Source organism: Camellia sinensis, chromosome 15 (assembly GCF_055761805.1).
Source record: "Camellia sinensis isolate YWXY chromosome 15, ASM5576180v1, whole genome shotgun sequence".
Classification (NCBI taxonomy): domain Eukaryota; kingdom Viridiplantae; phylum Streptophyta; class Magnoliopsida; order Ericales; family Theaceae; genus Camellia; species Camellia sinensis.
This window is the reverse complement of record NC_138975.1, coordinates 7,827,797-7,943,778: the sequence shown is the minus strand read 5'-3', so window position 1 is coordinate 7,943,778 and position 115,982 is coordinate 7,827,797. Positions and strand designations below refer to the sequence as shown.

Genomic DNA, 115,982 nt, shown 5'->3' with positions numbered 1-115,982 from the left:
TATACACACTATGCATTCTTGATTTTGGTGAGGTTCTCTACGTTGATTAATTAATGAATTAATTAATTGTGTGCTGAACATCATAGGAATTTGTTATTTCGGAGTCAACAACAATAATGGTATTTACCTAGTAATTTCTTCTCTACGTAGACAAATCAAATGATATGATATCAATCTGGTCTTTTGCAAGAAGACGAAAGGATAACCTCCCATTTTTATGATTAGGATTTATTTGTAGGAATCAATTTGCCTCTAGTCCTTTAGAATTTGGTGTCATGGGTTTATAATAATTAGGTAGTATCTAGAGGTATTGTGATTGATTAAGATAATAAGACCACGATTTTGAGTTGATGTACCAGTTGATGTACCAGAGAAAAAAGGAGGATTTGGTGATAGTCTCCCTCACTATCTAATTTATCTTTCAAAAGGACAATAATTGTATAAGTACTTTCAAAATCCCCTAATATTTTAAAATTTGTTTCTTTTACTATATTACCCTCAAAACTTGTTTCTTTTACTTTCAAAACAGTGTTGGTGATTAGTGGATGGCATAATTTCATGGTGCCCCAATCACATTAATTTTTCTCATTATAGGCTCTATTTTAATAATTTAAATTAGGGACATTTACACACAAATTTTAATGAACCTATATATCATTAAATCCTAACTAAGATTTTTTAGACTTTCAAGTCCTATTAAGTTTTTAATAATTGGAATTGCCTTTCAAACAATGATTGTTCATCATTTTTTATTATTTATAAAGAAACCTGATGATTTGATATTTATTTTGATTTTTAAAACTTTAAAATATTAACTTTCAAATTGAAAACACTAAAAAAAAATTATGTGTACAAAAAAATTAATGTGTTTTTTTGAAAAAATTGAATTATTTTTTGTGCGAAACTAAAAGTTTGTGTCTATAAAGGAGCATGATATTGAAACATTAATGTGGAAAATTGGAATAAAAACCTTTAAAAATAAAAGAACTGATAATGTTCTCATTTTTAAAATTGAAAAAAACTAATAATGTTCTCGATTTTATTGAATAGTTGAATCAAACTAATAAATAGAAAAGTAAAAACATTTAATCTCATGCACTGTTTTTTTTTTATCAATTAGTGAAACAATTATATGGAACATTACTATGTAAAATTGATATTATTCTTAGTTTTAAAAATTAGAAAAAAAAAATTGATAATATTCTCAGTTTTACTGAATAAGACTTATTGATTCAAAAACTCTTAAATAGAACCTGAGCCACCATAACATTTATAAATAGGATTCTTAAATAATTAACTCTTTAAATTATTCAATTTATCAATAATATTAGAATGACTATTACTTCATATATTTTGTTTACTATATCTTCACACACAGTTGTTAAATATGTTGGGTCCACATAATATTATCTAATTACACTTAGGGATGGCAATGGATACCCTATCCTGTGGGTATCTATGGAGACCCAACCCAAATACATGGGTTTTCCCCTCTTTTTCTTATCCATTGGGTAGGGTAGGTGATATTCTTTAAATATCCACAGGGGATGGGTTGGGGATGGGTACCCACTAATTTCCCCATATGTTTTTTTTTTTTTTTTTTTTTAAGATTCACAACTAAAACTAAATATACATTCAATCTTTTTTCTTTTTTTTATTTATTTATTTTTTTAGGTTCACAACCAATTTTTTTTTTTTTTTTTTTTTTAAGATCCACAACCAAAGCTAAATATACCTCCAATCTTTTTTTATTTTATTTTTAAGGTTCACAACCATTTTTTTTTTTAATTTTTAAGATTCACAACAAAAGCTAAATATACATTTAATTTTTTTTCCTTTTTTTAATTTTTTTTAAGGTTCACAACCTTTTTTTTTTTTTTTTTAAGATTCACAACCAAAGCTAAATATATATATATATATATATTTTCTTTTTTTTCTTTTTTTTTTAAGGTTCACAACCTTTTTTTTTTTTTTTTTTAAGATTCACAACCAAAGCTATACATTCAATCTTATTTTATTTTATTTGGCTCAACAATAAAATCAAATACACATTAATTAACATTGTCACATTATTCTTGTCAAATTTTATGCATATCTAGAATTTTTTAAATTTATTTAAAAAAAATTAAGGACATTGTCTAGTGTAGGTTTCGGTTTGCTTTTCTATGTTATTTTATTTTGTTGTGTATTGTAATTTTCAGAATGGTTTGCTTGTTCTGAAATTTCAATTAACGAGTATGAATCTATTTGTTTTATGTTATCACACAATTTATACAACATATATATATATATATATATGAATGTATTTGAAAATAAGGAAATTGTAGAGAATCAAAACAAGCATGAGTTGTGATTGGTTAGAAATGATGGGTACATAGATTTATTTGCTAGAAAAACAAAAAGGGGATACAAAGTCATACTAAATAATTTTTTTTAAATTAAAAGAATTTTTCTTAGTTATGAACAGATTTAACTGAAATCAGCTTGTTTCCCAATGTTATGCTTCATTTATTTAGATAGAAAATATTTTTTAATGAAAAATATTTTTTATAAAAAAAATTCAAAATATATTTTTTTTATATTTGGTGGTGGTGGTGATGGAACGAATGTGAAAGTAGAAATTGTTACATAGTGGTGGGGTGATGGCGGCAGTGATGATGGTAGTGGCTATGGTGATGGTAGTGTGACAGTGAAAGTGAGAATAGTGGTGATAGTGTTGTGAAATTAGTAAAAATTTAATTGAAAAAATATTTTTTGTTTTTTAAAAGTAACAAACAACAAAATTCGTGGGGGACTAAAGGAAGAAGATGGATGATGGATTGGGTGTGGTAATGCATAGATATCTTAAAATGAGTGGTTCAGATTTGTTAAAGGTATAATTAGATTTTGGATAAATTAAAATGAATTGTTTAAATTTGCTAAGAGAAAGATGGTTTAATGTCTAAATTGTCCGTGGCTAACAATTCCTTATTTATGCCCTGATGCAATTTAATATGAGTCTTATAACACTTTCTTCAAACAAACTTTTTGATTTTCTCAAAATTATATATTTGATTATTATAAAACAAACTTTTTAATTAATTAATTAATGTGTATTTGATTTTGTTGTTGAATCAAATAAAATAAAATAAGATTGAATGTATATTTAGCTTTTGTTGTGAAACTTAAAAAAATAAAAAATAAAATAAAAAAATAAGTTGTTAACATTAAATATATTAAAAAAGAAAGAAAAAAGATTGAAGGTATATTTAGCTAAAACCTTTATAAAAAAAAGACAAAAGAAAAACAAGAAGGTTGTTAACATTAAATATATTTAAAAAGAAAGAAAAAAGATTGAAGTTATATTTAATTTTTGTTGTGAACCTTAAATAAAAAATAATTAAAAAAAAAATTGTTAACATTAAATATATTAAAAAAGAAAGAAAAAAAATTGAAGGTATATTTAACTTTTGTTGTGAACCTTAAAAAAATAAAAAAATAAATAAATAATAAATAAATAAATAAATAAAAATTGTTAACATTAAATATATTAAAAAAGAAAGAAAAAAGATTGAAGGTATATTTAACTTTTGTTGTGAACCTTAAAAAAAAATAAAAAATAAAAAATAAATAAAAAAAAAATTGTTAACATTAAATATATTTAAAAAGAAAGAAAAAAGATTGAAGGTATATTTAGTTTTTGTTGTGAACCTTTAAAAAAAAAAAAAAAAAAAAAAAAAAAAAAAAATTGTTGTTAACATTAAATATAAAAAATAAAAATGGGGATTAAAGTGGGTTGGGGAAAATCCATACCCATTAAAAAATGGGGAGGGTGGTACCCATGGGGAATGGGGAATGGAGAATGGGGAAAATTTATTATAGGGGAATGGGGATGGGGAATTAATATCCACCCCATTGCCCCCCATTGCCATTCCTAATTACACTTAGACTTATTGATGAAAAGATTTAAAATGTTTCAAGCTCAAGTCATCTTAAAGGCTCACTAGAGATTTGTCGAGTTATTAATTTAAAGTCTCAAAATTAGTTAAAGTGTAATCAACTTACCCAAACTCAATTTTTTTAAAAAAATATTTTAAATGTTTTTTTTATAGATGATGTACATAGAGAGATGTATGAACGAACAAATCAAATTATTAAAGTGAGACTTGCAATAAATTTATTGACTCGAACTGCACCGATCTAACCAACGAATTCAGTTGGAGACAACCTAATCCTTAAATTAAATTAGGCTTCATTTAGCATGTTAATTTTGGACTAAAATAGCCATAAAAATATAGATAGGCTAAAAGCTAAGAAGACAGTGTCATATCTAAATCATAATCATTTTATTTTTTTTCTTATAAAAATTAAAAAAATAAAAATCTAACTCAAACAAACTTTTTAACCTCAAATTATAAAAAAAAACTAAAATAAAAAACTAAAAAGTCAACCTATTTTCTAAGCGAAGGCTTTAGAAGGGAGCAACTTGCTGTCGTGATGAGAAGCGGTCCCCTTTTTTAATTTTTTTTTTTTTTTTTTCTTTTTTAATGCTTTAGAATTTTCTCTTAACGTGGCAAGGGCGGCAGCAGAAATTTTGTCAAGGGCGTCAAGATGTGCATAAAAAAAATTGAGTTAACTTTGGTACATTATTAATTGAAGATCATTTTTTATAGAATTATGTTATATGTATTAATTAGTGTATTAATTAGTATACCAACAGATGAAATGGCATAATTTTAGAAGTTTTGGTTATTTGTAATTTATATAATAGGTAGAGTCAGTAATAATAACATAATACTAGTTAGTACACCAGTATGTACATTAATTGGTACATGTAGCACTACCGTTTTTTATATAAGGGTTTTGAAATAAGTATTTAATGAGAAAATTATATAAATTTAACAAGTTATTTTTTATTCTTGTATAAAATTTCGAATTATTAATTACATCTTAGTATCACTACAAGAAAACTGGGTATATGAGACAGAACTATTTGCGACGACACACTTGCCGTCTCAAAAAGTCACTTTTTGCGACGGCAGAAAATGCCGTCTCAAAAAAGCAGAGTATTTGCGACGGCACCATTTACCGTCGCAAATACTCTTATTTTTTGAGACGGCAAATAGTGTCGTCGCAAATGCTCTGCTTTTTTGAGACGGCAAATGGTGCCGTCGCAAATACTCTGCTTTTTTGATACGGCATTTTCTACCGTCACAAAAGTGGCTTTCGTGTTTTTTTTTTTTAGTGAATATTTTTTAAATTTAAATATTTTTTTTTAGATGTACCTTACTTAGATGCATCTAAAAAATAAAAAAATTATGAAAAAATATTTTTAAAAATTAATAAATACATAAAAATACAAAAAAAAATGTACTGAATTATTGTATTTTTTTATATTTTGGGTATTTAGTGAATTTTTAAAAGATTTTTTTTACAATTTTTAAAATTTTTAGGTGTATTTATGTTAAGTGTGTCTAAAAATTTAAAAAAAAATACTTAAAATATTAAAAAAATTAGTAAAAACAATATAACACGGAAAACAAGAAAGTATAATTTTCTCAAAAGAGTTTTTGGAAAACTCTAACCTAGCATAGTGTTGCGGTTTTGAGATAGCTTCATATATACACAGTCACAAAATGGTTTGAATAAATTCAACGGTATTTTTCTGTTGCAAAAAGAATTTAAAAAAACAATGTCGTCTTACTCTTTTGATATAACATTTCTCTTTTCATTTATTTTTTCATCTTCCTGTCTCTCTGTCTCTATCTCTCTCTCTTCTCTTTATCTCTTTTCATTCATTTCTCTCTATCTCTATCTCTCTTTCTTTCTATGTCGGCCTGTTTCTCTCTGTCTCATTTTCTCTCTGTGTCTCTCGCATATCTCTCTTCTCTCTATCTCTTTCATTTTTTTTTCTCTCTCTCTCTCTCTTATTTTTCTATCTCTCTCGCTCATTTCTCTTCTCTTTCTGTCTCTCTCTTTTTCTGTGTCTCTCTCTCTCGCTCATCTCTTTTCGTTCTATTTCTCTCTCTTTTTTGTCTATCTCTCGCTCATCTCTTGTTTCTCTCTCTTTTTCTATCTTTCCATCTCTCTTTCTTTCTCTCTCTATCTCTTTTTCTGTCTATCTCTCTCTCTCCTTGTCTCTCTCTCACTCATCACTCTTCTTTCTCTCTCTGTGTCTACTTGTCCATTTGTCTATTTCTCCTTCACAATGTTCGCCTTGCTTACTCTCTTACTCACATCTTCTCTATTTATCGAGCTCCTTCTCGATTTATCGATCCACTATAAGAAAATACACTTTTAGCAACCACTTTGTCTATCTCTCTCTCTCGCTCATCACTCTATCTCTCTTCTTTATCTGTCTCTTACAAAATTAAAATATTTTTTAAATATTTAAAATATTTAAAAAATTGATTTGAATTAAGTTTTGAACAGAGTTTTGAATTATCTGTCTTCTTTATTTATTGAGCTCTCTATCGATTTATCGATCCACTACAAGAAAATGCACTTTTAGCGACCACTTTGTCTCTTTCTCGCTCATCACTCTGTCTCTCTATCTCTTTTCTCTATTCGTCTCTTACTCATCTCTCTCTCTCACCACTCATCTTCTCTACCACATTTACCACTATTGCAAATGACATTCAACTACCACCACTATTCTCTTTCTCTCTTTCACTCATCACTCTTCTTTCTCTGTCTGTTTGTCTATCTATCGATTTGTCTGTCTGTCTGTGTGTCTTTCGTTCATCTTTCTTCTCTCTATCTCTCTCCTTGGTCTTCTCTCTATGTCTCTCTCTCGCTCATCTCTCTTCTCTCTATCTCTTTCATCTCTTTTCTCTCTCTATCTTTCTCGCTCATCTCTCTTTTCTCTCTCTCTGTCTCTCTCGCTCATCTCTTTTCTCTCTATCTCTCTATTTTTCTATTCTCTCTATCGTTCATCTCTTTACGCTCTCTTTCTATATGTCTCTCCCATCTCTTGTTTCTCTCTATTTTTCTATATGTCTCTCTCTATCTATTTCTCTCTCTGTCTCTCTGTCTCTCTCACTCTATATCTCTTTCTCTCTTTATCTCTCTCTCACTTATCACTCTTCTCTCTTTCTTTCTCTCTCTGTGTCTGTTTGTTTGTCTCTCACTTTTGTCTCTCTCTCTCTTTCTCTCTATGTGTCTGTTTGTCTCTCTCCCCCATTGTGTTCACATTGCTCATTCTCTCCCTCATCTCTTCTCTATTTACTGAGCTTTCCACTATAAGAAAATGCACTTTTAGCGACCACTTTTTCTCTCTCTCGCTCATCACTCTGTCTTTGTCTTTGTCTCTGTCCCTCTCTTTCTCTTCTCTATCTGTCTCACTCATCTCTCTCTCTCTCTCACCACCCATCTCTTTTACGACCTTCACCACTACTGCAAAACGCCATTCCACTACCACCATTACTTCTACTGTCGCCATTTCACCTCTACGACTACCATTACTACTACTATCGCCACCACTCCACTACCACCACTGCCACTACTGCCATTACTACTACCATTACCTCTCTTTCACCCCTGCGACTCCATTTACACTACCACTACCACAACTTCACCACTAATCTCTTTCGCCATCACCACCACCACCACCACCACCATCATCTCTTGTCCACCACCTTCACTACTGCTGCCGTTCTTTTTCCTCTACCATAAAAAATTAGTTCATGATTTTTAGTAATAAAAAAAAGTAGGCCGCAGAAAAATATTTTTTATTGACTACAGAAAATTAATTTTTATTTTAGTGGAAAATATTTTTCATTAAAATATATATGAAACAAATAAATTTTCAACCTTAATAACGAAAAGAAAATGAAAATTATTATTTATTTATTTTTATTATTTAAATATTCATTTATGATGAATTTTTTTTATTTTTTTTTCTCATCCCCCCCCCCTCATTTTTATTTTAGTGAAAAATATTTTTCATTAAAATATATATGAAACAAATAAATTTTCAACCTTAATAACGAAAAAAAATAAAAAATATTATTTATTTATTTTTATTATTTAAATATTCATTTATGATGAATCTTTTTTTAAAATTTTTTTTTTCTATTACAAAATAAAAAAATGAAAATAATATTTTTATTATTTAAATATTATTTTTTAAATAATATTTTTTAAAAAATATTAAAAAAAAACCCATTTTTTCCATTCCCGCGCCCCCCAAAATCCCCAATTCTTAGAACCAAAAAAAACCCCCCCAATTCTTAGAACCAAAAAAACCCTAAATCTAATCGTCTCCCTTACATCACTCTCTCAGTCGCCTCTCTCTCTCTCTCTCTCACCCTCTCGTTCATCTCTGCACCGATCACTCTCTCACTCTCTCGTTGTTCATCTCATCGATTCGCACCGATCATCGCACCGCCGATCTACTCACAGGTAAACTCTTTCTCTCAATCTGTCTCTCTCTCTCTCTCTCTCTCTCGGCCCGATGGTTGTTTTATATATATATATATATATCAGATATATCTCTGATCTAATCTGTCTCCCTCACTCTCTCATCTCATCAGATCAGTCTCATCTCTGTCTCTCTCTCTCTCTCGCCCCGATAGACTCACATTGTCTCACAGGTAAGTCTCTCTCTCTCTCTCTTTCTCTTTCTCTTTCTCTCTCTCTCTCTCTCCCTGATCTCTCATCTCTACACTGCACCGATCGAATCTGTGTGTGTAATGTCTCCCTCATTCTGTGATGTCTGTAATGTCTGTATGTTAATCTGAATCTGAAATGTTGATCTTAGTTGATCACACTGTGTAATCTGAAATCTGATCTTAGTTGTGTCTCACACTGTGTAATGTTGATCTTAGTTGTGAAATCTGAAATCTGTATGTTAATTTTATTAATTCTGAAATCTAAATCTGAATCTGAAATATGAATCTGTGTTTTTGTTTTTAATTAATTTAATTTTTTTTTTCAGATTTGGTATATTATATATGCAAATCAAGACAAAAGTACCCAGAAATTAAAATCAAGTTACATGTTTGTGCATTTAGGGCGTGTTTGGACGTCCCATTGGACTTGAATGTTTACATACTTAGTTATATTTCAGCTTAGAAACTCTAATCGGTTCTTTTCTCATTAATACATATTTCATTGGTGTAATGGAGAAAAGAACTTGGGGTTGACTGTCTTCTACTGATTGGAGTACAGGTGACTCAAAAGAAAGTTTCTATATTGGTCCCCTGGAAAGCATTTCAAGTCATAGTAATCTGAATCAATGGCCTTCAGAAGGTATTTTAATAATTTCGTGTGCTTTCATTTGTTTATGTTCTCTTAATGTGTCCTCATATAACAATTTCATTTCTCCTGCATTTTGTGATCTGTCATTTAGCATACATTTTGTATAATGGGTACATGATTCCTAAGGTGAAAACATTATTTCTGGTGTTGTCTGGCTAGGAAATTCCAGAAGTTTTTCCATCTTGGAGACCTACTATTGAATCTTACTATGAAAGAGTCCTGTAAGTTTTCCCCATTGTTTATTCCTGTGTCACACTCTGAAAAGAGAGTAGAAAGTTATCAAAAATCATAGTAGATCTATTCACTTAAACTGTGTCTGCCTAGTAAGTTCATTTCCTTCAATCAACGTTAATTTCTTTATACAAAATCAGAAGTTTTGCTCATGCATCCAATACATGATTTCTTTGACTAGTTTATAGTGCTAATTTGTATTTCCTTCCCTTGGATTTGACGTTTTGGATTTCTTTCTTGTGCAATTGAAGTTGGAGTGTTGCAAGAATTCTAATATGTAGAAGACCAGATTGAGGGTTGTGAAATGTGAAATATCAATGATTTCTTTGATTTTTTTACTTGTGTCCAACACATTCCATGCACTTAACTTTTTTTGTTTCTGTTTTTGTGGGTAAATGGGCAAACCTGTGCTGATGCAGCTCCGTAATCTGGAAAGGGGTGTGGACATATTAGTTGCCACACCGGGGCGCTTAGTAGATATGATAGAGAGGGCAAGAGTTTCTCTTCGGATGATCAAGTATTTGGCTTTGGATGACGCTGATCGAATGTTGGATATGGGCTTTGCAGTCATGTTTCTATAGGTAGTAGTACTATGAAAGATGGCTTAGTTTTTTTTTTTTTTTTTTTTTATAATATTTTTTTTGTTTTGTTTTAATTTTTTAATTTTATTTTTATGAGATCATGGTTCTACGTTTGATTTGATTCTTTTAATCTATTAGCTAGATAAAAATCATTGTTTGTTTTAACTTTTAGATACGGTGTAGATAGTATTTCTATTGTACTCTTTTTAAAGAGTTAAAAATGCTTTGATTGCTGTTATGCTGTGAAACAGGTTCACTTCTAGAATTCTAATCAAGCAGTATTTTAATTTCCCCCCCACCTTTTTTCCATTTAAAATTTTATTTTTTTTAATTTCAGTGACTTTTTTAGTTGTAGCCCTTGTAGAATGTTGGCTACATGGCCATGTTGACATTTGGTATTGTTGGACACAGAAAGCATTTGATGAAGATGGTAACGTAAAGCAACCGAAGCAACTCTCAATTAACAAAGTTGGACATGGTATGTGGGGAATACTATTCTTCTTCTTCCTTCTTGGATGTATGTATGTGGAGAATTCATATAATCTCTGTCATCCCCTTAAATTCTATAATTACTTTGAATGTTTTCATTTATATCTTTAAATTTCAATAATTTTATTTGGATTCTAATAAAGTTAGTAAATGAATTGCTATGACAATCCAAATGATCAAAAAGAGGATATGAGTGGATGGTACACTGACATTTGTTATGCCTTTTTGGTTGGCATTATATTGCCACTCTTTTTGGGTGAATACATTGTATTGCCACTCATATTGTATGTTTTGTGTAGCGCTGCATGAGATTGATCCAGTCTTCAAAAAATTCTCTTGCTCGGAGAAACTATCAAGCTTACTCTTATCCTTAGACTACAAGAGGCCGATGATCATTCAATCAATGTACATATTTAAGGTACCTCTTGTTCTGTTTTCATCATGTTATTAGCACACTTATTTTCTGTTAATGTGGCAGTTGTATGTATCCAATAGGCTGAGCTTGAGCTTGTGCTTGTGTCTTTGACATACAGCACTGTGCGAGCTTAGTGTGGCCTTCTTTAGAAGAAAAAATGCATTTGGCAGATATCTGTTCAATTATGTTCTTTTTTTTTTTTTAAATATATAATTGATTTATCAAAGAATTTTTTTTATCAATTCTTTACCATCTCAAATAGTTGATCTCTTTCACCCAAGATCACCTATGTTGAAGTTTAAGTTTATTAAAATCCCTCTCTACATTTTTTAATTCATCGTCCGTCTTAAGGTAAACATCTTCATTGGTTTAGTTTTAAACTCCCCAGTCCTCACTAATAGGTGAAGAAATGTTGCTCAAATGATGACAATCCTTTAGGCCTGACGTTTTACTCTTTGTTGTCACCATATCACTAAATCAAATATAATTACTCTGTTTCACAACTTGCAGAAAAGCATATATATATAGACTATGGCTATGAGTATTCTTGATCATCATCTCATACAATAATCATTAATGTACTAAATATCTTTCTAGAGTGCCGTAAAATTGTGAATTTTCGTCAACCCTTAGTTTGCAATTTTCAAAAAGGAAGTCTAATTTAATTTTGTTTCCTATTCTGATTTACTATCATTTGATGAATATTTTTCAATTTTTCCTATAGAGTTTTGTTCTCTTGGAGTAATTCTTCAATCCTTTTATTTGTTCTTTCAACTCAAAATTTATAGAGCTACATGTCTGTTAGGTTGAAGCCTTGAATTTTAAATTCAAGTATATTTTTTAGATACTGAGTTGGCTCTTTTGTTGTATCTTCTTCAACCTCAACAGCTTTCCGAGGCAGAGAAGGAGATACAGAGGCTACTGGAGAGATGCGATGGTGTTTCAAGCAACAGCCCGACTTCATTGTTCTCCATGGAAGCCATGGATCCACCTTTTCTAGGGGAGTTTGGGATGGAAGGGTTTGGAAATATTTTTTATGTGCCAGAAAACAATTACAATCATGGCATGGATTGGGTTAATCTTATATGATATGTAATTAAAGCAATTCTAGTATTAATGTAGCTAGTGACCATCTTATGTACATTTTTTTATTTTTTTTTGCCCTTGGCTTTGTTTTTATGTTGCAGTGTTTCAGTGGTATTTTACATTTAACTAGAAGATGGAATTGTTAATGTTAGAATATAACTTGTTTTTTAATTATAGATGAATTTTTATTTATATATTGGACTTTTTAATTATTATATAATTATTGGTTTTTTTTTATAGTTATTTTTCATTTAATATAAGTCATTTTTATATTTTTAATAATTTTATTACAGGTTTTTTTTTTGTTTTTTGTTTTATAATTTTTTTTGAGACGGCAGAACATCCCGTCTCAAAAAGAAATTTGAAATAGACTTTTTGCGACGGCACCTCTACTGTCGCAAAAGGTAGGGAATATTATTGAAAAATAAGGCCTTTAGCGACAGCATCATAGCCGTCGACAATAGTCATTAGCAATGGCTTAGGTTGCTGTTTCAAATACACTTTTAGCGACGGTATTTTTTCCGTCGCAAAAAACCCTTTTAGCGACGGCAATTCGGTGCCGTCGCAAAAAAATTCAGATTTTCATCTATTATTGGCGACAGAAATTTGCCGTCGCAAAAAAAGAATTTTCCCGTCGCAAAAGCAAAGGCGACGGCACTTGCCGTCGCTAAAACCCTTTTGCAACCCCTTTTGTTGCGACCCCCACTTGCCGTCGCAAAAAGTCATTTTACCGTCGCAAAAACCTTTTGAGACGGCAATTGGGGTATTTGCGACGGCGTTTTACCGTCGCAAAAAACAATTTTTTTTGTAGTGTATATAATCAATTAGACCATGCTTTTAAGTTATTTTGTTGATTGACATAATCTAGCAAATAAAAAGTATATATACCTCTTTAATTTTTTAAATTAAAACAAAATAAAAAATAATAATAATATGTAATGCACCTCTTGTATAAATAAAATCAACTCGTTGAAATTGATGTTATTAAAGGACATGTGAAAAAATTGGAGATCATTTCACTGGGGCTATTTGGTACAACTTTTAGAAGGTGATTGTAGCTTATTTTAGTTTGAGAGTCTGTGTCAGATTATTTGGTGCAGTTTCTGCTTATAACTTATTAGACAGAAATAGCTTAAATAAGTTGAAAAAAATTATTGATAAATCCCATTTAGAAGTGTTTTAACCTAAGAAGTTCATGAAAGAATTTTTTAACCCATTTAGTCTCATGTATGTATAGTTTTATTCCATAAAGTCATTTTTCTTGATTTACACTATTTTCTTAGACACTTATGCCCTTATATTTAATTTTGATACCATTATAAATATTTTTTGAACGGTTAGGTGTCGTTTGGTAAACTGTTTTCTGTTTATATTTACAAAAATTTTAAAAACTCAAATAAAAACTTGTTTGGTAAAATTTTTAATTTATAAATCAGTGGTCTCAGTTTATAAATTTGGCCAAAAAATGAAAACACAAAAAATGTGTTTCCATTTTGAGTTTTCAAATTTTTTTTTTTTTTACTATCCAACACTAGCCACCACCCGTCACAATTTTCCACCACCGTCTTCCGCCACCACCACCCACCACCCACCCCCCACCACCACCTTCCACCACCACCCACCATCCACCTGCCACCCACTCGCAACCACCATCCACCCCTCGCCACCACCACCACTCACCAGCCACCTGCCACCACTACCCACCACCCGCCACCAGCCACCCACCACCACCCACCAGCCACCCACTCGCCACCACCATCCACCCCTTGCCACCACCACCACCACCACCACCCACCACCCACCTGCCATCCACCCGCCACCCGCCACTACCATTCACCGCCCGCCACCTACTTGCCACTACCACTCACCAGCCACCTGGCACCCACTCGCTACCACCTACCACCCGCCACCGTCACCCATCCACCACCACCACCACCATCACCACCCGTCACCACCACCACCACCACCACCACCACCACTCGCCACCTGCCACCACCACCCGCAGCCACAAACCACCACCACCCCCCACTCGCCACCACTCATCACTCGCCACCGTCACCCACCATCACCACCCACCACTCATCTGCCACCCACCTGCCACCGCCACCACCACCCACCACCCGCTACCACCACCGACTCGCTACCACCCGCCACCGTCACCCACTCACCCACCACCACCACCCGCTACTTACCAGCCACTACCATTCGCCATCCGCCACCCACCTGCCACCACCACCCGCCACCCGCCACCACCACCACCACCCACTTGCTACCACCCACCACCCGCCACCGACACCCACCCACCCACCACCACCACCTCCCGCTACCTACCCGCCACCACCACCCACCATCCGCCACCCACCTACCACCATCACCCACCACCCGCCACCGCCACCCACTCGCTACCACCCACCACCCGCTACCGTCACTCACCCACCCACCCACCCACCCACCACCACCCACCATCATCACTTTCCACCACTGTCTTCTGCCGCCACTTGCCACCACTTGCTATTTCTCACTCTTTTTTATATTTTTAAATTTTTTAAACATTTTGTCAATTACCAAACGCGTTTGTAGTTTATGTTTTTCTAAAAATAAACAAAAAATAAACAAAAACCAGTTTATAAAATTTTTGTAAATATAAACTGAAAACGTAAACGTTACCAAACACACCCTTAGCAATTTTATGATGTGAACATTCATATTTTTAAATTCACATTGGTAGGAATGTAAAATTGGCCCGTGGGCGGCCCGAAACCAGCCCGCGAGCCGAGGCGGTCCCGGCTCGTTGACAATGTATTCACATTGACATGTTAACCTTCACATTAAGAGGAGTGTAAAATTGGCCCGCGTCCCGTGGCGGCGCGAAACCCACCCGCAGCCCATGGGCGGCCCGGCCCGACCCGTTGACAATGTGAGTATTCACATTGATATGTTAACATTCACATTGATAAGAGTATAAAATTGACCCGCGGCCCATGGGTGGCCAAAAACTCTCCCGCAGCCCGGAGCCGGCCCGGCCCGTTAACAATGTGAATATTCACATTGACATATTAACATTCACATTGATAGGAGTATAGAATTAACCCGTGCCCCGTGGCTGCCCGAAACCCGCCCACGGCCCGGGACGGGCCCGGCCTGGCCTGTTAACAATGTGAATATTCACATTGACATATTAACATTCACATTGATAAGAGTATAAAATTGGCCAGCGTGACATATTAACATTCACATTGATAAGAGTATAAAATTGGCCAGCGGCCTAGGGCGGGCCTGACCTGGCCCGTTGACAATGTGAATGGGCCTGACCTGGCCCGTTGACAATGTGAATATTCATATTGTCATGTTAACATTCACATTGATAAGAGTGTAAAATTGGCCCGCAGTCCGTAGGCGGCCCGAAGCCCGACCGTAGCCCGAGGTGGGCTTGGCCCGACTCGTGACATTGTGAATATTCACATTGACATGTAAACATTAACATTGATAGGAGTGTAAAATTTGTCCGCTGCCCGAGGTAGGCCCGGTCCGGCCCGTTGACAATGTGAATATTCACATTGACATTTTAACATGCACATTGATAGGAATGTAGAATTGGCCCGCGGCCTGTGGGCTGCCCGAAGCCTGCCCGTGGCCCAGGGCAGGCTCGTTTGGGTCCGGGCTCGAGTCGGTGGGTCAAGCCTCGGGTCGGGCCGATGGGTCTGGGCCTAGCCTCAGGCTTGGGTCGGGCTTGGGCGAGCCTGGCCATTTTTTTTAATTCTTTTTAATTTTTTCTACCAAAATTTTATTATTTTCCACAAAAAAAGACACTAGGCCTCGCGCGCGGGCCGGGCCTCGAACCAAGCCTTGAATAGGCCTTAACGGGGCTTCAAAGTGATGGCCCAAGCCCTAGCCTAGGGTCTCGAACTAGGCTCGAGCCCGGGCCCAAACGAGTCTTTCCCGGGCCGCGGGCGGGCTTCGGGCAGCCTACGTTCTTTTTGACTATTCCATTAAGTCCTATTTGAGGTAAGAAGACCAAAATACCATTTTCATCTACTTATATTCTATTTAGTCCACATTATTTTCTAATGTTTCAATAAGTCCTATGGGAGACATAATTACCAAAATACCCATAATGTGAATGTTCACATCGTCAATGTGAATGTTCATATCATCAATGCGTAGAGGCCCGGGCCGACCCATATCGAGCCTCGTGGGTGTCTGAAAAAATATGTGTCGGCCCAGCCCACGGGCCAAAAAATTAGGCCCAGGCCCTAGCCCTAGCCCTGGCACAAGGGTATTCGGGCTTTGGACGGGCCGATGGATCGAGCCTCAGGTCTGGTCGGTGGGCCTGGGCCTAGCCTTGAGCTTAGATCGGGCTTGGGCGAGCCTAACCATTTTTTTTTAATTCTTTTTAATTTTTTCTACCAAAATTTGATTATTTTCCACAAAAAAAGACATTGCGCCTCGGGCGGGCTGGGCCTCGGACCGAGCCTTGAATGGGCCTTAAGCGGGCTGATGGGCGGGGCCGGGCTTCAAAGTGATGGCCTAGGCCCTAACTTAGGGTCTCGGACATGCTCGGGCCTAGACCTAAACGAGCCTGCCCCGGGCCGTGGGCGGGCTTCGGGCAGCCCACGGGCCGCGGGCCAATTCTATATTCCTATCAATATGAATATTCACATTGTCAACGGGCCGGGTCGGGCCTGCCGTGGGCAAGCTTCGGGCAGCGGGCAAATTTTACACTCCTATCAATGTTAATGTTAACATGTCAATGTGAATATTCACATTGTCACGGGTCGGGCCAAGCCCGCCTCGGGCTACGATCGGGCTTCGGGCCGCCCACGGGGTGCGGGCCAATTTTACACTTTTATCAATGTGAATATTCATATTGTCAACAGGCCGGGCCGGGCCCGCCCCGGGCCGTCCACGGGCCGTGGGCAGGTTTCGGGCAGCCACAAGGCGTGGGCTAATTTTAAACTCCTATCAATGTGAATGTTAACATGTCAATGTGAATATTCACATTGTCAACGAGCCGGGCCGGGCCGAGCCCACCCCGGGCTGCGCGCGAGCTTTTGGCTGCCTATGGGCCGTGAGCCAATTTTATACTCTTATCAATGTGAATGCTAACATGTCAATGTAAATATTCACATTGTCAACGGGCAGCCCCAGGCCCGCCCCGGGCCGCCCATGGGCCGTGGGCGGGTTTCGCTCCGCCATGGGACGCGGGTCAATTTTACACTCCTATTAATGTGAATGTTAATATGTCAATGTCAATGTCAATATTCACATTGTTAAATGTCAATATTCACATTGTTAATGGGCCGGGCGGGCCCGGCCCGACTCAAACTTTTCCAGGCACCCACGAGGATCGACATGGGTCTGGCCCCTACACATTGACGATATAAACATTCATATTGACGGTGTGAACATTCACATTAGGAGTATTTTGGTAATTATATCACCCATAGGACTTATTGAAATATAAGAAAATAATGTGAACTAAATGGAAAATAAGTAGATGAAAAGAGTATTTTGGTCTTCTTATCTCAAATAGAACCTAATGGAATAGTCAAAAAGAATATGGTTGGATGGAATAAAGATCTTAGAAAGTGAATTTATCAAAAAAAGCTCCCAAAAATTAATTATTTGAAAGGTAGAGAAGGATTGCTTTTAACTTCTGCTTTCTTATTATCAACTTTTAACTTAAGAAAAGTTCCACCAAATAGAACCATTATATATTATGAAATACTGATAAAATAAATAGCTAGTAAAGTAATTTTTATAAACTTAGAAACTACCCATTATACATTCTAAGAATATTCTTAAAATGTAGAGTTGATATTGTAGTTTTGCAAAACTTGAAAGGGGCCATGACCACCTCTCATTCCTAGTAGGGCTGCAAATGAATAAAACTGTACGTGAATAAGTTTAAGTTCGACTCGGTAAGAGCTCATTCGAATTCGGTTTTTTAATTATTTTTATTTTTATTTTTTTGCGTTCGAGTTTGAGCTCGAGTTCATTAAAATTTTAATAAACAAACCTAAAGATACTAAAGTTCGGCTCGTAAGCTTAACTTGTTGCCTGGCTTGTTTAACATTTATTATTTATATATTAAATAATATAAAAATATGTATAAAAAATAAGATAATTATGCTACTTATATATTTAAAAAATATAAATGTAAATAATAGTTAACTATAGATAATATATTTATATAATAGTGGTGGTAAATATTATTATTTTGGTAAACTATTGACTTTTTTTTAGTAGATTTATATATAATTGTATAATCAAAATTTCAATTATAACTTTAGTCTCATACGCAAGTATAAATTTATAATTTTTTTGACTCATTAAAGATCGTGAACAGACTCGAGTTTAAGTCAAACCTAAACCAACTCGGCTCGAGCTCAATTCGTTAAATTGTTATTAAACTAAAGCTCGAATTCGAACTTAAACTCCAACTCGTTAAAATCTTAATAAGTAAGTCTAAAAATATTTAAGGATCGAGTCAGCTCGTTTGCATTCCTAATCTCTAAGTTGGTCCGCCACTGTTAACGAGGGATATTTTACGGATGAGAAAAGAATATACTTGTTTGTCGTTCCTCTGCAATTTTCCAGGTAATTAAAGATTAGATAAAAAAACACATAAGTGGTCTCTCTCAAAGTGTTATTTTAACACTTGTTTGCCTTTGCCTGATTGCTTCCAATCACCAACCTGGTGCTTAATAACAACGACAACTGCAAGAAAATAGAATGGATATGCCATGAACCAGAAATTTGCTTTCACACTAATGATATGTAAAAGTCAAATTAATGGACAAAATTGCCTTTAAAGTCACGCCACTAGAGTTTTCACATGTGCTTTTTCTCGGACAAAACCTCTTTTCTTAAATCTTTTATTTCTCTCTGTTCCAAAACATTATTAGCCGTTAGATTATGTTTTGAAATTCTGGTTCCTAGTTTAGATTGATTAGGTGTTTTTTGACGTCTTCAGGCAGCTATTTTGGAACAGGGGTTCAGTTTGGTGTTTGTTATTTTTGTTTTCCCCTGTTGCTTTTGTTGAAACCTTGCTTTGTTTGGGAGCCTTACATCCATTTTTTGTGTAAATCTAATTGGGATGAGTCAGAACTACTATGATGCATTTTTTCGCTCTTCCTTGTCATTTGTGATGTATTATTTTGTTCGTTAATAAAGGACTCCTTTTTGCTCATCAGGAAAAAAAAAAAAAAAAAAAAAGAATAGAGAAACATAAATTTGGACAAGTATCCACTTTTCTCTCTTCTTTCTCACAATATGTCAATTTCTTCCAACTTTTCGTTGCGTCAATTTCTTCCCAGAATCATTTTTTGTCCAAATTTTATAATGAAAACAAGGGTATTTTTTTTATCCAAAAAACGGTGTTGGGAGATCATTTAAACAATGTGGAGACCAATTTGACACAATTGAAATATCCGATACCAAAATAAGACAGACCTTGTAATTAGGGGACTAACGGTGTACTAACCTTAAAACAAACAAAAAATTTATAGCTATTAGTCTATATTTTTGCGACAGTCATTCCTATTCTAAAATGTTAAAGCAAAAAAGGAGGCCACAATAGAAGCAAATTACGACAATTGGGCATCCTGGAAAAAGAAATTGGAAGAGATAAATTCAAAGGAGATCAAGTGGTTCACAGTCCAGATTAACCGAAACCATTTGCAAAATATTGAAAGCAACTAGGTATGTAGCAGTCAAGAACTACACCAATGTCTACATGGAGCACAATTTTTTTTTTCTTTTTCTTGCCTTGAGAGTTGTCACACTGCTTTCTTTCCTTTTCGCCTTTTGTTAAATCTAAGCATTAAAAGATGCCAGTTGATGTCAAATATGCACTACAGCCATATCTTCTGAGTTTGGATTGACACCCTCAATTGCATCATCTACTTCTTCTACTGGCGAAACCATTTCATTGGAGTTAGAATTTCTTGAAAAGCTTGGAGCGTCACTAAAATGAAACGATCCACCAATGTCATTAAGTTCCAAATCTTGATCTATCCTGTCTCTCTTCTTGCTAAAAGGATAGGATGAGAGGTCTCTTTGGTCAAAATGCCTGCATAGTGCACAAAATCTAGACCAAGTTGTGGTGCTAGAGTTCCATATTCTTTTAAGAAGATCTATGTTTCCATATATGTACTTGACTATGTATACAATAAGGCACAGAACTGTGACACATCCAGTAATAATGAAAAGGCCTATGAAACTTTGGAGAGTTAAGCTATATGAGGTGAAAGAATTGTGCTCTGGACATGTGGTATTTCCTAACCAATGTTGCTCAGTGTCCAAAATCTTACGACCTTCTGTTATGGCAATTACTGCACGAGATATATCAGCAACTAAAGGAGACCCTTTAGGAAAAACCTGAAAATATAAATGCAAAGAAGGTGATTTATATCATGAATGAGCAATATTACTACGCGTGATATGCTATACGAACAAAAAAAATACATTTTTTTGGGTACAATATGACATGTTTGAACTAAGCAATTCATTTTAAAATAAAACATCCATAAGAAGGAACTTAATTTCAAAAATTTCATCATCATATCATTCTGAATACACTTTTTGCATAAATTTTATGTAAGAATAGGCTTTCCCTATTACTGCTATCTTTTGAATAATTAGAATGTGTCAACAATAGTATGTTTCACTTAAACAGTTCCAAACATAATTACAGGATCACAATGCCTACTTTGATACCAAACATATCTCTGTGTACAGAGTGATGAAATCCTCAAATACCAAAAATTTACTAAATTCAAGATGGGATTGAAGAAACTACTTCTAATTTGGATGCTCTAACCAAGTACACATGCACCTTTAGTAGGGAATCAGTAGCATAGCCTAAGAGAAGAGAAATACTTACAAATGCAAATCCTTCTGTTCGATAGAGGGGCCCTATTGCCATGTATTTGTCACAATATTTGGAAAGAAAAATCGTATTGTGAGGCACCACATCAAAAAAAGCTGATATGCCGTTATTTTTACTTCCTTTTAATAAAGCTTCATGACAATCTTCACGAGATTTGTACGACTTGAGTTTGGATTCATTAAACTTCATTCCCTTCAAGATATCACCAACGACAGAGCCATATTGGTACCCAACATAGTCCCCATTTTTTATGAGTGAGTTCACATCGGTCACAATTGGTTGAAGGCTTTGCAATGTTAATCTCGATGACAAGCTTGCAGTGTAGCTTGAGCTCAATATAAGCACCACAAACAACCATATCACCATAGCAAACTTAGCCAAGTTGCTTACTATTTTTTCTCCTACAAGAAAGCACGTGGTCTGTGAGAAGGAAGTTGGACATTGATTAAACAAAATGCGTACAAATAAGACATTACTCAACTGTGTGCATTTACTAGTGATGAAAAGGGGAACCAAAGGATCATGCCAACATGCTGGGAAGGTGGACCTCTAAATGCAATATTTATTCGATGTTCGAGAACCCAAACAGTAAATCCAGTAAAGATGAAGAAAGCTATGCTTGTTAGCCACAGGTCCATATTGAACGGTTTCAAGAAGATCCATTTACTGTTATTGTCCTCATATGTAATTGGTACTATCATGGAAACCCCTCCATCTGCAAACGGCAATGTGAAATCCACATAGAACGACCGATTTGTTGTGATTGTAATGTCCCCTACTGCAGCATCATAATTCTAATTCGACCAGCAAAAAAAACCTCACATTTTTAGTGTTAGTTCCATAAGAATAAACTGATAATTTCAAAGGCAAATAAGCCATTAAAAATCTTATCTGTAAGTATATAACTGACCTGCTGAAGATTAACTTGGTATACCAGATCATTATAATAATTCTCATCATCAACTTTCTTGAAGGGAACGTACTCATGTGGCACATCGTATGATAATGCTTTTATTACAGAATCAAATATTTCTATACAATATCCACTGAATGTTGTGGAGTTGGATTGAGAGTCTATTTCCACCTTTACAAATTCAGTAAAACCATCTTTTACTGGGACTCCAATTCTTAGCTTCTTACCATTTACTGGAATTTCCCAACCTTTCGGTACATGTGTTGATTCTCCAGGCCATATAATTGCTCGAAAGTTTTCCTTCAAAGTTGATGAAGAATTTGCCGCATTCATGTTGAATTCCCTTGAAATTCCATGAGATTGTGTCCAGATTCCGACCTCTCTCTCCCCCTTTCCAACTACATTTAATATTTGGAATGGCGAAGGTTGTAATCGTCCATTAACAAGATAGAACTCACCACTCAACCCTTCAAATCTTGTCTCCAACATTGCTTTGTGAAGTTTAGGACCTGTTTGAGAGATTCCAAAACTAAATAGGTTTGTCAAATTCATTGCATTTTTCTCTAAAGTGATTGGCTCCCTAAATCCAATTTTCTCTGCTGCCATAGCCAGTGCCCACATAGTGTCATATGCCCATAGCCCAAAAATGCTTATCTCAGCCTGTTTGATAGTAGGATTATCCTGAAGAAACTTCCTCTTCCACCTAAATGTGAAAGAGTTGAGTTCTTCTGATTTGGGAATGCGAGGCTTTACCCCCAAGACACCTTGCATTGCTTCTATGACACGAGAATCCATTGAGTAGAGTAGGTCCATTAGCCCATCAGTGATGATCCATGCGTAGCCCTCAGACAGCATTCCTATTTCCTTAGCTGTAAGAAATAAGCGTGTGCCAAGAGAGTGCGTCATGTGCACCACGAATACCCTTGTTTCCATTCTCATCATCTTGGATAACTCACTGAGTATAAAATCATCACTAGCTGAAAGAGGAATGATGCTTGTGTAGGAAATTCGGGCGATATCTTGTAATGCATTTGACAAATATGGAACTACTCCATTCCCATAGTCTGTGTCTTCATAAATAATGACAACTTCTTTCCATTGGAAGGCTTCAATAATGGCAGCAATGGCCCCAACTTGAGTGTCATCTCTAAGAGCTGTTTGAACAAAGTATGGAGTTGGGAAAAGCACAGAAGGAATTGTTGCAGAGAAAGAAATGATAGGCACATGAGCTCTGTCTCCAAGTTCCATCACAAAATTGGCTTGCGAAGATTTTTGGGGACCAACTATTGCATCCACCTCTATATCTTTCAACAAATCAAGAGCTGTATTTACATAACGGAGAAGATTTCAAGATAGAAAGTAATGATTAAGTACTTCTGTGTGCATAAGTACCAAGAAGATTAATGCAGATGTATAAATATTCAGTATAATATTTCCCTACAAGATTTAATTCACCCGAAATTCTCTACTAATTATATACAAAGTAAAGCTATAGCGTATCTGAAACAACCAATGATCCTCTATTCTTAAATCTTACTGTCCTCCTGTCCAAAACACTACAACCATTAGGCATAATAGGCTAAATCTAACCTGGACCTAGCTCATGCCAAGGTGGACCGCGCAGGACACGTGGCTTAATAGGATGGGTTTGCGTATGAGGTGGCGTGGTGGGAAAAATATGGGTTCAAGGCCCAGCCCAAAATAGGAAAAGCCCAAAAGAGTTGAAATAGGCCCCAAAAACGGAAATCAATTCAAGAGGAGTCCAAACTTGGATGCGTGAATGAAAATATATTCTTCTAGAAGGGAAATCACAGGGGATAACAGAATCATCAGATCAAATACTAGTCCAACAGATTAGAGTCGATGTCAGAAGTATGACAACATAGACTAGGGCTAGCAGAAGGAAGAGTCGTCCGATCACTCTCATCAAACGATCATGATGCAAAACAAGTTGGCCACTACTACTTGACACCATCTTCACTGTCCAATGAGCTCACACCCGACAATCAATAACGAAAACAAGTTGGCAACTAACCCAAGTGACCACTAGCAAGGGCAGAACCCTCCAATCAAAGGATAAATAGACGATCACGATGAAAACTAAAAAGCTATAAATAGGGAAGTAGGTAAAGCACAAAGGACAGACCAAGGTAATTCAAAAAACCCATTCCATACAGTTATTCCACATCTAATTTCCATGGCCAATCAGCATATGACTTGATCGTTGAAGGGTCCTCCTGACCTCACCAGGTTGGGGTGATCAATGACTTTGGTTTCTCTTACAGAAGTCAAGGAGAGGACACATCATCTTGCTTTTCCCCGTGGAGTTAATTTCACATTCCACGGGTGATGATCAAAGCCTTAGACAAAAGGTTGATGACGTTGGAAGTTAATTTAAAATTTATTTATTAGACACATTGAAGAGTCTAGCTTGGGAATTAAAATGTTAGGGTTTGAAGGGGGGTTTTGGATGTGTGAATATACATAAATGTATGGGAATGGTTAATGTACTAAATTCTCTATATAAAGAAGCAAATGACTTTTGTTGTAATACTAAAGATAGAACAAGATCGAAGATAAGAATTCAAAGTTTTTCATATATTTATTTTTTTAGATACCTAGCATTATTGTAAGAAAAGACTAGCAAGGCAACACAAACCTTTGTTATGACATAATCTAAGGAAAATTACAAATCAGTATACAAGATCAAAAATAATTACAAGAAGATGGGCGGATGCAACTTTTTCTATGCAATAAAATCATAACAAAAGTTGCATCCTCAGCTTTTGATAAATAAATTCTCATTGTTCCAGTCTTGTAATTTCCCTATAATCTATAAGCGCAAGTTATGTATAACAACAAAAATTATTTGGTGCCACTTGTGACAATGCCACAAACACATTCTAGTCATTGATATGTGTGACCTACATAGGAACGATGTGGATTCCACAAAAATCTAAGGCCAAAATGTGTTTGTGCCACATCAGTGCCACGAATCGTACTGATAACAGAGAGCATACCAGCGGAAGCAGCATCAATGACTTGGCCTTTAGAGTCCCTAACATGAAGAACCATCCTGGTTTTGTAATTACTGTGAACCAAATAGAAGTCTGAGAGAGCCATTTCCAAACAGCTCAGTCCCATGCGACCTACTACCGAGTCCAAATCAAGAACCACACCAACTTGAAAGACAACTGTACCATTATTGCTAGAAGAAGAAGAACTAGTAGTTTGTAATGTGCCCAAAAAGGCATGAAAACTAAGGAAAACAAGGAAGAGATTCATGAGGTTATAATAGCAACTCATATTTTGTTCATCAACTTGATGATTAAAGTTTGATTTATAAGAGGGATTAAACAATAATTTATGAGACTGCGGGTCAAGCTGATTTTGTCCTAATTTATTCAAGTAAATATTTCTTTTATTTTTTGTAAATAAAATAAATTATCATGCTTTGAGCCAAATCACTTGCCATTTCGATCAGTCAAATCTCTCTCGTCATTACTTGCATTTCATTTGTTTCCACAGATAATATTTTTTTAAAATAAATTAGAGAGCATATACATAAAATTCTTAGGTTAAAAAGTAATTTTAAAAAAATTGAGGAGAGGAGTGTCAGACTCCTGATATGATGGGATAGTTTTTTTATTTTTTATTTCTTCTTTCAAATGAAATATCGGGTTGATTTAAATGAAATCAAACACAATATTAATATATAGTCGGTCATACAACTACTACCATAGTTAGTTGGAAGGTTCCTCAGTAGCTGATTTCCTTATTTTAGTCACTACGATTTTGGAAAGATGGAAATAATTTTTGGCTTAGACCAAAACTATTTGGGAAGATGAAAAAAATTATTTTTTTGTTTTTTTTTAAAATTATTTTTATATGTTGTCACATCAACAGAAAAAAAAAGATAAATTGACCATATTATCCTCATGAAATTATGTAAAATTACAACTTTATCCTAATAGTCAGAAGAGTATTTTCATAATTTCGGAAATTGATTTATTTCTAATTTGTCAAATAATTTTTTGCTCAAATAAGCTAACTTTTGACTTTTTAAAAATAAGCCAAAAGCCAACTTTTTTTTGTCTTCCCAAAATAACTATATATAAGAAGTAAAGTCTCCAATTTCACCTGCCTAATCTTGAATGTTAAACCCTGTTTTTGGTGAGATTCCCTTCCCTCTATTTCAATTCTCTGGTGATTACTGCAGCTTTTTACTTCCATTTATTCAGAGTAAACTACAATTGCATTCACCTAGCAATTTCTCTTTACTTACCCAAACAAATCTAATTTCGTTTGACATAAGCTAAAATAGGATTTTTTGATTAAAATAGTTACAAAAAAATAAAATAAACTTTTTAATTCAATAAGATAAAATGTTCTAACCACCAATAATCATTTTATTTCTTCTCTCACAAAAGTCAAAAAAACTAAAATTCTATTCCAAATGAGATTTTTTGACCCCAAACGAAAAATAATCAAAAAACCAATTCACATCCTAAACCAACCAATAGACATCACATATCAAGCTGGTCTTCTGGCTAAAAAAATAAAAATAAAAGAAAATAAATAATTAAGTGGGGAGCAATTTTATGTTCTTGTCACAAGGAGAAGTCTCTCTCACATGTGATTTTGGTACTACTGCAACTCGGGAGATTGTGTCTGTCCAGGCTCAACTTGAAGTATAGCTGATTTCTTCTCCCCCCCACCCCCCCGGTAGATGCCCAACTTTTTACCCAAGCTTCAGCTCAAGTTTTAACTCAAAGAATTTGGCAGTTGACTCTAGTTGTCCAAACTCACACACACACACACACACACACACACACACACACACAAATCATCTTTGTTTGTCATAAACTAATGCATTGCACTTTTTGAAAATAAAAAGAAAAAGTTTCTCAAAAAATACAATCACAAACTTGTTGGAACAATCTTCTGTGTACAATAAATAATTGAAACTAAATCAAATAAATAAAATAAATAACTTACAAAATTTATTTTACCGAACCAAATGAAAAATTAAAAGATCAAGTCGAGTGTGAGACACTCTGTCTTTAAGACAGATTCGGTGCTTACGAACAAATGGTGTCTATCTCCCAGGATATAATGATCTTCACAAATTGTAGTAACACTCCAAACAATTTGTACGGCGAACAAAAACCTTATATTCTATACTCTCTTTATTTTATTCTAAAACTAGTATGAAGAATAATGATACAATAAAGCAAAATGAAGGCAAGAAAAATGAATTTTCGGAACCGAAAAATGAATTTTCGGAACCAAAAAATTGCTGGAAAATGACTGGTATATATAGGCAAAAAACAGACCCAAAAAGGTATGAATTTGAACTTGAGCAGGTGCAAAACTCTTGAACAGATTCAGATTTGAAAACTGGATAGATTGGCTAACTGCTGCAGTTATACAACTGTTTTGAATCTGTCCGGCAGTTTCTATAATAAAACTGTTCGAATCTATCCGGCAGTTTCTGTTAGGAATTTGAACTGAAGGAGGTAAAAATTTTGGACAAAATTTTGAATTCAAATTCAAAATTACATTGGCACAAAATTTAAATTAATTTTTCCCGCAAGAATATAGGAAAAAATTCAAATAAATTTTGTCCAAAAAAATTAATATTAGAACCAACCCAACCCACACCTGCGCCCGGCACGGCTCAACCAGACGATGGCAGCGGCGCGCGCGTGGTGGTTTGGGCTAAGGTTCATTTTGTCCATAACTTCTCCCTTCTACAAACTTAGGGTGCCCCTTGGGGCCCAACCTAAGCGTTGCCACCTAGAACTTATATACACACATAAGTTCTCTTAAGTTTCCAATATGGGATAACCATTTCAAGGAAACCCATATTTTACTTCTTTAAATTGTCCATTCTACGAACCCGAAAACGACGTCAACTTCCCATTCACTCATAAATGGTTTTGACAAACCGTTTCACCATGTGACTTGCCATGCGACAATGAACACGTCACCTCTTTGGACCCATCTCAAAAGACGTTTGGGGCCCACTCAATTTTGAGCTCAAAGTTTGCCCACAATAAGTCTTATAAAACCAAATTTTCCAATAATCCCCCACATGAATGGAATTTGATGAAGAGAAAATGCAACATGATCTAATTACAAAGAGAACAGAAATTGAAAATATTCTGAAAAGGATAGGTAGCTTTTGGCTTTGAACCTTCCCTTGTGAGATACTATCAGATTTACTAGCTAACTAGTGAACATGATGTTTTGAACTATTCAGCTGTTTGTATAAACCAAGACAATAGAACTCATACAGTATATTACCAGACACAGTTTAGTTCTCACTATTGTGTTCATTTTGGCCCTGAACAACCTGGTCTTTCATGAGTGCTTTAGAGAATTGTAGTCCTTCACAAATCTCATAGAACCGGCCCAGTTCACACTCATATAGGTGATTCTTATGAAGAGTATCCTGCCATACTCCACTAGGTTTACCTAGATATAAGAATCATCAAAAGTATTACTTAACCTAAAAACGCTACAAACATCACTATTTCATCATAGAAATGGATAAGAGTTGGACTTTCTAGTGATCCTTCTGAGTCATACACAACTCGGTTGTCCCTTTGAACCTAGATCTTGGGATCTCCAGTCAACTAGGTTGGGTTGCTGTTGTGGTAACTCTTATTTAATAGGCTTAAGTCTCATCCCTTCGATGAATTTTCAACTAGCTCTCTTGCTAACCCTTTGGTTAGTAGATCCCCTATGTTGTATTTAGATTTCACATATTCAATGGAAATAATTCCATTAGAGAGTAATTGTCTCAAAGTGTTATGTCGACGACGAATGTGTCGTGACTTACCGTTATACATATGACTCTGTGCTCTACTTATTGCTGATTGACTTCACAATGTATGCATATTGCAGGCACCGGTTTTGGTCACATTGGAATATCTTCAAGGAAGTGGCGAAGCCATTCTGCTTCTTCTCCAACTTTATCTAAAGCTATGAATTTTGATTCCATATTAGACCTAGCAATGCAAGTCTGTTTGGAAGATTTCCAAGATACAACCACACCACCAAGAGTAAAGACATATCCACTAGTGGACTTTGAGTCTCTAGTATCCGATACCCAGTTTGCATCACAGTATCCTTCAAGTACTGCTAGATATCTAGTATAATTAAGCCCAATGTTACAAGTAAATCTGAGACATCTTAAAACCCTTATAATTGCTTTCCAGTGTTCCGCTCCTAAATTACTCGTATATCTACTTAATTTACTTACTGCATAAGCTATATCTAAGCGAGTGCAGTTCATCAATGTCACGACCCAAACCCGTCTCTATGGGTTTAGCATCGCAACCGACCAGTAATCCGTGATTATCGAAGGCCTGCTTAATAGTAATGACAGAAATACAGAGTAAAGGGGCTGGCAGAAGCCAAAACAGTAAATAAAAGATGTCCATTGAGCTGTGACAGTCTAAATGCAAAAAGACTTTTTATAAACATGCCACATTGATAACCAAAACATATGTACATGCAACATACACACAAATATCCATGTCATGGACCAAATCCCTAACTATAACTGTACAGTCAAGTCTTATTCATCTATTACAAAACAAAAACAGAATGGTGAATCTGAACACCCCCAAACAGCCGTGGCTTGAACGGACTTGAAACCTCGAGGCGAGGCACAAAGGTTGGCTTAACAAAACAAGAGCTAACCCGACGCTCCTAGCTCCAGTCCGGTGCCTGGACACCTATATATATATATAAACAGTGAGCTAAAGCCCAGTGAATAACAAATGCGTAAAGAGGTTAAGAATGAATGTCATTTTAGTAATTAAAACAGTCAATTGCGTCAGTAAGTTAGTCATTTAGAACCATAGTAGTCATATGTGGTACATCCCATAGCAAAACAGTATAGTAGGTCTTAACAGACCGAACAATCAGTTGATGGCCATCATAACAGTAACAGTAATAGTTCCAAACATTGGAACCGATAGAGATCTCTATAATAGTAGTAGTAACAGTAACAGTAGGTTGCTATGGATGCCACAAGTACAGTTTACAAATGGGGCAAACATTCATTCATTAAACAATAACATTTCGGTAAGCAGTAAAGTTGATCATTTAGAAAATAATCATAATTGAACATATCTTTACAACAATGTTACTCACAGAGCACTGGGCTATATACAAGCTAACGAGCGTCCTCGGATGCCAACCCTACAGTTGCAGAACGAAAACACACTCGGGATTAATAACTTAGCCCCTAATTATACTTGGTGTGTGTAACAACCCACATTCATGTCCTAGTCATGTTTGCATGCATTTATATGTTTTGCCATGTTAAGTTGCTGTAACAACCCGTATTCATGTTTTAGTCATGTTCATGAGCATTTGTATGATTATGACTTGTTAAGCTTGCATTTGTATGTTTATGACTTGTTTTGCCTAAGTAAGGTCCATGCCTTGTTTTGTGTCTATGTGATTTGCCTAAGTGTTGTGTACATGCTTTGTTCTTTCCTTGGTGTCTCAAGCCTAAGTCATGTTAAGCGTAGATCATTCCAAACCGAGGTCATTTTCAGTCTAGAATTATTTTGGAACCACTTTGTTTGACCTCCGCCTTCGCGCTGACATATTGGTCGAGATGTCATTATCTAGGCCGAGGTGTTCATCACCAAGGCCGAGATATGTATTATCTAGGCCGAGATGTTACCTTTGCACCTAAGTGATCTTGTCCTGGAGTGGTATGACCTAGACCGAGGTGTGGCACATCGAGGCCAAGGTGTGGCACAGCTTAGTCAAGTGTTGTCCTTCCTAGCCGAGGTCATTGTCACCTTAGTTGCCGAAGCTTCGTCCTTAGCTGATGTCATCACTTGCCGGAGTGCCTTACCGGGTAGCTTGTTAGATACACTTTGTTTTACACATGTCATGTCAATCTATCACCTTCTTAGGGAGAGCCAACCAGCCGTTGCCACGTGTCCGAGCTGAGTGTTAAGTCAGCCGGCAGAAAGAGAAAACTATCATTTGCTATATCCTTGTTTTGGAAGAGGAGAGAGAAGCTCTAGGAGAGGAAGAAGAGTTCTTGAGGGAGAGTAGATTTTCAAACTTGATCCCTAGAGATTGAACCATTAGATCCGTGTTCTAAGGTTAGATTCTTGATCTGCTCATGTTGTTCTTTATGTTCATGATATTGCATTGCATGATTGAATATGATTTGTAAGCCATGCATTGCTTTGAAGTTCGGTTTTAGAAAGAGAAAATAGTATTCATGTATTCTTCAAGAAAAGTCATGTTTTGATCCGAAAGCTCATGCCAAGATCCATGTTTTTGTGTTTGTTTTCACATGATCTTCAAGGATGGGTACCCAGGTCCATGTTTTCGAACTCATAGCATGAAATCCCAAATTTTTGTAATAAAGAAGTTATGATTTTAGCATTCATATTCTTCATGTTCTTCATGTTCATGTTCTTCCTGTTCTTCACGGGTGGAAACCCAAATCTCCAGACCTCACTTCCCTAAGTGTAGTCGCCGAGATCACTCTTGCCCGGATCACACACCTAGGCCAAGCATCATATCTCACCTTGGCCTACCTTGCATGATCACTTACACCTTTAGGTTGTCTTGTGTGCACCTCGGCATGCAGCTGCACGCCGAAGCCTAGGTAGCCACACCTCGACCAAGAAGTGTGGGACCTCGGCAAAGACCTGGTTGGTACCCAGCATGTCTTCCTGACATGTAAAACAGTGTTTTGACTTCCAGCATGTTTTCCCGAGATCTCTTGCATGCATTGAAGACTTGTTTTGAGAAGTACGTTCAGTATGCTTTGCCATGTGTTTGTAGGACTTGGACCTTTGCCTTGATCCCGACGTCCCAGGAACTATGTGAGTGGTATTTCTAATAAAGTTATGTTATCACGTTTTAATAAAGCTTTGCCTTGTTTTGATAGGAGTATTTGCTAAGCATGAATGATATCCCTATTTTATGTATCAAGTATAGGCTTTGTTTTGGATGACATTCTTGGAACCGTCCTTTCGTGTTAGGGGACGTTAAGCCTAAGTAACGCCGTCCTTTCGTGTTAGGGGACGTTAAACCTAAGTAACGTCATCCTTTCATGTTAGGGGACGTTAAGCCTAGGTAACATAGTCCGTACGTGCCAGGGGACTTTAAGCATTTGTGGCACTAGTCCGTACGTGCCATGGGACTTTAAGCATTTGTGGCACAAGTCCTTCCGTGCTAGGGGACTTTAAGCCTATGTAGCATAGTCCTTCCGTGCTAGGGGACTTTAAGCCTAAGTAGCATAATCCTTCCGTGCTAGGGGGACTTTAAGCCTAGGTAGCACCGTCCTTTCGTGCTAGGGGACGTTAAGCCTAAGTAGCACCCTTGTTAAGATATTGGCCACCAACGGACTATGAACGAGTGTGCTCGATGCCGAGGTTATGCTTTTGTTTTTCCCGGAATGTCATCACCCCATGTTTTAAGTTAACGTATGTTAAGTAAGTAAGTTTTGAAAGACCAAGGTTTGATTGATGCTTTATTTCAAGTCAAGCTAAGCTATGTTATGTATGGTTTTGATAAAGATATACTATGTATTGTTTGAAAAGATCTCGGGTATCATTCATTTAACCCCTTTATTATTTATACCATTCACTGAGTATCCAAGTTCACCCTCCCTATGTATATATGTAGGTGACAAGTAAGAAGTCGGCTACGCTGAGATGTGTGTTTTGTATGTATGTTATGTCAGCAGTGAGGATGTCGGCAATCTGGAAGATTATGCTTCTTGGTTGCATTTCATGTATTTTGTGTATGTCGGCTTGAGAAGCCTTTTATCAAGATGTAACACGTACTTTATGTTATTTGTATTCAAGTTGTAAAGCTATGTAAAGATGTATGCCATTTCATTTGATCTACGCACTGCTCTTATGGACCACTTGTATTGTAAATTATTGCTTCCGCACTTGTTAGCCCCATATGTAGTACTCTGATTGTGTGTGAATTTTTTAAGGTTGGCCTTCGATAATCTCGGATTACTGGCCATCACAGCACCATTCTACTAGGGGCGGAATGGGGTCGTGACAGTGTGGTTCAATAACATTATCCTCATTAAGATGCCTTAAGCTTAACCTAGGAATGCCTAGGATGGAATGAGGATGCAAAAATACACTTTAAAACACTTTTTGAAATTTGCTAAAAATAGGGGTCTCGCTCGAGCGTGGTTTTCTTTGCTCGAGCAAGCTTGCCAAAACAGTGGGGTCGCTCGAGCATAAACTCCTTCGCTCGAACGGTCTGTAAAAATGCAAAAGTACTGGATGTTGAAATTCTCCACTCGATGCTCGCTCGAGCGTGAGACACAGCTCTTCGCTCGAGCGTGAGACACAGCTCTTCGCTCTAGCGTAGGCCTCGTCGCTCGAGCATGCATCTGCGTGCACCAAAAACCTGAGAGCTTACAATCTATGCTCGAGCCAGCCTTCCTTTGCTTGAGCGGAGCTCTGAACAAAAGATGGTCGCTTGAGCGTGGAATCCTTCGCTCGAGCGAGGAAGCCAAATTCTAGGTTTTCCAAATTTGCCTTCAAAGCTCAAACCAAGAATTCAACACATCAAAACTCAACCTTTTGGGCCAATTTTCTGGAAAACACTTGAAAACCAACAATATAGCATGTTTTGGAGATCAATTTGTAAAATCAAAGCCCAAAGGTAAGTCAATTGAACACAAATTTCAAAGAAGCTTTCATGAACTAAGCAAGAACATAACATGCAAGTGTTCTAATGAATTCCAATGCTCCAAAACAAGATCAAATACAAGATTAAGCACAAAATCAAAGTGAATTCATGGGCTACAACCAAAATGTGAACTTGAATGTAACAGTTTTCATGAAAGCAACCTCAAAATGCAAGAATATGTACATGCATGCATGAATTAGCTACTCAAATCAACTCTTTAAGTCAATTCTTGACTCTAATCACCAAATTTCCATAAACCATGCAAGAAACAACTTAAATTCACAATTAAGAGGTTGAATTTCCTACCTTAAGTCTTGAATTCTAGGTGTAGGAGACTAATGCACAATTTTCCTTTAATTCTCTTTCAAATTCTCCTAAGTTCCAAGCCAAACTTGTTAAACCAACTCTTTTCCTCCAACTCTCACTCTCTCTGTCTCTCTCTTGGTTTAATCTAGGAAAATGGCTGAAGAAATGTTATTAAATGCAACAATTAAGTCCAAACAAAGTTGTAGAAAATGGCCACTCAATGGCAATTTGGTAGTAAAGCCAAACTAATGTAATATAACATTATTTAATCTAATTTAATCATTCCAAATCAAATTTCAATTAAGTCTACCATAAAATCACATAAATTTTAATTAACATATAACACTAATCAATTTCTGATTCGGCCGCCAATTAGACCTTCAATTTGCAGTTCGAAATAAACACACGAACAGATCGTTAAATGACAAACAGATAGAAACACAATTAAAGCAACATACTATGCATTCAGTTCAGAATTTCAGCTTAATCAATTTCTTATTATGCTTAATCACAGTTTAGCATCAATCAGAGGTGAGGGTTGTCATAGTCTTCCCTCCTTAAAAGAGTTTGGTCCTCCAAACTCAAATTACCTTCATTTTTGAAGAACACTAGATTCAGAGGGAACAGTTCAGGGTATCTTTTCATCATATCGTCTTCCCTTTCCCAAAGTGGCATAAATGCCACCATGGTTTTGCCAGTCCACTTTCACTAACGGAATTTCTTTATTCCTCAACTTCTTGATTCGTCGGTTCACAATCTGAATAGGCCGTTCTTCATAAGTGTAGTCATCACTTAGCACTACACGGGTAGGCTCAATAACATGGAAGGGATCCCGAAGATAATTCCTCAATATTGAAATATAGAAGACATTATGCATATGCTCCATTTCAGGAGGAAGCGCTACTTAATACGCCACCGGATTAATCTTTTCAATGATCTCATACGATTCGACATATCTCGGTGCTAGCTTACCCTTGACTCCAAAGCGAGTCTGCCCTTTCATTAGTGTCACTTTAACAAAAACATGATCACCCACTTCATATTCCCTGTCTCGCCTTCGGACATCTGCATAACTTTTATGTCGGTTTTGTGCGGTTTTCAATCTTTGTTGAATCAGTTTCACCTTTTCCGTAGTTTCATGTACAATCTCGGGCCCAAGCAAAGGTCCATCGCTAACTTCTGCCCAGCAAATAGGAGATCGACATTTTCTTACATATAAATCCTCGAAAGGCGCCATTCCAATGCTTGAGTGAAAACTGTTGTTGTAGGCAAATTCAGCCAAAGGTAAATGACTTTTCCAATTTCCTTGGAAATTAAGAACACACATACGCAGTAAATCTTCCTGAGTTTGGATTGTTCTCTCTGACTGGCCATCCGTTTGAGGATGGTATGCACTACTCAGTCTCAATTCAGTACCTAATGCAGTTTGCAAACTTTGCCAAAATCTCGATGTGAACTTCGAGTCCCTATCAGAGACAATGGACACAGGCACTCCATGCAATCTAACAATCTCATCAATATAAATTGTAGCCAATTTGTTCGCATTATAAATTGTTTTGACAGGTAAGAAGTGAGCAGATTTAGTCAATCTATCAACAATAACCCAAATTGAGTCCATACCTTTACTGGAGCGAGGTAAACCGACAATGAAGTCCATAGTGATATGTTCTCATTTCCACTGCGGTATTGGTAAGGGCTGAAGTAAGCCCGCGGGTCGTCGTTGTTCGGCTTTGACTTGTTGACAATGTAGGCATTTCGATATAAAGTCGGCAATTTCTTTCTTCATTCCCAGCCACCAAAAATTAAGTTTCAAGTCTTGGTACATTTTTGTGTTTCCTGGATGGATGGAAAGTTTCGAATTGTGGCCTTCCTACAAAATTTGTCTTTTCAGTTCGGAATCATTTGGTACACACAACCTTCCCTGAAACTTCAATACATTGTTTTCAAATTTAAAGCCCGGCCTTGGTTTGGATTCCCGTTCATCAATGACCTTCTTCAAGAAGTCATCTAGGTGTTGTTTCTCTTTAATCTCCTTAATAAGAGCCGGTTGAACAGAAATAACAGCCAATGTTCCACCTTGTTCACGCATAACCACCTCAACTTCAAATTTTTCAAGATCACATAACAGTTCTTTCTGTCCAGTGAGTAAACAGGCCAAATTCCCAATTGATTTCCAACTCAGTGCATCGGCAACGGTGTTAGCTTTCCCCGGATGGTACAAAATTTGCAAATCATAGTCTTTTATTAATTCTAACCATCTCCGCTGCCTCATGTTCAACTCTTTCTGTGTAAAAAATTATTTCAAACTCTTGTGATCTGTGTACACTTCACATGTTGGCCCATATAGGTAGTGATGCCAAATTTTCAATGCAAATACCACTGCGGCAAGTTCCAAATCATGAGTAAGATAGTTTTTTTCATGAGGTCTCAGTTGTCGAGAAGCATACGCAATAACTTTACCATTCTGCATTAAAACACATCTCAAACCCTTATAAGAAGCATCACTGAAAATAGTAAATCCATCTGTGCCTGAGGGAAGGGTAAGAATGGGTGCAGTCACAAGTCGAGTCTTTAATTCTTGAAAACTGATTCTCTCTGATCGGTCCAGTCAAATGATATTCCCTTCTGAGTCAAAGGTAGAGCAATTTTGGAGAAGTCTTTCACAAATCTTCTGTAGTACCCGGCCAAACCTAAGAAATTTCGAATTTCAGTAACATTAGTCGGTCTGGGCCAATTTACCACTGCTTCAATCTTCTGTGGGTCAATTGAAATGCCATCCTTACTAATTACATGTCCCAAAAACATAACATTATCAAGCCAAAATTCACACTTGGTCAGTTTAGCATACAGTTTCTGTTCTCTTAAGGTCTGCAAAGCAATTCTCAGTTGACGTTCATGTTCTTTCCTACTCTTGGAATAAATCAAAATGTCATCTATAAAAACAACCACAAATTCATCGAGGAATGGTTTGAAAATTCTGTTCATAAGGTCCATAAATGCAGCAGGCGCATTAGTAACTCCAAAAGGCATGACAAGAAATTCATAATGTCTGTACCTCGTTCGGAAGACAGTCTTTTCAATGTCCTCTGGTTTGACTTTCAGCTGATGGTATCCAGATCTAAGGTCAATTTTGGAGAAAACGTGGGCACCTTACAACTGGTCAAACAAATCATCAATATGAGGCAATGGATATTTGTTTTTCACTGTTATCTTGTTCAGTTCACGGTAGTCAATGCAGAGTCTTAGCGAGCCGTCTTTCTTCTTCACAAATAGAACTGGTGCGCCCCACGGTGAAGTACTGGGCCTGATGAACTTCTTATCTAACAATTCTTGCAGCTGAATTTTCAATTCTTTCAACTCGGTAGGTGTCATTCTGTACGGAGCTTTAGAAACTGGTTGTGTACCCGGTAATACTTCAATAGCGAACTCTATCTCCCTATCAATCAAATCCCCTGGTAGATCATCCAGAAAAAACATCTAGGAATTCTCTAACTATAGAAATACTGTCCACAACAGCTTTAGTATCAGTAAGTACAGTCAATATGCAACATAGATACCCTTTACACCTCTTTTTAATCAATTTAAATGCTTTCATGGATGAAATCAGGTATGGGGGAGGTACTATACCAACTCCGTTAAATACAAATTCAGGCAATCCAGGTAGGCGGAAAACAACTTGTTTCGTTACACAGTCTATGGTAGCATAATATTTTGTTAACCAGTCCATTCCCAATATTGCATCGAAATGATCAATGTTCAATGACAGTAAATCAATATACAAATGTACATCCCCAATAACAATTTCACATGCAGGATACACATAAGCACATATCATAGATCCCCCAGTGGGTAAAGACACAGCTAATAAGTAGTTCATGGGTTCTAGTGGTCTATTCAATTTTCGTGAAAAAGCATGCAAGACAAATGAATGTGTAGACCCCGAATCAATCAGAACATAAGCATTTTGAGCACAAATTAAGAGTATACCTGACACAACTGTCTCGGTATTCTGCACATCTCCTGGCACGAGTGCGAACACTTGGCCTTGCCTTAAAGGCTCCTTTACTGTGGCCTTGGGATTAGGTTTTGGTGTGACAGTTGATGCTGCGGCACTAGCTGCAGCCTTGCTATTGCCTTGGGACGTGGAAGGGCAATCTTTAACCATGTGGCCCACCTTGCCATACCTGTAACAAGCTCCAGAAATTTTATAGCAAACCCCTTTGTGCCTCTTGCCACATTCTGAACAGGGCGGTATGAAACCACTCCCTTGACTGGAACTGTTTGTTGACCCTGTGTTCTACTTTTTATTCAATTAACTGTTCCGGCCTTTCTTAAACTTAAAGTCCCATCTTTTACCGTGCCACTCAGTCGCTGGTATTTCAGTCTGTTTCAATGCCTCGATATTCGACTCAGCTATTATTGCTCGGTCAAGAACATCCACATATTTAAGCAGCTTCAAAACATTGATCCGGTCAAGTATTTCTACATTGAGTCCGCCTTCAAACTTCCTGGCTTTTTTATAGTCAGTGTCCACCATGTGTGGTGCATATCTGACGAGTTCAGTGAATTTTGATTCATACTCTGCTACCGACACAGTACCTTGTTTCAACTGTTCAAACTCAATCACTTTCCGATCCCTGACACACTGAGGGAAGTACTTTTCAAAGAACGCTTCTTTAAATTGAGTCCAAGTCATAGCATTGTTGGTGTCACGGACGAGCATCTACCACCGTCTAGCTTCTTCTTGCAATGTGAAAGTAGCCAATAACACCTTGTGTGCTTCAGAACACGGAAACACTTCAAACAATTTTTCAGTCTCTAGAACCCACGCTTCGGCCTTTAGTGGTTCAAGACCTCCTTGGAAAGATGGGGGTTTCATTTTGCTGAACTTCTGTGTCAGAGCAATTATATCATCATTAACATTTGGTTCTGGCTGTACTGGAGGAGGTAGGGGTTGTTGGTTCTATTGTTGCCTTAGGGCTTCAGTCAACAGTTCAACTGTTCTTTCTAACCTTGCCATTCTCGCCTCAGATGATTCAGATTCATCGGCATTTCTTGCGTTGTCCATTTCACTATAGGCAATACAGTAATAATAAACATAGGAAGTTGCTGACTTAAGCATATTAACACATTAGTACATATATTCATATGATGGCCACACACACCTTCTCATGCTCATGCAATGTCCTAATTACTTTTCTAGGACATCCTATAGCTCATTTGGACACGTGCGTGCGGTATAACTGGTGTTTGACATCGCTCTGATACCACTCTGTCACGACCTAAACCCGCCCCTATGGGTTCAGCATCGCAACCGGCCAGTAATCCGTAATTACCGAAGGCCTGCTTAACAGTAATGACAGAAATACAAAGTAAAGGGGCTGGCGAAAGCCAAAACAGTAAATAAAAGATGTCCAATGAGCTGTGACAGTCTGAATGCAAAAAGACTTTTTATAAACATGTCACACTGATAACCAAAACATATGTACATGCGACATACACACAAATATCCATGTCAGGGACCAAATCCCTAACTATAACTGTACAGTCAAGTCTTATTCATCTATTACAAAACAAAAACAGAATGGTGAATCTGAACACCCCAAAATAGCTGTGGCTTAAACGAACTTGGAACCTCGATGTGAGACACAAAGGTTGGCTTGACAAAACAAGAGCTAACCCGACGCTCCTAGCTCCGGTCTAGTGCCTGGACACCTATATACATATATATAAACAGTGAGCTAATGCCCAGTGAATAACAAATGCATAAAGGGGTTAAGAATGAATGTCCTTTCAGTAATTAAAACAGTCAATTGCGTCAGTAAGTCAGTCATTTAGAACCATAGTAGTCATATGTGATACATCCCATAGCAAAACAGTACAGTAGGTCTTAACAGACCGAACAGTCAATTGATGGCCATCATAACAGTAACAGTAATAGTTCCAAACATTGGAACCGATAGAGATCTCTGTAACAGTAACAGTAGGTTGCTATGGATGCCACAAGTACAGTTTACAAATAGGGCAAACATTCATTCATTAAACAATAACATTTCGGTAAGCAGTAAAGTTGATCATTCAGAAAATAATCATAATTGAACATATCTTTACAACAATGTTACTCACAGAGCACTGGGCTATAGACAAGCTAACGAGCGTCCTCTGATGCCAACCCGACAGTTGCAGAACGAACACACACTCGGAATTAATAACTTAGCCCCTAATTATACTTGGTGTGGTTCTATAACATTATCCTCATTAAGATGCCTTAAACTTGACTTAGGAATGCCTAGGATGGAATAAGGATACAAAAATACACTTTAAAACACTTTTCAAAATTTGCTGAAAACAGGGGTCTCATTCGAGCGTGGCTTTCTTCGCTCGATCGAGCTTGCCAAAACAGTGGGGTCGCTCGAGCGTAAACTCCTTCGCTCGAGCGGTCTGTAAAAATACAAAAGTACTGGATGTTGAAATTCTCCGCTCGATGCTCGCTCGAGCGTGAGACACAGCTCTTCGCTCGAGCGTAGGTCTCGTCGCTTGAGCGTACATCTACGTGCACCAAAAACCTAAGAGCTTGCAATCTACGCTCGAGCCAGCCTTTCTTCGCTTGAGCAGAGCTCTGAGCAAAAGATGATCGCTTGAGCATGGAATCCTTCGCTCGAGCGAGGAAGCCAAATTCTGGGTTTTCCAAATTTGCCTTCAAAGCTCAAACCAAGAATTCAACACATCAAAACTCAACCTTTTGGGCCAATTTTCTGGAAAACACTTGAAAACCAACAATATAGCATGTTTTGGAGATCAGTTTGTAAAATCAAAGCCCAAAGGTAAGTCAATTGAACATAAATTTCAAAGAAGCTTTCATGAACTAAGCAAGAACATAACGTGCAAGTGTTCTAATGAATTCCAATGCTCCAAAACAAGATCAAATACAAGATTAAGCTCAAAATCAAAGTGAATTCATGGGCTACAACCAAAATGTGAACTTACATGTAAGAGTTTTCATGAAAACAACCTTAAAATGCAAGAATATGTATATGCCTGCATGAATTAGCTACTCAAATCAACATTTTAAGTCAATTCTTGACTTTAATCACCAAATTTCCATGAACCATGCAAGAAACAACTTAAATTCACAATTAAGAGGTTGAATTCCCTACCTTAAGCCTTGAATTCTAGGTGTAGGAGCCTAATGCACAATTTTCCTTTAATTCTCTTTCAAATTCTCCTAAGTTCCAAGCCAAACTTGTTGAACCAACTCTTTTCCTCCAACTCTCTCTCTCTCTCTCTCTCTCTCTCTCTCTCTCTCTCGGTTTAATCTAGGAAAGTGGCTAAAGAAATGTTATGAAATGCAACAATTAAGTCCAAACAAAGTTGTAGAAAATGGCCACTCAATGGCAATTTGGCAGTAAAGCCAAACTAATGTAATATGACATTATTTAATCTAATTTAATCATTCCAAATCAAATTTCAATTAAATCTTCCATAAAATCACATAAATTTTACTTAACATATAACACTAATCAATTTATGATTCGGCCGCCGATAAGGCCTTCAATTTGCAGTTCAAAATAAACACACGAACAGATCGTTAAATGACAAACAGATAGAAACACAATTAAAGCAACATACTATGCATTCAGTTCAGAATTTCAGCTTAATCAATTTCTTATCATGCTCAATCACAGTTTAGCATCAATCAGAGGTGAGGGTTGTCACAATCAAGTACATTAAGCTTCCAATAATTTAGGCATACTCTAATTGAGAAATACTTTCTTATACATTCTTTGAAAAAAAACAAATTAACATCCACAGGTGTTCTAGCAAGTTGATCATCATCTTTGCTGAATTTGTCAAGTATTTTCTCAATGTAATGAGATTATGACAAAGCATATCCTTCAGATGTTTTGGTAATTTTCATACCAAAAAGTACATTACAATAACCATGTCTTTCATGTCAAAATGTTTATTCAATATTTTCTTGGTAGTTTTAATCATGTCATTATTACTACCAATGATGAGCATATCATCTACATAAAGACATACTATAACATAACCTTTATCTGTGTTTTTAATATAAACACATTTGCCACACTCACTAATTTTAAACGCATTTGATATCATTGCTTTGTCAAATTTCTCATGCCATTATTTTGGTGCTTGTTTTAAACCATATAATGATTTAACCAATTTACACACTTTCTTTTCTTTTCCTGGAACGGAAAATCCTTCTGGTTGTTCTATGTAAATTTCTTCATCTAACTCACCATTTAAGAAATCGGTTTTCACATCCATTTGATGAATTTCTAGATTGTATAAAGATGCAATGGCAATTAGCATTCTAATGGATGTTATTCTAGTAACTGGTGAGTATGTGTCAAAGTAATCAAGACCTTCTTTTTATCTAAAACCTTTGACCACAAGTCTTGCTTTGTATTTGTCAATTGATCCATCCGCTTTCATTTTCCTTTTGAAAATCCACTTGTACCCAAGAGATTTACAACCTGGTGGCAAATCCACCAATTCCCAAGTGTGATTTTGCAGGATGGATTCAATTTCGCTGTTTACAGCCTCTTTCCATAAAGGAGCTTCAAGACTAGACATAGCCACTTTAAAAGTTAAGGGCACATTTTCTAACAAAAATGTTAGAAAATCTGGACCAAAAGATTTTGAGGTTCTAGCACGTTTACTACGACTAAGTTCCTCTTCCTCATTTTGATCTATCTCTTGCTCTTGTTCTTGATCATGTTCTTGATCCTAACTAGTAATAGTATCATAAGATCTTTTATTATTACTAATCTCTTGTCTAGTTTTACTTTAAAACACATGTTCAAAGAAAGATGCATTCCGAGATTCAATAATAGTATTTACATGCATTTCGGAATGTTTTGATTTATGAATCAAAAACCGATATGCACTACTATTCTTGGCATAACCAATGAAAATGCAATCAATGGTTTTAGAACCTATCTTAGTCTTTTTAGGACTAGGAATAACCACTTTAGCCAAACATCTCCACACTTTTAAGTATTCGTAGGATGGTACTCTCTCACGCCATAATTCATAAGGTGTTTGATTCACTTTCTTTCGGGGTACTTTGTTAAGTATATAATTAGCAGAAAGTATTGTTTCCCCCCACAAGTTCTGAGGTAATCCAGAACTTATTAACATGACATTCATCATTTCTTTTAAAGTCCTATTTTTTCTTTCAGCAATTCTATTTTGCTGAGGTGAGTAAAGAGCGGTGGTTTGATGAATTATTCCATGTTCTTTACAAAATTCACCAAAAGGTGATTTATATTCACCACCTCTATCACTTCTAAGTTTCTTAATTTTCTTACCAAGTTGATTTTCAACTTCTTTCTTATATTGAATGAAAGTTTCCAAAACTTCATCCTTGGTTCGAATTAAATAAACATAACTATATCTAATATAGTCATCTATGCAAGTGACAAAATATTTTTTCCCACCTCTAGTTTGAATTGATTTAAAATCAAAAATGTCACTATGAATTAATTCAAGTGGTTCCATACTTCTTTCAATTAAATGAAAAGGAGTTTTGGATAATTTTGCCTCAACGCAAATTTCACATTTATGATTTGAATCAATGTCAAATTTCGGTAAACATTCCATATTAATTAATTTACGCAAAGATCCATAATTAACATGTCCAAGTCTACCATGCCATAAATTTGAAGACTCAAGCAAGTAAGAAAAAGATGCATTTTTATTAATAACAGAGGGTACAACAGTTATTACATTTATTTTAAAAAGGCCATTAGACATGTAACATTTTCCTACATACATCCCGTTTTTGGTAAGTACAAATTTGTCACTTTCAAAAACTAGCCTAAACCCATTTTTACTCAACAAAGATCCGGAAACAAGGTTCTTGCAAATGTCCAATACATGCAGCATATTTTGAGAGTAAGTTCCTTTCCAAATGTCATTTTCAGAATAATCTTTCCTTCTTCTTCAACTTTGGAAGTTGAGGAGTTACCCATAAAAAGTTGTTCACCGAATAAGATGTGAACATCTTTTTGTCGGCATAGATATAGCGAGTAGCACCAATGTCCACCCACCATTTTTTAGGATTGCCAACAAAGTTTGCTTCGGAAATAACTGCAGAAAGATTTATGACATCTATGTCATTGAAAATTTTATCCATTTCAGTCATTTTGGCTTTAGCAACCTTCTTACTTGTCTTCCTTTGCCTTTGCAAAAATTAGTTCCTAAGAACTTCTCTGACTTTTTACCATGATTCACTGGCACAGTCCCAACATAAGGAGGGGTTGGCGCAACAGCAATCACCATACCATTACTGGTTTGAACATTAGTTTGACCAGTTTCTGTAGTCATGAATTATAAATTATAATTAGAATTTTATACTACACAGAAAATTTAAACCAAAATCACTGAATTAAATTTTGTTAAAATAAAAGAAACAAGAATTATAACTTTTATTTTCAATTAATTTGAAAATAAAATAAATTTTATTTAACCAAATTAAATTTCTGTAACACTTCAATAATTAAAATACTGAAACAGAATTTTAATTAATGAACACACAAAAAACAGAATTAAATTCTGTAAAAAAATAAAAGAAACAAGAATTGTAAATTTTATTTTCAATTAATTTGAAAATAAAATAAAATTTTATTTAAACAAATTAATTCCACACAGAAAAATAAATTTATGTAACACTTCAATAATTAAAATACTGAAACAAAATTTTAATTAATGAACACTCAAAAATAATTTCTAAAAACCAAAATTAATTTTTGACAAAATTTCACAAATAAATATTCAGAATTGTTAATGACACCAGTATATTACTACTAGTTGTCAAAGAAAATAGACAGTATATTACTACTATCTGTCAAACAGTATATTACTATTATTTGTTTTCCAACCAGAATATTGTTTTGTAAACTCACAGAAAATAATTTATGTAAGAAGAAGAAAGAGAAAGAGAAACAAACGAAAAATTCTATAAACATAATAATTCAAATATATCTTAAGATTGTTGGAACAATCTTTTGTATACAATAAATAAATTAAAACTAAATCAAACAAATAAAATAAATAACTTATAGAATTTATTTTACCGAACCCAATAAAAAATTAAAAGATCAAGTCGAGTGTGAGACACTCTGTTCTTAAGACAGATTCGCCCCGCTACGGTACTTACGAACAAATGGCGTCTATCTCCCAGGATATAATGATTTTCACAAATTGTAGTAGCAATCTAAATAATTTGTACGGCAAAAAAAAACGTTGTGTTCTATACTCTCTTTTTTTTTATTCTAAAACTAGTATGAAGAATAATGATACAAGAAAGTAAAATGAAGGCAAGAAAAACGAAATTTCGAAACCAAAAAACTGCTGGAAAATGACTGGTATATATAGGCAAAAAACAAACCTGAAATGGTATGAATTGAAACTTGAACAGGTGCAAAACTCTTGAACAGATTCAGATTTGAAAACTGGACATATTGGCTAACTACTGCAGTTATACAACTGTTTTGAATCTATCCGGCAGTTTCTGTAATAAAACTGTCTGAATCTGTCCAGCAGTTTCTGTTAGGAATTTGGACTGAATGGGGTAAAAATTTTGGACAAAAATTTGAATTCAAATTCAAATTCAAATTACATTGGCACAAAATTTAAATTAATTTTTCCTGGAAGAATATAGGAAAAAATTCAAATAAATTTTGTCCAAAAAAAATTAATATTAGAACTGACCCGACCCATAGGCGGCACGTGGTAGTTTGGGCTAAGGTTCACTTTATTCATAACTCCTCCCTTCTACAAACTTGGGGTGCCCCTTAGGACCCAACCCAAGTGCTGCTACCTAGAACTTATATACACACATAAGTTATCTTAAGTTTTCAACGTGGGATAACCATTTCAAGGAAACCCATATTTTACTTCTTTAAATTATCCATTCTACGAATCCGAAAACAACGTCAACTTCTCATTCACTTATAATTGGTTTTGACGAACTGTCTTCACCGTGTGACTTTTCATGCGACAAGAAACTCGTCACCTTTTCAGACTTATCCCAAAAGACGTTTGGAGTCCACTCAATTTTGAACTCAAAGTTAGCCCACAACAAGCCTTATAAAACCAAATTTTCCAACAAAACTATAATAAGAAAAATGATTTGAGTTAGGCATACCAAGCAATAGAATATATGTTACATTGCAATATTATTTGATCCAAATGGTTATAAAATAATTTATGATTTTATAATATTTCGCGTTTATTATGTATAGTTTATATATATTAACAATCGAATTCGGATTGCTCTAATTGTGAAAACTCTTGCCCCTCTGTCCAAATTTAATTATGGCCAACAAATTTTAGCCCAAGTACTTGTCAAGTTTGAAATTATACATCCCAAATTCTAAATTTTTTATAATATTTTGTTATAAAATATTATGATTATTTTGTGTATATTGTAATCTGATGTGTCTAGTATATCTATATAATAAAGTAAAATAGTTTTTGAATTTGTCCTACTAGGACATTTGGTCGACTCAGATCTATTCAAATTATAAAATAACGGCTAAGATATATTTTCCAAAAAATATTTTACATATACATTTTCTATTTTCTTACTTCTCTCTCTTAGTTTTTCCTTTTTCTCACCCATCCTTCTATGATCTCATGATCCCCACCTTCCTCTCTCATTTCTATTTATTTTTTTTATTTTCTCCCATTTTTTATGTTTCTCTTTATTTGTTTATTTGTTTATTTTCTTCTTTTTGTTCACTTATTTTTATTCATATTATATGAAAAAATATGCGATCTCAGAATTAGGAGCCAGATTTTACTGTGTGTAGTGGAGATTAAATTAATGAATTTTATAGTCCACAAATTAAATGAATTTGAATAATTAATTATTATTTATAAATATATTAAATACCTAATAGATATCATAAATTTAGACCTCATATAATTATTCAACATCTATATAATAAAGCAGGATGATTTTTGAATTTGTGCTATACACATTTGTCCTACTATGACATTTGGACGGCTCAAATCTATTCAAATTATAAAACAACAGCTGAGATATATTTTTCAAAAAATATCCTACATGTACATTTTTTATTTTCCCGCTTATCTCTTTATTTTTTCTTTTTCTCACCCATCTTTCTATGATCCCATAATCCCACTTTCATCTCTCTTTTCTTTTTATTTTTTTATCTTCTCCTATTTTTATTTTTCTCTCTATTTGTTTAATTTTTTTATTTTCTCATTTTTGTTCACTTATTTTTATTCGTATTATATGGAAAAGTCTGCGATTCCAGAATTAGAAGCAAGGTTTTACTGTGTTTAGTAGAGATTAAATTAATGAATTTTATAGTTCACAAATTAAATGAATTTGAACAATTAATTATTATTTTTAAATATATTGAATACCTAATAGACTTCATAAATTTAGATCTCATATGAATCTTCAACATCTATATAATAAAGCAGGATGATTTTTGAATTTGTCCTACACACATTTGTCCTACAAGGACATTTGGACGGCTCAAATCTATTCAAATTATAAAACAACGCTGAGATATATTTTTTTAAAAATATCCTACGTGTGCATTTTCTATTTTCCAGCTTCTCTCTCTTATTTTTTCTTTTTCTCACCCATATTTCCATGATCCCACGATCCTACCTTCATCTCTCTTTTCTTTTTATTTCTTTTTTATTTTCTCCTATTTTTATTTTTCTCTCTATTTGTTTAATTTTTTTATTTTCTCATTTTTGTTCACTTATTTTTATTCATGTTATATGGAAAAGTCTGCGATCCCATAATTAGGAGCCAAGTTTTACTGTGTATAGTGAAAATTAAATTAATGAATTTTATAGTTCACAAATAAAACAAATTTGAACGATTAATTATTATTTTTAAATATATTAAATACTTGATAGACTTCATAAATTTAGACCTCATATGAATCTTCAACATATTTTAATAAAGCAGGACAGTTTTTGAATCTTCAACATATTTTTCTCCTATTAGGACATTTGGATGTTCAGATCTGTTCAAAATATAACACAACAGCTCAGATATATTTTTCAAAAAATATCCTACATATATATTTTTTACTTTCCTGCTTCTCTCTCTCTCTTACTTTTTTTTCTCACACATCCTTCCATGATCCCATCTTTCTCTCTCTTTTCTTTTTATTTTCTTTGTATTTTCCCCATTTTTATTTTTCTCTCTAATTGTTTTTTTTTTCTTCTTCTTCTTTTTGTTCAGTATATTTTACACATATTTCCATAAAATATTTGTATGCCCGTAATACAGTAGGATATTACGGGTATACATACAATTTTCATATAATTATATAAGCAAAAGTAATATTGTATGTATGCCCGTAAAAATTGTATGTATGCTAGGCACATTTATCTATCTAGGTATATATTATATAAGCAAAAACGAGTTTTCGTGAAAAGTTTTGTGAGAACTCTAAATTTTTTTAATAAATTTATGATTTTATCAAATTAAAAAATAAATTTAAATAATATTAAAATTATAATTATATTTTAATCTTAACATTATTTATATCAGATATATATGGAAGGACACAACAAAGTCAAGCAAATAGTCCAGCAACATCTTTTCGTTATGAGAGAGCAATAATGTTTTAATTTATATTTGTATAATTTGACGGTCATTATAATTTCATAAATGAAAAGACAGAGAAAATATGACTATATAAGTTGTATTTGAAATTTTGAAAAAGTCAAGGCAGCAGGATGCTGACCCTCAACACTGGGGGTGGAGTGGTGGACCTGGTCAAAATCAAAATGCCGCGTTTCACATATATATATATATATATATATATCTTTGCGTTCTCACTGGTAGAAAATACCCAATTCAAGACTATAAATGCAATTGGATTGTACTATCATGAAGAGTCATTACCCAGAAAAGTCTTTGCAAAAATTAAACCCCCCATGGAAACAAATACTCTAGCATAACTCAAGTGGCTATACTTTTACTTTTCCAGCCTGAGGCATGAGATAAAATTTGACCCATTGTTTTTCAATAAAAAATAAATCTATACGAATTGAGTTAAATAGTGGTTCAATTCAAATATCGAATCATAAGAAGTAGGGAGACTCATGTATAGGTTTAATAGGTGAAATTATTATCCGATAAGTCCTATGGTAATTAATGACATTTTTTCATTAAGTATTATTAAAAAAAACGTCATTATTTGTTAATTTTTAGTAACAATTTAAAAAAATCGACATAAAAAGAGTCACTAATTTTTAACTTTCAATAACAATTTAAAAATTGTCACAGAAAAATGTCACTAATTGTAAGTTTTAGTGATAATTTATAAAAATCGTTGACAAAAAAAAGTCACTAATTGTCAATTTTTAGCGACATATGCAAAAAATGTTTAAAAAATTTATTTTTAGTGATGATTTTACTAGGACTTGATGGAAATTAAATGAGGGATTTGGTGATAGCCCCCTCACTATCTAATTTGTCTTTCAAAAGGACAAGAATTATATAAGTACTTTCAAAACCCCTTAATATTTTAAAATTTGTTTCTTTTACCATATTACCCTCATAAAATTTTACTTTGTATGAAAGTAAAATTTTACTCTGTATAAAAGTAAAATTTTACACTCTGAAACTAAAAGTAAAATTTTACTCTGTATAAAAGTAAAATTTTACTTTGAAAAACGAGTAAACTGTGAGACTTTGAAGCTAAAAGTAAAATTTTACTCTGTATAAAAGTAAAATTTTACTCTGAAAAACTAATAAAATGTTAGACTCTACACAAAAGTAAAATTTTACTCTGTATAAAAGTAAAATTTTACTCTGGTTCTGTCAAATGAAAAAACAAAACAATAGAACCAGAGTAAAATTTTACTCTGGTTCTATCAAATGAAATTTGATAAAAAACAACAAAAATAAATCAAAAACAAAACAAACAAAAATAAAACAAATTAATCAACAAATCAACATATCTAATTGAGAAGAAAAACTTCTAAAACTCGATCAACAATCACAAATCTCAATGAAAAGAATACATATGTTCAACAACACTCATACACACATATATATATATATATATATATATTCTCAAAATCTTGAATGAGGAATGTAACCATGATGGTGATAAAACCTAGACAATATTTAATATAATTAAAATTCAATATTTTGGATTAGTGATTCTCAACTTTTAGAGCTTACAAACAAAAAATTCGTAGAATTGAACACGTGTTCAACAACCTCCAAACCTCTCACGAACAAAGCAAAACACTCCATAGTAACACATGTTCAGACAGCTAGTTGTTCTTCTTCTGTGAACACGTGAAGGCAGACACTCCACAGCGCAAAAAATTCCTCAACTTTTAGTGATGCTCCACTTCTTCTTCTGATATCTGCATATATATATATATATATATATATATATATATATATATACATATACACATATCTAGGGTAAGATATGAAGGTAGACAGCCATAGCAACCAGACTCAGAGAGTTACATTCGCCGGCCTCTTGGTGCTCCTCCTCCCAATCTTTTCCCGCAATCTCTTCAATCCCTTGGGTCGTGCTTCTCCTTCCATGTTCTCCGTACGTCTCTCTCTCTCTCTCTCTCTCTCTCTCTCTCTCTCTCTCTCGCCGCCGAATCTGTAGATTTGAACTTCTCCCCATCAAAATGGTGTAGATCTGAGAAGTGTAGCCAATGGTATAATAGTCTGATAAAATATTTAAATAATAAATTTTGTCCTTTATGCAGGATTTTATAATTATGAGGAGGTTTAGAAAGTATAATTTTTTTCTTAGTCCTTTTAACAATGAAAGGAAGGTAAAGGGGGTTTATAGCCAAATTTCCCAAATTAAATCAAACTATTAGGAAATATTGGTAAGGTTAAGTTATGATGATTTAGAAATTAGTTCTTAAATCAATTTGCATTGCAAAGTGATGGTTGATTGATTAATTATAAGGGGGAGTTACGTGCCAGTCCTTTGGACCAGACTTAATTTTTATGAGGCCCTGACTCAAAAAGATTTAGCACGTCTTCCCATTTTACCCTTGACATTTAGTCCAAACAAAGAAATCACTCAACCATTCTACTTTCTCTCTCTCTATCATAACTGTTCGAATCTCTCTCTCTTAACGGGCCACCAAAGACGACTTCTAATTGCCGGCGACCATCATTGACCTCCGATGACTCATTTGACCTTCATCTTTGATTGCCTGCAGCCATTACTAACCTCCAGCAACTATCTCCGAACTTTGACAATATTATTTGTGTGGCCATTTTCCATCTCCACCATGTCAATACCGCTAGTACCTCCTCAAACAAGGTGGCAACAAGAAAAAAAGAGAAAGATAAAGATGAAGAAAATGAAGGAGAGAGATAAGGAATCATTACCATAAAATAATTCTTCACATTCGCAGATTAACACAAAGAATCAAAGACAAATCTAGTAAAAAAAAATTATAATTGGCACATTCAGTGATAAATTTAACCACTGTTTGCTTGTTAAAAATTACAAAATCTCATCATTATCGTCACAAATCAACAAAAGATTCAAAGACATATTCAGTGATAAATTTGTCATTGACTGTTTGTTAAAAAATTATAAAAAGAAAATCTTGTCATCATTGTTACAAATCAACACAAGATTCAAAGACATATTCAATGTTAAATTTATCATTGATAGACACATTCACTGATAAAGTTCTCACTGCCTATTTGTTAAAAAATTATAAAAAGAAAATATCGTTATCATCTTCACAAATCAATACAAAAAATTCAAAGACATATTCAGTGATACATTTATCATTGATAGACACATTCACATAAAATTCTCACTGACTGTTTGTTAAAAAATTATAAAAAGAAAATCTCGTCATCATCGTCACAAATCAACACAAAGATTCGAAGACATATTCAGTGATAAATTTATTACTGATAAACATATTCATTGATAAATTTCTCACTAATTGTTTGTTAAGAAATTACAAAAAGAAAATCTCATCATCATCATAACAAATCAACACAAAATTCAAAAACATATATCAGTGATAAATTTATCACTGATATATTAAACCCTTGTTTGCAACAGATTTAGTTTGAGAGAAATAAAGAGAGAGGGAGGGAGGAAGAGAGAGGTGAGATTTTGGGAATCAATGTTATTTGTAGTCGTTTGAAGTTGTTTTCATAGTAGAAACAACTAGATCAATGTAGATCTAGGACGGAGTATAGATCGGCGATGGCATAGTGTAAATTGACGATGACGAAGATAGTTGGTAAATAGTGGCTGTGAATCGGAGTTAGTGAATTATAGATCGGCGATGGTGGCGATGGTTGGTGAACGATGGTGGTGGTAGTGGCCGGCGAAGGTGTTGGTGGTGGTTAGTCACAGACAATGGTGGTGGTTGTGGTGGGTGGATGGCCTTGGCCATAGCAACGGTGGTGGTATTTTTTAGAAAGAGAGAAAGAAAGAGATATGGAGAGAGAGAGAGAGAGAGAGAGAGAGAGAGAAAGAAGGGTTCTGGAAAAATGATCAAGAGAGAGAAGTTAATAAAAATTGAAAAAACTAATGAGTAATAAATTCAATGAGAGTATTATAAGCAACTAAAGACTCAATAGTATATAAAAATATAAGTCAGGACCTAATAGGTAATAAGGCTAGAAAGGGAGACTGGCTGGTATACTATCCTAATTATAACTAAGAATTGAAATTGAAATTGAAATTTATTAATTATTACAAGAAATTAAGATTTTAAAGACAAAAATTTAGGAACAAAATCACTTTTTATGGGCAAAATGTGTATGCTGCCAAAAGAATTATTATTTTATTTTTAGTGACAAAATTAGACATTTAGTGGTGAATTACTACCCTTTTGGGACCAAGTTATTTTGTCCCTAAAGTGCATTTATTAGCAGCATTTTTAAAATTATCCCTAAAAACTCATTTTTTGACTTTTCAAAACAATCTTTTAGTAACTTTCCTCGTGACAATTGAAATTAGTCCCTAAATATTTTTTACAACAAAATTTATATTTGATCTTTAAAACTCTTATATGTTTAACATTAAACATCCCGTTATGTTAACCTAACTTATTATGTTGTCATTCGTTCGCACTTTTGTGATTTGCATTGACACGTAATCTCTCTTACATTATCCCTTGATAAATTTATCACTTTCTTATTTTTATGAATAAATTTATAATAATAAATTTATAAATCGGAACTTGTAAATAAATAAATTTAACTAATAGAACTGATTGGTAATTTTTTTTTTTTTTTTATACATTTATTTCAACCATCTAGTTCAAAGTTCAATTCAAACAAACCATTGGAAATTCAAGCTTGGCAGGATTGTGTTTTTATATAGAAATTAATGTACACCACACATTGCCCTAATCAAACAAACAAATCAGCACCATTCGATCTAAAGAAATTGTAGAATACACTGGTGCTAGTGTTCCACACGGCATGATCACCACCATTGATGTGCCTTCCAATCTGACTAAATCCACATATTCAACCGCAATGATTGATTATCAACACATGCATGGCATAGAATGGATAATAAATGGAATTTTGAACTACCAAGGATCTTCTAGAGTGTTTTTTTTCTAAAGTTTTCTAAAGTGATATATTGTGTGATTGAGATTTAATGCTAAAAAATTGATGTGACTTGTCATTAAATCTCAACCACACAACGCACCACTCTAGGAAAAAAAAACCTACAGGATCCTTACTCATTTTGAACAACATTTAAGCCCCTCTCTCTCTCTTTATATAAGCTATTGTCCTTCTCACTTCTAAGGCTTCCTATTAGCTTTCTTGAATCTTTGATTGCAGAATAAAGTGCATACATATTTTAGAATTGATAGGACAGATAAGAGATAGAAAGTTACATCACGCAGCAGATAGGACTCGATCTTAAATATCACTAAGAGTGGTTCGAATGCAGAACCCATCAAGATGTTCATTGCTTGTGTTAGTAGTAGGGTTGTTGTTGATGAGCTTTTTCATTGTGCCAATGACAAGTCAAAATGATAGTGCAATCAAGGTTGATGTGGGGCTGATTCTTGATACAGAGACATCTGTTGGAAAGATGAGCCAGACTTGCATGTCCATGGCCCTTGAAGATTTCTATGACACTCACAATTATACCACAAGGATTGTTCTTCAGACCAGATATTCCAAGGGTGATGTCGTTGAGGCTGCCTCTGCCGGTACGTTCTTATTCTCTCCCTTCTTCTTATCGATGCAAACGAACTAAACTATTCATGGACAGTTCATTAAGTTCAAGCTCAAGCTAAATTTTTATAATTTAGTAATTGAGCCGAGCTAGAATAGACTCAAACTTAGCTTGAATAAGCTTGTGAACATAATTATATATAAATTAATAATTAGTTTTAATGACAGATCAAATATATTCTTACTAGTTGATTCTATTTTTTTATTCATAATTAGTATTTGTGTAAATTTACAAACTTGATTAATGAAATTTATTAATAATATGAGCATTATTTTATATTTTTACTCATAGTCTTCTCTTTTTTCTCTTTATATATATATATATATATATATTTTTTTTTTTCTTTTTTTCTTTTTAAGCTCAAGTTCAACTTGTTTAGGTAATTAAGTTGACTCGAATCGAGATTGAATTTCTCAAATATTTGACTAGTTGAGCTCAAGTTCAATTTGACTTGAGCTTGGCTTGAACACCGCAAAGCTCCGCTCATTTGTAACCCTTTGATTCTCTCTTCCTACCATGATAATATGTTTCTCAATCGTTGTCAAAACTCATTTGCTAATTCATATATGCATAGCACAAAATGGCATCGAAGGAAAGCTACATTAGGCAGTAGTGAGACTCGAATCTGAGCATCACACCATTGACTGTATTTAGCTATGCTATTCCTAAGTTAATTGTGAAGAAAATTCAAGTAGTGGGATCTAATTAGTTTTATTGGATGTATTTGCAGCTATAGACTTGTTGAAAAATGTCCAAGTACAAGCAATCCTAGGTCCAGAAACCTCCACACAAGCAGATTTTGTGATTGACATTGGCAACAAATCTCAAGTTCCCATAATTTCTCTAGCAACAAGCCCTTCTCTCTCTCCGATGGAAAATCCATACTTCGTCCGAGTCTCACAGAATGGCTCTGCTCAAGTTGAAGCCCTCACTGCCATAGTTAAGGCCTTCAGTTGGAGAGAGATAGTGTTAATCTCCGAGGATAGCAATTATGGGAGCGGTTTAGCTCCTTATTTGACCAATTCATTGCTAGGAATTAATACCCAAGTCCGGAATCAAAGTGTTATATCGATTTCAGCTTCAGATGATCATATCCTTCAAGAACTTTACAAACTAAAGACAATGCAGACACGGGTTTTCGTGGTGCATATGTTACCATCCCTCGCTTCGCGCCTTTTTTTGAAAGCGAAAGAAGTTGGAATGATGAGCAAGGGATACGCTTGGATCATCACTGATGGGCTTACAAGCCTCTTGGATTCAATGGATCGTGCTGTTATAGATTCGATGCAAGGGGTGCTAGGATTGAAGCCGTATGTTCCGCAGTCAAGTGAGCTTGACAACTTCACAAAAAGATGGAGAAAGAAGTTTCTTCAAGAGAATCCAGAGATGGACCGGTTTGAGCTAAATGTGTTTGTACTATGGGCATACGATAGTGTCAAGGCATTGGCAATGGCAGTAGAGAAAGCCGGTATTGCTCAATCACCACGATTCAAAAAACCGGTAAATACAGAGAGCTTGACAGACTTGGCTGCAATTGGAACATCAGAAATGGGACCGAGGCTGCTTCAATCAATCCGAAACATCAGATTCAAAGGCTTGAGCGGCGACTTCAATCTAGTCGATGGACAATTACAATCATCAGCATTTCAAATTGTCAATGTGATTGGAAAAGAAGGGAGGGTAATTGGGTTCTGGACAAGTGAACATGGTATATCGAAGGAATTTGGAGCCATCATATGGCCCGGTGAATCAAATGTTGCGCCAAAAGGGTGGGAAATTCCGACAGGGGAAAGGAAATTGAGGGTCGGAGTTCCTGTGAAGGGTGGTTTTGTTGAATTTATTAAGGTGGAAACGGATGCTGAAACTAATGCTGTTGTTGCCACTGGTTTTTGCATAGATGTGTTCGAGAAAGTCATGAACTCATTGCAATATGCTGTCCCATATGAGTATTTTCCATTCAAAACTCCTGATGGAGAGAGTACGGGAAGTTATGATGATCTTGTTCATCAGATCGTTCTTGAGGTAAAATAAAATTTTGGAATCTGGTATGTTTTTCTTTTCTCTTTTGTCGAAGAAGTTTTAACTAGAGTTTTCTATGTTTGTCTCCAGAATTTCGATGCTGTTGTGGGCGACTTGACTATTCTATCAGACAGATCCAAGTATGTTGATTTTACGTTGCCATACACAGAGTCCGGTGTGTCAATGATCGTTCGAATTGAGGCTGAGAGGAAGAATGCTTGGATTTTCATGAAACCCTTAACATTGGATCTTTGGTTAACAACTGGGGCATTTTTCGTCTTCACTGGCTTTGTGGTATGGGTTCTTGAGCATCGCATAAACAAGGAATTCCGAGGCCCTCCTCGCAAGCAAGTTGGAATGATATTCTGGTTCTCCTTCTCTACACTTGTGTTTGCTCATAGTAAGAATCTCCATGGCATGTTCACTCTGAAGTTCAAATCAATTCAAAAAATTTTGACATGAACCATATCCATATTCTCATTATCATTTTTTTACTGTCCCTAGTCAAAAATTATAAATTTTAACCAGAAATTAGAGACTAAACTCAGTCCAACATGACGTGCTTACAAACTAATAAACTTTCAGTTCCAATTAATCCCATCTTCTACCAAAACATTCACTGAGGAAGCAAAAGCCCTTTTGAAAGAAGTCATCAACTCCCCAAATAGTACTATTAAGAATCGGTTAATTAGACATGCTCCTGTTACTGTTCCAGCTACTAAAATTAAGTATGCTCATCTAGGACTCGATCTTAATATCAATCCATAACGATCAAAGTCAAATTGTGAATCTTCCTCACTCTAGAACTCATTTTCTTTTCTTTTCGGCAGAGGAGAGGCTAATAAGCAACTTAGCAAGATTTGTGGTGATCGTGTGGGTGTTCGTGGTGCTAGTACTGACATCGAGCTATACAGCTAGCTTGACATCAATGTTGACAGTGCAAAAGCTCCAACCAAGTTTCACAGATGTCAGTGCTCTTATAAAGAATGGAGAGTATGTTGGGTACCAAACGGGTTCCTTTGTGGCTGGACTTTTGAAGAAAAAGAATATTGATCCATCCAAGTCCAAGAACTATAGCACTTTTGAAGAGTATGATGATGCTCTTACTAAAGGGAGCAAGAATGGAGGAGTTGCTGTAATAATTGATGAGCTACCATATATTAGGCCCTTTCTTGCCAAATATTGTTCTAAGTACACTATGGTTGGACCAATCTACAGGACTGCAGGCTTCGGATTTGTGAGTCTCTCTCTCTCTCTCTCTCTCTCTCTCTCTCTCATACAGACACATAGGTCAAGTTTTTTATTGAGTGCAAGTTGTTCTAAAACTGAATTTTCAAACGTGAACAATTTTGAACTTATTTCTCAAATTCAAATTGTTTCATGAAGTTTTGTTTACAAAACATGACTTTAGGGTTGAAGTCCACGATTTCAAATTTTTTTTTTACAGTAAATCCGTCGAAAACAATCAACTCGTGTTGTGGATCAAGTGAAGTCTTACAGTAAGTCAGTTGAAGTCAAGTTTTCAATGAGTCGTGTTTTGAAAGCACAACTTCACAAAACAACTTGAATTTGAGGTATAAGTTTAAAACTGCTTGAATTTGAAAAAATATGATTAAAACTACTTCTATTTGGTAAAAAAAACTCCACATACATCATTTCTTGTTCTTTCTATAACATGTTCTCTGTGGATCTTTATGTAACAGGCATTCCCAAAGGGATCTCCCCTAGTACCTGATGTTTCAAGAGCAATCCTAAATGTAACAGAGGGAGAAGACATGACACGAATTCAACGACAATGGTTTGGGGAAGAAGCAAATTGTGCAGAACAAGAAGGTTCCAAAGTCGTCTCTGACAGCCTCACGCTCGACAGTTTCAAGGGTCTTTTCCTCATCGCTGCTGTGTCTTCGTTTTCTGCTCTCATCATATTTCTCTCTATCTTTTTATACGACAACAGGAATGTCTTAACCTCTAATGAATACTCAATCCAGGAAAAGATTGCCGCAATTGCTAAAAACTTCGATGAGGAAAAAGACAAATCAAGTGACACATCCAAAAGAACAAACACTGCAAATGGAAGGACAACAGTGTCTGCAGCAACTGCAGACACCGTCCCAAGTGATGGGCCACAAAGCCTAGAGATCAGCATTTCGCATCAAACAGAAGGGATTTTCTATGAAGATGAAGGGTTTTCTACAACAGGACCTGGAACACCAATTCATGAGACCATAGAAATTGTAGAAACAAATGAAGAAAGATGATATGATATATGTGCCTTGGTTATTAGAAAGGTGTCCTCCCTAATTCATTCTTTGTACAACTCGGTCAAACTAGGATGTAGGTAGGAGCATTTCATGCCCTTGGTTGTAGTACATTCATGGGGACTAATTTGCATGAAATCCATTGATTTCTGATATCATCCATAATATTAAATTCTAATTTTTCATGGCTAACATGCTCTGTCGCTTACGTTTCCTTTCATTTTGTAGTCTCTCTCTCTCTCTCTTGGCTAACAAAAAACTACAACACAGTCATTCTCTCTCTCAACTACTAAATAAAAGTGAACCAGCAAATTCCATCCATAAATTTTTTCACTAGGTGATTGATTAACACCATGGAAACAATACCATATGGTGCTCCAAGACTACTTTAAATAGGTATTATAAATACAAGAGAGGAAAGAAGTAAAAGGGGCAGTCCCGCGAGGCTCCCTCCACTGAGTCTGAAAAGGGTGAGGAAGAACAGAGTAACACTATAACAATCATTTATTTTTACGATCTAATGTGTTAGGCTAGTTTTCAACACTACAAGGCTAGTTGTCAACACTACATTAAACATACACAAGTAGTGGGACACATTCCACCAATATTACGCATAATATGGTCTATTGGGAAAAAATAAGCAAGGCATTTCCCACACGAAATAGATTTGACATGCATTCATGTATAATGGGTTCAATGTTTGCTGGAAGAAAGGGAACAAATTTGGATTCAAAATCAAATGCTGCAAACAACATTTACACAAACTCAAATGCTAAGTACTACACAAACTCAAATGCTAAGTAGTCAAAGAATAGAACAAATTTAGATTCAGGATCAAAAGACGCAATCAACATTTACACAAACTCAAATGCTCCCAAAATAGGAAAATGAAAAGAATTTCTAACCTCATGATGATACAAACACCAAGCTACAGAATGGTAGGGTTATGTTTTAAAATGACAAGAAAATGAAACAATAGGTGAAGATAATGGAGAATTAGGCAACCCCCCCCCCCAAAAAAAAAAAAAAAAAAAAAAAGAGCTAGTTATGAATACAAGGAATAGTTGCAAATTCATGAAGGATTTTGATTGTTGTCTAATATACAAAATGGGAAGCGAATGCGCATTAAGAACTCCCATGAGATCTGACAGATGAAATAGATTGTGCTGAGACGGAAGCAGTTGGGCTATTAAGATCCCGATCCCCATTGGCAACTTTAGGTTTTCCGCTCAATCTCTCTATTGCATCTTGGGAAACATCAGTAAACCAGTCATCTTCCGGAAGTACACTGCATGGTGCCAACAACATTTAATATTAGCCTCAGAAAAGCTCATACCAGATCCATACATATCCATATAACAACCAAATCTTCCAAACTATACTATTACTAGTAGAGTTGCCAACACAACCCCACCCACCACCCAGCCCCACCCCCACATAGCATGGGCACTTATAAAAGTATTTGTCTCCATAATGGATGTGGTTCTCCAACTAAGTTCAAGATCCATAATTAAATCTCATTCACCTATTGATGCACTACTTTATTCCATTCATCAGAAAACAGACGGACAACGCCAACTTTTAGTATTCCATACTAAATACATGAATTCTCCAATCACTGGGGAAGCATGTATAACAATAGAACTCACATTTACAAGCCAAAAATTGTACAAAATAAAAACAGAAGCATGGGATGCCATAGTAAGAGAAAATTCTAAAGAAAAACTACAGTTGTGTACCTATTTGGATCCATCCCTGTTGCAGCAAAAGCTGCCATTGCTTTAGATATGATCTCATTGACAGTTCGGTGCAAATTCCGAGATAAGTAACGTCCTTGAGAAGCAAAGCAGATAACAAACTTCATATCCAAATAGAACTGCACAAGGATCAGCAGATAAATAAAAAAATGAGTTCTACAATCCGTGTAAAATAGAACACGTGAATAAATGGGTATCAATTTACAAACCTGTTGAAGACCAAGAGGACCTAATGGCCTCGATCCCTCCTCAATATCATCCCAAAAACTTTGGTCTTCTGAAAGCCACAAGATGACTGTTTCTGTAAGTCTCATCAATAGCATTGTAGCGAATCTTTCCCTCCCAACAAACATGTCTGCTGCTACACTAGCCATCCTGTGAAGTTTTGCATAAAGTTCCTGAATAGTGATAAAATAAAATCAAAAATATAAATAAAATGTGAGAACTTACAATTAAAAGACTAGTAAACAACAAAACAAAGCGACCACAAGAAGTGCATAGAAACATCCTATGCAACATCCAATGCACAAATAACAGGAACTTGTGCAAACTAGACATAGTATATGAACCAAAACAAAATTGAAAAAAATAATTAAAAAATGTTGACAAAAGACAATAAATAAAGTATCCATGACTTAGAAATACCTGGAATATTGGGGAAGGAAACCATTCTATTTCATCCAAAGTGTTATCCATGTTTATGTAAATGTCTGCAGTAAGATGACTATCACCATCCTCAGTGAAAATAAGATCTAGAGCATGTTGTCTACAAAAGCTATCCTTCAGTCTATCAACCGAGCTCACAAGACGCCTCTTCCATTCTCTTTGCTCAGGATGACGGTTTTGCCTATCTGCAGGTCTTCTACGAGGATCATCTTTGTGATTTGCCTGATTCAATGGGGCGAGCTTCATGGCTGCACGTGGCAGAAGTTCATCTGCTAATAAGGATGCATTTGCAAACAATGCAATTTGTTGGGCTTCTGTTTCAGCCATTCGAACAATTTTGTTTCCAGAACCTTCATAGTTTTCTTCTTCTTCCATGGAGCCAGGTAATGCTTTTATGAGCATGTTAACATATGAATTAAATACCTGGAACAAACCTTCCAATGTTTTACCTCCCAATTGCATACTTAGCAATGGTCCCACATCCTCAAAGAAATCCTATAAAAGCAGTTAAGATATCAGGAAAATGAATCATATTTATAGATCACCAGCAGTCACAAATAGTATATCATATAAAGATGCAAAATGTTTGAGACCCCAAAAGGCATTCCCCAATTTGGCCCACAATGATGTGGCATGATAAGTGTCAACTTTTGATTTGTTACACACTCAATTATACAGTACCCCCTACCTTGCCACATCATTGTGGATGAATTTAGGGGTTTAAATTGTGTGCCTCTAGCATTACTCTATAAGATTCCATTGAATTTCAATTACCTATCACCAGCTCTCAAAATCAACAAACTCAAGATAATCACAGAAGGATAGCATATCAACTATCAAAAACACTCAAAGCACATGAATAAGCAACTAGGTCTCAATAGGCGGGAAAAAACTATAAACAATAATCATGTAATTGCTCAATTGTTCTCTAGCATGCCAATATAGGGGGCGAGCACAAGGTATTAACAAATCTAGGTCAGTAAGTGAATGAGCAAATAAGAAACACAATCTACAACTATCAAGTTTCCATTTGAAACAATTAAACAGCATGCTGAAGTGACAAGAACAGCTGAGAATGAATTCCACCCAAACGGTGAGGTAGAGAAAATTGGAAAGAGATATTGGCTGGCACTAAGAACCACAGTAGGCCAGTCAGTGGCAGAAGAATGCCTACATCTTCTACTTCTTCTCTACCTCTTCAGTCAACGCCCCCATCTCATAATTTCTATCCTCAAACATTCTTTTTTAGATATCAAAATCTAAATCAGATAGAATAGATGGATGGATCTTTCTTTCTAGAAGTGGCTGTGCTGCTTGGAAAACTAGTTGTTTAGCTAAACAAGTTTTAACTAAATGATGCATGACGCACGAGAAGCAAAGGGGAGGGAAAAAAAAAAAAAAAGGAACAAAGCACAACTAAGAAATTAATAGGTGGAAAAAATGGTCCACATGATATGCTGTGCCAGCACACATTTGTGTATGTTCTAGTGTTAAGAGCAGAAAAGGAGACGAATATTTCACATTTTAGTGGAAGCCAATTCTAAGTACACAACCCTTAAAAGGTGTGTACTAATTGCCTTGGTTATGCCTCAAAGTAGTCTTTTGTTATGAATCAAAGTGGTATTGATTATGGCTGGAAGTGGTGGTCAAAATTAGGCCTGCCTTGGTTATGAGGCTAGGCGGTGTTTGGTTACAAAGCAAAATTGATGTTGGTCATGAGGTGTAGTGGTGGTTTTGGTTATAACCCAAAGTGGTCATGGTTTGATACAAATGGTGGTGGTTATGAACCAAAGTGGATATGATAAACGGCTTATATTTATTTTTCTAGATCAAATGGTGGAAAGTGGAATTCCATATGGCATGCTCACCCTTTTGGGGGTGGGGTGGGAGTAAATATTGGATGTAATGTAACGGTGATACCATGATGCAGTATCACCATCCAATGAGCAATCTCACTTTGCGGTAGGGACCACAACGTCTTTGGGTTAATGGGAGACAAGATCCATCCATCTAATCCATTTGTGACTTTTTACTGGCCAGTGACCACGTAGGATGGTGTCACCTTTACACTCAATATTTTTTCATTGGGTGGGGGGACGCCTTTCCCTTTAATGGATTTGCAAATTAAGTGAAAAAATAAATTGTTCACCTGAACCATTAGATTGAACCGATGAGCACTACTAGAAAGTTTATGCTGATATGCTGTTGTAGCACCAAGCGATGCACTAGAAGATCTGCTAGATTGCCGCATAGCAGTTGGAGGGTATGTAAGTTCCCAATCATCAGCAGCGGCCAGGGCAGCAGTACTCTCTTCAATACGTTTTAAATTAGCTTCTAGTGCTTGTTCAACGCTAGGTCTAAAGAGTCTCAACAGCACAGGACAAAGAGCCAAGCCACGAGCTTCCAACAAGGAACAATGACCTAAAGCTATTTGCACACACTCTGCTGCAGCCCTTAAACCTCCAGCAGCAGCAGATGAAGCTAATGCATGTCTTTTAACCAGGAGTGCATAAGCGTCTGTTTGCTTTGTAGCCCACATCACAAGCTCAGAAGTGTAAGCTGTCTCCTTACCAAAGATAGCCAAAGAATCACTAGCAGCTTGAGCAATAGCAGAGAACACTAGCTGTGAGAGGGCAGCAGTATATGCTCCTCCATATGAGGTGCTTGATGGACGAAGGCTTTGCATGTTATACTGATATCTTTGGTAATGTGCATTGAGCAGCAAACTATGAGCACGAGGGCCATCTCCCAGCTTTTTAAGAGCTGAAATAGCTGCACGAAGCTCACTGCCACGTGTAGAAGGTTGGCAAGCCGCTTCAGCAAGCTGATCAGCTAATTTTTGCCTACGTTCAGTAATAGCAGTCTGCAGTGACAAAAGTACAGCTGGACTTAATGTTTTCTTTTCTTTTGCTTCAGAAACTACGCGTTCTCCTTCATCAAGGGTTTCCAAAGCTTCATCCACCCTCCTCTCGGCTAACAAAACATCAAGTACATCAGGGAACTCTTTTAACTGTTTCTCAAGGTCTGAAGGTTCCTTGTCCTCATAGTTAGATAATCCATTTGCAGTAGAACCATCAGGAACAGTGATAGCTAATGAATCAATGTGAACTCCCTCAGCTAGACCATGAATTAAAGTTGCCTGCGTAGATAGCAGGTTTTTGATTGATGAAAGCTCCCCCTCTAAATCTGAGATCTCTTTTGATGTGCTGTTGAAAAAAAAATTAATTTAAAATACAAGCTGCATTCGATAACCAATCAATATCAATATAATGAGATCATCTTTCAAAAGGAAAAGCACAGGTATAGTAGGAAAATTCAGAGCAAGAAAATAGACCAAAATGCCTCAACAAAAAGGGTGGATAAACTTTTATTGCCATCTATTTAAAGCGGAATACAGTCCAAAAAAAAATGCATCCCCATTTGGGCAATTTCAGAACATTCTTTTTCTAATCAGGAAAGAGAGTAAAAAATGCTATCCACACACAGGGTTGTCCTTATAATGAGTGGCAGAAATTTAATCCAATGTGTCAATAACTTAATATGCGTTGGTATGATGTCATGAAAAGGCACAAAGTAGATAATTTGGGTATACTGATGAATTATATATTGTCGAAGCAACTGTTGCAAAAGGACTGACCGTATGAAGGCTGTGTAGTTAGCATAGACACTTTTACGCATTTCCTCAGCTGAAACTTTCTTCAAATCCAGAAGATACGAGCATAATTGCCTTATTTCCTGTAAGCCAATGCCGGTGTTAATATAGTAATTAATAAATCATACCAATATGGTAAGTTGGTAGATACCACACTATACATAAATACATTTCTTCGTAACTTAAAGAGTCTCTCAATAGTCAACACAAAGTATTGATTGACATAGTAAATTGTATCCCTTGCATTCACACTTCTATCCGTAGATATAATTCAATTACACGGTGAAGTTTTCAGACTAGAAGAAAAATAGCAGTCGAATCAAAATTCGAAAGCAAATACACAACCAGAACTCAAGATCATAGTAAACAGCTCAATATCTTGACTTGTAGATGCTTCAGTTGATAAGAAAAAGTGGCCAATGCAACATTTGATTGCATGAGCAACTAAACTCCAGAGGAAAAGTACTTATATGTAGATAATAAATGGCTTGGCAAAAGAGAATACCCTCTAATAGCCACTTCTGTCGACACATTGGACGAAGCCACCTTCAAAGGCACAATTCTCTTGTAAAATGGTACATCAAAAGCAATTGTTATCCAAATATCGGCTAAAATTCTTGACTAGATATAAGGGAGACCTGTTTTATTAACTGCTCAAATGTGTTTGTAAAAAATATTTTTATCTTCTAAATGGAAACTGCAATTATTATAAAGGACATGCTGTTTTATATGTTTCACTCTTAAAACATGGGAAGAAAATGTAATAAACAAATCTTTTCCTGCCCACAATTTTTCACGTGAATTTTAATAATTAAAAAAGTGCACTGCCACTTGGGTTTTTAAGTCCAACATTCAATTTAGTTGCTTCTTATTGGAAATGATGTACATTTTCAACATCAAGTATGGCCTCATACATAAAATTGGGGATTCACACGTGCGCATACAAATGAATGTGTGCTTGCTTGCATTCATCCTTTAAAAAGCATACAATTTGGGCATACTGCTTCACAGTGGGTCTAAACCCCTTGGTCAATTGATCCAAGTTGGACATTTGTAGTTTGTGAGTAGTTTGATTGAATCCTGTGGGTGAGACAATTTCTTGATTTGTAAGCAATTTGAATGAATCATGCTATATCTTTTTTATCATATTGTTTATTTAATAGATGAGGAATGCATTCCTGATTTGGTCAATGATACCTAAGAACTATTGATTTTGGCATATGCTATAATTAGCATAAAGATATTCTACTGAATTGTAATGAATTAATGCTTTTATTTGTTCAAAAATTTCTGAGTTCCATCTAGGGGCCTTTTTGTCAATCAATAAGATAAATTTCAAATATTATTATAAATTTTAAATATTTTTTGAGAACTCAATCAAACTAAGCATTCAACTATGTGAGTAAGTTCAGCAGTCACTTATCTCACAAGATCCATCCCCAATGTGGCCTTAGATAAGGAGTCCACATACCTCTTCGCCAGAGCCTTAGCTTATGCCTCTCAACCGAAACAAATTATACATTCAAAATTAAAAGCTTCAAGAAATGGTCCCTCTATCCCCAATACTATGTTTTCCCCGTGATTGGTTTCTATTTGTTAAAAGCCCCCAATTCTAATGTAATTTCTACACAAAATGTTTTACAAACTTTCACCCACACAGCAGGACAATCCATTAATTATTCTAAATCTGTTGCTTTTTTCTTTCCTAATATCCTGGTTCGTGAAAGGTTCATCCATTGGCTTTTGCTTGGCTTCACATAACAATAAATATTTAGGTCTTCTACTTATTTCGGTCTTCCACTTATTTTGTTGATAAATTTCTTTCCTATGTTGGCCAATCCATATTGATCAAACATGCCCTAGTTCCCTTCCCACTTACACTATGTCCTTCTTTCCCATCCCTAAAATCACCATCAACAAATTTGAATCCTGTTGTCTGAATATTCTATAGAATAGTTGCTCCCCATCACACAAAACCCCTCTCATAAGCAGGAACACCATTTGTCAACCTCGTAAATTTGGCAGGTTGGGTACTTTAAACCTTAGGAAAGGACTATTATGTGCACCCTTTTTGGGGTGCATATGGTATGCATCTTATGCAAAAAGCATATCTTTTATCACAAAATGTATAACTTTTGTCACAAGATGTACAAGTTTTTTGCTTCACAAAAATATAACTTTTTGCTTCTCACAAAAAGTATAACTTTCATTACAAAAAGTATTACTTTAATTGTATAATTTTAGTTATAGATAACTTTTAGGTGCACATCACGATTTCACCATTCAAAACTTTACTCACAAAAATTGTAACTTTCATCACAAAAATCATAACTTTTCTTGCAATATGCAAGTGCACAATGTAGCATTCCCTAAATGTTAACATACTTAACAAGCCTTTTTCTGAAACCAACTTGGCATCTTATCAAAATTCTTTATGGGATCAAGTTTTTCAAGCAAAATATCTTCCTTAAATTCACCTCCTCAATTTTCCTTGTTACGAATCTTCCTCATCGGGCTGGTGACATATACATCATTCTCTTGTTAACCAGCGTGAAAATCTCATTTCAAACGTTTCCTTTTGGGACAATAAATGAATTGCTTTCAACTAGCACTTGAATTCACCAGACTACAGTTTTGTTTTGTATTCCGAGAGGCTAAATTCTGCTATGTTAGCTAGATTTGCATCAGCCTCTCTTAATTCTGAATGCATATATTTTGAACATCTCATTTTTGTAAATATTGGCTTAAGGGGGCCTCCTTACCCGTGAGGGCTATCTCGAATGGTAAGTCCCCACGTAAACAACCAAAGGCCTTATGTTCAAGCCCTTATTCCACCCCATATTTAAGACTAGTGGGTGGTCGCATATATCCAGTGTTCAACCCTGTGTCCTCACTATCACTACTGAATGTTCTTTTTGTACTCTCTCTTGAACCTCATCTCTTTTGTTGTTAAAAAAATTTAATTTAGGCCCCGTTTGGGGACTTACTTTTTTAGCCAATTAGTCAAAAAGTTACTAAATTAGCCAAAAAGCCAACAACTCATACAAAAAAGTCAAAGATTCTCTTTTCTCTCTACTTTTTGCACATCTTTTCGTAATTAGCCAAAAAGTCATCCCAAACATACAAGTTTTTTTTACGTACCTTTTTAGCCAAATAGCCAAAAAGTTACTAAATTAGCCTGTTCCCAAACGAGGCCTTAATTTAATTTAAATATCCAATCAAAAGAATTCACAATTTTAGCATTCAATCAATTTAAATTCCCAAACAAAAGTTCCAATTATTCAATCTAGACCAATTTTCTACCAATAATCAAAAGAAAATAAAATGCCCAAGACATTTTTTTTTATTCCCAATAAAAAGAATTCAATTCAAATTCCCAAACAATAGTTTTCAATTATTCAATCCAAACCAATTTCTATCAATAATTAAAAGAAAATCAAATACCCAATAAATTTTAGTAAATTTTTTTCAGAATTCCACGGCAAGAAAGGATTGGATATCAGACCTTCTCGTTCAAGGAATTACACTTGGACTGTACAAAGCCATCGGCATCGAAATTATCGGACTTGAAGACGCTGAGATTTTCCTCGAGCTTATTGCCCGAGTCCTTAGGGTTGTTGCTCTTCGCTGGAGTGTTATTCAGTACCCTTGACCGAGACGACTTCGCTGAAGCCATTAACACTGTATACGATTTTTCAGCTCAGATCAGATCAGATCAACAACAAATCAAGCGAAATTTAGGGCTTTGATTTGGTAACAAACAAGAAATCGAAAGAAAATGATTGGTTTAGATCCAAGGGAGAGAATGGATTGCGAGATTGAAGAAGGAAGAAGAGATCATGATTGAAGCAATGGCGGAACTCGAAGAAATGGGCATACGCGAGCGATCTCTTCGCAAAGCGTGTTGTCTTGGCGGAACAGGCAAAGAAAGAGCTAAAAATTGATAGCTCGGGGTTTACAAAAATAAATTAAATTAAAATTAGATAATAATTACAGTAAATAAACTTGATTAATTAATTAGACTATGCAAATCGAAGTAAAAGCTCAATTTGTACCTTTTATTTTTTTATTTTGTTAACATTATACCTTGGACATTGATTGATCACTTTCTAAACGGAGGCTTAAAAAATTCAAATTTCAAATAAAATTAGCTTTTTGATTTTTTTGACTATTTTAACCTGGGATTAAAAAGCTTGGTTTGGGAAGGGCTTTTTGGCTTTTTTGATTTTTTAGCTTTTTGGTGAGGTGTCTTCCTGTCAAATTACCAAATTGCCCTTTTTGCCTTTCTTTTTTAATTTTTTATTTTGGGTTTGGATTTGGCATATTTTGCTTAATTTTTTTTTTCCCCGGTTTGGATTTGGCATATTTTGGGGTTTTTTTTTTCATGTTGGGTTTTTTTTATTTTGGCATATTTGGCGTATTTTGCTTAAATTTTTTTTTTTTCGGTATGGATATGGCATTTTTTGCTTAATTTTTATTTTTTATTTTTTATTTTTTATGTTGGGTTTCGATCTGGCGAATTTTGCTTAAATTTTTTAATTTTTTTTTTAATTTTGGGTTTGGATTTGGCGTATTGTGCTTAAATTTTTCAAATTTTTTTTTAAATTTATGTTTTTGTCTTTTTTTTTTTTTACATTAATTAGTTCTTGTTCTTTATTTTTATTGGTATACAATAACTTTTTTTTTATTTATGTGTTTCATTTATTTATAAATTACGTCGCGAATGGTAATTTCTGAATTTAATGATAACATTTTCCATAAATCTGAAAAATCCGAAAAAAAGAAATGGAACAGACCATAAACAAAATCATGAAATTCAATTTGAAAAAAAAAAAAATTCATGACTAAAAAATGATAACATTTCCCATAAATCAAAGAGAAGATCTGAATTTTCAGTCCATAAACAGGACAAATCCGAATGGTTTCAAAATAAAGAATGACAACATTTCCCATAAATCGACATATACAGGAGTGAAGAATGAAATAGGTTGACCCAATAAATGGAACATATCATGGATGGAGGGTAATTTCGGAGATCAATTTTAGTATAAATAAACAAAACACGTGTTGAACCAGTTTTTTTTTGTAAGATCTAAACAATACAGTTCGGTAATCTCAGATGCCAAACAAAAAAATAACATCCACAGTCCGAAATTTCCGTTTGTACTCAAACACAGCAGATCGAGGTTGAAGGAGATAAAAACAACCGAAAACGAAAAAAAAAAAAAAAAAAAAAACTGTGTACTTGAGGATTGGTAGTGCCGACGAGGCGATGGTTACAGTATCGCCGTCGATGTGCAATCCGGTGGGCTTGGGCTATGGACAGCGTCACTTACTGTTCTTCTTCGTTGACGGTAGTCTCTGATTTTCGCCCTCCTTCTTTTTGGATGTTTGTGGCTACTTTAGCCTCTTTTGGACGTTTGTGGCTAATTTAGCCCAAACTTGTCTTGCCAAACACAGTTTCTTTTCTCAATTTGAGATAGTATTCGGCTTGGCGAGCCCATTTTAGTGTCAATTCGGTGATTTAAAGTGTTTTATTTTATAAGGCTCGTTAAATATAATATTTATATAAAAAATAAAGATTATCGGATATCAATAATTACATATTTAAATCATATTTGTATTAAAAATGATAGTTATTCTTGAAATTATAAGTATCGACAATTTTTTAAAATAAATGTAATTGAAACATATGATTATCGTTGTCTCACAAAGTTGTTGGCCTTGTTTGGTTTGTTTTTCAGAAAAAATTTTAGAAAAAAATTTCTACAAATAAGTTTTTTCAAAAAAAATCTCAAAATTTTGTTTGGTTACTTAATTTCCAAAATCACTCTCTCTCTCTCTTATACACATCAAATCAATCACTTTTTTTAAAACTTTCTCCCCAAAATTATTTTTAAAAAAAGACAAACAAAACAAATTTTCGTATTTTTTATCTTAAAAATTACTCTACAAACACAAACCAAACACACCCGTTACATTTTTGGACATAGCAGTAACTTGCTCTATAAATTTAATTTTGTAAAAGTGAATAATATTAATATTAGATTTATTGTATAATCATGACTTGTTAGACCTTTATTTTTATAATATTAAATATAATTCTCATATTTTTGTAAATTATTATGTTTTATTAATTTAATGCATAAATATATATAACTAACTGCTGGGAATTGAGAACAACTACAGTGGCTCTAAATTTTGAAAATTTGAAAACTAGAGAACTCGGTAACCTTGCGAAAACTAAACTAGAGCAACGTGCGTAAATGAGAACATATATCTTATAAATGAATGAGAGATCATGGCCTGATTCATTTCCGATGTACCCCAAAAAAAAAAAAAAAAAAAAAAAAAAGAGATCATGGCATGTTTGGTTTGTTTTTGAGAAAAATAATTTTTTAAAAAAAATTTAAAATTTTGTTTGGTTTAGTAATTTTAGAAAAAAAAAATTTAAATCATTCACTCTCTCTTACATATAAATCAATCATTTTTTCTCTCTAATCTCTCATTTTTAATCATTTTTTCTCTCACACACAACTATTCAATTATAACAAAATATAATATCATCCCAAACTCCCATACTATAAAACTATTTTCCAAATATACAACCAAACAAACCAAAAATATTTCTAAACTCTTTTCCCAATTTTTTTTTGAAAATTTATCTCTCAAAACCAAGCCAAACACATAACTCTTTTTTTTTTTGTTAAATAAAAAATATTCAGTTTATTTAGTTTTGATTTTCATAAAATACTTCTCAAAAAATTCTACTTTTTTATTTTTCCTATTTTTTTTGTTTTCAATTATTTTTTAAAAATATTTTAAGCAATTTTTTTAATTTTTAGACACACATAAATACACTTAAAAAAAATATTTGTGAATTTTTTTTAAAAAAAAAATCACTAAATACCAAAAATACAAAAAAAAAAAATTCAATATATTTTTTGTATTTTTGTGTATTTATTAATTTTTTAAAATATTTTTTCACAAATATTTTTTCATTTAGATACATCTAAGTGAGGTGCATCTAAAAAATAGTAAATTACACTGACACCCCATGAGATTTATATTTATTACAATTTTTCCCCTCACATTTGAAAAATTACACTAACCCCCTGTTAATTTAATTTTATGTATGATGATCATTACGGTGAGAGGGCGAACTGTTATGAAACTTTAAATCTCAGAAGACAATCTATAATGAAACTTTAAATCTCAGGGAGAGAGATGTAATTTTCAAAAGGTGAGGAGGGAACTATAATAAACATAAGCATCAGGGAGTGTCAATGTAATTTACCCTCTAAAAAATTAAAAAATTGTTTAAAATTTTAAAAATATTCATTAAAAATAAAAAAAATACGAAAAATAAAAAACTTAATTTTAAAAAAATTAAAACCAAAGATTAGAAATAATAAAAATAAAAAAAAAAGCAGATCCAGGTAGCTAGCTAGCACACCTACCAAATTATTTAAGACCATGACCATGTTTAAATTATTTTCAGACCATGTTTGGTGCACCGTTTTTTACTCTGCTTTCCAATTCATCTTTCCACTGTTGAAAGGGACATCTTTTTAATCAATCTACTAATCCAATTATGGAGAAAAATGGGTCTAGTTTAGACAAACTCCACATGCTACCCCACCCACTGGATTATCTTTGCTTGTATTCTTGCTGACTTTTTTAGTTGAGTTATCAAGAACATGTGCACTAAAAAATTTATATATAAAATTAATCATATGCCTTCTACAAGAAATACTGTGAGAGCAAATGTTTCCTTAAAAACAAACCGCCATATAGAAAAAAGAATTTTTATTTTCCTTTCTTTCCTTTTCCTGTAAATTGGAGGCAAAAGTGAATTCTCTTTCTTTCTCTCTCACACGTATGCAAGAAAAGTAAAAACAGTAAGGTAACGTACCAAACTTTGATTATGAAACGATCTTTGTTTGTTTTTTTCTTTCATTTTGAGGTTGGATTATTCTTCAAGGGACCTAAACAAGCATAGGCCAACTATTCTTTCACCTGCTCAAAACCCAATGCATCTTTCTCTCCCCTTTCCTTTTTCTTTTTCTTTTTTTCCCTTTCTTTTCTTTTCCAAATCTTCATACTGATAATGGCTATGCAAAACAAACACCAAATTCCCAAAAAGCAATTAAAGAGAAAAAATAAAATCCTCTCAAAGGCTGGCTGTGATCATTTTGAACGATATGGGAACCCCATGCAACAACAAAACTGTAAACATGTTTTCAGCAACATGAGCCACATTATTACAAGTTCAGTTCCATGCAAGAGCCCCGTGCTACGAGCATTGTTTCAAGTGCTTAGGCATTACAAATCCAAATATAAATCATACCCACTAAACTCGATGAAATGGAATAACTTCATCAGAAAAAGAACTTTCCCAACAAGAGATTTTGGCAACTGACTCCCTGCTTCATTCTTCAAGATCGTCCCAACAAACAACTGATGAACAAACCAATGAAGTAATTGTTGTTAGGGAAAATCGATATGATTCCCCACAAGTAAATCAATCAATGGGAATAAAAATTAATACAGAAAAATTAAATCAAAGGCAACACAAGAATTTTTACGTGGTTCCCTCAATGTGAGGTACGTCCACGGGATCGAAATCCGATTCCACTATCAACCAAATAAGTTCCAAACGATTAGAAACGAGACACTAATGGTCTCACAAACCACCCTTAGGTGAATTCCAAATAATCACAAATAAACAAAGAGGAAAGACCTCACCAAATAGAAGAACCAAAATCTTCAGAACCAGAGTTGTAGAAGATCAAAAATAACGAACCAACTTATGCTCCAAAGCAACACCAAACCGAATAAAAATAATACCACCGAATTATTTTTGATCCAAACGGCACTCACACAACCAGAACAAAAACCACCAATTTTGATTATGTACCAAGCACTATCTCACCAACAATTAATGATCACCAATGGTTGCTCACCTTTGAAAAACCCAAAAAAAACCATAAGGCAGCCGTTCACCTGTGTTTCTGTGGTGAAACAAAATAATATATATATTGGATATATATATTATTAAATCTTGGGTTTTGAAATCAAACCCTAATTGTTTCTAAATTGAATTAGGTCTCCACAAATATAATATATAAAAATATATTATACCTAAACCAAGCCAAATTGAAACTATTTTAATAGATCAATTGGGTCCCACACTCCAATAAGGAGGTATACCCAACAATTCTCCCCCTACCGACTTAGGTGGAGAGATCAACCATACCCGCCAAAGTTCGACACTTCAAATGTTTGTCCCTCGACAAAGTCTTTGTCAACATATCTGAAATATTATCATCTGTGTGAACCTTTTCGAGTTGTAATAACTTCGAATCTAACACATCACGAATCCAATGGTATCTCACATCAATGTGTTTCGATCTCGAATGAAAAGTAAAATTTTTACTCAAGTGAATAGCACTTTGACTATCACAATAAAGTACATACCTTTCTTGCTTTAAACCCAACTCTTGCAAAAATTTCTTCAACCATAACTCTTCTTTGCAAGCTTCTGTAATAGCAATAAATTCAGCTTCGGTAGTTGAGAGAGCAACACATTTTTGTAATTTAGATTGCCATGCCACAGCTCCCCCTGCAAAAGTCATCAAATACCCCGAAGTAGATTTCCGAGAATCAACATCACCAGCCATGTCAGAATCTGTGAACCCATCAAGCATCGGCTTACCATTCCCAAAACACAAACACACCTTCGAAGTCCCTCGAAGATACCTTAGAATCCATTTTACCGCTGCCCAATGTTCTTTACCCGGATTAGAGAGAAAACGACTCACCACACCAACGGCGTGAGCAATATCCGGCCTTGTACAAACCATGGCGTACATCAAAGAACCAACTGTTGAAGCATAAGGAACTTTCAACATCTCTTCTTTGTCTTTCTCACTTGTAGGACATTGATTCGAACTAAGCTTGAAGTGACCCGTAAGTGGACAACCAACCGGCTTCGCTTTATCCATATTGAACCTCTCAAGAACTTTCTCAATGTAGCTTTCTTGAGACAACCAAATCAGCCCCTCTTTGCGATCACGAACAATTTTCATACCAAGAATTTGCTTTGCTGGTCCCAAATCTTTCATAGCAAAAGACTTGCTCAACTCCAATTTCAACCTGTTTATCATGGTAGAATCTTGACCCACAATTAACATGTCATCAACATAAAGCAAAAGAATAATAAATTTACCATCTGGAAAATTTTTCACAAACACACAATGATCCAAAGTGGTTTTAGAAAAACCATTATTCATCATGAAAGAGTCAAATTTTTTGTACCATTGCCGCGGGGCTTGCTTGAGACCATACAAACTTTTCTTCAATTTGCAAACAAATTTCTCTTTTCCTTTTTCCACAAAGCCTTCCGGTTGCTCCATATAAATTTCTTCTTCAAGATCACCATGCAGAAATGCGGTCTTCACATCAAGTTGCTCAACTTCAAGGTTCATACTTGCAGCCATGCCAAGTACAACCCGAATAGAAGACATCTTCACAACTGGCGAGAAAATCTCGTCAAAGTCAATACCTTTCTTTTGCCCAAAGCCTTTCACAACAAGACGTGCCTTGTACCTCAGATTTTTGCCATCATTCTTCAATTTAAAGACCCACTTATTTTTCAGAATTTTCCTCCCTTTAGGCAACTTCACTAAATCATAAGTGTGATTTTCAACTAAGGAATTCATCTCCTCTTCCATGGCCTTTTTCCAATCACCTTTCTTTGCATGCTCAATTGCTTCTTGGTAGCTCTCAGGCTCCCCTTGATCAGAAATCAACACAAATTCATTGGGAGGATACTTTCTTGAAGGTTGTCGGTCCCTTGTAGATTTTCTTAACTCAAGTTGTGGTGGCGGTTCTTGAGTTGGATTCTCTTCCTCAATTTCTGGCTCAACTTCATTAGAATTAGCATCATCCTCTACATTTTCAATAGGTGGCTGTACATCTCCCCCGTTTTCATCATCAACTGAAGATGAAGGAGATGAATCCATGTCAATGAGATCACTAGTTTTTGGCACCGGTTGATCACCTTTGCCAAAGTCTTCAATTGTTTGGTCTTCAAGAAACACAACATCACGGCTTCGAATGACTTTCTTGTCGACCGGATCCCACAATCTATACCCAAATTCATCACGCCCATAGCCAAGAAAAATACATTGTCTTGACTTGCTATCAAGCTTGGACCTCTCATCTTTTGGAATGTGAACAAAAGCTCGGCAACCAAACACTCTCAAGTGCTCATAAGATACATCTTTACCGGTCCAAACTCTTTCTGGAACATCACCATTCAATGGATAGGAAGGAGACAAATTGATCACGTCAACCGCTGTCTTCAATGCCTCACCCCAAAAGGATCTTGGCAATTTAGCTTGTGAAAGCAAACACCTTGTTCTTTCCACAATGGTGCGGTTCATTCTCTCGGCAACTCCATTTTGTTGACGAGTCTTCTTAACTGTCTTTTGGTGCCGAATACCTTGGCTGCGACAATACTCATCAAATGGCCCAATGTATTCACCACCATTGTCTGATCGGATGCACTTCAATTTTTGCCCTGTTTCTCTTTCAACCATGGCCTGAAAATGCTTAAATACTTCTAAAACTTGATCTTTAGTTTTTAGTAGAAAAGCCCAAACTTTCCTTGAATAATCATCAATGAAAGTAACAAAATAAAGTGCACCACTATGTGTTCTAACTTTTAAAGGACCACAAACATCCGAATGAATCAACTCCAAAACATTTTCTTTTCTAGAAGCAACATTTTTATGAAAAGAAACTCTATGTTGTTTACCGGCCAAACAATGAACACAAGTTTTAAGATGTGTACCTTTCAAACCGGGTAGAAGCTCTTTCTTGAACAATACTTGCAGCCCCTTTTCACTCATATGGCCAAGCCGCTTGTGCCATAATTCAGTAGAAGTATATTCTTCAAGTGCATTGACAACACCTTTACAAATTTTTCCTTGCATCGAATAAAGTGTATGAGTCTTCTTACACTTAGCCACCACCAAGGAACCCTTTGTGAGCTTCCATATTCCATCACCAAATTTGTTGTTGTAGCCTTCATCATCTAGTTTCCCGGTAGAAATCAAATTGAGGCGAATGTCGGGAACATGCCTCACATCTTTAAGCAACAACTTGCAGCCCAAATTTGTTTCCAAGCAAACATCACCCATGCCAATAATCTTGGACAAACCTTCATTACCCATTCGAACAAAACCATAATCTCCTTTGGTGTAGGTAGTGAAGAAATCAACTCGAGAAGTCACATGAAAAGAAGCACCGGAATCAATCACCCAATTACTCTCTTGGCCTACAAAATTGATACAATCATCTTCACAAACGACCATGAGATCAGCATTGGTAGTAACTGCCGTTGTGTCTTCTTGCTTCTTGTCCACACTTTTGTCACGCCTTTTCTCCTTATTCTTGAGTTTTCGGCATTCCCGCTTCATGTGCCCTTTCTCATGGCAATAATAGCACTCAATGTCTTTCTTTGAAAAAGAGCCATCTCTTGACTTGTCACGGCTTTGATCACGACCATGAGGAGTCTTACTCCTCCCCCTTGTTTTGCTTCAGCCTCTCACAACAAATGCTTCCGAATGAGAAGAACCGGCTGATTTTCTTCTAGTTTCTTCATTCAACAGGCTACTAGTGACTTGGCCCATTGTGACAACTCCATCGGGCGCCGAATTACTGACGGTCACAACCAAAGTCTCCCAACTTTCGGGCAAAGAACTAAGTAGCATCAAAGCCTGCAACTCATCATCAAAAACAATTTTCATAGAAGCAAGTTGGTTAACAATACTCTTTATTTCATTCAGATATTCCGGAATAGGGCTGCCCTCTTTATATTTTAAATTAACCAACTGACGAAACAGAAAAGCTTTATTTGTGGCTGATTTCCTATCATAAAGGCCCTCTAATTTTTTCCATAAATCATGTGCTGAAGTTTCAGTAGCAACATGATGAAACACACTATCATCAATCCATTGACGGATAACACCAACGGCTTTTCGATTAAGCCTATTCCAGTCATCATCTTTCATACCCTCGGGTTTGCCATTATCACCCTCAATGGGTCCATACAAATCTTTACAAAATAATAGGTCCTCCATTTTAGTTTTCCAAGTTACCCAATTGCTTCCATTGAAGCTAGACATACGACCCACATTCCCTTCCATTGATTTATACAAATAAATAAACTCAAATAGACCGTAAGCTCTGATACCAGTTGTTAGGGAAAATCGATGTGATTCCCCACAAGTAAATCAATCAATGGGAATAAAAATTAATACAGAAAAATTAAATCAAAGGCAACACAAGAATTTTTACGTGGTTCCCTCAATGTGAGGTACGTCCACGGGATCGAAATCCGATTCCACTATCAACCAAATAAGTTCCAAACGATTACAAACGAGACACTAATGGTCTCACAAACCACCCTTAGGTGAATTCCAAATAATCACAAATAAACAAAGAGGAAAGACCTCACCAAATAGAAGAACCAAAATCTTCAGAACCAGAGTTGTAGAAGATCAAAAATAACGAACCAACTTATGCTCCAAAGCAACACCAAACCGAATAAAAATAATACCACCGAATTATTTTTGATCCAAACGGCACTCACACAACCAGAACAAAAACCACCAATTTTGATTATGTACCAAGCACTATCTCACCAACAATTAATGATCACCAATGGTTGCTCACCTTTGAAAAACCCAAAAAAAACCATAAGGCAGCCGTTCACCTGTGTTTCTGTGTTGAAACAAAATAATATATATATTGGATATATATATTATTAAATCTTGGGTTTTGAAATCAAACCCTAATTGTATCTAAATTGAATTAGGTCTCCACAAATATAATATATAAAAATATATTATACCTAAACCAAGCCAAATTGAAACTCTTTTAATAGATCAATTGGGTCCCACACTCCAATAAGGAGGTATACCCAACAGTAATTTTATCAAAGAATGAAGAGGATAGAAAATGACAAAATCAATGTAATATGCGACATATGCTCTGCTGTCTCATATGGTGATGGTAACAAAGAATAATTATAATCCATTGGACTACAATAATGTTGTTTGGTACACAGCTTATGGCCGTGCTTATAGCTTTGTTATTATGAAAATATGTGCTAGAGTATATGATGCAACTTTTGCTTATAGATTAACAACCATTATTTTTTTTTTTTAGCTTAATAGGCATAAATAGCTTAAATAAATTGGAAAAAAAAAATTTGGTTATTGTGAAGTGGAAACTTTTAACTTTTGCTCTTTGATTATCAGCTTTCAACTTGCAAAAAAATGCACCAAATAGGCCCTAACATCCAACCTATTTGCTTTTCTTGCTTTTGTTTTTCCCACGGAACCTTAGGATTGTAGCTTAGCAACTCCTTACTTTTGTTATTAACATGCTCTAGCAAAGGTCCACATATGTAAATTACATTGAACGCAAAACAAAGGAGGACCAGCCTAAGCAAGCAAATACATGTCCAAAGTCCGCTTCACAATGACAATGACTGCCACATTCCAGTAGGCACTGATAAAAAAAATTAAATCTGTCCACTCTGGGGGGCATCAAGCTTTACTATAAGCCCACAAAAATGCTAGCATTACGACGAGGACGAGGACGACGACGACAACGCAAAATAAGAACAACAAAGTAAAATGGTTTGCATGTAGAAGTTTTAACTTAGCCAAGCCCATGGCATTGAATATTCACAGCGCATTGATGACTATGATCCAACAGTTCAAAAGATTGAAAAACAATTTCACATGAAGAACTATATTAATATACATTTCAAGCATCAATACTGTTGGTAATAATTACAAATAAAACACCAAAATATACAAATAATAAAAATGACAATAACTGTTGTAAGGGCTGAGGTGCAGAAAATTCACTCTCTTTAAGAAGATTCAAACCCTTTGCGGTTAAGCAAAGTCTCACATCGGTGCAGTAGAAAAAATCTTGATTTGTCCCCCCCAGGATGCAACAACCCGACTAAGTCGTATGGTTTATCAATACTGCATGATTGGTTGAACTCAAAACTTCATCATGTATACCCTTTATTTCTTTGTCTGATAATCTCTCAAATAAGAAACTAGCAAACACTTTTTGTTTTTTAAAGCTCTAGATTTCTCTCTCCCTTGAGTTAGTTTTTTTGTGTAAGCTCACCAAGAAAAAGGGTTAACTTGGAAGAAAAGTATAGGAGAGGAAACTTGGTGAGAAAGTTCTTAGGAGGAGAGGAAACTTGGTGAGAAAGAAAAAAAAACTTTGCGGAAAAGAAAAGAAAATCAAACCTATAACACATTATAATATTAAAATATCTTCTAACATTCTCTCACCTATTTTAATATTATAAATAACAAAATCTAATATTATTAGGTAAAGAATGATATTATGCATCATGGTAGGTGTGCTCTGCATTGAACCTCCATTAGTGAAACAATAATATCTACTCCAGAGCCATTAGTATGCCCAACATTGAACTATGACTGTTTAAGGGAAACAAATAATTATTGCACACACATAATATTCCAGGTGTTCACATAAGCCTTAAGAGCCAGCACATTCCGGCCTTGTGCGACCTCAGGATTCATGAGTGTGTTTGAGAATTAGCCTAAATCTCATAGGTAACGGCCTCATTACCACACTCATATAGGTGAATTCTATCAAGGGTGCTCATGTAACTATGACACCCTACTCAATAAGAGCTACAGAAATTCATTAAGAGTTTCTTTTTCTTTTTTTTTAATAACTCAACCTCTACAACATTACAGGATAAATGCACTTACATTATAGGGATGGGTAAAAAGTAATTTAGTGCATTTCTCATGGCCATCATATGATCATTTTTCTCATTGAATCCAATTACAAGATCTCTAGTCCCTGGATTGAGTATCCTCATACATGGCTTCTGCTATATTCAATGGGTTTCAAACCCATACCCCTCGATGTATTCCAGACTCTATCTCTTATTAAGGCCTTAGTTAATGAATATGCAAGATTATCACCAGATTTAATATAATCCACATTTATGATGTCATTATTCATATAAAAACTCACAATACTGTGTTTTCTTTTGATAGGTCTGGATTTACCATTATAATAATGGTTATTAACTCGACCAATTGCTGCGGTACTATCACAATGAATCAATATAGGTGGAATTGATTTTTCCCAGAAAGAGATTTCATTTAACAAATCTCTCAACCAATATGTTTCTTCACTAGCTGTAGCTAAAGCAATAAGCTCAACCTTCATTGTTGAGTTAGCAATAATGGTTTGTTTTTTTGATTTCCAACTTATAGCACCACCTTCCAACGTAAATAAGTAACCATTGGTTGATAATGAATCACCTGACAAGGTATTCCAATCGGCATCACTGTAACCTTCAAGTACTACAGGATACTTATTATAAAACAAGCCATATTTTATGGTACCAGATAAATATTTCATAATCCGCTCAATGGCTAGCCAGTAATCACTGCCAGGCATGCTAGTAAACTTGCTAAGTACACCAACGGCATAGGCAATGTTAGGCCTGGTACAATCAGTTGCATAATGCAAACTACCAATCATACTAGCATATTCCTTTTGATTAATTACATCCTCATCATTTTCAACAGGAAATAAACGCATATGAGGATCAAAAGGATTAAAAGCATGCTTGCACTCATAAAAAATAAAAATTTCTCAACATAATGTGACTGATCAAGAAATATACCATCACAGGTTTTGGTAATTTTCATTCCCAAAATATAATTAGTCTCACCAAGATCTTTCATATCAAAATGGTTGCTAAGCATATTTTTAGTTTCCATAATGATATGCAAATTAGAGCCAAATATAAGTAAATCATCCATATAAAGGCTAATAATGACATGTGAATTTTCTTCAGATTTATAGTAGATGCATTTATTACATTCATTAGTTTTATAGCCATTCTCAATCATGCAAGAATCAAATTTCTCATGCCATTGTTTAGGGGCCTGTTTTAAGCCATATAGGGATTTAACTAGCTTGCACACTTTACTTTCTTGACCGGGTTCCACAAAACCCTCAAGTTGATCCATATAGATTTCTTCATATAGGTCTCCATTTAAAAATGTTGTTTTAACATCCATTTGATAAATTTTTAAATCATGAATTGCAACCACTGCAATTAATAATCTAATGGATGTAACTCTAGTAATTGGAGAAAATATATCAAAAAAGTCAAGATCTACTTATTATTTAAAACCTTTTGTAACAAGTCTTGCTTTATATTTATCAATAGTTCCATGCAGTTTGAGTTTTTTCCTCAAAACCCATTTACAATCAATAGTTTTACAACCTCGTGGCAAATCTACTAATACCCAAGTTTTATTGGATAATAATGATTCCATCTCATCATTTACAACCTCGTTCTAAAAGACAGAGTCAGGAGATGCCAAAGCTTCTCGTAAAATTAATGGAGTTTTCTCCACATTAAAAACATGATAATCAAGGCCAAAATCTTTTTCTAATCTAACTCTTTTACTCCTTCTAGGTTCAAAAATTACAGTGTCTTGGTTTTGTAAAAAAGAAGTAGAGTAACCGATTACAGATAAAATATTTTCTTGATAATTTTGACCCCCATCACTTTTAGATTTAAAAGGAAATTTTTTTCATGAAAAATTGCATCACCTGATTCAAAAATTATTTTGTTTTCAATATCAAAAAATCTATAAGCTGTATTATTTGTTGCATATCTAAGAAAAACACAAATAGCAGCTTTCACACCTAATTTAGGTCTTTCAAGGTCCACAAGTCTAACAAAAGCTAGACAACCCCAAATCCTCAAATATCCCATATTGGGCTTATGCCCTTTCCACAACTCAAAAGGTGTAACTTTTATTTTTTTATGTGGCACTCTATTCATAACAAAACATGCAGTTAAAATTGTTTCTCCCCACAAATTTGAAGGAGCACATGTTTCAATTAGCATAGCATTTGTTAAATCAGTTAAAATTCTATTTTTTCTTTCTGCTACACCATTAGAAGCAGGTAAATATGGTGGAGTAGTTTCATGGATTATTCCCAAAGACTGAGCAAACGAGTTGAATCCAAAAGATTCATACTCCCAGCCTCTATCACTTCTATATCATTTAATCTTTTTACCGAATTGATTTTCAACTTCAAGAAGGAATTCTTTAAATTTTCCAAAAGTATTACTTTTATTTTTCAACATGTATACATAAGTGTATTTTGAAAAATCATCAATAAAAGTGATAAAATATCTATTTCCATTAAAATTCCTTCAAATTCACATAAATCAGTGTAAATTAATTCTAGTAATTCAGTATTTCTCACCATACTTTTATGAGGCCTTTTAGTTATTTTTGTTTGACTGTAAACTTCACATTTCTCAAAATTATTTGTTAGTCTGGAAATTAATCCTAAACTACTCATGACTTCCACATATTGGCTATTAATATGACACAGATGAGCTTGCCAAAAAGTCATAGAAGACAGCATGTAAACAGAAACATGTGCTTTCTTATTCTCAACATTTAATTTAAACATTCCATCATATGCATATCATTTTTCCACAAATATGCATTTTTTAGTGATTACATATTGGTTAGATTCAATGGTCCGCTTGAAACCAACTTGTTGAGCAAATACCTCGACATCAAATTTTTCCTCATGAACAGTGTGTACAACACATCTTTTAAAACAAGCACACGTCCAGAGGTAAAGTTCAACTCAACATTCCCACACCCAAGCACCTTGGTTAAACTGGAGTCACTAAGCATAACAGTCATCTCCTCATTAAAAGGAGTAAAATCTTTGAACCAATATTTATCATAGCAGACACGCTTATTGGTACCAGAGTCTGCCCACCACTCTTCCACAGATTGAACCATAAAAATATCTGTAATCATAGCCACAAATGGTTCCTCGGTAACATTAGCTTGTGGTCGAGACTGTTGTTTCTGAAGTTTGCAAGTTCGAGCAATATGCCCACTTTTGCCACACACAAAACATGTCACATTTGTCAAATCTTGTGAAGAGAGTTCTTGGTTCCATTTCTTTTGCCTCGGGTAATTTTTATTTTGTGGTCTTCCAATATTTTTTCAAATTTTCTTAATTAGCTTCAAATGACTATTTTTATGAAATCTACCTTTAGGTAAAGTATTTTCAAAAGTTAAATTTATCTTTGTAGTGGAATGCTTGTGTCATAAGCGCATATTGTCCACGTGCTTCCTCCCCCACCCGAATCTGTGTGATTAGAGTCTCCAATGACGTCTCTTTTTGCTTGTGACATATTGACGTAGTTTGTCAATAATACCTGCCACAAGAAGATTGTCTCCAATTTTGATGCCTTCGGATCTAACTTCAGCCACTAGCATCTAAAATATTGAACTTGCTCCTCCACTGATTTTCCATCTATCATCTGATAACGGAAAAAACAACTTGCAGCATATTTTTTGGCGTCTGCCTCTTCAGTGTCATATTTATTCTGCAAGGCTCTCCAAGTTTTCTTGACAGTGGTGTAAGTAGTATCATAATAATCATAAAATTGATCTGAAAGACAATTCAAAAGATAATACCAACATTTATACTCATCTGTATTGTATTTCTCGATTTTTTCAAAATGAGCGGCATACTCCTCGTCAGTCATCTCTTCAGTGGGGACTTTGTTCAAATTTTTCTTAGTCAGAATATAGGCCACCTTAAGGAGACTGAGGTAGAAAAACACCTTGCCTTTCTGTAACGCCCCGAAATTTATTCAACATAAGCTACCCACACTAATTAGCAATCCCACATTAATTACAACAATTCTTTCATCTTTGCATACATAATAAAAGAGTCTTTACAAAAGTTTCACATGCGGATATACATTCAATGGTAAGAAAACACACGAATCTATAGCATGTGAAGCATCTATTCTCAAAACAACAAAATGCCCTTAAGGGCTTACATCTTCCAAGGCAGTAGCCTGGTTACACCAAGATGGTCGCTCGGACCCATACATGTTAGCCCCTGGCTTTACAAAAATTACAACAAAAGGGAGGGTCATCTACTCTTCACAAAAAAAATATCCACGCCCTCAGTTCAGCGGGATCACCACATCTTTACCTACACCAAAACCCATAGGGGTGAGCACAAGGCCTAATAGAGAAATTCTCACAAAGTATATACAATTATGTTTCTTTCTCAACACAAAAGTAAATGAAGTGCAATGTTATGCCAAGGGTAGTTGTAGACGTCCCCGAACGTCCCGGGAGGGAATCTCGTTCTGTTCATTTGGGCTCACTACAGTTCAGGACTCAAATTGTCATGGTTCTTAATTTGATCTCACAATGTGCAATGTGAGATTGATAAATCACCAAAGAGTTTAAATCTGACAAATCGTTTTGAAAAACAGATTTTTAGAAAGAAGTGCCAAACATGGACTGCTTTGCCAGATACAGAGTCACCACCTAAATGTTTTATTTTTGGGAAATTTAGGAAACCCTAACTCGTTGCCTAAGGCCACGTGTCCAACATCACCAAAGTTGCCTCGGCTCGGGAACTTGGGTACGATTGGGGAAGGTTAACTCTGAGTACCCCCGCTCGCCCGATCAAAAATCGGCCTCTACTAACCATGATATCGATTTTTGAAAACATTATGTGCTCTTATTCTGGTTATTTAGCTAATCTTACTATGTGATGCGCATAACACAAAAGTATAGACTAGATCGTCTAATTTGGAACAAAGCATCGCATATCCATTTTGTTTGGAAAATGGTTTGAGGTTTGCTACTCGCAAGTAGGCTAAAACACGGGTTTCGACGAATTATTCTAATTCAAACAACCCAACCTTCACCCACAGGCATTCAGGCAGTAAATCAACTAAACAATTAGCCTCATGGCAAGCATGCTTTCATGTTAACACTCACATACATGCAATATGCTAAAGCATAAACACTCACAGTGTATTCCGAGCCAAAATGAAGAACATGTTAGCAATCAATGTATGATCCAAGTCCATGTTAAAATGGCTAATGCATCGCATACAAAATGTCACTAGAATAGGCTCGGCTAATCTAAGGATGGCATGTGAAATGCAACAACTCAATGCACATATTCAAATTGGAATTGAAATACTATGCGGTTAGTATGATGCGCCGAGCCCCATGCATGCAATACAGATGAATGGATGCACGCATGCATTGCATAAGGTATGCTAAATCAAATATGCCCTAAAACTAACTATCATAAGCGATTAAATAAAAGGGAGAAAGAAGTGGGGGTTGGAAGACATGCACACACGCACGCACACTTATTACAAATTGCCCTCTCTCAGAGGGACCAAAAGAATAATACAAATTTAACTAACTAACAAGCTAATTAAATAGTTACAGACCACTTAACTAGTTTAAGCAAATTAACTAAGCTATTAAATAGGTAAAACAGCCTCGGGAAGAGGGTCCAATGCATGCGTGCTCGGCTCCGCTCGAAGATCCACCACCATGCACAAGCTGCCACTGTTTTCACTGTTTTATGCCTCTGGGAATTGCACAAGTCCCAAGGATGCTTCAACATCACTCCCTGATCACTGTAGAAGGTCACCGACCAAGAGGAGTGGTCACCGGCCATGGTAAAGTGGTCATCGACCATCTATGATGCTCTCGGCCATTCATTATTGGTCGATCGACATTAAAAATGGTCGGTCGACCATATCTTCCTGCAGAACCCTGTTTTAACAGTAGCAGAGGACAGACCAGGCATGGCAATGCATCTTAAAGCAAATGTTTGCACAACCAACCTCCCCATCATGTCATGAACTCAAGGGAGTTTGGTCCTCGACCCTCGAACCACCAATCACACATTTCAATGCATGATGGTCCAAGAGGCCAAAGTATACAATTTCAATGTCAAATGGAATGCACACAAAACACATAAAGGACCTAACCTCTATCATGCTTGATCAAGAGACAAGGCATGCATGATATGCACAATGTTATGCATCCTAAGCATGCAAGCTAAGTATGCAACATGAACATGCAAACAAGAAATGTGTACTAGGCACACAACCTAAGCAAACAAGCATGCAAGGCATGTAACAACAATGCTAATGACAAACATGCAACAACATGTGAAGGGGACTTAGCATGGAAACATGTAAAGCAACTTAACAAAGAAAATGCATGCCAAATGCAAAGTGATTCAAGCATGCAACAACATGCGATAGGCCGAGCATGCAACAACACGCAAGGCGGGCATGCAACAACATGCAAAAGATGGACTTACACCAAGATGGACAGCTCTCTACTAGGTTCAAAACAGTGGCCAATATGCCAAGGAAATGGAGGCAAGTGTACACATAAACATGCATGCATACATGGTCCAATACTTAAGCATAAAGAAGCAACTTTTAAGCACACTTAAAAGGAACAAACATGGACAAATGGCATACATTGTAAGCTTTGAAACCATGTTAGAAAAGGTGTCAAACCAACTAAACAAATCAAGCAAAGCATGCAACAAGGTCCAAGGCTCAAGGCTAGCCAAGGGGCTCAAGCCATGACCATGCCGACCAAGCCTCAAAGGGCCAAAGGGACTCAAAATAGTCCCAAGGCAGACCAAAACAAGGCCAAAGACATACTTAGATGGCATCCCAAATGCCTAAACATGATGGCATACACAATGGCACAAACATGGAGCATGAAACACAAACTCTTTAAGACATTAAAGGAGCATCAATTGTGAGTAAACAAGCATGCCATATGGAATGAAATGACATGGTAAGTGACTCCAAGACACTGAAATAATGCAAGTAAAGCATGCTAGAGGATCCAATACTCAAAGCCTACAAGCTAGGTTGCATGGTAGCTATACAAAGAAAGTCATGGATGACCCAAACAACCAAAATCAAACCTTAAGCATACCAAAACATGCATAAAAGCTCCACAAAGCTAAGCCAAAATCATGCTAGAAAGTCATGGTACATCATGATGCATGTTAAGGCAATTTCATGACATTACAAGACAAGTATGCAAAGCATGCATGGTGTGTCTAAACCAACTTAAAACAGTACTATATCATGACAAAATAAGCACAAATACCAGCTGAAATGAAGCTAAAGCGAGCTAGGCATACAAGCTACAACACAAGCCATTTGTGCAAGCATCAAAGGCAACATGGAGAGGGGATGACCCTCTCCCATTTAAGACCTCAAAACCACCTTTCCACCACTGAAAATCCTCTGGATTTCAGTGGTAGAGAGGTCATGCAAAGCTCAAAGAGAGGGCCAAAAGGTATGGCCTTAAACAAGGCCTAACAAGGCCTTGGAGGGGGGAAACAACCCCAAACCTCAAAGAAACCTTAAACAAAGTTCTAAAACACATGAAATCAAAACTTTTATTAGTTATGCACTAAGCTCAAAAACAGATGCAAGATAGGTCAAAATCTTGTGCAATAATGGGAAATAAACGGGTAAGGTTCTTACCCTTGAAAACCTTCTTCAAGAAGACCACTCCAGCAGCCTCCTTAGGTCAAAACCAGTTCAAAAACTCCAAGAACAACCCTTTGGCACCTCAACAACCAAGGTATGGTGTAATACTATGTGTCTTAGTACAAAACTAAGAACAAAACACCTTTATACACACACAAATCAAAAGGAGAGGGAGATATAGAGATAGATAGATATAGGACTTCTCTGACCCTAATATCAGACCTTTGGAACTTTTTTGGAACCCTTGAGGAGGGAGGAGAAGCCCTCTCTTTATAGGAATTCCAATCTTGCAAAGCTTACAAAACAAACTAAGGAAGAGGGAAATCCCTCCATACACGTGTATGGAGGGGGGGCATTGTGGATGCCAGCTATCACAGCTGGCATAAAATATCTGCCAAAAGTAGATGAACAGTGGTCGGCCAACCAAAAATGACAAATTGACCAAAACAATGGTCGGCTGACCACAAAGAGCGCCGATCGGCCATCACCAATGGCCGGTAGCAACAAAACAGGGCCGGTGGCCTCAAGCCACGGCCGGTGAGGTGTGGGGATGGCCAACAAGCCATTCCCTGCCCTCAGAAGAAAAACAATAAGTGTTTGGTGCAAAACCAAACACAAAACAAGCAAGTCGAGAGATCCTAAGGCAAGGCGCGTAGCCGAGACCTCCAAGAACTCAAAACGAACACGAACATGGATGATCATCGAGTGTTCAAACGATGATGTCCAAGTCTTGAGGACGGTCAAAAATGGGGTGTCTACAGTAGTCAATGAGGAAAAATAGTCATTTCAATGCATTGCTTCAAAATCACCATGTTCTCAATATCATCATGTGATCTCATCAATTTCAAACTTCCATTATTAATTCAATAGGGGCGGTAAATACGACACTGGTAATCCCTAGGCCGATGTCTGCAAGTAGACTCTACGAGTGCTACCAAACTGTCATTTTTACCGGTATTAACCGGAAGGCTCGACACCTATCCGCGCGGTTTTCTGGTCTTTCACCAAGGACACTCAGGCCAACTTATCAAATCATCTACACCCCCTATCTGGACTTACCACCGTATTTACCCCATACACATTGCCATAGTTCTTAATGCACATCACTTTCTTTCATGAAATAAATATCATTAATCAAAAATTACAATGCAAAAATAATAATATAATGCATATGTAATGCAGTGATTTTCCATAACTCATAACATTTCTCATTTCCAAGTCTCTACAACAATGCCAACAATCATATTTTCCATTTTCTCTTTTCATTACTCTTTCCCATGATAATCATGTGTCTTCAATACACAATATCAATTTCTCATCAATTTAATCCTTTCAAGCCACTTATGAGGTTTTCAAATACTAACCTCCACCATTCAACATTCTCACTATCCATTATGTACAACAATTACCATTTCTCAATTAAATATTTTTTTCATGCATCTAATAGCAACTTAAAGAAAATAATTCTTCCATTTAGCATAAGTAAAGAAGTTCTTCCCTAGATTTTTCATGTTTTCAAAAAGTCCCAATTTTCTAGGTTTTCACAAAAACCCTAACATTGTTCACCTCTTTTATAAAATCTCATCCTACACTTCAATCCCAACTCAAGTTGTCCAAAATTTCAAGAAAATCTCTAAATGAACACAAGATAGAGTTTGTTTTATAAAATCACCAACCTCTTGAGCCACCAAACCCATTTTCGAAATTTTCAAGGAGAGTTACAAAATCAACTAAAAACTTATATAAATATATGTATAACTCAAAGGAAAACCCTCTAGGATTTATAAAAGAGTTGAGGAACAACCCACATTTAAAACTCTCTACATTTTTGAAACACAAGATTGAAATCAACAAGAAACTAGAAGAAAACTCTTAAAACCATCATCAAATAGCAAAACTTGTATATATAACTCAAGAATGTCCCTACCTCAAGCTTAGAAGAGGAGATGAGCAAAAGGTTGTAACTCCAAAGTTGACGAAACCAACTTTTACTTGGATCAAAGTGAAGCTCTTGACGAGATCTACAATCTTTCTCAAAGATGCTAGGCGAGGAGATGCCTCCAAGTGAGTAGATCTAAGGATCTTTGAGCAAAAAGTGATTTTGGAGAGGGTAAATGGGTTTCACAGCTTGGGGAAAGAAAAAGAGGGTAAAAAGTAAAGAAAATGTTAGGTGAGGGACCTATTTATAGTACTAGGTCAACAAGAAATAAAGTCTCAAAGTCAACCCAAAAGACCAAGTCAAAATCCCCAAAAAGTTGAGCCAAAATCGGACTAAAATTTGAAAAAAAATCTGCAGGGGTCAATCCTTTCAACACAGGGGTCGACCCTATAAAGAAACTTATGTTTGACAGCATGCAAGAGGGTCGACCCTCTCCCAGACTGGTGCCTACCCTAATTTCCAGCAAGCAAACTTCAGAAACAAAGGGTAGACACTTCCCAGACTGGTGTCTACCCCAATTTCCATCAAGCAAACTTTAGAAACAAAGGGTAGACACTTCCCAGACTGGTGTCTACCCCAATTTCCAGCAAGCAAACTTCAGAAACAAAGGGTAGACACTTCCCAGACCGGTGTGGACCCTTGTGACCAACAACAAAAAGATGGTGTCGACACCTCCAAAACCGGTGTCAACCCCAGAACAAAATTTTAAGTTTCCAAATAACTTTTCAATGTAAACAAGCGTGAACGAGCAATCCCAACAAGTTTAAATCAATTTGTACTCCTCCAAAACTAAGGTACAACCACACCAAAGATTCCTAAAATAAAATAAAGGACTCAAATGCACTTCCCAAAAGGTCTTAAAGGACACGAGTGCTACACTTTCCATCTCTTGAAATGGGATCCATTGAACCAGAAGGGCTTGTTGAGATCTCCGGTATTCTCGTTGGGCTTCTCCAATACTGGCTCCATGAATTTTACTATTTGAATCTCCTTAAAATTGTTAGTGATAATTACAGATAAAACCCTAGAAAATACAAATAATAAAAATTATAATAACTATTGTAAGGGCTGAGGCGCGGGAAATTCACTCTTTAAGGAGATTCAAGCCCTTTGTGGTTAAGCAAAGCATCACACCGGTGCAGCAGAAAAAAACCTTGACTTGTCCCCCCCAAGATACAACAACCCGACTAAGTCGTATGGTTTACCAATACTGCATAATTGGTTGAACCCAAAGCTTCATCACATACACCCTTTATTTCTTTGCCTGATAATCTCTCAAATAAGAAACTAGCAAACACTTTTTTTGTTTTTTTAAAACTCCAGATTTCTCCCTCCCTTGATTTAAGTTTTTTTGTGTAAACTACAAATAAGAGAGGTGAAAGGCTCAATTTATAGGAGAGGAAAACTTGGTCACCAAGAAAAAGGGTTAACTTGGAGGAAAAGTACAGGAGAGGAAACTTGGTGAGAAAGTTCCTTCGAGAAGAGAAAACTTGGTGAGAAAGAAAAAAAAAAACTTAGAGGGAAAAAAAGAAAATCAAACCTATAACACATTATGCTATTAAAATATCTTCTAACAAATACATTAAATAGATGGATATCAAATGGTTGACTGAGTGGCCAAGGATTCTATAGCGATCTCGGGTTTACCCTTGTTGTACAGTGATCCGGACATGTGTCCGTGGATGTTGGTAGTTGTTTATTATCTTGTTTGCATCCTCTTTACTTTGTATATTGGGTTATAGGATGTGTTGGGCAGGTTTGTTACAGGTTGGTTGTGTTTGGGAGCCTAGTGCTGCTGCCCAGATTTTTGGACCTTCGCTCGAGCGAGGAGTTGGTCACTCGAGCGAGAGTTGAGTTCGTGCCTGGTGGATCGAGCCAGAGTGGCTTCGCTCGAGCGAGCGATTGCGTCTGGTTCTGGACCTGAGAGTTGCATTTCTTGGCTCGAGCAAGTTTTCTTCGCTCGAGCGGTCTGGTTTGTTCTTCGCTCGAGCGAGAAGTCTGTCGCTCAAGCGTGCTTCTGGTTGCAGACCTGAGGGTTTGAGTTGTTAGCTCGAGCGAGCATTCTTTCGCTCGAGCGCACTTCTGAGTTTTTGGCTCGAGCGAGAACTTCTTGGCTCGAGCGAGAGTTTTCTGTGTCTGGTCGCTCGAGCGACAAAGGCTTCGCTCGAGCGAGTGTGTTTTATATCAGCGGACAGTAGCGTTTTTGAACATCAGTTTTTCACTTCCTTTTCTTTCAAACCCCAGATCCGAGACACTCTCTCTCTACACTTACTCTCTCTCTCTAAGATTTGATCTCCCTAGAGTGTGAATCTAGCCTAGGGCCTTTGTTAAAAAGATAGAGGGTGTTAAGAGCTTTGACTTAATCTGAAAAAGTTTGGATTTGGAGCACGTTGATCTTCGAGTCTTCATCTCCTTTTTGGCTCAAACTTCGAGGTAGGGATATCCTACTCCTCTCTATGGAATTTGTCTTTAAATTTTAGTATTTTGAGATGTTGGGGTTGGTTTAGTAATTTGGTGAAAGTTTGGGGCTTTTGTGTTATTTTACAAAAGTTGGGGTTTTATTCATAATAAACCTAGATGTATGTTTGGCATAGAGAAATGGAATAAATGTTGAATCATTGATGAAAATGAGACCTAAGGGTTGAAATGTTAATTATGGAAAATGGCCTAATTACATTGTTTGATTAATTGGGATAATTAATTGTGAGAAATGAGGAAATGAAATGTTGATTGAATATCCATTTGTGCATTTATTTTCTGTTTAGAAATAATTGCTTTGGGCTATCGGTGGAGGATAGTCGTGATTGTTGTAGACAATGCATGATGATTAGGCAAACGGAAACTAATCAATGGAATGTGTCATGGAATTTGACTGTTGATAGAATACATTAACTGTATGTATTGAGTAATCGTATATAGAACCAATGTGTTTGTATACGTTATGTGTAGAAGAGGACATGGGGGATGTACTCCGCGGTTTAGGGGAAGATAGGGGATGTACCTCTAAACCGGATAGTGTTGGGAGAAGATAGGGGATGAACTCCGTAGATACAGCTCATATGCTTGTCTAGAGAAGTGAAGATAGAGCTCATATGCTTATCTTTGTGAAGTGTGGATATAGCTTATATGCTTATCTGTGAATGTGGATATTGTTGTTATACATATCTGTTGAGAATGTGGATACAGCTTATATGCTTATCTGTGAATGTGGGATATAGTTTTTATACATATCTGTTGAAATAATGATAGAGCTAACATACTTATCTGTTGAAAAAGGGAAAATGAAAAGTAACTTGGACTCGTAAGTCGTATGGCATAAATATGTGATTTATGTGAATGTATCAGTGTTGGCCATCTATCAATTGCTAATCTTTTAGTTATTGTTCATGGTTGGTTTAGTATATTTCTACTGGGTTGTGGCTCACCCTATATGGGAATATCAATTTCAGGTACAGGTAGCATGCCACCTCCAAGGACATAGCTTGGGAGGCTAAAGGCGGACATACTTTTGTCGTTTTACTTTTTGATGTATTACATGTAAATTCAAGCCAAGGGCTTAATGTGTAAATGAGTTAGTACTCTTTTGTTGTAACCAAGTGTTAACTTGGAAAGCTGTAAGCCCATAGGGCATATGCTTTTGTTGTTAACATGTAATACTTTTTGTAATGAAACTCTGATAAATGGAAGAATGTGGAACTTTTACTTATCAATGCATATCTTTATTGATGGGTTTAATGTTGTTATTTTGAGGGCGTTACAGATTCACCGGAGAGTGGCAAAACACATCAGAGGCACCAAAGACTTGGAGAGTGATTGAGTTCTATTTGGAGAGAGTGGAGAACCCAAGGATCAAAGTGAAGACCTCAAGCTCAAGTAAAGTGCTTAACTAATGTAAGAGGGGTAAAATCTTCCATATACAGAAGCTGAGCACATGATCTTAACTAAATGTCCAAGAAGAGCTTTAGGGAAACCGTTGGGCCATTAGAAATGCGTTTTAGTGAGAAATAATGTCTTTCTATGGGGTAAAGCTCAGTTACAAATGTTCTCTCTCAATAAGATGGGCGCTCAAGGCTATTTGACCCTTACAGGGTGTAACACCATAATGGTTGCTCCATCTCTAGCCTTTAAACCTCAAATCTCCAAAGTACCACAATATGTGCCGAGTGATTCAACATGCCTAGAGGCATATCATGTGAGTATCCTCGAGTGAAGTTGTAAGATGACGTAATGCTTGATCCTTGCTTGGTTTCAAGAAGGCAGGCTTCCTAATGATCATGTCCAAGACTGAAGTAAAAACAATGTTGTTGGCCTCTCATAGTACATTCAACATAACAGAACACATGTGATCAAGCAATAATATTTGTGCACTTCTAATGTACTATTCTTGAATATGAACCGACTGCATACTTCATTGATTTTTCTTGAAAAGATATGATACTTAGCCTCCGTTTGGGAAGTGGGTTGGCTTTTTGGCTTTTTGGCTTTTTGGCTTTTTTGGCTATTTTAGCCTGGGGCTAAAAAGCCTGGTTTGGGAAGGGCTTTTTGGCTTTTTGGTGAGGTGTCATGTTGTTAAATGACGAAATTGCCCTTTTCCATTTTTTTGATTTTTTTATTTGGGTTTGGATTTAGCATATTTTCGGTTTTTTTTTTTTTTGGTTTTTTTTTTTTTTTTTTAATACAAATTTGGCTTTTTGTTGGGAAAAAAAACTTGGTTTTTTTGTTTTGGTATTTTTTTTTCCAATTTTTGATTTTTGTTTAAATTTATTTATTTATTTATTTTTGGATTTGGCATTTTTTTGTTATATTTTTTTTAAAATTTTTTTATGTTATCTTTCGATTTCACGTATTTTGCTATTTTTTTTTTTAGGGTTTGGATTTGTCTTTTTTTTTTTGTGTTTATTTTCTTTTTCTTTTTTTTCATTTTGGGTGTCGATCTGCCGACTTTTGATTAATTTGTTAATTTTTTTTTTATTTTTTTTTTGGAATTGAATTTGCCATATTTTGGTTCTTCTTTTTTATTTTAATTTTGTTATGTTGGGGTTTCGATTTTGCCTTTTTTGTTGTTTTGTTTTTTTGGAGGGGGGTTTCGCTTTGGCATTTTTTGCTTTACGTTTTTTTTTTGACAATTTTTGTATGTTGTGTTTCGATCTCCCGAATTTTGCAACTCCAAATTTTGTCTTTTTTATTTTATGTTTTTTTTGTTGTAGTTTGGCGGATTTTGCGTTAACTTTTTTTTTTGTTTGAAATTTTTTGATTTTGCGCTTGGATTTTTCATATTATGCTTAATTTTTTTTTCCTGTTACTTTTTTTCATTTTCGGTTTGGATTTGGGGTATTGTGCTTAAATTTTTCGATTTTTATTTGGGAATTTATGTTTTTGTCTTTTTAAATTTTTTTTTTTTACTATAACTATGTTTCTTTTAACTATGTTTTTTTTTTGTCTTCGATTTTTATTTTTAACTAAGTCTTGTTTTTTTTAATTGGTATACAATAACTTTTTTTTAATATATTTATGTGTTTCATTTATTTGTAATTCACGTCGCACATTACAATTTGTGTATTAGTTTTCTTTTGTAATTTGTTTTTATTTGTTTCACCTTCTTTTTATTTTTCCAAAAGCAAAATTCGTATGGATTGTTGTTTTTTTAAGTTAGGCACGTCAGCAACTGGAAGGGGTTACATTCCCCTGGCAACTCATACATATTATACATAATAATATATTTGAATACAGTCTGTTCCACGTGTGTCATTACGTGACGACCATACGAACATTATTTCGAGTACTATATATTTCCTAACATTCCGTTATTACGCATGTAACATAATTTGTCACGTATGTGAAGGCGGACCAATGCCATATGGGGGTCCTCATCTCCAACCATTAAACCATCCTCGTCATGTTCAACTTCTGGTATGGCATTTACTATTGTCATAGCCTCTTCCTCGTCACAGATTGACTGAACAGTTGTTGGGTTACCTGTGTTTCGCCGTATATAATTATGTAATGCCATTGACGCACCTACTAATTGAACTTGCACATTTGCAAAGTCATACCGAGGCATGTCTCGAATAAACCCCCATCGATTTTTCCAGGTACCGAAAGTGCGTTCCACGACACTGCGTAAGGACGAGTGGACTTTGTCAAATAATTCCCTTGGCGTGTTTGCCATCGCGTTTCTTGCAATACGCCGGAATTCTTGTTGGTGGTAACGGTGGCCTTTGAATGGTGCTAAGTAACCAATCCGGTTTGCATAGCCAGAATCGACAAGATAATATTTGCCTGCAGACATGACGACAATGTATGACACCAAAACCAACATTCTGCGTCATTTTCATATAACGCTTTGTCAGCAAATAAGTATTTGTTAACAAATCTAATAACATGGCCATGTGTTACCTTCGTCAGGATGTGGGAAGGGGACGTTGTCATTTGTTAGTATCTCGTTGAATATGCGACTATCATGCATACTTCCTTCCCATCCGCAAGAAATGAATATGAAACACATGTCAAAATCGACAGCGGCCATTATATTTTGTGTGTGACGGTATTTCCTACCGAAATATGTTGCTGCATCTGGCCCCGTAACCCATACACTGACATGTGTTCCGTCTATTGCGCCAATGCAGTCCTGTCAACATGGATCATATGTTTTGTTTCGTAACTTTGTAACAAGTGTTTCACATTTGTCACGTGCAGTTAATAACAAAAAAAATATATATTTTCTTCATTTATATGTCAATCATGTTTTGCTGAAGTACCTTGAACGGTAGGTATTTCCGTCTAGACCTCACGTATGGATGTATACGATGCTGACTGTATGTGGGCCGGCAATGGACAATAGTGAACTCTTTTATGGAATTTAATACGTTGTGCACGTGCCTCGACACAGTCTCCCCAGAATGTTGGAACCGTTCCTGGATTTCCCGATTTTGCTTCCCTTTCAAGACATGGATAAACATCGCAACGCTTTCTTCAACAGCTAAGCCATGTGGACGTTGCGGGACTTGTAACCCAAAATCATTTACTAATGTCTCACACAATGCGGCAAAAACTTCCTTCGGCACGCAAACATTTTCCTCAAAGCGACCCATATGCCCCGCATATAGTTCGCATATCCATGTATTCCCGGTTAGTATAGAAGTGCGACATGGCGTTTTATGCATGTGTTTTTGGTACCATTCTGTCGCCAAGTGGCATGCTTGTAGAAATGTGCAGTTCTGTTCTTGTTGCAGCTGGACCGCCATTTGATTCAGCATTTCCATTATTTCATCATGGTTGCTTCCATCCCAGGGATTCATCGCGTTTTCGTTGATGCAAAACCTACAAAAGTGGCAGGCTTTCAATTAGTTTGCACGTGATTAATTGAGTTAAATTATATTGAATTTTGCAATTATACAATGTCGACATTGTTTGTAATGAACGCAATGCTGTCACCAATGTCCTTTGGAAGGCATGATCATATGAATTGCAAAAAAAAAAAGAAGCTGTTCAACGTATGCTTTACAGGGGGGCCATGGTTGTAACAACCACAAAACTAACAAAAGAACAAAGCGACATATAGGCATTCAGAAGCGTGCATCGAAAACGTAATTCCCTGTCTTAAACGTAGCGCCACAAAATATTAAACCGTAAACATCCCATTCATTTCCCAAAAATGAAGCACAACCATGCTTCCGGTCCGTCAACCCATGCACTTACCTAAAACTTGTCACTGCCCGTAGCTAGAAAGAAGAAAAAAAAAAAAAGACATAATGCAAAACATGCACACACCACCATCCTGTTTTAGTACATAACAAACAGTACCATAAGTCTAAGTTTTAAAAAGGAAGAAAAAGACATGCATCTTCAACACTCGTAAGACCGTAGCATCACATCCGCCTACCCCCAAACAGGTTTGCAAATGGCCCCGACGCAGTACACTGGAGCTGCTTCTGTGTAAGCCAGCCAATGATGTGGTCGTCATCAGGCTGGCACATCATGACCTCCCGGTAATCAGCGTTATCCATAAGTGTGGAGGCGAAGTGGAATAACGGTGTACCAATCAGGGACGGAATACTGCTCAGTTTATGCATGCACTCGGAAATAGTGTACAGTGCTTCGTTGCCTGTCAGGTGCCTGACCGTGACCTGCTGATTCTTCGAACGGACCACATCTGTCATTCTGTTCATGCTCTCCGCAATAGCAGACGCACCACTTGTTGCCTTCTTCGACTTTGAAACACTTGTTGATGGCGTCTTTCTCCGTTTTGCCTTTTCAATCGACACATGCTCTAGTGAAGAATCAGAATCCACGTCCTGTACTCCTGTGGGTATCGGATCAGCGAATGGTTGGGCTCCCAAACTACGCACTGAATCAGATGAGTCCGTAGCAGCTTCAGGAATGTTCTCTCCCGGGGTCCAATGGTGCTTCCCAGTAGCTGCTGCCCCCATGAAAACCGTCTCCATCAAGTCACGGTGTTCCAACGTTTTCTTCCTGAACTTCGCACACAGCTTGTTGATCTGCAGACATGTACATGTGTAAAAGAGGTTGACGTTATATTTCATATTCATAAATTTTATTGAAGTTGAATTAAGCAGTAAAAAATGTACTGGTAAATGAGAAATATAAAACTTGTTTGTACATGTACTTACTGATTCCATCTTGTCCCACCACTCGTCAGGTGCCTGAAACAAACCGGTGTCATAGTCAAAGCCTATCCTGGACACTCCCTTGCTTGAATCCATCAACTTCGTCCACGCTTGCCACGCTTTCTTCAAGCTCATGTACTTATTCTTCAACTGTTTAAGTCCATGTTTTTTTCCTGTTTTTCTCTGAAATTTCCTTGACAACGACTTGTACCCTGCCTGGCTGAGGACTAAGAATGGCCGATTTCCTTTACTAATCTCATTTGCAATCAACTGGAGGAATACTCGGACTGACTTACTGTCCCATGAGGCCTTGTGGCTTAGCTGAGTTTGTGTCTCTTCAAGACTGGTTGACTTGTCACTGACAACGCCTTTGCTTTTCGAGTGGTTACGAGGCGAAGTACGTGTGAAAGCCATTACTAATGTACGGTTACAAAAGATATAAATCAAAAATTTGGTTGTTATATACACACGCACAACAGATGACACATTAAAAACAACAAACGCAGATATATGATGCTGAAGATGAAATTTGCATATACCCATTGAAAACATTTTTTACGTACGTACACAGGTTCCATGGGAGTTAGTAGTGGACAAAAACATGATAGTAGGAACGACGGCTCCCATATGCGACAACATAATACCATCGTACTACAAACATACTAACTACATACTAACAACATATTCAAGACATACTAATGTCTTTGTACATACTAAGAACATGGTAACGGTGCTTACATACGGCACAACAAAATAACAACGACAATGCAGAGCACATACACAATGGTCTTAAGCACACGCAAGGATTGTTGAATGTCTATGACATCAGCCCGCAATTGCATGGCAATTTCATCTCCGGGTGACGCATAGCCTTGGTTCTCATGGCTTCGTTCTTCACACCAACCAATCCAACTGACACAAGGTTGATGAGTGAAAAGTATGCAACTATTAGTTTCATGGGTTGTTAATGTTCATTAAGTTATGACCGGTAAAGATTGGGTCACTCACCACAAGGCGGGGACATACAAAGTAGGAACGCCCTGGATTCTTGGTGGACCTGGAAATCCTAACAATACACGGGCCATATCCACAGGCACACATTCGTCCTGGCCATGTACTGGAAGTTGCAGTAGAGGTGAACGACGCCATGCTACGATTTAATATAAAGTAAATTGACATGAATGAACATGAACACGATTGCGTACTCAAATTAATAAATCTATGTTGTAATATATTTTGATAATATTTTTTATGCTAGGCAGCAAAATGGATTGGTGAGAATATATTTGTACTATATTTACGTTTTTGAATATATTTATGATAAAATTTTTCATACTTACATGTAGTCATATCTGTTTAATAAAACTTTTACACTCTTTATTGTTTACCTCTAAATTTGTAATATATAATATTAATACATTAGTAATATCTGTCTAACATTTGTTTAAGATATATTGGAAATAAACTATTTATTTAATATATTTTTAATATAAATTTTATATATTTTGTAATTTGTTGGTAATATATGTACATAATGTATGTAGCTTCCTTACCAAATGTAGTTCGAAAATAGTTATGGTGCTAATTAATTTATTTTTAGGAAATGAGAATTGACCCTTTCGTGTTGAGTTAAAAATAAACGCAAATTAATACATCTAATCTGTAATATATTTTCAATATATATATTTTTTTTATTTAGAAAACATTTTGGAATATATTAACGATATAGTTTTTCATAATTAAATGTAGTCATATCTGTTTAATAAAACTTTTACACGCTTTATTGTTTACCTCTAAATTTGTAATATATAATATTAATACATTATTAATATCTGTCAAACATTTTCGTAATATATTTTTAGTCAACTGTTATTTTTCTATATTTCTAACATAAATTTCATATATTTTGTAATTTGTTGTTAATATATGTACATATATCTACCTTCCTTCCCAAATGTAGTAATAAAAATATTTACGGTGCTAATTAATTTATTTTTTAGAAATAAGAAATGAGCAGTTCGTCCTGAGTAAAACATATATGCAAATTAAGACATCTAATTTGTAATATATTTTCAACAATTTTTTTTTTTCATATTTTGAAAATATTTTTTGAATATATTTATGATATAGTTTTTCATAATTAAATTTTGTCATATCTGTGTAATAAAAGTTTTACACGCATTTATTTTTAACTCTAATGTATTTTTAATAAACTGTTTGTTTAATATATTTCTAATATAAATATAATATATTTTGTAATTTGGTGTTAATATCTGTAGATAATATATGAACCTTCGTTCCCAAATTTAGTTGGAAAATATTTTTTATGTAATTAATTTATTTTCTTGAATTGAGAATTGGCCATTTCGTCTTCAGTAAAAAAATATACGCAAATTAATACATCTAATTTGTAATATATGTTCAATATATTTTTTTGTCTCTTTTGAAAACATTTATTCATATATTGATGATAAAGTTTTTCATAATTAAATTTTTACATATATGTGTAATAAAATTTTTGCAGTCTTTACCTTGTAAATCAAAATTTGTAATAAACATTTCACATATATTTTTTTAATATCTTCGTAATATATTGCTTAATTGATCCCGATTTTCAATTTTTTTCTTTTTGGACCACAAGTTATATATATTTTCACAAGTTGTTGTTAATATCTGTAACTTGTAACCCAGAGTTGGAATTATTTTTTTTATGTAATTACAAAAAATTTCACAAATGGGAATTGAGCATTACGCAACAATCAGGGCAATTGAGCATTTCACAAATGGGAATTTCTAATTTATGTTAAGCACAAATGGGAATTGAGCCACTCAGAAATGGGAACAGCATTTCTTATTTAAAAAAAAAAAAAAAAAAAAAAACAAAAAAAAAAAATGGAAGATCTGCATTTGAAACTATCCGAACAGATATTCCAATTCTACACCAGATTTGCATTTCCGAACTTGTTTAAACAACGGTGCCTTCATACATATGGCCCAAATTTGTGATTCTGAAGCTCTATAAATCAGACCAACTATTTGAATCAGATCATATATTATATATATATATATATGTATATATACAAATCTGCCTCAAATTTGTTGGATGCGAACAGATTTCGAACATCACAACAGATCTAAAAGAGGAGATTTAGGGATGAGACAGATCGGTGGCCGGTCTGTGTATAATATCAGTGTAATCAACCCAATAACGACCGTGAGCCAACAGATCGGCCATGAACCGATGCTGTTATGAACATACACTACGCAGATGGGAAGAAGAGAAAACAAATCAAATAGGCCATAGATCATCACCTGCAGATCGGTTTGAGTGTGCAAGAGATGGTTGTTGTTCGCCGCCGCGGTTTCAATCTCCGGTTGCGATTTCGTCTGCCAAGGTCGGTCCGACCGCCTCCAGTACCTCCGTTCTTCTTCTCCTCTGCTCCGAAATGGGTGTGTATGAGCTCTAATGTGAGCTTCTGTTTGCAGATGGACAGATTTTAGCCTCTCGGGGCAATTCGATAAATTCGCACGAGACAGCCTCGCCCAACACCCGCTCAATTCCATTTTGTCGTGACTTGGCTAATTAGCCTTTTTTGTCGTGACTTGGCTAATTTAGCCTGGGATTGGCTTCCCAAACAGACGCTTAATCAAGACACTTGAAAACCTCGTTTTCTTGATAATGTTTGTACGAGAATTGCTGTTTTTCCACTATCAGCTCATAGAGATCAGTTAATTGATGTTATTATGAGTAGTTCAGACATGATCTTTCCTTATGACCAACAAATCCTACTTCATGAGAGCAACCTATGATGATAATAACTAAATAGAAGAAGCACTTAACCAATCACACTCCACATTGGTTGGAGTGTTTTGCCAGCATGAACCATATATGTTGTGAGTACTTTTATTTTCATAACTCTCCGAAGTAGAATTTATCTCAGTCGGGGAGAAACAGGAAGTTTTCAACAATATGAGCCACATATGTTGGAGTTCTTTTATTTTCACAACTCTCCGAAGGAGAATTTTTCTCATTTGGGGAGAGATAATGGGAATGAAAAAGAATTCACTGCTGGAAATGCGGGTTTTAGAGGCGTTTAAAAAATGTCGCTATAGGTCTGAAAAACGCTGCCATTCCTTTTGTGACGTTTAGCACCAAACGCCGAAGACGAGGCCATCACTATAACCTTATGGCGCTTTAGAAATGTTGTTATATTACTGTAGGCGGTGTTTCTTCTAGAAACACCTCTAAATGTTCTACAAAACGGTAAGATGACGCCACATGATATTTTAGCGATGTTTGAAAATGTCGTCATAGATATTTGTACATTTTAAAAATCTAGCCGTTGGGATATAGTGATGTTTAAAAAACGCCGTTATATCTTCTTTTCATTTTTTTAATCGTGCTAATTTTATATGGTTGAACTAAAAAAATACCTGTCATAAACAATTATTAAGAACTAATAATTGATGTTTATTAAAATAATATATAAACTAAGCTTGGAAACAAAATTAAAATAAGAAACAATGCATTGCATACCCAAGAATAGAAACAATTCATGTTCAAACTTAAAACACATCAGTTGAAATCAAAATGGTCAAGAAGAAGTCAAATTACTTAAACTTCAAGAGTAGCTCTCATCAGTTTGAGATAAACAACATTTAAAAGAGGTGATTTGTCATAAAATTTGCATAGAACCTCATAAGCTATTTTAACAATTACAACCTTCATTAGTAGCCTACCAATCAAAGTATGCAAGACTGTGTAGAACCCTATGATGCACGGATACGGACACGGGATACGACACGAACACGAGGAGACGTAATTTTTTTTTAAAAATGGGGGACACGACACACTAGGGACATGTTTAATATATATAATTTTATTTATTTATTATATGTCTAAAATAAAAGGAAAATCATTAATTTTTATACAATTACAATAATAAAAAAAATTAATAAACATATATTTTTAAAAAAATTCAATAAAAAATGAGTTTTTTTAAATAAAAATAATTTATTTTATGAATTTTAGGTTTAACAAAAATAAGGATTAAAAAAAAAGAGGAAAGAAAATAAAGGAGAAGAGAGAGAGAGAGAGAGAGAGAAACGGGTGAATCAGCAAAAGGACGAAAAAAATAAAAAAGAGAAACAAAAGAAGGGAAAATGAAATCAGAGAGAAAGAGAGAGAGAGAATAGGAGAAGACGAGAAAAGGAAGGAGGAAAAGAAGATGAAGGAGACAAAAGACGAAGAGGAGGAGGAGAGACGAAAAATACCTCAGCTTCTTCAATTGATCTAAACAAATAGGGCTCCTCTGTCGATCTCTTTCTCTGTCTATTTCTCTTTCTCTGTCTTCTCTCCTCCCTAGATCTCTTTCTCTCCAACAGTTAGGGCTTCGAACCACCTCATACATGTTCGAAAAGTGTCACAGCGTGTCCGAATGGAATTTTTTTTTTTTTAAAAAAAAGAGGGCACGCTAGAGAGAGTGTCAGATACGTGTCCACCGCGTGTGTGATGCATGTCCATGTCCAACACATGTCCGACACTCGTACGCAAGCCCGGGGACAAGTCGGTGCTTCATAGGTAGAACCCCAGATCATTAATATCTATCCTGAAAGTATCAAGGACCATGTGAAAAATTAATGCCAGATGCATCAACCTGGATTCTACAGAAAAAAATTAATGCAAAAAATTCATAGTATGATAAGGGTAATCCAAATCTGAGAGCATAAACCAAAGGAAAAAAAAAAATTATCCCAGAAAGCATAAACCAAAAAAGCATTTAAACCTTGGGTGTGCCCGGTGTTTACATCACCCTCCGCCTTCCCTGCATGGGACATAGGTAAGCTGGCATCTTTCCTGCACGGTACATGGTTTGGTTCGCATTTTCTTTGTCCCTGCGTTTGTTTACTTACCTCGCTCCGTGTGAGACGCGGCTTGAGTTGTTCTGCTTTTATTCAGACATTGCATACTTGCTTATAGCATTGTTTCGTCGCTTGTTATTTACAGTTTTGTTTCATTGCATTTGTTTCATTGCGTGATCATAAGTTATGTTTCTTGCATACCTTGCCCTTGAACTATGCTGGTTTGATTCCTCACAAAAAGGAATACGTAGGCAACCTTTGGGTGCAACCTTTGATAATTGTATTTTGATTTGTTTTCTTACCCAAGTCTTACAACCTTGTCAAATGGGTCGTCTCTGAGCTTTGACATTCACTCACGTCATTCCATGACTTCGAGTTCTGTCAAAGAGGGGCAACTGTAGACATCCCATTTTTGACCGCCCGTAAGACTTGGACGCTTTGTCTTATGCACTCGATGATGAAGTTGTATTGATTATGATTCGAGTTCTCAACGAAGGAACGTAAGCTCACGCTCCAAAACCAATTCCAAACCTTTCATATTCATATTATTCTTACCCTAGAAATTCATTTTTGACCATTATACCACCCTACATTGAGTTTAAAACAGTGTAACAGGGGAACACATTAGGAGCCGACCTTACCACGTTGGGAGCCGGCCGTAGCTATTGAGAGCCGACCGGCTCTTGATAGCGAAAAACACTGTTCTGGGCAGGAATGGGCCAACTGTCCATTTTTAAAGATATTTATGACCTATTTTGCTCAGATTCTATAAATACAAGCATATGTCTCAATGTTAGAGGTTGGAAAAATTTCAAAGAAGCCAAATAACCCTTAAGAGCTCTTTCTTGTGCAAGATACCTTTGAGACATTTGATCATCCTTATACTATATCCATACACCATAACCAACCTTAGACAAAGAACTTAGAACCTTATTTGAGCTTTGTAAGTCACAATTCAAGCTTGAGAGTGGGCTTGGACCAAGTTTGGTTCACTAACAAGAGCTCACCTTCTTCAAGGGGTGTAAGCTCACCACCGTTGTATTGCTTTCATTTCTGTCTTTCTTTGTTTATTTTTTGTGTTTTTGTATTGTTTTGATCCTATTTCAAGTGTTGGAACTTGAGTTTGAATGGCTACCACATGGTAGAAAGGGTTAACACCCTTTCTTACTCTCTACTTCATACCCTTGTTCTACCTTCTTTTCTTTGCTTTTTTTTTAATTGATTTTCAGAGTTTAATAAAGGCTAAAAAATATGGTTTGAGGTCTCAAAAATGGACAAGTTAGCCACCTCTCCTTGCTTTTGTTCACTAGCTTTGCTTTGCCTTATTCTTTCCTACCTTTTTTATGCTCTTTCACGTGATTTTTAGCCACTGTTTTTAGCATATCAGGGGCTGTTTTAGGATTGTTGTAATTTATTTAATTAAGGTATACTTTGAATATTTAGTTTGTTGTGTTGCAAATCTTCATACCTAGCTAGTTGTGTTGTGTCACCCATGCTTTGATAGTTTTTTATTTGGTTAATTTTCATGTCAAGAGTCTCATCCTAAATAATCAATCTTGCATAAGCCATTTCTGCCACCTCCCTCTTTTCTTTTCTTTTTGTTTTGTTTTGAGAGTTACTTCAACCGATCGACGGTTATTCAAGGCATAGGATAGATACCTATATTCAATGGCTTAATCTCTACGAAAGTTCATCATAAAGGCATAGACTCTCTTTTATGCCAAGAATCACTTCTTATTTGACATTTCTTCTCATTTAGTGAACTTAAACATCATCTTGGACAAATTGATTAAAGAATGGTAAAGACTAATGAAATCGGCTTAAAATGAATTGAACCAACATAAAGAAAATATTTAGAGTTGGTTGGATTCGATCGGATATTCTGCCAAGTCCATCATTCTGAGAATTGTCACATATCAATTCATGTTACGTTGATAAGAGTTAGAACGTGTTTACTTCCCTCTTTGAAAGGAGGGAAAGGTGATTTCTCATTACATTTATCAATTTTGTCCAAATATGCTCGGGATCATCAAGCCATCAATTTGTTCTAATTGATGGTTTCAATGCGAATTTGTTCTTCTCTTGAGTTTCCCATGACACAGAGGGGCAGAAAGGACAAACAGAGCCTAGAAAGGCTCTGTCTGCACTGTTCTCACCTCAGAGCACAAAACACTTTTTGGCATAAAATTTGATGCCGACCGGCACTATTTTGGCCCGGCCTGATCTCGTTGGATGCCGGCTGACTCCCAATGTTTGGTAAGCAGTAAGCTTTTGGCAAAAACAGAGGGCAGTGGCTGAAGGTGAGGCAGAGTAGTCTGGGCAGACGGAACAGCTTCTGGGCACTGTGCATGCAATGACTCATGGTTGCTTAGATTACTATTTTCATTAGTATTGTTGTAATTATTGTAAATAATTCTTATTGTCCTTATTGCAATTATTATTGACATAATGCCTTTGTTGTAAAAAATTAGATAGTTTAGCTATTCATTTATTTTGTTCCAACCTTATAATTAAATAGTTAATTAAATTAGCTTAACTAGTGTTAGTTCGACTTATTCGCATGGCTATGTAATAATTAGTTAATCCGAACATTTGGGACACTTATTCAGACCCTCTTGCGTGAGGGGAAAAATATATAATAAGCGTATATGTCTTCTAACCCCCATTTCTTTCTCCCTTTTATTTACCCGCTTATGATGGTAGCATAGAGCATCATGTTTACTTAGCATTCTCATGTTTGCATACACTCGTCTCACATGCATTTGGGTTCAGCTCATCATACTAACCAGTGTCAAAATTCAATTTCATTGCTTGAATACGTGATTTATCAAATGTTTTGAATCGGATCATATACCATGCTCATAGCCAAGCCTATAAAATTGCATAAATGTGTGCGTTGCATTATTTAGTCACATTGCATATTTTCTAATTTTTTTGTTTCATTTGGCTTGCCTTGGAGTACTAGATGAGAGTTTATTGCTTTAGCATCTTGCATTGCATGTGGTTGTTACCATGTCGAACATGTTTTTTATGAGGCTAAATGCTTAGATGATATACCTGTTTGAATGCCAGTGGATGAAGACTAATTTCTAAAATTGGGACAAATTGATTAATATACAAACTCACATTTTCAAGTGATGCGTATTCACAACAATTTTCAAACAAACATGAAGTCAAAACGTTCCAATTTGTGCAAATTAGTTTATACTTGTGTGCAACACATAGTAATGTTAGTCTAATAATCAGAACAAGAGCATATAATGTACCTAAAAATCGCATCATGATTAGTACAGGCCGATCTTTGATCGAGCTAGTGGGATGCTCAATTCATGACCTTACCCTCTCGTACCTAAGTTCCCGAGCCGAGACACTTTGGTGATGACAGACTAATGGCCTTTGGCACGAGTCTTGGGTTTCCTAAATTTTCCAAAAATATTTAGGTGGCGACTCTATAATCTGGCAAAGCGGTCCATTTTGGACATTTTATTCAAAATCGATTTCTCAAAAGAATTGCCGAATTTAGACTCTTTTTGTGTTTTTACTCTTTTACATTGCACTTGTGAAATCAGATTCAGAACAACGGAAATCCAAAACTGTAGGACTAGTTGTATCCGAAAGGAGCACGAAAAGTAAGCTACTTCTATGGAAGTATAGCTTTCAACTGACACCTTTTTTATCCCAGTCAATGCCACATCATGCACAATGCACCATATCAAAGGAAAGAGATGGATATGGCAATTGCTCCGAAGTAAAAGAACCAAGCATTACAGGAAGACCTCTTTCAAGCGTTAGCTAAATTTGGCTGCCTGAATCGTAGAAGTGCAGTATAAATGAGATAGATTTTATTTATTTATTTATTTTGTAAAAATACCAAGCTAATTAAGTTTTTTCTTTCATTCGGTAAATATATAATAAATAAACCTTGACGTTTCCACAACAGTTGATGATGAGTTGTTCTCGCCTAACTGGCAGTTGTCCATCATTGTTGATGTCACTGAATTTTTTCCATTAATTAAAAAAAATCTTGACATGAGCAGTTCCAAAATGTTGATCAGACATACAACTCTTTCACAATAAAAGAAATATCCATATTGAATCATTTGAAGACTAGTCTAAATTCAATTTGAACACAACAACATCAGAGTATATTACAAGAACTTATATCAGTGGATATGCAAACCATTTTTACGTTATCTGATAGTCGCCAATGAACATAAAGCAATTCGTACATTAATCCCATGACATCAAAGGTAATATCGGAGGAGTCAATCATATGTTAAGCACAATTTACACATCCTCAAAGCCCCGATTGCAGCGCAGTCATTTACAGGGCGCACTAAATTCACACACTTTCAAATAATCGAGATTTTCTAATCCCAATAGTGTTCACAATCAAAACTGTTCGTGGTTAACAATTACTGTAACATGATTTCCCAAAATCCGATAACACTGAAGCAACTATTCTCCCATACAAAACATATTCTGATCAGTCAAAGATAAATGTTCAGTACTGTTTATAATCAAATCAATCTGCCGTCATCGGTTTCCATAGCGTCAAATAAATAAGAATTCAGTAACATAGAAGTAGTCATTCCTTAAACATCCAATCACTGGATTTGCACAATTTTGTTCATTTATAACATGTATGTCTCCAATAATTAAAGGTTGGTTCTTAATGGTGTTCATAGTTAGATCGGTCTGTTAATAGCCCACATAAGGTCTTCTAAATAAGTCAAGTTTTTCAAACGGATTCAAGTTTTGGGTCTATCAGTTTTCTCGTCAAAAATAATTTGGTTATTTATTCATGAACAATCCGTAATCCCCTTAACAAAATTAAATCAGATAGAGGTTCTTATCAAATCCATCCAAGCAAAGGTCTTGTCAAATTAAATTAAACAAAGGTCCCATCCAATTATATCAAAAGTGGGTCCTATCAGGCCAAATCAAACAAAATTTCTATCAGATCGAATCAGATAAAAGTTTTCTCAAATAGGTTACATTTGGTTCTGTAAGGCACACTTTGTTTGCTTAAGTACATAGTCAATAGTTTCATAACTGTCCTAAGTTCATCAGTTCTCAAAGTCATATCAGATTCATTCATCACAACTGTTCATATCAAAGTAATTTAGGTCATGTACAATATGGCATCATCCACATAAGTTCATGTGTAGTTGCTTATGCATGCAGTTGTTCATATCAGGAGGTATGTATCATAATCAATATAGCAGTTCCCAAACAAGTCTGATATGCAAGTACATGGTACACAGTAACACATTAAACAAAGTTCATCGGTCGCATATACTATAGGATTTGTTACGCAAAAGTTCCAAATCAGTCACAAAAGCATAGGTTTACGAGTCAAGCCTAGTATAGCCACATAGTCCAGTCAATTTTCTACCAATCAAAATACATGATCTCACAATTTGTAGAGTTCATTATTTGGGGTGCTCAACTCAGTCACACAAGCACAAAGTCATAATTCCAGTGGTTTAGTCATTGAAGACAATGATATAACAAATCACCCTGAGCATAGGTTTAGATGTATATGTGCATGTACAGAGTCAATCAATATCCCAATACGTATTTCACAAATTTCCCAAATGCGGCAGATACATACAGTAAATAAGGTATTGATCCTGTGGGTCTGACCAATCAAGATACACATATAACAGATATGAAAGAATGCACCGAATCGAATTAAACAACATCCCAAGCAAAGATGTACACATGCACCAGTCCAGAATCAGTCAACTTATAGGCATTCGTTTACAAACAGTATAATTACCTGGGATAGCGGTCGCAGTATTCTGAGTGCTTTCTGGGACGAGTGCAATTACTCTATCTTGATTAGCAATTCCTACCATTGGTACGAATCCAGCTGAGACAACAGCGATATTCACGTTTTGTTCAGTCCGGGGACAGTTCCTTACCAGATGGTCCATTCCACCACATCTATAACAAGCCCCAGAAATTTGGTGGCAAACTCCTCGGTGTTTCTTATCACATTCATTACACGTTGGTGCTATATTCCTTATAGAGTTTAATGTGCGCGGTGATCCCGTATTTTGGCTTTTGAATGATCTTTTCTTTGAGAAAAAACCTTGTCACTTGCTTTTCCATTCAGAAGATCAGTTCATGTTAGCTTCGGTCATTAGTGTTCGGTCTAGCACCTCAATATATTTTGTGACTTCTAACACATTCACTTGGTGCTCTTGCGCTGGTGGTGGCAAAGGTTCTTGTCATAGCAGCAACTGATGCTGTTGTCTTTAGATCTCTGCCATTTCTTGTACTATTCTTTCCAGTCTATCAAGTCGGGCTATGGAAGAGTCTGCCAACTCGTATGCCCTTACTTTATCCATAATCTACACAAACTCTTATTAAGCATTGCCAAATACTGAAATGCCCAATACATAAATAAACACGGATACACATAGGTACATTCGCATATAGGCACATCGTTATATTCTCATTTTACGTGTCGTCAAGATACAATTAATCACATACGTAACAGATGATTGCATACTTATCAGATATCGCGTACTGAACACTTACTAAGTAATTATACACTTAAACCATATTCATATTCCACATAGACACCCATTTGCAGAATCAAATGCACATAAGCAACTTTTCATGATTCGTATGTTCATGTACGTGCATTATAACAAAACAAGACTTGTTGTACACATTAGTGCAACAATTCATATCTCATATAATCACAAGTTCTCAATGCTTACATCATGTACTTATCAAATGGATGCATCTTAAGTCTTTTCTAGACACCTTATGGCTCATTTGGACAAGTGTGTAAGTTATTAACTCGTGTTTTGATACCACTCTGTCATGACCCGAACCCGCCCCTATAGATTAAGGTCATAACTGGCCAGTAATCATGAGATTACCTACAGCCTCAAACCTGATATCCATTAATAATTAATAATATGGGGCCAGATGCGGAAGCAAACTTAAAAATTTTGTCCAATGAGCTATGTTTACATAGCATATCAAAACGTTTCACATATATCTAATAATAATTCACACCACATAACAGTAGTTAAAATCTTGTATACCCAGGATCATTCAAACACATAGTCAGCTAAACCAAAAGCTTTATGCCCATAAACGGTCTATCATGACCAATAGAAATAGCAAAAAAAAAACAAAAGATCATAGACAAAGCCTCTTGCGTGAGGCACCTAGGCTGACTTCACAAAACTCAGGTTTATTTCTTAAATCCCACTAAGGCTGGGGTTGAACGTCCCTTTGCCCACCTACATATATATAAATAAGAGTGAGCTAACGCCCAGTGAATAATATCAAAATAAAGAGGTTAATGAATGAGATTCGTTCATAAATGAGTCATACTTATAATGTACACATTAGAAACATTATTCTTATTCACATCAGATTTACAAATCTCAACAAAGCAAAATGACCTCGAGTCCAACACATCATATTCATATGCAAAATGACCCCAGGTACAATAAAACGACCTTGGGTCCGTCTATACAAAACGACCTTTGGTCCCACTAACTCTTTATTCAAAATGACCTTTGGTTCAATTCAAACATATCAAACGACCTCAAGCCCAATTCAAACGTCTCAGACGTATCAAACGGCCTCAGGTCCATTCTCTTTATATTCATATCTATGCGTATTTTATATTCATGATCATGATCCCTTTTTATTCAAACGGCCTTTGGCCCATTACGCTCATGTTCAAATGGCCTTTGGCCCATCACGGTATTCAAACGTATCAAATGGCGTATTCAAATAGCCTTTGGGCCATCTTTGCATTCATGTCTAACGGCCTTTGGCCCAATCATTCATATCTGACGGCCTTTGGCCCAATCATTCATGTCCAACAGCCTTTGGCCCAATCATTCATGTCTAACGGCCTTTGGCCCAAACATTCATGTCAAACGGCCTTTGGCTCAATCATTCATATCAAACGGCTTTTGGCCCAATCATTCATGTCCAACGGCCTTTGGCCCATCATCATTATATTCAGACGGCCTTTGGCCCATCCCTATATTCAATCATATCAAATGGCAAACGGCCTTAGGCCCAATTCAGATATATCAAACGTATCAAACGATCTTATACAAAATTAGGCATGTAGAATACTCATTCATATTTCAAATCAACAATCCATGAAGCTTATACAGAAGCAGCATTTGGAAAGTAACGTACTTGAAAATATCTTTACTAAGATATTACTCATAGTGATCCGCTGGATGATTTGCCCTTGTGCTTGACCCTACATATTTCATAAACATAGTGGGTCACAAGCAATTCAATATGTTCTAAATTCATATATTCTTCTTAGGCCTCTTTTATATCTTCTTAATCCATTCACAATGCTCAATGCATGCCTAAGAGTGCTTAGAAATGAAAGAGAACGGAAAATGAAACACAAAACATCTTTTCAAAATTTCAGAAACAGGGCTCCCCGCTCGAGCGGACCCCTTTGGTCTTCAAAAGTGCTGGTTACTTCATTAATATGCTCAAGCGTTACTTTGGACGCTCGAGCTGAATGTCAAACTACATGGCTTGACGCTCGAGCGTGAATCTTCCCGCTCGAGTGGACACCAATGTCTGCAAAAGTTCTGGGAACCAACATTCCACGCTCGAGCGACCCTTTCCCTGCTCGAGCGGACATGCCAAATTCTAGAATTTCCAGAATTGTTCTTGATGTTCAAACTCAACATTCAAAGGCTTTAAACTCATGATTTTGGCTCAAAAACATGGAAACACATTGTATAATATGAGAGTTTGAGAATATGCAACCAAATTATTCAAATGCATGGTCCTTTTTCCAAAATCATTTTGAGTTCCCTTCATGGGTTCCAAAACACATAAATTCAACTTCATACAAACTCCATATCTCCATCAATCATGCATGCATGTACATTCTTGACTCCAATTCTATTTCAAGTGGTACAAATGACACTTATAATCATGAAACTCATGAGAATTATGCATGCATGAGAGATTTAATGCTCAATTCTTCTTGTTCAACATGATTCATGCTTGAACATACAAAATTATAACAATTATGCACATGCATGTTCATACAAGCTCCAAATTCAACAAATTCAATTCAAGTTATGTTCTTGATCACAATCAAACCTTGAATTTACAAAATTACAAACTCAAACTTATGAATCCACTCACCTAGGAGCTTCAAACACCCAAATTCTAGCTAATTCTTTGAGTTTAACCTTCAATTCTCAAGCCTTTAGTTCAATCTTCAATTTGAGCTCTCTCTCTCTCTCTCTCTCTAAGTTCGGTTCTCTCTCTCTCTAGAGAGCAAAAATCAGATTTTGAGCTCAAGCCCGCAAAATAAGAGTGTATATTGCCCCTTTATATAAACTCCCTTAATCACATTTCATTAATACTAATTTAATTGAGCACTATATCATCAATTTAATCTATTTAATATGATCCGATTCAATGTTCAATTAAATTTCGTCGTAGGCTCTAAAAATTATGCTAACCATAATTGCGTAAGCAATTTCGGTTTCTGTGGCCGATAAGGCCTTCAATTTAAATTCCAAAGCAGAAAATCAAAACAGATTTTTCTATGGTGAACAGATACAAAGCCAAAACCACATATAATCATGCAATTAACACCCACATTCAAATTAACCATGTAATTACAAACATAAGCATGATTAATTAACATAGTACAGGGCAAGGTTATCACACACACACACACACACACACATATTCTCTCTCTTTCTCTATGTCTATATATGTGCACAATTAATGTGACACAATAAATGTAATTTTTAAGTCTGCATTAACACGCTGTGCTGATCAGTAAAGCTCGATTCCAACTGTAATTCTCAATAACTATTTTCCTAGCTCATTCACACCGATAGAATGTAAAAGTCTACAACAAATACTAGAATCACACACTCATACAGAAAACAAACAGAACGAGTAGAAGCATAAAGGCTATATTGTGGTGGAGTAATGTGACTTCTATCTATATGATTAAAGTCATTTTACTGCAATCATATTATGTAAATGTTTTCAAGACATTTGAAAACTTGGGAGAGAATGATGGAGAGGTGTGAAGCTAGCTACATCTAACAGAAGTGCAGTTGCAGTGGTCCTTGTGGACAAGAGATGTAGAGGAAGAAGTCATTCCTACCTGCATGTGAGGTGTGGAGGTACTATTGGTATGTTAACCAATCAGTTTTGCAAGCAATAAACAAGAATCCAGTGTTTTCTAATCTTTGCCATTGTTATTTTGATATAAGCAAAGAACTAGGAATTGGGATTGTTGCATATAGTCTTCTGGTTTGCGCGCATCATACTTGCATTTTTTTTATTTCCACAGTGAATTTATGTTTGTAGCATTATGCTTAAAAGCTATTACTTAACATCATGTTTCTTCTTTTGATCACGTAGTTAAATCAAAACTAAATAAAAATTTTCAACATCTTTTTCTTTTTTTTTTTTCTTTTTTTTTTTTTGGTGATGTAAGGTAAATGTGTAGAAGCATAATCTGTAACAATAAGATCACTACAACTCTTCTATAATTCTGTTGATTATTAAAAAAGCTAAAAAAATAAAATTAAATAAGAAGGGTAGAGTTTTAAAAATTTTACACCTATGATTAGCAATTTTTTAAAAGACAAAGCTATAAAAAAAATACCTAAAAAATAAACTGTATAGCATAGATTTGAACCACATCAGAGTTTAGGATGTGGTCGACTGACTTTCTTCCTTCTGACATTGCTCTCTCTAATTTGTAGGCCATTTGGGCTTCCTTTATTCAATATTAGTTGTGGAACAAGCATGAAGGATAATAGCCATGTTGAACAAACATGAAGGATGTGACAAGATCGTTTCAAATCAAATACCAAAACCATTCACAAGATTTCACAGGATTTATTTCAACAACTGTGGGGATATATTTTCTGAATACCAACACGTGGCAAGGTGACGCCGACGTGTCAGCCAAAATGCCACGTGTCCTGGTTGAGACGCCGAGGTCATCTCGGCGAGGCCGAGGTTATCTACGATGATATCGGAATCCGAGATAAGCGGATAATGGATAAGGGGCAAGAGTCCTAGAGTAAATAGAAGACTTTGCTAAGATAAGGATAAAGCTCTTAGGGAGTTTATCCTTATCTCTTGAGGAATCCAAAGTAAGCACTAAATTGGAATCCATAGAAGTCAGGCTTCTAGTGGGACTTGGATTGAGTAAACTATAAAAGAAAGGCACCCCCATGGGTCTAAGGTATACAATTTTATGCTTTAAACAGTAAGTTTAGCACTTGATTATCTTTGAGAGATATACTGACTTGATCGTCGGAGTGCCCCCGGGTGGAAGAGCCACCACCGGAGCCTTTTCTTTCTGTTGCAGGTTAGCTGAAGCCATCTATTCTGCCAGTGCTCTCCAGCTGATTACTAGACGGACAGTGTGGTCAGAAAATCACTCACACAATTTGGCGCCGTCTATGGGAATCTTAGAAGAATGCCAGTAACGGACAAAAGGAAAACATTGGGGGCGACACTCCTGCTGGGA

General features: G+C 35.6%; 4 protein-coding genes and 1 long non-coding RNA gene across 9 annotated transcripts; 2 read left to right on the top strand and 3 right to left on the bottom strand.

The window, feature by feature from the left end:
* The first annotated feature begins 8,178 nt into the window (after positions 1–8,178).
* Positions 8,179–12,274, top strand: LOC114274158 (uncharacterized). Of its 5 annotated transcripts, none has more exons than XR_014356456.1 (8): positions 8,179–8,382; positions 8,514–8,573; positions 9,151–9,231; positions 9,410–9,461; positions 9,891–10,055; positions 10,464–10,530; positions 10,841–10,959; positions 11,845–12,274. It is a non-coding gene; the product is annotated as an uncharacterized LOC114274158 (long non-coding RNA). The 5 variants fall into 5 exon arrangements; XR_014356454.1 differs by having other exon boundaries at positions 9,400–9,461; positions 9,891–10,052; positions 11,845–12,273; XR_014356453.1 differs by having other exon boundaries at positions 9,891–10,052; positions 11,845–12,271.
* Positions 12,275–19,508: 7,234 nt separating this feature from the next.
* On the bottom strand, positions 19,509–25,193 carry LOC114288945 (glutamate receptor 2.7). The gene is made up of 5 exons (XM_028232572.2): positions 24,869–25,193; positions 21,846–23,170; positions 21,417–21,729; positions 20,930–21,336; positions 19,509–20,424 (listed from the first exon to the last, which is right to left on the bottom strand). The coding sequence occupies exons 1-5, from the start codon at positions 25,152–25,154 to the stop codon at positions 19,888–19,890; spliced, it is 2,868 nt and encodes a 955-aa protein (XP_028088373.2). The 5' UTR covers positions 25,155–25,193; the 3' UTR covers positions 19,509–19,887.
* Positions 25,194–53,459: 28,266 nt separating this feature from the next.
* Positions 53,460–58,608, top strand: LOC114288947 (glutamate receptor 2.8). The gene is made up of 5 exons (XM_028232573.2): positions 53,460–54,113; positions 54,870–56,161; positions 56,249–56,558; positions 56,989–57,395; positions 57,862–58,608. Exons 1-5 carry the CDS (start codon positions 53,843–53,845, stop codon positions 58,414–58,416), a joined length of 2,835 nt encoding a protein of 944 aa, XP_028088374.2. The 5' UTR covers positions 53,460–53,842; the 3' UTR covers positions 58,417–58,608.
* A 609-nt stretch (positions 58,609–59,217) lies between these two features.
* On the bottom strand, positions 59,218–68,598 carry LOC114288948 (exocyst complex component EXO84B). The gene is made up of 7 exons (XM_028232575.2): positions 67,997–68,598; positions 64,477–64,574; positions 62,989–64,045; positions 60,819–61,334; positions 60,383–60,571; positions 60,156–60,292; positions 59,218–59,704 (listed from the first exon to the last, which is right to left on the bottom strand). The coding sequence occupies exons 1-7, from the start codon at positions 68,165–68,167 to the stop codon at positions 59,542–59,544; spliced, it is 2,331 nt and encodes a 776-aa protein (XP_028088376.2). The 5' UTR covers positions 68,168–68,598; the 3' UTR covers positions 59,218–59,541.
* A 29,218-nt stretch (positions 68,599–97,816) lies between these two features.
* LOC145813845 (L10-interacting MYB domain-containing protein-like) lies at positions 97,817–98,989 on the bottom strand. Its single transcript, XM_082909973.1, has 2 exons — positions 98,579–98,989; positions 97,817–98,446 (listed from the first exon to the last, which is right to left on the bottom strand). The coding sequence occupies exons 1-2, from the start codon at positions 98,987–98,989 to the stop codon at positions 97,817–97,819; spliced, it is 1,041 nt and encodes a 346-aa protein (XP_082766099.1).
* Positions 98,990–115,982: the final 16,993 nt, after the last annotated feature.

Bases quoted from the DNA above. Each gene is read 5' to 3' on its own strand.
- LOC145813845 (XM_082909973.1), bottom strand. From the start codon at position 98,989: ATGGCTTTCACACGTACTTCGCCTCGTAACCACTCGAAAAGCAAAGGC. The intron at 98,447-98,578 runs GTAAGTACATGT...ACATGTCTGCAG, and splicing joins GGTGGGACAAGATGGAATCA to ATCAACAAGCTGTGTGCGAA.
- LOC114288947 (XM_028232573.2), top strand. From the start codon at position 53,843: ATGCAGAACCCATCAAGATGTTCATTGCTTGTGTTAGTAGTAGGGTTG. The intron at 54,114-54,869 runs GTACGTTCTTAT...ATGTATTTGCAG, and splicing joins CGTTGAGGCTGCCTCTGCCG to CTATAGACTTGTTGAAAAAT. The intron at 57,396-57,861 runs GTGAGTCTCTCT...TTTATGTAACAG, and splicing joins GGACTGCAGGCTTCGGATTT to GCATTCCCAAAGGGATCTCC.
- LOC114288948 (XM_028232575.2), bottom strand. From the start codon at position 68,167: ATGGCTTCAGCGAAGTCGTCTCGGTCAAGGGTACTGAATAACACTCCA. The intron at 64,046-64,476 runs GTCAGTCCTTTT...TTTTTTCAACAG, and splicing joins AACTACACAGCCTTCATACG to CACATCAAAAGAGATCTCAG. The intron at 59,705-60,155 runs GTACACAACTGT...GGCACCATGCAG, and splicing joins ACAGGGATGGATCCAAATAG to TGTACTTCCGGAAGATGACT.
- LOC114288945 (XM_028232572.2), bottom strand. From the start codon at position 25,154: ATGAGTTGCTATTATAACCTCATGAATCTCTTCCTTGTTTTCCTTAGT. The intron at 21,337-21,416 runs GTTGAGTAATGT...GCTTTCTTGTAG, and splicing joins ATCACTAGTAAATGCACACA to GAGAAAAAATAGTAAGCAAC. The intron at 20,425-20,929 runs GTAAGTATTTCT...TTATATTTTCAG, and splicing joins GAACAGAAGGATTTGCATTT to GTTTTTCCTAAAGGGTCTCC.